The sequence below is a fragment of the Oncorhynchus tshawytscha genome, unplaced genomic scaffold, assembly GCF_018296145.1.
Source record: "Oncorhynchus tshawytscha isolate Ot180627B unplaced genomic scaffold, Otsh_v2.0 Un_contig_635_pilon_pilon, whole genome shotgun sequence".
In the NCBI taxonomy this organism is placed as follows: domain Eukaryota; kingdom Metazoa; phylum Chordata; class Actinopteri; order Salmoniformes; family Salmonidae; genus Oncorhynchus; species Oncorhynchus tshawytscha.
In genome coordinates this window covers 1-142,709 of record NW_024609618.1, presented here as the reverse complement: position 1 = coordinate 142,709, position 142,709 = coordinate 1, and the positions used below count along the sequence as shown (strand labels likewise).

The 142,709-nt window shown below is 42.2% G+C and overlaps 8 protein-coding genes and 1 pseudogene across 29 annotated transcripts in view; 3 read left to right on the top strand and 6 right to left on the bottom strand.

The window, feature by feature from the left end:
- LOC112235039 (caskin-2-like) overlaps nt 1-20,047 on the bottom strand; it is a 103,253-nt gene extending 83,206 nt beyond the window's left edge. For 8 of the 9 annotated variants that reach the window (XM_042316330.1, XM_042316332.1, XM_042316333.1 and 5 more), the window contains exons 1-2: nt 19,725-20,047; nt 12,653-13,190 (exon numbers count right to left, since the gene is read on the bottom strand). In XM_042316330.1, the coding sequence (XP_042172264.1) occupies nt 12,653-12,746 (94 nt within the window). In that variant the 5' untranslated portion in view covers nt 12,747-13,190; nt 19,725-20,047. The remainder of the gene's footprint in view (nt 1-12,652; nt 13,191-19,724) is intronic. The other variant, XM_042316329.1, reaches the window with a different exon arrangement.
- Nucleotides 20,048-20,855: 808 nt separating this feature from the next.
- On the bottom strand, nt 20,856-25,887 carry LOC112235036 (alpha-N-acetylgalactosaminide alpha-2,6-sialyltransferase 2-like). Of its 2 annotated transcripts, XM_042316325.1 has the most exons (9): nt 25,496-25,886; nt 23,872-23,950; nt 23,597-23,768; nt 23,325-23,487; nt 23,007-23,145; nt 22,584-22,687; nt 22,144-22,227; nt 21,955-22,048; nt 20,859-21,434 (listed from the first exon to the last, which is right to left on the bottom strand). In XM_042316325.1, exons 1-9 carry the CDS (start codon nt 25,618-25,620, stop codon nt 21,255-21,257), a joined length of 1,140 nt encoding a protein of 379 aa, XP_042172259.1. In that variant the 5' UTR covers nt 25,621-25,886; the 3' UTR covers nt 20,859-21,254. The 2 variants fall into 2 exon arrangements, with proteins under 2 accessions (XP_042172260.1, XP_042172259.1); XM_042316326.1 differs by lacking the exon at nt 22,144-22,227 and having other exon boundaries at nt 20,856-21,434; nt 25,496-25,887.
- A 9,487-nt stretch (nt 25,888-35,374) lies between these two features.
- LOC112235013 (protein TsetseEP-like) lies at nt 35,375-63,996 on the bottom strand. 9 transcript variants are annotated; one of them, XM_042316342.1, is made up of 5 exons: nt 63,906-63,996; nt 51,176-51,440; nt 48,304-48,388; nt 46,228-46,302; nt 35,375-36,089 (listed from the first exon to the last, which is right to left on the bottom strand). In XM_042316342.1, the coding sequence occupies exons 1-4, from the start codon at nt 63,921-63,923 to the stop codon at nt 46,269-46,271; spliced, it is 402 nt and encodes a 133-aa protein (XP_042172276.1). In that variant the 5' UTR covers nt 63,924-63,996; the 3' UTR covers nt 35,375-36,089; nt 46,228-46,268. The 9 variants fall into 9 exon arrangements, with proteins under 9 accessions (XP_042172276.1, XP_042172273.1, XP_042172274.1 ...); XM_042316339.1 differs by lacking the exon at nt 35,375-36,089 and adding an exon at nt 38,458-39,505; XM_042316340.1 differs by lacking the exon at nt 35,375-36,089 and adding an exon at nt 38,458-39,500.
- Nucleotides 63,997-70,819: 6,823 nt separating this feature from the next.
- On the bottom strand, nt 70,820-79,002 carry LOC112226185 (bifunctional arginine demethylase and lysyl-hydroxylase JMJD6). The gene is made up of 6 exons (XM_024390495.2): nt 78,565-79,002; nt 76,836-77,224; nt 76,430-76,716; nt 74,353-74,488; nt 73,088-73,226; nt 70,820-72,248 (listed from the first exon to the last, which is right to left on the bottom strand). Exons 1-6 carry the CDS (start codon nt 78,691-78,693, stop codon nt 72,117-72,119), a joined length of 1,212 nt encoding a protein of 403 aa, XP_024246263.1. The 5' UTR covers nt 78,694-79,002; the 3' UTR covers nt 70,820-72,116.
- A 1,501-nt stretch (nt 79,003-80,503) lies between these two features.
- LOC112226186 (serine/arginine-rich splicing factor 2) lies at nt 80,504-83,677 on the bottom strand. 3 transcript variants are annotated; one of them, XR_006082491.1, is made up of 4 exons: nt 83,024-83,677; nt 82,403-82,697; nt 81,774-81,922; nt 80,504-81,293 (listed from the first exon to the last, which is right to left on the bottom strand). XR_006082491.1 is itself a non-coding variant. In XM_024390496.2 (3 exons), the coding sequence occupies exons 1-2, from the start codon at nt 83,410-83,412 to the stop codon at nt 82,418-82,420; spliced, it is 669 nt and encodes a 222-aa protein (XP_024246264.1). In that variant the 5' UTR covers nt 83,413-83,676; the 3' UTR covers nt 80,504-81,293; nt 82,403-82,417. The 3 variants fall into 3 exon arrangements, 2 of the variants coding, with proteins under 2 accessions (XP_024246264.1, XP_024246266.1); XM_024390496.2 differs by lacking the exon at nt 81,774-81,922 and having other exon boundaries at nt 83,024-83,676; XM_024390498.2 differs by lacking the exon at nt 81,774-81,922 and having other exon boundaries at nt 83,054-83,675.
- Nucleotides 82,587-89,543, top strand: LOC112226184 (UNC93-like protein MFSD11). Of its 2 annotated transcripts, none has more exons than XM_024390494.2 (14): nt 82,587-82,716; nt 84,307-84,475; nt 84,589-84,644; nt 85,049-85,156; nt 85,315-85,394; nt 85,501-85,597; nt 85,716-85,774; nt 85,957-86,116; nt 86,438-86,478; nt 86,576-86,641; nt 86,828-86,953; nt 87,103-87,277; nt 87,611-87,746; nt 87,930-89,543. In XM_024390494.2, the coding sequence occupies exons 2-14, from the start codon at nt 84,380-84,382 to the stop codon at nt 88,089-88,091; spliced, it is 1,362 nt and encodes a 453-aa protein (XP_024246262.1). In that variant the 5' UTR covers nt 82,587-82,716; nt 84,307-84,379; the 3' UTR covers nt 88,092-89,543. The 2 variants fall into 2 exon arrangements, with proteins under 2 accessions (XP_024246262.1, XP_024246260.1); XM_024390492.2 differs by lacking the exon at nt 82,587-82,716 and adding an exon at nt 83,900-84,120.
- A 5,418-nt stretch (nt 89,544-94,961) lies between these two features.
- Nucleotides 94,962-102,722, top strand: LOC112259227 (glutamine-rich protein 2-like). The gene is made up of 14 exons (XM_042316327.1): nt 94,962-95,277; nt 95,381-95,466; nt 95,543-95,688; nt 96,060-96,123; nt 96,471-96,556; nt 96,637-96,730; nt 96,976-97,098; nt 97,207-97,281; nt 99,673-99,837; nt 100,093-100,235; nt 100,774-100,839; nt 100,971-101,072; nt 101,900-102,074; nt 102,690-102,722. The coding sequence occupies exons 1-14, from the start codon at nt 94,962-94,964 to the stop codon at nt 102,720-102,722; spliced, it is 1,674 nt and encodes a 557-aa protein (XP_042172261.1).
- Nucleotides 102,723-105,678: 2,956 nt separating this feature from the next.
- On the bottom strand, nt 105,679-131,226 carry LOC112258881 (UBA-like domain-containing protein 2). 2 transcript variants are annotated; one of them, XM_024433521.2, is made up of 3 exons: nt 130,943-131,216; nt 123,886-123,942; nt 105,679-108,954 (listed from the first exon to the last, which is right to left on the bottom strand). In XM_024433521.2, the coding sequence occupies exons 1-3, from the start codon at nt 131,060-131,062 to the stop codon at nt 108,586-108,588; spliced, it is 546 nt and encodes a 181-aa protein (XP_024289289.2). In that variant the 5' UTR covers nt 131,063-131,216; the 3' UTR covers nt 105,679-108,585. The 2 variants fall into 2 exon arrangements, with proteins under 2 accessions (XP_024289289.2, XP_042172262.1); XM_042316328.1 differs by lacking the exon at nt 123,886-123,942 and having other exon boundaries at nt 130,943-131,226.
- Nucleotides 131,227-139,097: 7,871 nt separating this feature from the next.
- On the top strand, nt 139,098-142,593 carry LOC121845291 (annotated as a pseudogene).
- Nucleotides 142,594-142,709: the final 116 nt, after the last annotated feature.

The window sequence follows — 142,709 nt, the reverse complement described above, 5'->3', positions numbered from 1 at the left end:
TTAATTATAGCCTCAATTTTGTTCCGCACATTGAATATAATTGCAGAGAGTCCCTGTAATCCTAAATCCAGAACATTCAGGTGAGAAAAAACATCACCTAGATAGGCCAGTTGTGTGAGAAACTCGTCAACATGCAAGCTGTCAGACAAGTGAAAATTATGGTCAGTAAATAAAACTTTAAGCTCGTCTCAATAAAGAAATGTGTCAATACTTTTCCCCTTGATAACCAGAGCACTTCTGTATGTTGTCAAATAATGACATGGTCGCTGCCCATATCATTGCATAATGCAGAAAATACACGAGAGTTCAGGGGCCTTGCTTTAACCATTTTCACTGTAGTGTCCAAAATGTCTTTCAAGCTGTCAGGCATTCCCTTGGCAGTAAGAGCCTCTCGGTGGATGCTGCAGTGTACCCAAGAGCTTCTCGGTGGATGCTGCAGTGTACCCAAGAGGCATCGGGAGCAACTGCTTGCACGTGCGTTACCACTTTACTACGTCTCCCTGTCATGGCGTTTGAGCCATCAGTACAGGTACCAACACATCTTGACCACCAAAGTCCATTTCATGTCACAAAGCTGTCCAGTACTTAAAAAATATATTCTCCTGTTGTCCTAGTTTAAAGTGGTTTGCAGAAGAGGATGTCTTCCTTAATTGACCCCCCATAAACGTAACGGACATACAGTGGGGCAAAAAAATATTTAGTCAGCCACCAATTGTGCAAGTTCTCCCACTTAAAAAGATGAGAGAGGCCTGTAATTTTCATCATAGGTAAACTTCAACTATGACAGACAAAATGAGAGAAAAAAAATCCAGAAAATCACACTGTAGGATTATTTATTTATTTATTTGCAAATTATGGTGGAAAATAAGTATTTACTACTCACAAGTCATCTTTATTCTCGCTCAAAAAACTCCTGTGGCTTATTTTTCAAATTGTCATGTTTCGTTTCTAAATGTCTGCGCAAGAGTGAAGGTTTCCCGCGAGCGAGTAACAGTTAATGTGATTGGATGTTAATTATTTGACTAGGCTACCTGTATTTTACATCGTGTTGTTATTTCGCTGAACACAAAATGGTTGAATTTGATTTTTGGCAGTGAAACAAGGCTACTCGGACAAGAAAAAAAACTCGCCCAAATGTATAGCCCCGTTGGAAAATACAAATGTACTGTTTGAAAATGTGAGAAAAATTCCCCAAAATTATACATTTTACCCCCGTTTGGGAATACTTGTACTATACAAATAAAGACAACAAAGACTGGACCCAACGTCCTGCGTAGAAAACCAACAATAGATTTCCTTGACCACATCCTATGTTGTCTTAAAAGGATCACCAGAGAGGGTTAACCCAAAATGCCATGAAAAGGGAAACATCTGTCTCAACTACATGTCTCTGCACCTCAGTCAATTCATTAGGCCAAAATAGTTAGTGCACCGGAGACTATTTTGAAGGAAGCAAACATTAGAAAACAGGCTAGACCTTTACATTGAAGGGATTTTCTTATCTTAATCATAAGGACATACCAGTCATAGCTGGGAGGGTCACAAGCTCTGTATTCTCCTGTGTAATGTAAACACTGCAAAGGTGATGGGGCTCCCCAGGGTTCACAGGTCAAGGGGCTCCCCAGGGTTCACAGGTGAAGGGGCTCCCCGGGTTCACAGGTGAAGGGGCTCCCCAGGGTTCACAGGTGATGGGGCTCCCCAGGGTTCACAGGTGATGGGGCTCCCCAGGATACACAGGTGATGGGGCTCCCCAGGATACACAGGTGATGGGGCTCCCCAGGATACACAGGTGATGGGGCTCCCCAGGATACACAGGTGATGGGGCTCCCCAGGATACACAGGTGATGGGGCTCCCCAGGATACACAGGTGATGGGGCTCCCCAGGATACACAGGTGATGGGGCTCCCCAGGGTTCACAGGTGATGGGGCTCCCCAGGGTTCACAGGTGATGGGGCTCCCCAGGGTACACAGGTGATGGGGCTCCCCAGGGTACACAGGTGATGGGGCTCCCCAGGATACACAGGTGATGGGGCTCCCCAGGATACACAGGTGATGGGGCTCCCCAGGATACACAGGTGATGGGGCTCCCCAGGGTTCACAGGTGATGGGGTTCCCCAGGGTTCACTGGCAAATGGTGTGCCTTTGATTCCCTATGAGCCCACCATCATACAGCATCAGTTGAATCACATTACAGTACATTGGTACACTGAGAAAAGAACAAGGGACAAAAATCCAAGACTACATCCAAGACGTTCCTTTCAAGTACTAGGCCTAAAATGTACTAGCAGCCGTTGTCTGTCTCTCTTCTCCATGCTGCAGTGACCACTACAGAACTTCAGTGTTTATTGCCCCGTCCATATTATTTTTATTAGTGTTGCACCATTGTTCTTACTTAATATAAACATATACAATTCTAGAAGCACGTCTTAGACTGATGGACTGTGCCATCCCTACGGCCTCTACAATAGATTAATCCACTCAGACATGCACGAATCAGACATGTCTTGTACACAATTAAATGATTCTTATTATTATTTGCTATAGCTCGATTAAAGAAATCTTGGTCGACCAACAGCCTATCGACCAAACAGTCAACTAAATGGTCAGCCCTAATGTTCACCAACAGGACTAGCAGTTACAACACATCTGGTGTAACAGGGTGAAACCGCTGCACCACCTTGAGAGATAATCCCATGGCTTCGCTCTGGACCTGCTGGACTGTGATGTGGAGTTATCTGCACGTGGCGCAGGGCGGAGATTGCATCTCCGGGTCCCAAATTGTAGGCCTAAACCCCAGTGTTGGAGCAGTGCTTGGAGAAGAGCCATGGACACAGATACTGACTCACCGCTGTGATTATATCATATACCCACTGCTGCCATGCTGAGAGCTCCACTAACCCACCAAGACTGTGATATGCCCTAAACCTCACAATGACCCTGAGACTAAACGCTGAACAGTTCATATTCAGCACTGTCCCAAAAGAGAGGTCCAAATGGGTGCAGCTATTGCTCTGACCCAAATTATTCATCCAATTCTCTTTTCCCGAGAATACTGTTTCCAAGTAATTAGCATATTTGCCAGAGGATCGCACGCAAACACTAAAAGACAGTAAAAAAAAATTGAGACGAGGTACTAATTGAGCTAACAATCATTCACTCTGTCATTTGTTCCCAGGCCAGACAGAGCCTTCCTGGAAACCTTGGTGGGGTCCTGGCTGTGGGAGCAGGATGCAAAGCAAGACTATGAGAAGAGATAAGGTCCCTGGTCGTTCTCCCTGTTGAGGCCCATTAGACAGCTGACACAATGGAGCACCAGGCATGCAAATGACCTGCGTGAGTTGCATTGTGTCTCTGCCCAGCTGGGCGTCCACAGAGAATAGGGCTCGGGGGTGTGACACATACGGAAGGTTTTATTAAAGAAAGAGACACACATTCAGATGAAAGAAGGACAGCGGGGTGACATAATCGTCCTGATGGGGGGTTCTGCCATACAGACCCATATGGGCTGGGGGGTGGGGTTAATGAAGAGGCAGGTGCATGACACCAGCATCACAACATCTGAGAGGAAATTAACAGTGATGTTTGCATATGATACATGCAGAAGATTACATTTGGATGCTGTTTGTCATGGGGCCAGAGTCAGCAGAGGCTAATGAAAAGAGAGCCAACGAGCCAGCCAAGACAGGACAGACACAGCTGGAAGCTGCTGACAGAGCCTAACTCACAGTGACCAGCAGGAATGCTCAACGGGACACTTCACCTCTGTGTGTCACTCAGGTGTTTGTGACAGAAATGGAGGGCCCAGAGACCAGGCCCTAATGATTATAGCTTATTTGTTGGCAGGCCCTAATGATTATAGCTGATTGGACGGCAGGCCCTAATGGGAGGCCTAATGGCCACTAGATGATGTAGTGGCAGACTCTAGGGTCCTCTTGGAAGAGCTTGTCAAGGAGGTATGCATTTAAACCTGCACCCCTGTGATAACTGCACACACAGAGAGCCAAGCCCTTAATGAGATACTTTTTCCCAGCATGGAGAATGTTCCTTGGGTAAAAAAAAGAAAACAAACATTGCATTGTTTTTGTCTTGAGGGGTGGAGGATAGCAAATATGAATGTGTGTGTGGGTGTGAGTTCATGCCTCTTCCTCTTTAAGCTTAACAGACACACCAGCACACTCCACACTTTTTGGTCACAGGATAAGAGGAAACTCCACACCCCATCCTTTGTTCATAATGGACTTTTTCTCTCCAGCGGCGCCAAACTTTCATCTACTTACTTCCCCAGTACTAACTCCCCTCTCCTCCTGACAGAGTAAGCATGTGACTAACCATGTCCGTTTGCGGTCAGTGTGGGTGCGGTGAGGTGCATCAGGCCTCCACTTACAGTAATGGAGATAAGGTGACAGATTAACAGCCCAGGGAGAGATACCAGCCACTTTCCCTTTCGACAGCTCTGCTTCTCTCCCCTTCGATATCAGTACCGCAGCCGAGACCACATTTCCTCATCTCCATGACAAAAGCTAGACTTTTCTCTCCTCTAAACCCAAAGTCCTGTTTGAAGTCGCCTCAGACTCCTGGAGGGCAGAATAGTAACAGTTCTGTTGGAAAGTTCCGAGGCCTCTTACCCTTCTCTTTGTCCTCTACACCAAAACTTTCTTCTCAGTCTTCGGGTTAAGCCAAACTGTGGAGGAGTCAGATTCCAGTTCCAGAAAACAGATCGGAGGTTTCCTTGTGGGGTACACATTCCTACAACATGACATCATCCCTCCTATTCTTTTTCTGCATTCAGACGCACTGTGCTGCTATGTCGTGTCTTGGACAATGGTTGGCACAGACGGAGCGGGAGGGATTTGGGGGAAAATAACTGAAACCTTGATAAGACCAAGGAGTACACAGCTGGGAGTCAGTCATAAGTCATACTGTTCTGTTGCCCATTTGGTGCCTTAGCTTTTTGTCAGCGTGAAACTGCATCTTAATGTACCGTTTTTTCCAGTTCAGAGTGCACCTGGGGCTATGCTCCAGTCACATCCTGCCTGAAGGCTGAGTCATTAAGGCCCTCAACAGGAAGGGTGCTTTGAAAGCTCTGCACTGGTGCCTTTTGGAAAACAACTGCACTCAGAATAGTAGCTTTCCACTATTACGCACGTGTCAAAATGTGAATGTGTAAAGCCAGCCTTGAGCCAAGAGGTAGAGAGATATGTGCATATGAGCCTACGTTTCTATGTTGTGGAAATACCATGACGTGACATCCAAAATGTCATTCTAATCTTGACTGTACAAAGATTAAGATTTAATACATTTTCAAAAGAGGTGAACAATCAGTTATATCTTAAAATCTTATGGTTGTTCAGTCAGGCAATGTCAATGATGAGACATTGTGAAAGCTGTACATCTGATGCTGTGGAAACAGACTGGCAGAGATATGTAACAAACAAAAAGAGCCCATTCTGCTGAACAAAGCTTACATAATACACAAAAACATACACCCCCAAACCCCCCCAGACTACACACATCCTTACAAGCACATGCATGAACTAACATACACCCCCAAACCCCCCAAATCCTTATAAGCACATGCAGGAACTAACATACAAATTAGGGCAATGTCATTCAACATCTTTGTAAATATGGTAGTGCATTCCAAAGTTTGTTGTATCATCAACATTGGTATCTGCTGTAACGGGTGGTTTTGAAAGACCCCCACCCTTTTAATTCCAGTAAATCTGGCACTCATCAACAAAAAATAAAGGATGGTTGAAGAGAGACATGAAACAAAGTTCAACAGAAGTTCAGCAGTTTCCCAAATGTCCAAGGCAAGAGATATCCTTGAGGCTGTGCTAATAGATTCATCTTTGTCTTAGATGAGTAAAACTAAAAAATGCTTTGATAAATGTTGGCTAGCTTGTCTGTGATCCAACCCAGTAGAAAACAGAACACTTGACAAAGGGTCATAGGTAGACCACTCTGGTAACAATAACCTTTGCTTTTCTTCTCTTTCCACTTACGTCAGAGACCAGACAGCTAGAGGTCCTGAAGGGCCCCATTCCAACACAGACCAGTGCTTCTTCCTCTTCTGAGGCATGGGCTAACTGACCTCCTTTACAAGGTCTATGGGACCTGTCTGTTTAGCGAGCCAATTAAACATTTAGCACACCAACGGTAGAGTTGACAGGCAAACACCGGCGGCTTCAGTACAGAGACAGAATTTCACGGTCTGTCTAAAAGGTTTTAACACTTTCCCATCAATATGCCCAGTCTGAAAAGAAAGTGGAAATTTCCTTCTCATTAGCCTGAGCTGTACTTGAGGCATTGTGACATGGGAGAGGAAGGTGCAATGGTGAAGGAGAACGCATAATATTCTGTTGAACTTCAACCATAAAAACTAGCAGATGACGGAGCAAATGATATGCTGTGTTTGCGTGAAACAAGGTCAAGTCTATATGCAAAAAGTCTAGTACGTTGGGATGGAAACTAGAAAAACGGGTACAATATTCAGATCAAGTGAACTCTAGCTCATTCCTTTTTGCCAGTAGCAAGAAGTACTATACTGGCAATAACTAAACTGTAAACGGATGGAGCTTTTCCCAGAATTATTGTTAGTTCAATAGTTCAACACTGTGATGCCTCTGTCGTGGAGGGACGGAGGAGGTTGTGTGCCTGTCTGTGTCATGATGCCCCAGATGTGCTAGCTAGAGGCAGGAATAACAAGGCGGCAGGAATAGGCCTAAGTAAGTGGAATGAAGGGACTGGATTGGGTGTTTGGGTGGGCTGGCTCTGTTTGAACACAAAGTCATGAATAAACCATGGCTGCAGTGTGGGCGAGCGGCCTGGCGACCAATAGACAGTCACAGTGGGCTCCTTAGAAGCCTATCACTGGCCTGGGGAGGCTGACAGCTGCTCCCTCCCGGAGAATCACCACAGACTCCAACGCCATGCCGGACGTTTTGTTTGGGGCTCTCTTAACGGCCCTGCCTTTCATTGTGGCCCAACAGTTTTACGAGACGCCGATAATGGGACATTGATGGTCTTCAATACGGAACACCGCTCCCTCTGGTCAATAATAATGCAGTGTGTGGCACACTTACGTTTAAAAAAGACAGATGGTGATGTTATACGCCAAGGGGGTTTCACTCCCAATTCCTGGGGGTTTGCATGGATGCACATCTAACATCAAACCAATTCCCCAAGCTTTGTAGGTCTAATTGGGCCACAAGCTGTGAAATATTTCTTGGCATAAAAACACATATGAAACCTTATCAGCTTGAATACGTTGGACTTTCAAATAGAGGCCGGAGGTAAAGATGGCTTTTAAAAAACCATGATGGAAACCAACATCAGTTTTAAATATTGACTTTCTAATGCAGGACAAATGAGTAGCTCCACACCGCACACAAACATGTGATCCTCTGTCATTGTAACAGCTCCCATATTTCAATATACCAAATGTCAATTGTTTTAAAAATGTTTTAATTGCGGCAGCTCTGAACAAAGCCAAATCTACAGAATTGGGGGAAAAACCAATGCAACTAAAAAACAAAAGGGATTTGTGGTATCTGATGTCTAGGGGATGTAATAAAAATGAGTAGACAGGATTAACACATGGATTTTGTCTATATTATCACACATTTAACCTCTTCAATCAAATTCCTAAACAATCCAACCGGGGTCCCTCATTCTGTTGTGGTCAGAGTGAGAGAAAGAGGTCAGAGTCCAAACGTGTGTCTCTGAGCCAACTGACCTGGCTACATCCCACCGTTCCTGAGACTCTTTGACCATGAGCCGTGGGACACAGAACTCACACCGCGCTGTTGCTGGCTCACCGGGGGCCTGTTTAAGAGTTTAGTTTGGCTGACTCTGCCATGTCGGAGAAAGAAGAGGAAGCCCCGCTACGTTGGACCTTTCTTTCTCATCCCAGCCCGACCCATAATTCCCCTTAATCTGGTTGAGCACCATATGGGAGGGAGTGGATTGGGTGAAGCAGAGACCTGAGGTACCAGATGTCAGAGAAACGGTTGTGTGATGTGTTTGTTTGTGGAAACCTGATGGCGGGGGTAATGACTGTCCCCAATCCCTTCAATGGGCTGGGTTGTAGCTCATAACAATAGCTGAGCCACACGTAACGTATAAGGTGATAAATTGGGATGGTCTCTAGGAATCCCCTCAGGGACTTGGGGACAGACCCAAGCAGCACGGCAGGCCTGTCAGCTGGCTGAGGCAACTCCAGCCCAGCCTGGAGTGTAAGGGCCACAAGAGCATCCCGTGATAAAAGGGCCACCACTTTTCCACCACTTTTCAAAGTCATATTCATCATCTCAGGCACCAACCAGTCTACGTACAGTTGAAGTCGGAAGTTTACATACACTTAGGTTGGAGTCATTAAAACTCGTTTTTAAACAACTCCACAAATTTCTTGTTAACAAACTATAGTTTTGTCAAGTCGGTTAGGACATCTACTTTGTGCATTACACAAGTAATTTTTCCAACAATTGTTTACAGACAGATTATTTCACTTATAATTCACTGTATCACAATTCCAGTGGGTCAGAAGTTTACATACACTAAGTTGACTGTGCCTTTAAACAGCTTGGAAAATTCCAGAAAATGATGTCATGGCTTTAGAAGCTTCTGATAGGCTAATTGACATCATTTGAGTCAATTGGAAGTGTACCTGTGAATGTATTTCAAGGTCTACCTTCAAACTCAGTGCCTCTTTGCTTGACATCATGGGGAAAATCAAAAGAACTCAGCTAAGATCTCAGAAAGAAAATTATAGACCACCACAAGTCTGGTTCATCCTTGGGAGCAATTTCCAAACACCTGAAGGTACCACGCTCATCTGTGAAAACTACTTCTAAGACACATACATTGTTGTTCCGAACACACTTCACTCGTGTTAATAAAGGAGGCTCGCTCGGCTTGTGCTCGCACATGGGCAGATCAAATACACTGCTGGAACGCCCATTAAGGTGTTTACATGTCCTAATAATTTGAAAGATTGCTCAGAAAACAGGTGTTTTAATCGGTGTATGCTTACTTTGATTTTGACCTTACGTTGATTAAGATAAGCAGAGTAAGGTGTTTACATGACTATTGCATAATCTAAAATAATCCATTTAATATTGAATTATTAGTGTGCATGTAAACATACTCAATGTGCAGACGTACGAGGTAGTTGAGGTAATGTGTACATGTAGGTAGGGGTGAAAGTGACTAGGCAATCAGAGTAGATAATAAACAGAGTAGCAGAAGCTTATGTGAAGAGTACGAAAGTCTGTCTATGCGTGAGTGTGTGTTTGGCATCAATATGCATGTGTGTTGTGTGTGTGTGAGCGTATGTAGTCGAATGTAGTGTGTGTGTGTGTGTGTGTGTGTGTGTGTGTGTGTGTGTGTGTGTGTGTGATGGAGTGTCAGTGTAGTATGTGTGAGTAGAGTCCAGTGAGTGAGCAGTGTGTAGTGAGCCCAGTGCCCGAGAGTCAGTGTAGTATGTGTGAGTAGAGTCCAGTGAGTGAGCCGGTGCCCGAGAGTCAGTGTAGTATGTGTGAGTAGAGTCCCGTGAGTGAGCCGGTGCCAGAGAGTCAGTGTAGTATGTGTGAGTAGAGTCCAGTGAGTGAGCTGGTGTCAGTGTAGTATGTGTGAGTAGAGTCCAGTGAGTGGGCCGGTGCCAGAGTGTCAGTGTAGTATGTGTGAGTAGAGTCCAGTGAGTGAGCCGGTGGCAGAGTGTCAGTGTAGTATGTGTGAGTAGAGTCCAGTGAGTGAGCCGGTGGCAGAGTGTCAGTGTAGTATGTGTGAGTAGAGTCCAGTGAGTGAGCCGGTGCAAGAGAGTCAGTGTAGTATGTGTGAGTAGAGTCCAGTGAGTGAGCCGGTGCAAGAGAGTCAGTGTAGTATGTGTGAGTAGAGTCCAGTGAGTGAGCCGGTGCCAGAGAGTCAGTGTAGTATGTGTGAGTAGAGTCCAGTGAGTGAGCCGGTGCCAGAGTGTCAGTGTAGTATGTGTGAGTAGAGTCCAGTGAGTGAGCCGGTGCCAGAGAGTCAGTGTAGTATGTGTGAGTAGAGTCCAGTGAGTGAGCCGGTGCAAGAGAGTCAGTGTAGTATGTGTGAGTAGAGTCCAGTGAGTGAGCCGGTGCAAGAGAGTCAGTGTAGTATGTCTGAGTAGAGTCCAGTGAGTGAGCCGGTGCCAGAGTGTCAGTGTAGTATGTGTGAGTAGAGTCCAGTGAGTGAGCCGGTGCCAGAGAGTTAGTGTAGTATGTGTGAGTAGAGTCCAGTGAGTGAGCCGATGCCAGAGAGTCAGTGTAGTATGTGTGAGTAGAGTCCAGTGAGTGAGCCGGTGCCAGAGAGTCAGTGCAAATAAAAAAGGGGTCAATGCAAATAGTCAGGGAAGCCATTTGATTATCAGTCTTATGGCTCGGGATTAGAAAGCTGTTCAGGAGCCTTTGGGTCCCAGACTTGGCACTCCGGTGCCACTTGCCGTGCAGTAGCAGAGAGAACAGTCTATGAATTAGATGGCTGGAGTCTGACAATTTTTAGGGCCTTTCTCTGACACAGCCTGGTATAGAGGTCCTGGATGGCAGGGAGCTCAGCCCCAGTGATGTACTGGGCCATACGCACTACTCTCTGTAGTGCCTTGTGGTCAGATGCCAAGCAGTTGCCATACCAAGTGTGATGCAGCCAGTCAAAATGCTCTCAATGGTGCAGCTGTATGTTGACACTGGTAGGATATAATGAAAATGAGGTTGAAAAGCCGGAGTTGCCCTTTAATATGAACGCTTTACAGGGTTTACAACCCCATGGCAGACAAAGAGACCTTTATAGTGTAATTACACCTTATGTCCACAATTCTTACAATATAATAGTCTGCTGAATTTGATAAACACAGGAAAAACACAGGGTACACTGAGACCACTTAACTCTCCCCATCCCTCATAAGCCATCATCTCTCCCCTCTGGGTCAGAGCAATTCATGTTTTTTTTAGAGCCAAAAGAGGGTCCAGAATAGCACAGAGGGTGATAGGTTATCACAATGATAAAGCAGCCCAACCTCCTGGCCTGGGGCTCTCAGTTCTCTCAGTCACTGTGCTGTGTGGTGTCATGTTGAACTCAATGTCGGACACTAGCTCTACAGTGAATGAGCAGAGAGAAGCAACTAAATACAGGAGTCCTCCAGAATGTCTTGCACCTTGTGGCATTGTGGTTGTGGAAAAACAGCATCTAAACAGCTGCCCAGCACTGTCATTTTAGTAATTACATAGGCCTCTGAGAACACGACAACACTCATAGTCAGAGAAAACGTCCTCCTGGGTGTGTGAGTAATGGTCTTTGTGTTTGTAAACTATGCCAGTAGGTGAATTTAGTGATTGGAAGAGCAGAAGGATAAAGGTTCAGTAAACTGCAGTTGATATACCATTGTAGTTGGAGATAACAGCTTTTGAGAGCAGAAAGATCGGAGGACTTGATAGCTCAAGAAGAGGCAACTGAGCCCCCCTCAGACCTTTGAGGCATTTGTGATGGGGGTCTGCAAGTGGGAACCCACCCACCCCATCCACAAACCCTCATACAGCGGATAGCAACTCTGGGGATAGAAAGTGTCCCTCTCAAGGGAGACGATATAGACGGCCGTAAGCTTATGGTCCAGTGAATTAAAACCCGGGGAGAATGTGGATAGGCTTTCAGTTTCCCGAGAGAGAGAGTTCATTAGTGCGCCATCATCATAAGGGCTGGATTGGAGCTGGCCTGGCTAATCCAAAAGGATAGATTTCCCCAAAGCTTTAGCTGAGGCTCAGCGTCTTCTGTAGTTAAGTTCCTGAAGCTTGACCTCCAGAGTAGAGAGTTGAGAGCACTCACCTCCTCTCAGCACAGCTCCCCTGAACAAACACACTCAATCACTGAACATAAGGATCACTCTACATTCAATAGGATTAGTTCCAACACTCCACTTTGTAAAAGGTAGACTATCGTTCACATAATCCAATAACAGAGTTGATCACTTTTTCATGAGAAAGACAATACACATAACTGTGTGGGGCGGCAGGTAGCCTAGCAGTTAAGAGCGTTGGGCCAGCAACCGAAAGGCCGCTGGTTGGAATCCCCAAGACAACGAGGTGAAAGATCTGACGAGCAAAGCACTTACCCCGATTTGCTCCTGTATGTTGGTCTGCATAATAGCATCTGCTAAATGACTGAAATGTCATTTGTTGAAATATTGAGTCAACCAGCAGACCTAGAAAACTGGTTGATGAGTCAGTTAGATAGCAAACACTGGCTTTTGCATCATGTCTGAACAACTGAGAACTGTCGATTTCCGCTGGCTCGACTAGCCTACTCCTGTCAGAGAATCACTGGCGTAGACGTTTAGCAGGATCTATTGATTTGGGAGACGTTTAGTAGTTATGACAGGTGTGGCATCAGCAGCAGCAGACAGAACTAAGCAAACTGCTTGTTTAAGCATGTTACCGATTGCCTTACTGCCTCCAGAGGAAGAGATTTCTGACTGTGCGTACATCTAATTGTTTTACTTACTTCGCCATCTGCCAATAATCCCAAAGCTTGGGCAAATAAACATAACGGAGATGTATTGCACTGCACACTCCCTCAGCCTTTCAGCGAGCTAAAATAAATCTGGCTATGAGATTTAAGATTTAAGGGTAACTTGAGGACTCACTGTTTCGGCTGGCTTTGAGCTTGGCCAGTAGCTTCTGAGTGGAGGGCAGGTCTCCGGTCTTGACGGCCTGCAGTAGGTCCTGCTCCTTCCCCATGATGGTCCAAGGTGTGTAAGCGCTTCACTGGCGTCCGTCCAGAGTCCAGGCAGCGGCTTCCTCACAGCGCCATGCTAAGGCACAGCCGCTTCAACCTACCTCGGAGTTACTGTCTTCACAGAAACACACACAGCTGACAGGTGAGGGAATGTGAAGCAGTAGAGGGGAGGACACTCACAGCCTCAAATCAGCTGTCTCAACTCCCAGTCCGGTTACGGATGCCAAGTCAAGGGAGGCCTGAGAGACGGAAAATCTCTTTTGCTGCTTAAATTTCCTGTTCAACTTTCTTTTGGTCTTTATTTGCTAAATATTTTATTGTACAGAGTGTGTCAGGGGTTGGAGTTGTGTGGAGCTACCATTTATGTGCTTGAGGGCCCCGGCGGGTGCTGTGGTCAGAGCACAGAGAAGGCTGGAATGGAACCGCATGAACCAACAGGCCAGAACCTGAGAACAGAGAAAACGAGAATAACAGTTGGGTTAATAGGCTATATCATAGTCCAGACTCAATACTGGACAAACCACACAGACATGAAAGTCTTTAAATGCCCATATGGCTATAGAAGACATGGAGGAGAAACCAAAGCAAGGCCGTCAAAAAGCATAACCCCAAGGAAGCTCCAATCCAAAGATCAGCAACAGGGTTTCTGCCATGTTTCAACAAAATTCCACCCAACTGCCACAGGCTAAATCATTTGGAAAGTCCAGCGTACCTAAGATCTCTTTTTCAATTTTAACTCTGCATGCCATTACAGGAAAAATCAGTGGAGTGCTCTTTATCTCTCGGGAAACTGAAACAGTGAGGGAGGGAGTAATATCCTGAAACACTAAGAATCTCCCCACAAAATGAACATCTCACTCACATACATAAATAGGCATCGTTGTCACTTCAATTCATGGTGAGCAGTAAATATCTGAGATTAAATGGTAGCCTACGCTATCCATCCCCCTCAACAACAACAAGGCTGGTAAACAGTGCAATTTATGAGAAAAAAATGTGGTTTAATGACTGCAGTACATACCAGGACTTAATGGACAAATGGTTCATGAGAGAGCAACTTGCCCATAGATGACTGACATTTTTTTAGAGCCTTCCCAGCAAGTGAGCTGGTGTTATTTACAGTTTTCCCTGAGGCTCTGAGATAAGGTTTTCAATGCTTGACCATGTTTCAAATGCAATTTGAATTGGAGGCTACTTAAACTCTTCCAGCCCAATGGCCTAGAACAGTTGAGAGAAATGAGAGCAAGAAGTAGCCTAGTTTAGGAGTGTTTGTTGCTTTTAAACAATTGACCTATATTTGTTTCACTTAAGATGGTAGCAGAATTAGATAGAACTTGCGCATGAAAGTACAATAACGCAAACTGTGATGTGTTCACGATCACACTGAACCAGTAAATGGGCAGAGGAGGAGACAATGAATATGATGAGTCTCCTCTCCAGCTCAGTTAGCTACAGTACCATTCATTTCCCCATTAGACAGCTCAGCAAGCGTTATAATGTCAAAACCCGTTTGTTATTCACCAAATACGGAGTTTCACTGAGAAACTATTGTAATTTACTCCCGCCACGCCCTGTATGTACCTCCAAAAAAGTGAAACTGAAAAAAATATATTGTCTGGAAAGAATGTATTGTTTTTGACCAAGCGCGCACGCACCAAATCCACCTCTTCAGCACCGCCAATAAAATCACTCATTACCAATAGTGTGCAGCTGCAGCCTGCAATTTGAGGCATTTCTGTATGTGGGTATTCCTGCAAGCACACTTTGCTAGTACACACCTACCAGGGTGTTTACAAACACTACAGGAACAAGATCATCCACATGCATTGATCACATTTGTACTAATACTGTTGTATTTTGTTCTAAAGCTGTATTTGTACCCATTGGCTGCATATTCAGGAAAGCCAAAGTTCCAAAAGATGGGCCTAAAATAGTGTATAAGATATCATACAAAAGATTTTGCTGTGAATTATGTGGATGATGTTAAATATATATATATTTGTTTGTCTGATGTTATTAATAACGAGCATCCAGATGCTGCACTTGATTAATTTATGATAAACATGTTTGATAAACATACACATGTTAAGAAACCATGACTTGATGAGGAATTGGAAAAACTGTATGGTTGAAAGAGATGGGGGGGAAAGGAATGGCTATAAATCTGGCTGTATATCTGACTGACTGGCTGACTTACGGCAAATCGAGAAATTGTGACTAAACTTAAAAATAAAAAAACCTATTCAGAAGCCAAGATCAATGACATAAAGAATGATGGAAGAAAACCTGAGTACTTGAAATTAATGTTACCATTTATTTTAATGATCACTTCATTGGAAAAGATGACAAACTTAGGCAGTAAATGCCAACAATGAACAGTGAGCAATCGTATTCATGCATAAAAAAACAAATAATGAAATAAAAGCATTGTAAGTTTGAATTTTGTAAAGTTAGTGTGGGAGAGGTGGGAAAATAAGTGTTATCAATCAATAATAACAAACCTCCTGGCTAGAGGTCGACCGATTAATCTGCATGACCAATTAATTAGGGTCGATTTCAAGTTTTCATAACAATCTGTATTCTGCCTTTTTGGATGCATATTATGGTCAATTATATTGCAATCCATGAGGAAACTGCGTAGCAGGCTGACCACCCATCATTATGTTTATAGGAAAAAGGGGGAGGCTTGTAAGCCGAAGAACACCATCCCAACCGTGAAGCACGGGGGTGGCAGCATCATGTTGTGGGGGTGCTTTGCTGCAGGAGGGGCTGGTGCACTTCACAAAATAGATGGCTTCATGAGGGAGGGAAATTAGGTGGATATATTGAAGCAACATCTCAAGACATCAGGAAGTTAAAGCTTGGTCTTCCAAATCGACAATCAAACATCCAAAGTTGTGGCAAAATGGCTTAAGGACAACAAAGTCAAGGTTTTAGAGTGGCCATCACAAAGCCCTGACCTCAATCCTATAGAAAATGTGTGGGCAGAACTGAAAAAGCGTGTGCGAGCAAGGAGGCCTACAAACCTGACTCAGTTACACCAGCTCTGTCAGGAGGAATGGGCCAAAATACACCCAACTTATTGTGGAAGGCTACCCGAAATGTTGGACCTAAGTTAAATACTTTAAAGGCAATGCTACCAAATACTAATTGAGTGTATGTAAACTTCTGACCCACTGGGAATGTGATGAAAGAAGTAAAAGCTGAAATAAATCATTTTCTCGACTATTATTCTGACATTTCACATTCTTAAAATAAAGTGGTGATCCTAACTGACTTAAAACAGGGAATATTTACTAGGATTAAATGTCAATAAATATTAAAATCGGCCGATTAATCATTATCGGGTTTTTTTTGGTCCTCCAATAATCGGTATCGGCATTGAAAAATCACAATCGGCTGACCTTTATTTCATATACCTTTGACTATTGGGTGTTCTTATAGGCACTTTTGTATTGCCAGCCTAATCTCGGGCGTTGATAGGCATGAAGTCATAAACAGCGCTGTGCTTCAAGCATTGCTAAGAGCTGCTGGCAAAACGCACGAAAGTGCTGTTTGAACTAATGCTTACTAGCCTGCTGCTGCCTACCACCGTTCAGTCAGACTGCTCTATCAAATCATAGACTTAATTATAATATAATAAACACAGAAATACGAGCCTTGGGTCATTAATTTGGTCAAATCCGGAAACTATTGTTTAGAAAACAAAACGTTTATTCTTTCAGTGAAATACGCAACCGTTACGTATTTTATCGACCGGGTGGCAACCCTAAGTCTAAATATTGCTGTTACATTGCACAACCTTCAATGTTATGTCATAATTATGTAAAATTCTGGCAAATTAGTTCACAGTTCGCAACGAGCCAGGTGGCCCAAACTGTTGCATATACCCTGACTCTGCTTGCACTGAACGCAAGAGAAGTGACCCAATTTCCCTAGTTAATATTGCCTGCTAACATTATTTTCTTTTAACTAAATATGCAGGTTTAAAAATATATTCTTCTGTGTATTGATTTTAAGAAAGGTATTCATGTTTATGGTTAGGTACATTTGTGCAACGATTGTACTTTTTTTGTCAATGCGCTTTTGTTAAATCATCACCCGTTTGTTGAAGTAGGCTGTGATTTCGATGACAAATTAACAGGCACCGTATTGATTATATGCAACGCAGGACAAGCTAGTTAACCTAGTAATATCATCAACCATGTGTAGTTAACTAGTGATTATGTGAAGATTGATTGTTTTTATAAGATACGTTTAATGTTTGCTAGCAACTTACCTTGGCTCCTTGCAGCCACAAGGTCCTTTTGACGCTGCACTCGCGTAACAGATGGTCAGCCTGCCACGCGGTTTCCTTATGGATTGCAATGTAATCAGCCATAATTGCTGTCCAAAATGGCTGACTACCGATTGTTATGAAAACTTGAAATCGGCCCTAATATATCGGTCGACCTCTAATATGAAATACAAATGGTATAGAGAGAAATAGTCGACGCGTCATAATTCCTATAATAACTACAACCTAAAACTTCTTAACTGGGAATATTGAAGACTCATGCTAAAAGGAACCACCAGCTTTCATATGTTCTCATGTTCAGAGCAAGGAACTTAAAAGTTAGCTTTTTTACATGGCACATATTGCACTTTTACTTTCTTCTGCATTATTTAAACCAAACTGAACATGTTTCATTATTTATTTGATACTAAATTTATTTTATTTATGTATTATATTAACTTAAAATAAAAAAGTGTTTATTCAGTATTGTTGTAATTGTCATTATTACATATATATAAATATATATATATATATCTTTTAAATTATTATTATTTATTTATTTAAATTATTCGGCCGATTAATCGGTATCGGCTTTTTTTGGTTCTCCAATAATCTACATTGGCGTTGAAAAATCATAATCGGTCGACCTCTAGTGTGGTGTAGCGCAGGGCAGTTCTCTAGGCCCTGTACTCTTTTTTTATTTTTTTACCTATGACCTGCCACTGGCATTAAGGGGATCCTAATAAAATACCAACAGAGCTGTGAGAAAACAGTGCTCGACAGACGGGGGAGGAGGACACTGTCTAGTACCGGTCGCCACCGCCTCCCGCTAGCACAGCAGGCGGGAGGCTGGAGTGACACTGTGATAGTTAACTAACGAGATAATCAGCGACACCGTGTGCTATCTTGCTAGTTAGCACACAGTGTCGCCCCCAACTCCTGTGCACTGGGGAAAACCTTGCTTGCCAAGCGGGGACAAAGGACACTGTCTACCAATCGTCCCCAACTCCCGCTAGCACAGCAGGCAGGAGGCGACACCATGGACTAGCTAGCTTGATAGTTAGCTCGCTAACTAGCAAGCACACGGTGTCGCTAACTATCACGCTAGCTAGTCCATGGTATCGCCTCCCGCTTGCTGTGCTAGCAGGAGGTGCGGACGATTGGTAGACAGTGCCCTTTTTTTTAGCTAACTAGCAAGCACGTGGTGTCGCTAGCACACAGTGTCGCTCCCTCCTGCTGTCTACCGATTCTTAGGACTAGCTGGTTAAGCTAGTACACATTGTCCTTCACTCCAGCCTGCCAATCACCTGCCCTCGCTGTCGGCAGGGTCGAAGGACACCATCTTCCGGTGTATGGCAAGCTAGCTACTGTTGCCACACCTTCTCCTGTGAGTTTATTGGCGGCTGGCATCCAACATTACTGTGCATTAACCCCACTTACTGTACTGGAGCGCCCCCGCCTCCTGCCTGTCCTAACTTAAAAATGTACCAATAGAAGTATTAAGAGGGGTTCCTGCAAATGCAGGAATACCCACATGCAGGAACGCCCTGAATTGCAGGCCAATTGTTCCCTTCTCCTCACTACTGCCATGCACAGGTCAGCTGATACAGCAGGAGTACAGTATCCCAAAATATCATTGATAAAACATTTATTCCAACCTTTTTTGGAAGTACATACCGGGTGTGAAGGCAGTAAATGACGATAGTTGCTCAGGGAAACTCCATATTTGGTGAGTATAACAAACATATTGACGTTTGCAGAGCTGTCTAATAGAAAAATGAATGGTGGCTAACTGGGCTAGAGAGGCTACTCATCATATTCATCGTCTCCTCTACAGTTCAGATCAACCTGGCCAGAAAATTCATGTACAGCAAAGTGTTGCTATGTAAACATACACCGTTTTGAGAAAGTTCACAGTGTGCACAGCAGGATCCCACTAATGAGATGGTGTCTGCACAGCACAGGTCTGCAGTCTGCACTGTTCTTTTGTGTGAACATAACTTGCTACATTACATGACCTGACAGTCTCAGTACACCACACACCCAAAGAGGTGCACAGGGTGTAAGCAAAGCTGTCATTCCCAATAACAGTGATCATGTCCTCCTCCTCTTCCCCCACCAAGGCCATTAGCCAATCTTTTCATGCTTGCTGCATTGCTGGCAAGGGGTCACATAATATGAATGTGTGTTTGAGAGGTTGGAGTGTGTAGCTGGTGATGGGGTGCAACTTTATTCACTGGTCCCAATGGAGAACTACACCATGATGTAGGATTTAGATTATGGATCATTTATTGCCAATAATGTGTTTTTAGAAATATACCTAGTTAGTTATTGTTCATCCAACTGTAAGATAGTTATTACTCATTTATAAAATTATCCATAAATAAGACACATTACAAAGCATGGCGCAAACGTGCAATGCAACTTGAACTGGACTGGGTTATTATGAAAGGAAAAATACCATTAACTAGTAGCTCTTACTCCATATGTAGCAAGCCTATCACTTTAGCTAGCATCTACTTTTCAATCTCGCGGGTGCTATGTTCACTAAAATAACATGGCTAGCTAGCTAGCAAAGCTAAGTAGTGCGCTAGCAACCTTCGGACTGAACTTCTTAACTAGCAACACTAGTTTCCCGAGCACATCGGTAGGGCCATTCCTGTCTTATCCATAATTATAACGTTGGAATTCACATTTGTCTTACCTTATACAGTGTTGTTGTTGCATGTTAGAAAACGGGAATACATGTCAAGGTGGCAGTTTTCAGAGAGCCTTCCAAGGTCCAAGCAAAAGTAATCGTAGCCTTCCAATAACTCAAGGAAAGTAATTTTGAGTTAGTCTCCCACAGAAAGCGAATCTTGGTACTCCTCTTATGCCAAGTAAACACATAACCTACTCATCACAAATATATGTAAAATATAAAAATACATTAAAGTGTGAATAATTTGATGCAATATTTTACAACTCCGACCCGAAAGCCAGACTCCGCTGAATTGTCACTTGCTCCGTCAGATCCAATCCAGAATGTGTTCGTCCCTCCCACAGTCCTCTGTCCCCGCTTTCTCCTCCGCTACCAAAAAGAGCGAGCTGTGCGACCCTACTCGCGCCCGTGCGACTTGAAATGATATGAAGTTAATAACAATAAATCATATAAATAAAAACTACATAACATGCACTACACTAAAGTTTAAAGCTAGAATCCCTAGTTGTACATACATGTTAAATAGATACGAATTGATTATTGAAGATGATGACAAATGCCTATGAGCTTAGTTGAATTGTTGTACCCCATCAGAACCAAAAATGTGTTTGTAAACAATGTAAATGTATTTTAACGAACTGTATAGCCTCAAAACATGGTTACAACTATAATTTTTATATCATGGCTGGTCAGTCCTTCCATCCATAGCTCTATGAATTTGCTTTTTACCAAAATAGAGGCCGGCTGACCGCTTTGCTATTGTTTCAATTAAGGACTCTAGCTTTAATAGAATAAGAAAACAATTGCACATAAGATGCCATCCCATAACATTTTGCACAGCTGTCAGTGGCAGAAAATGGCCATAACACAGATTTCCCCAGAAATGTGTACAATTTGTTACAAGTGGTCATTATCTTGCTTTTACAGTGAATTACATAATCTAGCAACATTCACTAGTCTATTATCAGGATTTCATTCATAACAGACACTGGAGATCCATGAATGTATGTAACAATAGCTCAGCAGATCAAAGCTTGACACAAGAATGTGTCACTTTGTCTTTATTGTGGCTTGGAGTAACCTATCCTTGGATAGGCACTGGACAAAGAGGCTGCAAGTCAAACTCATTTACAAAAAGGTTGGCATGAATGGACTGCTGGCTTCATAATGTGAATGCTTTCATTGTAAGTCCCAGTCAAACCCGACAGTTTCTAATGAGAATAGGCATTGCAGGAAAATGAGAAAGAGGAATGACCGAGAGACTATAGTCTCGGCTCCCTGCACCTGCCTTCACAGAGAAGATAAGGGTTGTTCAAATGATCAAAGAAGGCCCGATCCCACAAACAGACGCTTGGAACACCTGAGCTTGGCTTTACACCGTCAAAGGCCTTTAATGTTGCTGTGAGACTAATGACAAAGGACGCTACACAACTCCAGCAGCCACTCCTTCAGAGGGACTACCTCCATGGCAAACACAGGAGTTAACAGCATTTCAAGGAAGGCTTTTCACATGAAAATACAATTGAGTGTCCATCATTTTACTTTTGTCCTCTTGTACAGTGACATTACTTTTCGTGCATGCAGTACCTCCCACAGCCAGCTCTCCATCTGCATGTCGTGGTTGGCATAGAAGCGCAGGGGCAGCATCACAGCATCATAGTAGTGGTCAGAGAAGTCTGCAAAGTTTTTTGTGATGAAACCATAGGCAGACACCTGCAGGAAGGTATGCGATTTGTTCACTTATGCATGAAATGCATTCTCAGTCAGCTGTGTAAATATTTGCATGCATAGTTTCAGTATAGCACCATCTAGCTTTCAATACAGATGTAGGGTCTTAATTTGATCACCCTGTTGCAGTAGAACTTTCCTGCTAAGCAGGAAATTAAATACTTGTGTGCTTGAGATTTAAAAAGGCTTCTGAAGTTTGTAATTGCACTTTTACATTTCAAACTTGATTTTCCCTTACAAAAAAACGTATCTACACCTACATGTTAATTAATTATAATCCACATTTACTGTTTCTGCAGGATTATGTTAATGAATTACATCTGACACAATCAATATGAAATAACAGTATATGGGGTCTATACCAGGACTATAAACAGAGGATGTCATGGTTTCCCAATAAATCACTTCCATACTGGCCAAGTTGCCAAATGTCATTAGACACTTGGTTGGTTAAACAGTGACCAATAGATGACCAAGGGCAAAGCGTGTGGTGATGTGACCTGACCTGGTCACACATGTGCAGGGCGGTCAGAAGCATCAGAGCACCAGTGCTGGGCATGTAGAGCTGACTGTACTTCAGCAGGGGAGACTTCAGAAACCTGTTCAGCATTGACAGTCAACAGTCATTAGTGTCAAAAGCAGCCAATAATCATCTAAAAGTCTCAATTTAACCTGGCAATACGAGTCCCCTTACCTTTGCGTTACATATGTAACAAAATCTGGATGAAGCATTTTAAAGTGCTTAACTGGTGGCTTAAATCCAAAGTATTGAGAGGGCCTGTTTGAGGGGATAAATGTAGTAAGGGGTGAAAGAACGTTCCATTAAGAACGTCAAAAAGTAAATCAATAGCAAGGGAGCTTACACAAAGATGAGTATCATCAAGTGAATTGTATGCCTACATCCCTACCACTCATAAGATTCTATCCATTGCACACCGCAACACATTCATAGAAATACAACAGCACCGTCTTGTGGTAATAAAGTGAATTACAGCTGAGAAGCCTATTCACCAGCACAAGCACAAGATCATTGTGCTTTCCTTGACCACAGTATTTCAACACCATTGTAACATGCTGTTCAAATGTACTACTCTTCTTAATGTGGGCTTCACATATTTGACCCTCTCAACTCACCAGTCCCCCTTGTCATGACCGGAGGTGACAGTGAGACCCTGGATAGCAGCTGACATCATCACATAGTCACGTTCGTTGGACGGAATGAAGATATATCGGACTCTCTGCAGATAGGGAATAGTCAAAGCTTTAAGGAATAGTTGCATAAACAACCACTCAGAGTATGACAAATTCCTAACACTTTAAAATGGACCGGATTCAACACTGTAGCCCAGGGTTTCCCAAACTTGGTCCTCGTGACCCCAAAGGGTGCATGTTTTGGTTTATGCCCTAGCACTTCACAGCTGATTCAAATAATCAACTAATCATCCATCTTTGATCATTTGAATCAACTGTGTAGTGTTAGGGCAAAAACCAAAACGTGTACTGATTGAGGTCCAGAGTTTGGGAAACACTGCTGTAGCCTGTCCCACAAGTTCTTACCTGTCCCTGTGGGACCATGGTGAAGCCATCTTTTCTGTAAGAATTTAGGGAATTCTTCATAGTATTTGTGGTGAACCCATAGAAAGATGTCTTTGTGCCCACGTCCTCCTCAAAGTGCTTGGTGATTGCCCCATTGACCCTGGAATAAATCATTTACCATCAGTCTAATACTTAAGCGTTTCCTTAAAAACTATGTGGATTAATATAAGGAAATATTTACAATTGCAACAAACTTGATCTTAGTTATGTCAAAGAGCAATAAGAAGTCTAATAGTTTTTTGAAGATGGTCGAAGGGGAGCTGCAGCAGCACTACTGACCTGAAGACAAAGTGGTGACTGTCGATGGCCCTGCCTTGTTTGGAGCCTCGAAGGATGCCTCCATTTCCCACCACAGCACAGCGGACACACTGATCAGGCCACCTGCGCTCAAACAGGCGGCTGCTGGACGAGTCGTTGAGCAGGGCCAAAGTGGATCTCACAACTGATCAACAACAAATAAGTAAAAAGGTGAGAGGACAATGACTTTATATACAGTATACACGTAGTTTGGTTGAGATTATTAAATAGGGTCCTGAAGGGAATGTTCATACGGTCCTGGGGCAGGCCTTTCCAGCCGTAGGGGGGCATATACGTCTCCAATCGCCCCCACTCGGAATGGCTGAAGCTCCCAGCCCACTGCAGCACAGGCACTTTAAAGTTAAAGCGTAGTCTGAGGAAGTCGTCCTTCTTCACTGCTTTTCTCAGAGGACACAAACCCTCCAGCTGAGTAGAGACAGACCTCACTTGACATTGTACTGTACAAGACGGATATGTGTGCCTTTGTTCTATTAGATGAGAGGCAACTACATCATCTCTGTGCGATTACCTTCTCTTCCCCAGTTGCTGTGGTGTTGTCCCAAAGCTCTTCATCGCAAGTCCAAATGCTATCAAACTCTGTGTCTTGACTGGAAGGAGAAGACAACATGTATTGAAAATGCACAACAACAAGTTAAATCCACACAAAACCTTGTTAAGTGGACAGAAGCACATCAGACCAATCCAGTGGATTTGTCTAAGGTCAGGATGGGCAACTCTGATGGGGGTGGGGGCCACAAAATCTGACCTCATGGCTCGCGGGTCTGCGTACCCACATCCATACCCACACATGCAGTCAGAGCTGGCCCTAGCCTTTTGGGGACCCTAAGTGAAATTTGAAGTTACATTTCTGTACATTTCCTGCAATTCCACACATGTTGCAGTTTTAAAGCAAGTTTGCTGCAAATCTACACATTTTGCCATGGCGGGGAGGGGGAGGAGGGAGAAAGGTTTCCGGTTTTTAATAGGACATCTGATTGAGAGTAACTAACAAAATCACTGTGGGCCACCGGTAGGTAATTCAACCATGATTACTGCAAGTTTAAATAGCTGGCTGCAAAATGAACTTACAATAAATAAATAAAAAATAGCTGTCATGGGCTAATTGAGTGACGTGAGAAAAACTGCTGATGCACAACCAAATTTCAAAATTCCACTTGATGTATTCTACTATTTTAACTCTCAGTAAGTTGAGACCCCGACCCCCACCCCCCCAAAAAATATATTTTTCATTTAAGTCTTTGGAACTTGATCTACACCCTGTGGGCTGTCAGTTACCCATCCTTGGTTTAATGAATACATGAAGATTTTAACAGATATTTTATGGTACCAGAAATTCAACCCATCAAAACAATTCCTAACATGCATTTTACAAGGTCCTTTCCTTGGAACAGAGGAAAACAAGTGACAAGACTCCTGACCTCAATTCAGAGGAGAGGACAAATTACTGCCATAAACGTGTTCTGATAATTACTGCTGTCAGTTGTGTAATCAGCATATTACATTTACATGCACAATTTAAAAACCAGAGCACAATGCCTAAACTGTAATGTAGACAGTATTTGGTTAATTTAGGACATGTCTGAACAGGAATAAAAATGAGGTCAGTTGTGGGATATAGAGCACAAATGCCTTAGACACATTTGCCTAGTCAGTAGCTTTACCATTAACCACACATTCAGATCTTGACAAAACGGCAAGCATACATGTGAAGACACCAGCAACACTGGAACCTCAAACAATCTCTCATTTAGTAAAGCATTTGAGTTTCAACTTTCAGCAACTAACATGAAGGTAGAGTCTTATTAATGGGAAACGGATTATTACAAACTCCCCCCAAAAATGCATCAATTTGACAAATGTAATCTCATTGCTAAAATCAAACCAGACACAAGAAAACTACAGTCGCAGTAGGTTGAGTGTGTCAATGTCTCAGTTGAATGCAACAGGTCATAGAACTGTCAGGGTTGATGGATTACAGGGATGAAAATACAGGTAGTTGATTTGTATGGATTACATTTTTTTGGACAATGGTTTCCCAATTAACTAAGTAGCCTAGATTACATTATACCAACGTTTTAGAATATACAAATGTTTGAGAGGGAAAACAATTTTAAAAAACACAGAACATTCACCTGTTCGGAAGTCTGTCGTGGAAGAAGTCCAGGTCATAGTATTGTCCATACATAATCATGGTTATAGTAACACTTACACATAAAGCCCACACTAGGAAGACACACTTCCTCCAAGAAATCGTCATATTTCTCAACTAGAGAACATAATATCTCGTGCTGTTTGAGTATAAAACAAAAGTTTGAGTTTAACTTTCTGTTGCAAGTCATTTACTGCTCTCAATCTCAGGTGAGTCAGTTGGGTGAACAAGGTTCATATCCTTAATGCTCCACGTGTTGTAGACAACAGGAGCAAAACAATTTTCCTCTGCGTCTTTTTTCGGTCAGACTATGATCTGTCCCGCAGAGTATGATTATGTTGTCTCTGTTCTGTTTTTTATTTTAAGCTGTCAATATAACGACGCATGGTGAGACCCAGATGCAGACCCAGATGCAGACCCAGATGCAGACACAGGAGGCAGAAGTTTTGAGTCACTGATATTTATTAAATAACAAGAGGCTGGTCGAGGACAGGTAAAAGTGAATTAACCAGGTCAGGGAGGCAGGCAGGCAGGCTCAAGGTCAGGTCAGGCTGAATGTTCAGGCAGGCGGGCTCAGTGTCAGGGCAGGCTGAATGTTCAGGCAGGCGGGCTCAGAGTCAGGTCAGGCTGAATGTTCAGGCAGGCGGGCTCAGAGACGGGGCAGGCTGAATGTTCAGGCAGGCGGGCTCAGAGTCAGGGCAGGCAAAAAGTCAAAACCAGGAGCACAGAAAAAACCACACTGGCTGACTTGACAAGACAAACTGGCAAAAGACAGGAAAATCAAGAAGTTTAAATGAGATTTGGAAGATAAGAACAACGGACTAATATCTCTGGCGAGACTATAAACGCAGAAACCAAAAAACGGAAGAGACAACCCGATGACAGACGCAGAGTGACTCTGTCAGACCAACAATCCACAGACAGCGCTAACTCTGGCTCCTCTACCAGCGCTGAGTGTTTTATCTACAACAGAGGGCGGGGACACCGGGGACAACGTCGAGGCCAACACCCCAGCATGTAAGAGGGTTCGACACATACGTCAGGAGAAGAAGAAATCCACTACCACCCATGACACCTATCAATTGAGACGCAGGAAGAGCCCCCAGTCCAACAGGAGCTAAATAAGTCTTCAACTTATCAAGTAAGACCCTGACATCCGCTCACCTCGGTGTTCTCAATAAGGGGTTAACATTTGTACCCACTGCATACATGAATGACTTTGATGTTCAGATAGATCTATTCAAGTTTTTCGTAATCTAAGATTGTGTGAGTTCTTTGATAAGAGTGATACTTACATGAATCCACTTGAAATGTCATCCTCAGTGAGATGTATACATACAGTAGGTCTACCAGGCTAATCAATAGACTTACCTGTCCTACCGTGAGTCAAGGAGGAGATGGAGCCATTAACCCAGCTGAGGTACCTGAGAACTCTGAGAGAACTACATTTAGAGCAAAAAGTTCATTTGTACCTCCCCCAAAACACAATGCCTCCATAGAAACCATCTGTAGGATTGTGGAAAATGATGTAGGTGACTTACTGAAAGACAAACAGAAACACAAATCCTATGATAACCTGAGTAGAGATGAGAGAATGGCTCTTAAGGACTTAAAGTCAGATCCTTCGATTATTATAAAAAAAATGTGACAAAGGAGAAGGAATTTGTATACAAAATAAATGTGACTGTGAATGAATGTCGCCGACAACTATCTAAAGGTGACTTCTATCACAAACTGAATTGTAACCCAACCCTGGAATTCCAGCATAATCTCATCCACAGTGGAAAGCTGTTGGGAATCAGGACAAATCACTAAACAAGAAGTTGAATTTCTATGTGTGAAATTTCCCAACATACCAACTTTCTATACAGTCGGTAAATTACACAAACAAGTATCTCCTCCACCAGGTAGACAGACCCATTGTAGCAGCAATCTGTGACATCCAACATTTCTACATTTGTGGATTACCACATTAAACCGATGGTTGAGAATCTCCCATCTTATGTCAAAGATACTAGTCACATGATCTCATTGATAGAGAGCTTAGGAATGATACCAGAGGGCACCCTGCTAAATGAATTCCAAACTCTACTAAATGAGACCTCAAATTCACCATGCAGACTGATGAGAGAAAAATAAACTACATGGATTTATGGATTATCAAAGAGAATGATGCATTACACACAGACTTATACACAAAGCCCACAGATCGCAATACCTTGCTATGTGCGGATAATATGCATCCTCTTCCCCTCAAGAATGGTCTACCATACAGCCAGTTATGCAGGGTTAAACTAATCTATGGCCACCAGTCAGATTTTGACAGCAATGCTAAAAAAAAATGACAGATAAATTAAAAATGAGAGGCTACAAGAACAAAACTCTTAATTCTGCAATGATGAAAATATCTCAGAAACCAAGAGATGAATTACTAAAAAAACAACCAAAGAAGAAAAACAACTCAACCGTCTTTTGTACTAAGTACACCAAGGGTTCGGAGAAAATGAAAGCAATTCTGAAAAAGCACTGGCATATTCTGCAATCATACAAAAAAATTGCACACTTCTTCAAGGAACCCCCCCCATTGGTGGTCCCATAAGCGCGGTCGCAATATTGGAGATAGTTTGGTGAGATCGGACCTGCCCCCTGAGCTTACTCAGACACTCTTGGCACCTAATCCCAAATGGTAACCACAAATGTGGCTCATGTGCACCAACAAAACATGTTTCTTCAGACACCCACATACAGGTCGAAAGATCCCTGTGAGGGGTATCATCACCTGTTCATGTGATAAAGCCTATGTAGGACAAATGAAAAGACAATTAAAACAACGCATAGCTGAACACCGCAGCTCAATCAGGTGTAAGAACATTGACTATCCAGTAGCAGCTCACTTTGTTGAAGCTAACCATCTCATCTCTTCTGTCAAATACACAGGCATTGAGCATGTTGCTCTACCAAGGAGAGGAGGAAACATCGAGATCCTACTACTACAAAGAGAGGTTTACTGGATATCCTATCTAAAAACATTGACCCCAGTTGTCTGAATATTGACTTTGATCTCAGGCCCTTCTTATGAACACTTTTTCCTTTATGAACAAGTCTTACCAATTGAAAAACATTTTTTACAGCTTATTAAGCATATACCTTATATGTTCCCCCTGTTGGTGATGCTCATTATATATTAAGGTTGAACCAATATTACATGTAACGTGAAATATGTAATTATGTGAAATTGAATGAAACAATAATGTATGTTGATGCTAATATGATGTACTATATTCCATTATGTTTCTATATGATAACAATAGAATAATATATTTAATATGCCATATACTATTTTTTTAACAGTGTCACTAACTAATTTTAATTAAGTTAATCATTACGACACACCCCTCACCACTGTCATTGATTACATTGATTGCACTGTGTGTCTACATAACCTGGTTCAAGTATTTATGACATTACCCTGAGGAAGGCACAGTGATGCCGAAACGTTGGTAAGTACCCATTCAATTGTTGGGAGATTATACATGCAGTGTGCGACTTTATTTATTTTGATAGTTTAAAAGACAAACAGAGAACACAGGAATAAATACCCTGGGAATAATGGGGAAAACGGATGACACCTGGAGGTGGATTGAGACTAGAGGTCGACCGATTATGATTTTTCAATACCGATTATTGGCGGACCAAAAAAGTTTGATACCGATTTATTGGCCAATTTAAAACTGCTTTTATTTGTAATAATGACAATTACAACAATACTGAATGAACACTTTTTTTAACTTAACATAATACATTTATAAAAATCAATTTAGCCTCAAATAAATAATGAAACATGTTCAATTTGGTTTAAATAATGCAAAAACAAAGTGTTGGAGAAGAAAGTATAAGTGCAATATGTGCCATGTAAAATAAAAGGTCATTTATAAATAATCTCCACAATAACAGGTGTTTTACACTGTCCTTTGGATAAACTTAACCCTATCAGTCCAGAGAACAAAGATGTAGAAGAAGCAAAATGTAGCTTTTCATTTAATTGACATCCCTTTTATCTGCATATCTGCTCAGAACATGAGAACATATGAAAGCTGGTGGTTCCTTTTAACATGAGACTTCAATATTCCAAGGTAAGAGGTTTTAGGTTGTAGTTAATATAGTATTTATAGGACTATTTCTCTCTATACCATTTGTATTTCATATACCTTTAACTATTGGATGTTCTTATAGGCACTTTAATATTGTGTAACAGGATAGCTTCCGTACTTCTCCTTGCCCCTTCCTGGGCTCGAACCAGGAACACATCGACAACAGCCACCCTCAAAGCATCGTTACCCATGCAGAGCAAGGGGAACAACTACTCCAAGTCTCAGAGCGAGTGACGTTTGAAACGGTATTAGCACGCACCCCGCTAACTAGCTAGCCATTTCACATCGGTTACACCAGCCTAATCTCGGGAGTTGATAGGCTTGAAGTCATAAACAGCTCAATGCTTGAAGCATTACGAAGAGCTGCTGGCAAAACGCACGAAAGTGCTGTTTGAATGAATGCTTACGAGCCTGCTGCTGCCTACCATCATTCAGTCAGAGTGCTCTATCAAATATCAAATCATAGACTTAATTATAACATAATAACACACAGAAATACGAGCCTTTGGTCATTAATATGGTCGAAACCGGAAACTATCATTTCGAAAACAAAACGTTTATTCTTTCAGTGAAATACGGAACCGTTCCGTATTTTATCAAACGGGTGGCATCCATAAGTCTAAATATTCCTGTTACATTGTACAACCTTCAATGTTATGCCATAATTAAGTAAAATTCTGGCAAATTAATTCGCAACAAGCCAGGCGGCCCAAACTGTTGCATATACCCTGACACAATTTCACCTGGTTAATAGTGCCTGCTAACCTGGATTTCTTTTAGCTAAATTTGCAGGTTTAAAAAATATATACTTCTGTGAATTGATTTTAAGAAAGGCATTGATGTTTATGGTTAGGTACAGTCGTGCAACGATCGTGCTTTTTCGCAAATGCGCTTTGTTAAATCATCCCCCGTTTGGCGAAGTTGGCTGTCTTTCTTAGGAAGGAATGGTCTTCACACAGTTCGCAACGAGCCAGGCGGCCCAAACTGCTGCATATACCCTGACTCTGTTGCAAGAGAAGTGACACAATTTACCTAGTTAAAATAAATTCATGTTAGCAGGCAATATTAACTAAATAAGCAGGTTTAAAATATATACTTGTGTATTGATTTTAAGAAAGGCATTGATGTTTATGGTTAGGTACATGTTGAAGCAACGACAGTCCTTTTTCACTAATGCTCACCGCATCGATTATATGCAACGCAGGACATGCTAGATAAACTAGTAATATAATCAACCATGTGTAGTTTTAACTAGTGATTATGATTGATTGATTGTTTTTTATAAGATAAGTTTAATGCTAGCTAGCAACTTACCTTGGCTTCTTACTGCATTCGCATAACAGGCAGGCTCCTCATGGAGTGCAATGAGAGGCAGGTGGTTAGAGCGTTGGACTAGTTAACTGTAAGGTTGCAAGATTGAATCCCCAAGCTGACAAGGTAAAAATCTGTCGTTTTGCCCCTGAACAAGGCAGTTAACCCACTGTTCCTAGGCCATCATTGAAAATAAGAACGTGTTCTTAACTGACTTGCCTAGTTAAATAAAGGTGTAAAAAAATATATTATATATAAAAAAAATCGGCCAAATCGGTGTCCAAAAATAGACAAAAAATTCCAATTGTTATGAAAATTTGAAATCGGCCCTAATTAATCGGCCATTCCAATTAACCGGTAGACCTCTAGTGGAGACAATCACAAAGACAGGTGAAACAGATCAGGGCGTGACAGTCAATGCACCTTCCTAGTTTGGAGTTGGGGGTTTCGTTTTATGGAAATGCCCCAATTCACACCAACTGGCAGTTTAAAGAGGTGTGGCCATAATTATGGAAATTTAGGCTGGTTTGCCTTTCAATGATTCTTTATATCCTCTACCTTTCTAACTTGCTTAAACTTGATTATATGATAAGAGTACAATTTGAGGAGAGCATAGTGTACACGTACATTACAGGTGCCATTGTAGCTACATGGATTTACATGGCTTTCTCAGTCCATCTGCAAATCTTTTACCAGCATGACAGAATAGGATTGGGTTTTAATTGGTCTCCAGCTGATGACAGGACCCTTCAACCAGTAGAGCCCATTTTCCCTTCCTTGACTAGATAAATAACCAATGGCCAGGGGGAGCACTGAGAGACCAACAGCTGATGTCAAGGTGATTCCTGTCCAGACCACAAGAATGCAGCACAGATCAGAATGGGAATGGGAATTAGTGGTGTTCCGATAGAAATGTAATTTGATGAAGCATGCCAGCTATTTTTGAACATTTCCTATTATTAAACAATATTCCATGTATAAATCCAATAATGTACGCTTAAAATTGGAATCCGTAGTGGTGGAACCTCCACGTTCATTTGTGATATTACAACAAAAAAGATGTTACTTCAGACAATGAACCCTGTTTTTTTTCGGCAGACATCATTGCACATCGCTGCACGTGCAATAGCACAGCAGAGCGTGTTCTCTGATGTAGTTGTTAACCTTGATGTGGGAGCTCCTCCACCGTCTGAAGGTCCAATGCAGTCCTTTCATCTCAATATCAAATCATTTCTGGGTCACAATTAAGTCCATTAATGTGGTTGTTTTCAATTAAAATGGTCAAAAAGGGAAGAAATTGCTTCTTAGCAAAGAGCAATTTCGCAAATAAGATTTTTTTCTGGGACTGTCTGGGAGTGGGGAGAGGAAAACTGAAAATTTGCTGTTATGGGCAGAGAGATTTGGAACTCTTTTTCTTATTGGTCTATTAACTCATTTATTGCATGTTGACGTCACCATGGAAGGCCAAAACTCCATCCCACCAAAACAGGCTGAAATTTCAGGTAGTCTTTTCATACAGCTCTTACACTAAAGGGCATTATCATCATTTTCATAATTTCACAGTATTATTCCAACCTCATAGTGTAGAAATATACACTCACCGGTCAGTTTATTAGGTATACCACTCCATTCACAAAATGAATCACTCCTACAGACAGTGAGTCACGTGGCCATAGCTTGTCATATAAAGCAGGCAGACAGGCATTGAGACATTAAGTCACTGTTCGATTGAACGATAGAATGGGCAAAGTGAGTGACCTAATCGACTGAGCGTGGTATGCCAGGCGCGCCGGATCCAGTATCTCAGAAATGGCCACCCTACTGGGCTTTTCACGCATGACAGTGTCTAAGGTTTATCAAGAATGGCGCGACAAACAAAAAACATCCAGTCAGTGGCAATGCTGTGGGTGAAAACAGCTCGTTGATGAGAGAGGTTGAAGGAGAATGGCAATAATCGTGCAAGCTAACAAACGGGCCACAAACGGACAAATAACGCTGCAGTACAACAATGGTGTGCAGAACTTCATCTCGGAACGCACAACTCGTCGATCCTTGAACTCGTCGATCCTTGTCAAGAATGTGCTATTGCAGCAGACGACCACAGAGGGCTCCACTCCTAACAGCTAAAAAGAAGAAGTGGCTCCGGTGGGCACATGATCACCAACACTGGACAATTGAGAAGTGGAAAAACATTGCCTGTAACATGGCCGCGAAATCAGTTTACTTGAGTGGCCTGCTCAGTCCCCAGACCTCCACCCAATACAGCATCTTTTGGATGACATGGAACGGGCTGTTTACAGCATGAATTAACCGCCGTTGAATCTGCAGCAACTGTATGATGTCAGCGTGGACCAACATCCCTGTGGAGCGTTTCCCATACCTTGTAGAATGCCCTGAAGAATTCAGGCTGTACTGAAGGCAAAGGGGGGTCCGAACTGGTACTAGATGGGTGTACCTAATAAACTGGCCTGTATATTCTGTATATAAAACACAGAAAAATCACATTTTTGCCTGCACTGGGGCTTTAATAAACAAAACAAAAACAATAATACATGTGCCTGGGGCAGCCAGTAGCCAGTGGTGTATTTAAGTAAAAAATACTTAAATACTACTTACGACTATTTATATTTTTGCGAAATTGTACTTTTACCTCACTACATTTCTGAAGAAAATAATGGACTTTTTACTCCATACATTTTCCCTGACACCCAAAAGTATTCATTACATTTTGACAAGTAAATGGTCCAATTCACACACGTATCAAGAGAACATCCCTGGTCATCCCTACTGCTTCTGATCTGTAGGACTCACTAAACAGAGAACATCCCTGGTCATCCCTACTGCCTCTGATCTGTAGGACTCACTAAACAGAGAACATCACTGGTCATCCCTACTGCCTCTGATCTGTAGGACTCACTAAACAGAGAACATCCCTGGTCATCCCTACTGCTTCTGATCTGTAGGACTCACTAAACAGAGAACATCCCTGGTCATCCCTACTGCTTCTGATCTGTAGGACTCACTAAACAGAGAACATCACTGGTCATCCCTACTGCTTCTGATCTGTAGGACTCACTAAACAGAGAACATCCCTGGTCATCCCTACTGCCTCTGATCTGTAGGACTCACTAAACAGAGAACATCCCTGGTCATCCCTACTGCTTCTGATCTGTAGGACTCACTAAACAGAGAACATCACTGGTCATCCCTACTGCCTCTGATCTGTAGGACTCACTAAACACAAACGCTTCGTTTGTAAATTATGTCTGAGTGCTGGAGTGTGCCTCTGGCTATCCGTCAATAAAAAATGTAATATAAAATGTTGTGTCTGGTTTATACTTTTACTTTTGATACTTGAGTACATTTGAGCAATTCCATTTACTTTTGATACTTAAGTATATTTAAAACCAAATACTTTTAGACTTTTACTCAAGTAGTATTTTACTGGGTGACTTTCACTTTTACTTGAGTCATTTTCTATGATGGTATCTTTACTTTTACTCAAATATGACTGTGTACCTTTTCCACCACTGGCAGTGGCGCTGTTTCTCCAAGTGCGGAGCTCGGCTTTAAGAGTAAAAAAACATGTTTTGAGCAAAATAATTTTTTCATGTTGCCCTCTGATGTCATCGGCCTCCCACCTTGATTGGGGAAAAATAGAGGAGCAATAGAGAACATTTGTGCCATGTCAGAGTACACCTGGGCCACCTATCGAGATATGCCTTTTGTTAAGAAAATCAGATGATAAATGAGCTGAAAAGGTTCTGTGGGTATTCCACTAAAACCCTTACTTCTTCTCTGATCCAGACTTGGTGTCCTTAATCTTCTCACCTGTTGTGGTATGTAGAATGATGCCAACACAGCTTAGAAATGTTATGGCAAGAGGATGAAGCCAATTTATACTAGGAAGTGATTACTAAACTACTAAAATATCTCTATACAGTATGTACATCCAATAAAAACATTTGATTCAAAAATCTGGAGTGCTTAGAATATATGAAAAACATATACACTGAGTGTACAAACATTAGGAACACCTACCCAATAACCCCACCCCGTTTCCCTCAGAACATCCTAAATTCGTCAGGGCATGGACTCTACAGGTGTCGAAAACATTCCGCAGGGATTCTGACCCATGTTGACTCCAATGCTTCCGACAGGATGTCCTTTGGGTGGTGGACCTTGATACACACAGGAAACTGTTGAGCGTGAAAAACCCACCAGCTTTGCAGTTCTTGACACACTCAAACCGGTGCACCTGGTACCTGGCACCTACAACCCATAACCCCTTCAAAGCACTTTGTTTGCCCATTCACCCAATCCATGTCTCAATTGTCTGCCGGCTTAAAAATCCTTATTTACCTGTCTCCTCCCCTTCACCCACACTGACTGAAGTGGATTTAACAAGTAAAATCAATAAGGGATCATAGCTTTCACCTGGATTCACCTGGTTAGTCTATGTCATGTTTTGTACACTAAGTGTATATTTCAATATTACCTATATTAACACTAAAATAGTTCTTTACAACTGAAAATACATACAGTATATGTGACTTACCAACAATATTTCATCAAAAATGTAAGTAATATAAACAAAGTGTGTTATCGATATACTTTAAATAAGTTACTGCAATTGTTTGTTCATTAAATTGTTCATACTCTAAGAACATGTGATTTTTAAAGCCACTGTAACATTGCTATACTTTACGATAACCAATGTTACCATGAACAGTGTAAAGACTTGTGTCTTACATTCAAGTATTGTACAATTTGTTTTGGTCTTATGGGTAATGCCATTTAACCTATCCCTCTACAGTATGTCAGAATATTAAACCTATTGTCTTTGTCTGTTATGGATCATTCTGACCTGACATGATAAGTCAAACATAAATACAGTATTAAACATTGACAGTTGCTCTGCTTGACACCTGCACTTTAAAAAGGGGAACAGGCTATTTAGCCCTATACAAGGTTGACAATAACAGAACTGCCCCATTCTGCTACAGGGAGTAGAGTTTGAGCTGCTCCTCCATGTCTCCCTCAGTCACCTCCCCTAGTGTCTCCTGGTTCTGCATCAGCAGGAGAAAGATGGCCGCCAACTGATCGTTTTGCACCCTAGAACAGATACACACCGACATGATGGCATCACTTCCAATGCCTGGGTCTATATGACACACTTACAAACTCACACTCATCAATACACACAATAGATACACATAACAGAAACTCAGTGTACACAAACAACACGTCACATCCCAAAAAACACACACATGATTGTTATCTATGTGTGTGTGTAAGACATACACATACAGTGGCTTGCGAAAGTATTCACCCCCTTGGCATTTTTCCTATTTTTTTGCCTTACAACCTGGAATTAAAATGGATTATTGGGGTGTTTGGGTTATTTGATTTAGACAACATGCCTACCACGTTGAGGATGCAAAATATATTTATATTGTGAAATAAACAAGAAATAAGACCCCAAAAAACAGAACTTGAGGGTGCATAACTATTCACCCCCCCCCCCAAAAGTCAATACTTTGTAGAGCCACCTTTTGCAGCAATTACAGCTGCAAGTCTCTTGAGGTATGTCTCTATAAGCTTGGCACATCTAGCCACTGGGATTTCGCTCATTCTTCAAGGCAAAACTACTCCAGCTCCTTCAAATTGGATGGGTTCAGCTGGTGTACAGCAATCTTTAAGTCATACCACAGATTCTCAATTGGATTGAGGTCTGGGCTTTGACTAGACCATTCCAAGACATTTAAATGTTTCCCCTTTAACCACTCAAGTGTTGCTTTAGCAGTATGCTTAGGGTCATTGTCCTCCTGGAAGACTGAAACAGGTTTCCCTCACGAATTTCCCTATATTTAGTGCCATCCATCATTCCTTTAATTCTAACCAGTGTCTCAGTCCCTGCCGATGAAAAACATCTCCACAGCATGATGCTGCCACCACCATGCTTCAATGTGGGGATGGTGTTCTCTGGGTGATGAGGTGTTGGGTTTGCACCAGACATAGCATTTTCCTTAATGTCCAAAAACCTTCTTCCATATGTTTGGGGAGTCTCCCACATGCCTTTTGGCGAACACCAAACGTGTTTGCTTATTTTTTTCTTTAAGCAATGGCTTTTTTCTGGCCACTCTTCCGTAAAGCCCAGCTCTGTGGAGTGTACGGCTTAAAGTGGTCCTATGAACAGACACTCCAATCTCCGCTGTGGAGCTTTGCTCTCCTTCAGGGTTTTCTTTGGTATCTTTGTTGCCTCTCTGATTAATGCCCTCCTTGCCTGGTCCGTGAGTTTTGGTGGGCGGCCTTCTCTTGGCAGATTTGTTGTGGTGCCATATTCTTTCAATTTCTGAATAATGGATTTAATGGTGCTCCATGGGATGTTCAAAGTTTCTGATATTTTTTATAACCCAACCCTGATCTGTACTTCTCCACAACTTTGTCCCTGACCTGTTTGGAGAGCTCCTTGGTCTTCATGGTGCTGCTTGCTTGGTGGTGCCCCTTGCTTTGTGGTGTTGCAGACTCTGGGGCCTTTCAGAACAGGTGTATATATACTGAGATCATGTGACAGATCATGTGACACTTAAATAAACTCCACCTGTGTGCAATCTAAGTAATTATGTGACTTCTGAAAGTAATTGGTTGCACCAGATCTTATTTAGGGGCTTCATAGCAAAGGGGGTGAATACATATTCACACAACACTTTTCAGTTTTTTTTTTACATTTCAGTTATTTAAGTTATTTTTTTATTTCACGTCATTTAAGTTATTTTTTTTCCTTTCACTTCACCAATTTGAACTATTTTGTGTATGTCCAATACATGAAATACAAATACATTTCAATTAAGTTGTAATGCAACAAAATAGGAAAGACGCCAAGGGGGATGAATACTTTTGCAAGGCACTGTAGGTGTACATAGTTGGACACTGTGTGTCTTCTAATGTTCTAAGAAACACAGCTATGAAACATCTCCTGGGGTAGACAGGTGCTTCACAGTTTATTATTGTCATCATTCACATACTGGACCTTTACAGGCTGCCCAATAAAAACACCTCAAAAGACCTTCTAGAGGGCTTCAATCTCAAGTCCCACTGAAGTTAGCATCTACCTGACAAAGGCACGTAAACTAAGGCACGTCTTAAACATACAAAGCCCTACTAGTTACCAGAAATCATATGTCGAGTGGTGCAATGAGAACGGCTATTATTGCGTATGTACATAGAGATATTTGAAGTTATGATATCATCATCAATCCATGTATGACCTTATCTGGCTTACATAGAAAGATGCAAAACATGACATACTGATTAGCCTTGTGTTGTATGTAAATGTACTACAAAATGTGCTACAAAGTAGGTGAGCAAAACTCAATGATGAGATGAATTTACTGCTTTTAATTAGATGTGCTGATATGGAAAAATGGGTGGATTAGTGGGTGGATTCATGGGTGTAATGATTAAGAGGCTTAAACAAGCATTCGTTTTAGACAAACTGGCTTTTACTAGTCAAGAGTTTACAAAAGCCCAAAAACGTCATGTTTAAACAAAACATTTAAATCTTTCTACAAAAATCACTACGGGTTGTCATACACATATTCCACTTTAGCCATTCTAACTACCGAGCTCCAGTCCCATATGAAAAGAAGCCCATTCATTGTCAGTGTGCATTGGTTACATATAAAGTGACAAAAGCCCCAATGATCGTCAGAGTCAGGACAGGAGTGAGATATATGGTTTTCTCAGCATTCAGAATGCCATCATTAGGCTATTCGGATGTTATTGATTGGCATTTGTTACATTACTTAAAGTGTCTGGGACTGGCTCACAATGGACAGTGGCCACACAGACAAAGACTTGGGTAGAGGGGGCCTTTGCATGCAAATCACTTGTCTTGGCTTTAAATCACAGTTTCATATTTTAAAACAATGAAAAACAACACAACCCTTCCCTACCCCTTCACCCATAATAGCTATTTAAACACGTCCTTACTGTATTGGTATTGCAATGGTCTTCCATTTCTTCCCAACTTTACTTTTTTCGGGAACTTTTTCTGCACACCCCACACGTCATACTTTGTAATAAGCATGTATGTATTATCTTCAAACGTTCCTTTGCAACTATCAGAGTCTCAGAATCCAGAATGAATCATTCCTGCTCTAATCAAAAGGATAGACGCCACCAGTAAGAGAGCAGATAGAAAGCAAAGGGGGCGGGGACTAAAGATTCACATAGGCACTTGTGTGTTTGGTGTAATGCAGCATGCTATTCACAGGCAGAGTTGAGCAATAGCCTTTAATTCACATCCTTCAAAAGTAAGAAAGAAGGAAAGAAAAGGGGAGAGGACAAAAAGCAACATATTTTCCATATCAACAGCAAAGTTGCCGGACAATCAACAGAAGAGATCGCTCTTCTCAGCAGAGGTTTCAAAGGTTCTTCTTCAGTGATCACTTTTCACAAAACAAAGTAAAGAATAGAAAGGTGTGGGTGTAGAGTCATTCCGTTTCTTCATCGCCTACTCAGCTGCACTGGAAAAAAGAGAGTACTAATATGTCAGTACAATGTGGTACAGTTTTATCTATTGACAAATATAGCTATTTCATTGATTTTACTAGCCAGTTATTGTTACTAGCTTAAGAGTCAGAAATGTTAAGTAGTTAATGTATTGGAATTGGAGTATTGGAATCAAGCTCGTGATTTGGAAAAGAGTGAGATCACTCACCATTGTCAGGGTTGTTATTTCAGCATGCATCAGGGTTTAGTAGGTTTCAAGAAACCAAAAGCAGACAGTGCTCTATCCAAAAGTTGATCAAAACGCACCCGGAAAATAGCATACCACCATAGAATACCCACCACCACCACATATCCCCCTCCCCCACCACCTCCAAGTGGTGTACGGTGAAGTTGCCCCTAGATGCTGATTTTGAGTCAGTTTAGCATGTTCCTTACTAATTAGGGTTGTGAGAGGGGAAGCTGATCCTAGATCTGCACCTGGGAGAAACTTCACCCCGGAGCACCACAGAGTATCCAGGCAGGTTAGATTGCAATGTGTGAGATGCATGCCATTTCAAAGGTTAGCATGTCCTAATTAGTGCAATGTAACAAAGAGACCAGATTATCATATGCTTTCTAATAGCTGCAGCAGGCATGTGAATGTGACAGCTGAACAATTAACTATTGAAACAAGCATTCCTCCCCTAGCAGCCTGGTCTCAGACTAGACGTATCATAATAAATGTACATCTGGGACACTCCACTTGGTATGATATGTTACGTTTCGTACGGCCTTTGCAGACTGTACAATTTTGGCTGTTTTATGCCACGACTTTGCCGTCCCAGACAAAATTTCCGCGTTGTGGACAAATTCTTAGGTCATAAACGATTGTCGGAAGTCTTGGCTCGTTCAGTGTGACAGGGTCTAGGTCTGCCGATTAAGTGCCGATTAAGTACCGCTACATGCAATCGTAGGCTCCGAATAAGTTCTAGCGGTGTCCACATATTTTTGTCACGTACTTTATCGCGTAGTGTGGCTGGTGTTATGAGATGATCCCGTCGACTGACCAATAAGAAGACGGCCTCCATTGAGTACGCACACAACAATAAAATGATTGTGAATAGTCAGATGAATTTAATTGTTTGAATTAAATTTTTAGCCTTCAGATGTGTCATATAAACAAGATTATTTACAGAGAAATTTTTTTTACAGCACGTGCAAGAAGAACGATTTCCCTGTAAATAATCTTGTTTATATGACACATCTGAAATTAGGCTACCTGGTGAGATTTCAATAAATGCACAAAATCGGCAATCAAATTAAACGTTAGGACATATAAAGTTTGTATGTGAAAACTATTTCTAAGATGCCTACTTGAATTTATTCAGAACTCACTTCACTCACACATAAGCATTGAGTGAGGCTTGCGCTGCTGGTACTGGCACATGCTCAGATCAAATACACCGCTGCAGGCAAATTGCAGAATGTGACGACAGAACTGAAGCAAATCATACAATCTGGCCAGGTTGATATCAAGATTTTAATTTGGTAACGTCGCACAGTGTAACGTGATAATCATTAAAGACTGAATCTGACAGACAGTCTAGAAATGCTGTAGCCATTTCCTGCAGTCAAATGAAAAGTGGCCTCATGGGTGGAATGTTAGTAATATTTTTCATAATTTCATAATGAATAACCTGAAAATCTGGTGTTTCTTTGTCAAATGGTTTTGATATATTTCAGTCTTCTGTGATGTATTTAAAGCGCAATATTGGGATGCAAACTCAAAACTTTATACATTTCAACTCTATATGAGTATGAAATGGTACAGGTGTCTTCTTTTTAAAGCCCATAACAATGTGTGTGAGGTGTATATTTTGGGGCGGCAGGTAGCCTAGTGGTTAGAGTGTTGTGCCAGTAACTGATCAAATCCCCGAGCTGACAAGGTAAACATTTGTTGTTCTGCCCCTGAACAAGGCCGTTAACCCACTGTTCCCCAGTAGGCCATCATTGTAAATAAGAATTTGTTCTTAAACTGACTTGCCTTGTTAAATAAAGGTTAAAAAAAATAAAAAGTTGGTGTCGAAGTTTTGTTTAAGACTACCAATAAACAATCTGTGTGACCCTGATTTAGCCCACTGCAGTAAAAGGTTAGTTAAGGCAAAAACGAAAGTAGGTTTGTTGGCCGGGGTAGATGGGTGGGAGTATAACGCGAATGTCTAGCCACCCGAAGGTTGCGTTTTCAAATCTCAGCAACAACTCTTGCATTTTAGCTAATTAGCAACTTTGCAACTATTTACTACTTTGCAACTACTTAGCATGTTAGCTAACCCTTCTCCTAACCCTAACCTTAACCATTTAACCTAATTCCTAAACCTAACCTTAACCCTAACCTTTAGTCTAGCTAACGTTAGCCACAACAAATTGCAATTTGTAACATACCATAAGCTTAGCAATGTCGTAACATAACATATTAATTAAAATTCGTAACATATCATACAAAATGGATTGTGGACATTTACAAATTAAATACGGGACACTATCATACTAATTAGAGTGTCCCGGATTTCCATTTACTATGTTACGTCTACCCTGTTGGGGATGTATCAGAATAGTTGGGTAACATAGATAAGATGTTTTATTTTCATTATATGCTTGTGAGTTACTTCTCATATAGAACGTATCTTGTTGTACTATAGTGGTGGCCATTTGCAGTTATCCTTTATCTGTCCTGGGTTCAGTTACTTGAGCCGCAGAGAGGGGAGGGGTCCAGCTTGTCTTCATATGTAAACATATATTTTAAACCATGTGAAGGGATGATTGAGGGGGAACCAATTATCTCTTGGCTCCACAAGGTCTGTGTGCCAGTCACTGTGTCTCTGTGGTCTTCTCCAGGAGGGGTGTATTTGATATATGCCTGTTGATGAGGTTTTGTTTTATGGTCCTGAGTGGTACCAAGAGCGAGATAAGAACATAGTTTAGGAGACAAAGCTGAACGATAATTCATAGCCAATGTGTGTCTTTGCTATAAACTTGTAGTGGTGTGGGGGCTATGCTTTGGCAAAGTGGGTGGGGTTATATCCTTCCTGTTTGGCCCTGTCCGGGGGTGTCCTCGGATGGGGCCACAGTGTCTCCTGACCCCTCCTGTCTCAGCCTCCAGTATTTATGCTGCAGTAGTTTATGTGTCGGGGGGCTGGGGTCAGTTTGTTATATCTGGAGAACTTCTCCTGTCCTATTCGGTGTCCTGTGTGAATTTAAGTGTGCTCTCTCTAATTCTCTCTTTCTCTCTCTCTCGGAGGACCTGAGCCCTAGGACCATGCCTCAGGACTACCTGACATGATGACTCCTTGCTGTCCCCAGTCCACCTGGCCGTGCTGCTGCTCCAGTTTCAACTGTTCTGCCTTATTATTATTGGACCATGCTGGTCATTTATGAACATTTGAACATCTTGGCCATGTTCTGTTATAATCTCCACCCGGCACAGCCAGAAGAGGACTGGCCACCCCACATAGCCTGGTTCCTCTCTAGGTTTCTTCCTAGGTTTTGGCCTTTCTAGGGAGTTTTTCCTAGCCAACGTGCTTCTACACCTGCATTGCTTGCTGTTTGGGGTTTTAGGCTGGGTTTCTGTACAGCACTTTGAGATATCAGCTGATGTACGAAGGGCTATATAAATACATTTGATTTGATTTGATATAAAGGATCTCAGTTGCAATGTGTAAGGACTCAGAGAATTCATTTATAGACACTGAATTAATCTGAGAGTCACAGGGTTGTGATGGAGCTCATATAATTAAAGATGGACTTTATGATAACTCTGACTTGTGTGTGGTTTGCTCTCATGATTTGGTAAATACAGGAAATGTCGACTACAATCCCTGAGTCTATGTTGCCTCTAGATGTAACAATGTTGTAATTGGAGATAGGACAGGCATACAGTAACACACATTCTAGATAGACCTACAGACACTGGTAGGCTGAACATAAACAGTTTATGAGCAAAACATTTGTTGGGAAGATACCTATATTCCAGTGAGTCAGCCTTATTGCAATAATAATGTTGATCTTTATTTGTCAAGTAGAGACAATAAACGTGGCTTGCAAATAGTGGCCTGACTTGCCTTTTCAGGCTACACTGATCAAATGCTGTCACCATCTGGCTATTAGCTAGCTGGCAGTGCATTAGGTATACACTATACAATCTTGAATAACTGTCTTGACACTCTGACTTGGCAACATATCATGGTAAAATAAGTCCCAGCCCTGTTCCTCAAACCCTTTCTCAACAGCGTGGAATAAAAATGCAATTATAGTGAAAGCATTTCAGCTCACACAGACACAGTAAAAAAAATATTTAAAAAATCGCCAATTTAAGTGTCTCACTACCTAAATATAGCCTGCAGAGGGCCCAATGGTATAGCAGCAAAGGTCTAAGGTTCAGGGCTCAGCTATAATTCAACTTCAAAACTGCTCTCTGCAAGGACCCCTGAGTGTGTACAAGCGCAGCTGTTGGCACAAGATTAGTTCTAATTTTGCAGGTGGCTCCTAAAATCAGAGTGGTCCTGGTAAAAGTCCCACCCAACCACCAAATTATGAAACTCTTTGATACTATCATGGCAGCCATTTTGGGTGTGCAGTAAGTGAGTAACTGATTCTCTCTCAGGCATGTGTTTAGCAGGTGCCACGCACCACCAACCAATCCCAAATGGATTCCACTCTGGCACCAGCATTAAGAGGTAAAGAATGTGCTTTTGTGAATGATTCATCACAGATGTCATCTCAATAGAAGGTGGGGGGTCACTGATGATAACCCACATTGGTGTCCCAGTGCAGTATTTCCCATGATCGCAGGGCCCTTTGTTTTCGAAGGCCGTGAGACAGCAGCATATGATAACTATTAACTGTATCCTTATAGAACCTGAAGCTCCAGGATATTAGACTGGGGGGGACGTAGATGGTGGGATGGGGGAGGGAAGTGATGTACGGTGCATTCGGAAAGTATTCAGACCCCTTAACATTTTTCACATTTTGTTACGTTACAGCCTTATTCTAAAATGTATTCAATTGTAAATAAGGTATTTCTGTTTTTATCTTTTATAAATTAGCTAAAATGTCTAAAAACCTGTTTTCGATTTGTCATTATGGGGTACTGTGTGTAGACTGATGAGGAAAATAAATGATTTAATACATTTTAGAATGGCTGTAACGTAACAAAATGTGAAAAAGGGGAAGTGGTCTGAATACTTCCCGAATGCACTGTAGTTCTGGTGGTCGTTGGCGGGGATCAAACAGAAAGTGTCAAATAGAAAGGATAAAGCAAGCTCTGCCAGAATGTGCCCTATCAGACCCAGATGTGTGCTCTACCACATCAGTGGAAGCCTATCAGCGGCAAAAAGGTCCCTTCAAAAACAAACAAAAACAATAGCCTACAGCCCAATCGCCTGGTGTCAAGGTACACTATTGGTGATGTCATACTAGTGTAATCAGGTAAATGGGTGAATGCATCGATACACACTGCTTTCACCAGAGTCATATATACAGTGCCTTCGGAAAGTATTGAGACCCCTTGACTTTTTCCAAATGTTGTTACGTTACAGCTTTATTCTAAAATGTATTAAATGGTTTTTTCCCCTCATCAGTCTACACACAAAACCCCATAACGACAAAGCAAAAACTGGTTTTTTATATATATTTGCAAATGTATAAAAAACACAAAACAGAAATATGACATTTACATAAGTATTCAGACCCTTTACTCAGTACTTTGTTGAAGCACCTTTGGCAGCGATTACAGCATAGAGTGTTCTTGGGTATGACGCTACAAGCTTGGCACACCTGTATTTGGAGAGTTTCTCCCATTCTTCTCTGCAGATCCTCTCAAGCTCTGTCAGGTTGGATGGGCAGCATCGCTACACAGCTATTTTCAAGTCTCTCCAGAGATGTTCGATCATGTTCAATTCCGGGCTCTGACTGGGCCACTCAAGGACATTCAGAGATTTGTCCCGAAGCTACTCCTTCGTTGTCTTGGCTGTGTGCTTAGGGTCGTTGTCCTGTTGGAAGGTGAACCGTCGCCCCAGTCTGAGGTCCTGAGCGCTCTGGAGCAGATTTTCATCAAGGATTTCTACCCTTTCCCAGATCTGTGTCTTGACACAATCCTGTCTCGGAGCTCTACAGACAATTCCTTCGACCTCATGGCTTAGTTTTTGCTCTGACATGCGCTGTCAACTGTGGGACCTTATATAGACAGGTGTGTGCCTTTGCAAATCATGTCCAATCAATTGGATTTACCAGAGGTGGACTCCCATCAAATTGTAGAAACATCTCAAGGATGATCAATGGAAACAGGATGCACCTGAGCTCAATTTCGAGTCTCACAGCAAAGGGTCTGAATACTTATGTAAATAAGGTATTGCTGTTTGTTTTTTTATATATTGGCAACAAAATTTTAAAAACTGTTTTCGCTTTGTCATTATGGGGCATTGTGTGTAGATTGTATTTTTATTTATTTTATCCATTTTAGAATAAGGCTGTAATGTAATAAAATGTGGAAAAAGTCAAGGGGTCTGAATACTTTCCAAAGGCACTGTACATATGTACTGTATATGGCTCTGCCCTTCACCAGGGATGGAGTGCCAGTCACACAGTGTGTCACACCCTGGGTAGTGGGTGAGGGGAGCAAGGAGAGGGAGGTGAGGTGGTATTTTTGACTTGGGAGAGGATAAGAGGCTCTGGGGTGGGTTAAAGTTTAATGATACCTTACCCATAATCCTTCCTAACTCACAGTTTGCTTGTCGATGTTGCTTATAGAGAGGTAAAGTCAGGTGTGAGCTCTATCCTGAAAAGATAAAAGGCAGGGTGAAAGCTGTTATGTACATCAGCACAGAACTCTACACAATTCCACAGCTTGGAAACAGACAACTTAACCACAGCTTCATCCCCAAATTTGGCACTTATGGCAATGCAAATAGATTTCACATGCTTACATCTTTTCCACATAAAACGTAGTGCCAAAAGGAAAGCATTGCACTGAGCTTTATGAAATCAAGTTTAGGCCAAAGTTGTGGTTGAGTTTAATTCAGTCCCAATGGTTGGTGTGGTGAGCAAGTACATGCTGTGCTCTTGTGTGTAAACACATAAGTGAACAGCAGAGGGTACAAGGCACAGGGATTTAGTAACATATAGCTGGGTTTGGGGCTGGAATGGGACTATAGTTAATCGTATAAAGATGTATTAATATATCGTTGGTCATTTAAAACCATGAGTCACTGCTCAGGCTTCAAACAAGAGTGGAAGCATACTCCCCAAAAAAGACAAAGAAAAACATTCCTGAAACTCAGGGCCCACATGCCTTTCCTCCCTTCTTCTTCTTCTTCCGCAGCTCACAACTCCATGGGAACATAACAAACCAACAGAGCCAAGCTTGGCAGATATTTTAAGACCTTGATTAAATTCCTGTGTTAGAAGGCACAAGCCACCAATCACATGGCGCTTAAGACATACACTCCCCTCGCTATAGAAACTGGGAACCCCCCCCAAAAAAAAAAAAAAATGTAAGTGGTGCTATTAATCCATGTTATTGCCTTGTTGTCACACCCCTAAACAGAGTCCACATCCGCCCCCTGCACGCTCACTCACTAAGTCATTCCAACCCCCAGCTAGCATTGGGCCCCAGGCTCTCTGCACTGCTCCTCTAACAGAGAACAGGACTGGCTAAACCAAAAGATAGGAGGCATCTTGAGGTGTTACATCACTTAACGCCTCCCTCCCTCTGCTTATGCAAGTTCAAGCCCTAGGATGTGAGAGAGAGAGAAAGAGAGAGAGGCTGTTCGCTCCCTATGCCAGCCTCCTACCACAAGCTCACCACAGTCTGTAGGATGATGTTTAGCATTACAAACTAACAGTAACCTCTAGGCTTCAAAACAAGCAGACTTTGTTGTTGTTTTTGTCTCCTTCCTTAAGTGACCCTCAATTTTCTTCAGTGAAGTTTACTAATCTTATTTTACAATCTGGTGACCTATAAAGATACAGAACATCCCACCGCACACACTGGTTGAATCAACGTTGTTTCCACGTCATTTCAATGAAATTATGTTGAACCAATGTGAAATAGATGAGTTGACGTCTGTGTGTCACATCCTGACCTTAGTTCCTTTGTTATATCTCTATTTTAGTTTGGTCAGGGCGTGAGTTGGGGTGGGCATTCTATGTTTTTGTTCTATGTGTTATAGTTCTTTGTGTTTGGCCTGGTATGGTTCCCAATCAGAGGCAGCTGTCAATCGTTGTCTCTGATTGAGAACCATACTTAGGCAGCCTGTTTTCCCACTATGGTTTGTGGGTAGTTGTTTTCTGTGTCTGTGTTTTCACCATACAGAACTGTTTCGATTTTCGTTGTTTCACGTTTGTTATTTTGCGTTCAGTTGTAATAAATTTAACATGGACACGTACCACACTGCATATTGGTCTGATCCTTCCTATTCCTGTTCCTCAGATGAAGAAGATCGTTACACTGTGGCCATTGGGATGTCTCAAGTCTACATTTCTTTTGAGGGAGTTAGTAGCTACAGGTACAAAGTCTGGAAAGTTCCTCACTGCTTTGGTGGGTTATTGGTGTAACTGTCCACCCTGTGACCAACCCCCTCCGATCTGCAGGGTAAATGTTGTCATAGATGTTGTCATAGCACCTAAATGCCAGGTCAACACACAAGGACAGGATAGGGGAGGGAGGAAGAGCGAGAAGGTGGTTGCATTGGCGTGCAGTAGGAGGATAGGTTAAACTAGAGTCATGCTACAGTGCCAGGAGAAGGGGGGCAGTAGGGAGAGAGAGGGGGGCACTCACCTCTGCTCCTCCTCCATCTCCTCCTTGGTCATCATCTTCTCTAACTTGCTAATCTTCATTCCTGGGGTAAAGTGCACCTCCTCAGCTGATGCCACGTCAGAGAAAACAGGAGGGACCATGGTCAACACACACTTACACATCATTCATACATACAGTACACACATGTGCATGTTCACACGAACACACACATAGATAAACGTTTGAAGGATTTCTAAGTCCTCTGGGACCTCTGTGGCTGTTAGTTACAGTCCTGTTGCTACAGTATATCAGGATTACAGGAAGGACACACAGTAGTAGAGTACAGTCAAAACAGAGCCAAGAGTGACCGTGTGGCTGTAATTAAATTCAGAGTCAGGTGGCTGATTCACTTTTATGTGTGCCAACGTCACTGATTCAATTTACAGTACACAGAGTGACATTACAACCCTGTGCTATCGGTGGAACCAGACCCCAGCAGTCCCGTGTCTTAGTGAGCCAGTTTGTCTCTCCTTTAGAGGAATACACTTTACTGATACAGACAGAGGTACAAACCAGGCCATATCCCATAGACAGGTCTGATAGTGAAAGAGACACTGATCGCCATATCCTAAAGACAGGTCTGATAGTGAAAGAGACACTGATCGCCATATCCTAAAGACAGGTCTGATAGTGAAAGAGACACTGATCGCCATATCCTAAAGACAGGTCTGATAGTGAAAGAGACACTGATCGCCATATCCTAAAGACAGGTCTGATAGTGAAAGAGACACTGATCAGTTTTTCCCAGGAGTCCATTCTACCGAGAAGATACAAGCTCAATAATTAGATGTAATGTGGTGTTTCATGTAACACCTGAAAGGGTACATAGAGATCTTAAACATGATCATAGGATGAACTAGTGTTCATTTTCTGTCCTTAGGTAACTGTCAACTTCATGACGCAATAAATACACTGAGTATACAAAACATTATTAAGAAGGTCTGCTCTTTCCATGACATAGACTGACCAGGTGAATCCAAATGGGATCCCTTACTGACGTCACTTCTTAAATCCACTTCACTCAGTGTAGGTGAAGGGGAGGAGACAGGTTAAAGAAGGATTTTTAAGCCTTGAGACAATTGAGACATGGATTGTGTATGTGTGTCATTCAGAGGTCGAATGGGCAAGACAAAATATGTAAGTGCCTTTGAACTGGGTATGGTAGTAGTTGCCAAGCGCACCGGTTTGTCAAGAACTGCAACACTGCTGGGTTTTTCACACTCAACAGTTTCCTGTGTGTATCAAGAAGGGTCCACCACCCAAAGGACATCCAGCCAACTTATTTTTGTCTCATCAGACCTTCTCCCATTCCTCCTCTGGATCATCCAGATGGTCATTGGCAAACTTCAGACGGGCCTGGAGATGCGCTGGCTTGAGCAGGGGGACCTTGCGTGCGCTGCAGGATTTTAATCCATGACGGCGTAGGGTGTTACTAATGGTTTTCTTTGAGACTGTGGTCCCAGCTCTCTTCAGGTCATTGACCAGGTCCTGCCGTGTAGTTCTGGGCTGATCCCTCACCTTCCTCATGATCATTGATGCCCCACGAGGTGAGATTTTGTATGGAGCCCCAGACCGAGGGTGACCGACCGTCATCTTGAACTTCTTCCATTTTCTAATAATTGCGCCAACAGTTGTTGCCTTCTAACCAAGCTGCTTGCCTATTGTCCTGTAGCCCATCCCAGCCTTGTACAGGTCTACAATTTTATCCCTGATGTCCTTACACAGCTCTCTGGTCTTGGCCATTGTGGGGAGGTTGTAGTCTATTTGATTGAGTGTGTGGACAGGTGTCTTTTATAGAGGTAACGAGTTCAAACAGGTGCAGTTAATACAGGTAATGAGTGGAGAACAGGAGGGCTTCTTAAAGAAAAACTAACAGGTGTGTGAGAGCCGAAATTCGTACTGGTTGGTAGGTGATCAAATACTTATGTAATGCAATAAAATGCTAATTAATTACTTAAAAATCATACAGTGTGATTTTCTGGATTTTTATTTAGATTCTGTCTCTCACAGTTGAAGTGTACCTATGATAAAAAATGACAGACCTCTACATGCTTTGTATATTTAATTTTTTATTGTTGGACTTACAAAACTGTAAAAACAACAGCAAATCAGTTCCAAGTTATTTTAATTTTGAGAATCTGTGCCAAAGTATTGCCACACATAATAGAGAGATATACAGTTATGTGATCGTATACTATGTTATTATGTTTTAGTCAAATATAATACAGTATTTGTTTGGGCTTTTTGCGGTCAATTTGAGGTCTACAAATAATTTGTAACAAAAGGAGGCGTCCAACTGAAACCTAGTCAGATATATACGTGACAGTATAAAAGACCATGTAGGCACAAAGCTCTTGTGTTTGTGTGGCTCTGTGTGGTTGTATTGTACAGTATTCCAGGGAGGCCTGACCTCTCACCTGGAAACACTTACTGTAATCTGGCACAATGAGACGTGCCTCAATGGAGACCTGGGGCCTCGAGGGATCAGAAAATACCTGACTGAAAGACAAAATGGTGGCTGGTTTGAATGCACGACTCAGTTCCAGTGAAAGGAGGGCAAGTCTCAAGACTGTAAGGGGATGTGTCAGTGGAGGATGTACCCCCACGGTGTATATACAAGCCAGTGTATCTGCTAGCCACCCCAGATCCAGTTTAAATGAGGATTTGCTGGGTATGCAGTGATGTGCATCCAGTTAATGCTGGCTAATGCATTAGGGCCCTTTGAGGTTGGTTTTATGCAGTTAGTCATTGCTAAAGTCAATCCATTCAGGGAGTCAAACTTGATCTGCTTTCGGACGACTGACTGTACCCACAGCTGACAATTAGCTGACACCAAAAACCGATTAAAACATACTACCGTTGCTCTCAAGGTCCTCTGGCTCTGGCATGAAGATGGGCTCAGGGGTGGGTTCCCTCGCTGGCTTGGGGTTGGGTTCCCTTGCTGGCTCAGGGGTGGGCTCTCTGACGGGGACCTCCTTCACCACAGATACAGGTTCAAGTTCGGCGATGAGCTCAAGGATGGGCTCCTCAACAACGACTGGTATGGGCTCTGGCTCAGGGATGGGCTCAGGCACGGGTTCTGGCTCAACCACGGGCTCTGGCATGGGCTCTGGCACAGCCTGCAAGGACAAAGTGTATAACAGATATAATCAACTGTACACCTGAAATGCTGTTTAAAACAATGGAATTGTGATTAATATTGAGCAAAAAATCTGACCACGAACAGTACTTTGTTTTCCAATGGCCTTCAATGGCCTTCAATGGTCAGTGTAGCGGCTAAGGGAATTGTGTTGTATTCCCAACCCAGCAGTCCTAGGTTCTAAATATAGCAGAGCTTTAGGCTAAACTTGTTTCTATAGTACCTGAGACAATTACATTAGTGGAACCAACTGCTCACGGTAATAACAATAAGAACTGATGAGTGTTGTTTGTCATGCATAGCCTCCTGGGGAATATAAAACAGAGATGACTGAGCCCAGTGATTGTATATGAGAACTCATCAGCTCAATCAGTACTGACTTTGGGAAACTGCCAAGAATAGAACCACTGAACAGAACTCATGCAAAAATACAGAGGGAGTGTCTGTCAAATTGTCACTAAAGGCAGCAATAGGACACCCCCATAGTATCCAAATTGCCCCAGTCTATAAGGAGTAGGTCTATGGTGGGGAAATATAGCCATATACTTAAACGGTATCGCTTCCCACATTCTATAAAAAGTAGAAAAGGCTTTTTTCTGCTCTTAAATTGGTGCTGGAGGGACATAACCCAGAATATCATCCTTCGCATGCTGAAACGTAAACCCTGCATATTTTGTGCAAACCTCAACAAATTGCTGACTCAACTGCTGAGCCCTGTGGACGTGATAACCTCTTGACCCATTGTAATGGTTCTTCTATGAGTGGCAGCTGTCATTTGCAGCTCTCTCTCTCAGGTTCTTGTTTAGTGGCTTTGTCCTCTCTGTATGCCGCCTGCCAATGACACAGGCATAAATAAACCCCCCTTAAATCCATCTCCACCCCTCCCTCTCCAGAACTTTCCCTAGCCCTGACAGAACTGGATTCGCAGGAACTCACACACATACACATGCACACACGCACACAACTCACCACAAATATATTTTAATGCAATGGTGTCTGATACATGGGAGAACTAATCTCACAGTGAGGACACAGAGAGACAGAGAGGTCACATATGGGGACACAGTGGGCTCAGGGCTTGACGCGCTGCCAGAGGCCTCCTGTCATCTCTGATCAGAGTAACAATGGCTAAAGCCTAGAACTAAGAGTATAAGTAGGGTGCTCATTTACAGTAAAGTCCAGCTCTAAAGTAGTTTTAAATTCTCCAAATGTAGAAGACCAAAGTGACAAAGTGAAGGAAAGAGGCTGAAGGCGATTTAATCAAAATATTAAATGTTTTGTTGACATTTCTGCCTGTGGCTGTTAATATTTGTGTCTATATAAATTGGCCACATGACTTTAATGTATATATTAAATTTAGCAGAGGAAGCTCACGACCACCTGTGTCACAACCCTCCCCCTCCTCTTGGAGCAGACTTTATGACGATGGACATGTCGACTAACCCACCACAGTAACAGATGGTAGTAGACAGAGCAGGCCAGGGGCATGGATTCTACCAGGCCCAACTGTGTCTCATGGCTGCTCAGGGGTTAGGCTCTCTTTAGACTACTCACACCCAACCAAAGGAATGGAATCCATTTAGCAGACCTACCCACCAACAGACTCTTCCCCTCTGCCACTGAATTCCTCAGCTATTAAACACCAAAATACTCCATGCATAGGACCCAACTCACACATTCACAAAAGCAATCTTATTCAGGGTCATAATAGGGCTGAATGTAGGTCTATAGAATCCCTTTAGAACAATGGTATTCAAACCTTTTCAGGACCATTTTTGCCAGAAGTTCTTGCGACCCCACCCTACCCCAAATCTAATGAGACAATCTTAAAATCGTTAAATGTAGATTTTATATCAACAAATAAACTTCCATTCATTGCATTTTGATCTCTTATCAAAATGAAAATAAACCAATAAATACATTTCCTCAAAAACCCCATTGAGGTTCCCCTGACCTTGATGCATACCAAGATTCAAAATTCAAATGCTAATTAAATGAGATGATGCATTGCTAGTATCGCTGATATTTAATAAGTCTAAGAAGGCCTTCAAGAGCTTTTTTTTGTAAGTCTAAGATTCAAATGCACTACTCCCTTTTTACATCTGAGTAATCTAATTTGCATTATTCCATTCTGCATGGTCAACAATTCAAGAACTTTCATTTTTCTAGATGATCAGGAACCAAACGGAAACTTTAGGATGGCACTGCTTTTGGTAGGCTCTGTTAACAACTGCCTGTCAATTAACCCCTCACTCAGCTCATACAGTGACATTGACCTCTGTTCCAAAGGGTTCTTCGGCTGTCCCCATAGTCCCTTTTTTCTTCGGTTCCAGGTAGAACCCCATGTAGAGTGACCTTTTTGCTTTAGAATGAGATGGGCCATGACCTCACAAGTAGCACATCAAATCAAATTGTATTTGTCACATGCTTCGCAAACAACAGGTGTAGACTAACAGTGAAATGCTTACTTAGAAATAGTCACAAGGAATAAATAGTGACAAGGAATAAATACACAGTTGATAACAATTTTGAGTAACAATAACATGGCTATATTTGGCCAGTGAGTCCATGTGTAGAGTGTATGAGGTCATTATTCCATTCTGCATCGGTCCATCTCAGAGGCTCCTCAAGTAACATGGCTTCTACAGGTGTCTGTATCACCCAGACAGAAACGTAATAACCAAGAGCTTTAGGATGTGCAGAGGTATGAGGATTTAGGGCTCTGGAGTTAACAACTGCCATGTCCAGAGGTTAACCCCTAACCAACATGGCTATATACAGGAGTACCAGTGAGTCCATGTGCAGAGGTATGAGGTAATAACATGGCTATCAGGGAGCACCAGTACCAAGTCCATGTGCAGAGGTATGAGGTAATAACATGGATATATACAGGGAGTACCTACAGCATGAGTCCATGTGCAGAGGTATGAAATTGTATTTGTCACATGGCTCCAAACAACAGGTGTACTAACCGAGTCCATGTGCAGAGGTATGAGGTAATAACATAGCTATATACACGGAGTAAAGTACCAGTCCATGTGCAGAGGTATGAGGTAATAACATGGCTATATACAGGGAGTTCCAGTACCGAGTCCATGTGCAGAGGTATGAGGTAATAACCATACAGCATGAGGTACATCAAATCAAATTGTACAGTCAGAGGTATGAGGTAATAACATGGCTATATACAGGGAGTACCAGTACCGAGTCCATGTGCAGAGGTATGAGGTAATAACATGGCTATATACAGGGAGTAGAAAGTCCATGTGCAGAGGTATGAGGTAATAACATGGCTATATACAGGGAGTAGTGAGTCCATGTGCAGAGGTATGAGGTAATAACAGGCTATGATACAGGGAGTACCAGTACCGAGTCCATGTGCAGAGGTATGAGGTAATAACATGGCTATATACAGGGAGTACCAGTACCGAGTCCATGTGCAGAGGTATGAGGTAATAACATGGCTATATACAGGGAGTACCAGTACCAAGTCCATGTGCAGAGGTATGAGGTAATAACATGGCTATATACAGGGAGTACCAGTACCGAGTCCATGTGCAGAGGTATGAGGTAATAACATGGCTATATACAGGAGTACCAGTACCGAGTCCATGTGCAGAGGTATGAGGTAATAACATGGCTATATACAGGGAGTACCAGTACCGAGTCCATGTGCAGAGGTATGAGGTAATAACATGGCTATATACAGGAGCACCAGTACCAAGTCCATGTGCAGAGGTATGAGGTAATAACATGGCTATATACAGGGAGTACCAGTACCAGTCCATGTGCAGAGGTATGAGGTAATAACATGGCTATATACAGGAGTACCAGTACCGAGTCCATGTGCAGAGGTATGAGGTAATAACATGGCTATATACAGGAGTACCAGTACCGAGTCCATGTGCAGTGGTATGAGGTAATAACATGGCTATATACAGGGAGTACCAGTACCGAGTCCATGTGCAGAGGTATGAGGTAATAACATGGCTATATACAGGAGTACCAGTACCGAGTCCATGTGCAGAGGTATGAGGTAATAACATGGCTATATACAGGAGCACCAGTACCAAGTCCATGTGCAGAGGTATGAGGTAATAACATGGCTATATACAGGGAGTACCAGTACCGAGTCCATGTGCAGAGGTATGAGGTAATAACATGGCTATATACAGGGAGTACCAGTACCGAGTCCATGTGCAGAGGTATGAGGTAATAACATAGCTATATACACGGAGTACCAGTACCGAGTCCATGTGCAGAGGTATGAGGTAATAACATGGCTATATACAGGGAGCACCAGTACCAAGTCCATGTGCAGAGGTATGAGGTAATAACATGGCTATATACAGGGAGTACCAGTACCGAGTCCATGTGCAGAGGTATGAGGTAATAACATGGCTATATACAGGGAGTACCAGTACAGAGTCCATGTGCAGAGGTATGAGGTAATAACATGGCTATATACAGGGAGTACCAGTACCGAGTCCATGTGCAGTGGTATGAGGTAATTGAGGCAGCTATGTTCATATAGATAGAGGTAAAGTGACTAGGCAACAGAGTAGATAGACAGTAGCAGCAGTGTATTTGGTAAGTGTGAAAGTGTGTGTATGGGTGTGTGAGTGTGGCGTCAGTATGCATGTGTGCACGTGTTATGTTTGGGTGGGCGTATGTAGTGTGTATGTGTGTGTGGGGTGTCAGTGTAAGTATGTGTGTGTGGGTAGAGTCCAGTGTGTGCATAGAGCCAGTGCATTTGATTAGCAATTCAGCAGTCTTGTTTAGCAGTCTTATGGCTTAGAGGTATAAGCTCTTCAGGGTCCTCTTTCTTCCAGACTTGGTGAACTGGTACGGCTTGCTGTGTGGTAGCAGACAGAACAGTCTATGGCTTGGATGACTGGAGTCTTTGACAATTTTATGGGCCTTTCTCTGACACCACCTGATATAGAGGTCCTGGATGGCGGGGAGCTTGGCCCCAGTGATGTACTGGGCCATACTCACCACCTTGCAGTTATCGTACCATGCGGTGATGCAGCCAGTCAAGATGCTCTCAATAGTGCAGCTGTACAACTTTTTGAGGATCTGAGGGTCCATGACAAATCTTTTCAGCCTCCTGAGGCTCATGCTCTGAGTACTCGTTCTGGTATTCCGTCTGGCCCATCGGCCTTGTAAATGTTATCCTGTTTAATGGTCTTATATCGTCTACGGAGAGCTCATGCTCTCATGCATGGTTCAGTGTTGCTTTCCCCGAAGCGAGAATAGAGAATAGAAGGCATTTAAGCTTGTCTGGTAGGCTTGCGTTGCTGGGCAGCTCACAGCTGAGTTTCCCTTTGTAATCCGTAATAGTGGGCAAGCTCTGCCACATACATTGAGCGTCAGAGTCGGTGTAGTAGTATTCGATCTTAGTCCTATATTGATGCTTTGCCTGTTTGATGGCTCATCGGCGGTCGTAGCAGGATTTCCTATGTGTACAAATGAGTGTTCCGCTCCTTGAAAGCGGCAGCTCTACCCTTAGCTCAGTGCGGATGTTGCCTGTAATCCATGGCTTCTGGTTGGGGTATGTACATACTGTTACGGTTTTCTTCCGTCGAAGGAGAGTCGGACCAAAATGCAGCGTGGTTAATACGATACATCTTTAATGATGATGACACACGAAAATACAAAACAACAAACGGAATGTGAAAACCTATACAGCCTATCTGGTGAAATACAAAACACTGAGACAGGAACAATCACCCACGAAACACTCAAAGAATATGGCTGCCTAAATATGGTTCCCAATCAGAGACAACGAGAATCACCTGCCTCTGATTGAGAACCGCCTCAGGCAACCATAGACTTTGCTAGAACACCCCACTAAGCCACAATCCCAAAACCTACGAAAAAAAACCAATACACAAACACACCACAAAATAAACCCATGTCACACCCTGGCCTGACCAAATAAAGAAAGAAAACACAAAATAGCTATTTTAGTTTTTGTTTCAAAGCAGGAAGCAGGAGGATAGAGTCAGGATCTGATTTGCCAAAAGGAGCGTGAGGGAGGGCCTTGTATGTGTTTCTGATCAAGAGTTTTGCCACCTCTAGTTGCACAGGTGACATGCAATTATTATTTTTTAATGGATTTCAGTTTCCCTACATTAAATCATCGGCCACGAGAAAGGCCGACCTCTGGGTGTGCATTTTCTTGTTTGTTTATGGCCCTATACAGCTCATTGAGTGTGGTCTTACTGCCAGCATCGGTTTGTGGTGGTAAATAGACAGCTGCATAGCTGTGTACACCTGATATCTGCAACATAGACAGTGGTCCGTGCATAGAAGGAGGCAGAAGAGAATGATACCTCTCTGCAAGTGGATACTGAATAATGTGGCTACCTTTATAGCAACAATAAACAGAAGGGTGATAAACTGCATTGGTCTCACTGGAGAACCTCTTAAGAGCTGTCGGGGTAGGGCCCTTGGCCCGCCAAGTGAAATTCTAGCTGCCCCCAGGGAACTTATAGTGCTACCGCGCCCCTTGAGTGGGTGGTGGGCAAGGTTGGTGTTGATACCACATCTCTGATGTAGCGGGATGAACTTTTTGCATTTACTGTCCACATCAAAACTGCATCAGCTGAGAATTCAGCTGAAGCCCCTTGGGTGTATTGTACCCTCTCCTTTACATTGTCCATGCCAGTTCTCTTCTCTTCCTCCATTGAGATGACCAGGGGGTACCAGGCTGTTTGTGTCATGTTGTTGCAGTCCATCAGACTATCCCCTGAAAAGAGGCTCAGGGCAATGGGCCAAGGCATCTGGGGTGGAATAGTGTCCTGTTGTCTCAGCAACCTCCCACCCCTGCGCTGTGTCTGTGTACACACAGACACATTGTTCCCCCAAGCCACTGCCTTATCGGTGGCTGATATTACCAATGAATGAAACAACGACAGACATACCTCGACAGTGTGTGGAGCTATACAGCGAGGAACATCCGGTGGGGTAGCATGAAGCCAATTAGTGTTCAGAACTCTCAAGTGAAGAGCTAGCCATAGGGTGTTGCTAATAGAGGTGTTGTTAACAGGCACAGACACACACAGCTTTGTGTCCTGGCAGTCAATGGTCACAGTGTGCTGTGGCGGCCTGCAGGAATGAGATCCTACTCCATTGTGCGATCGATGACATCACCACTGGACTGGAGACTCTGAATGTTGATTCTTATGAATAATGATTGACTTGGAATATGTTGGATTATTACTAAAATTATACAATAGTTTAGCCCTTGTTCTGTTATCCAAAACAGCTAACTTTTATTAAGTAAGAACATCCTCAATGATTGAGGCAACATGACGGCAATCAAAAGAGTGAATCACATGATACAGTTTATCTGTTGTTTTGGCAGATCAATACACAGAGCCAGAGCAGCAACACTTCTATAGGAAACAGCTCAACCCACCATGACTTCCTCCATACAGACCAACACTGTATAGAAAGCATGTACTGTACTGTTTAGACATACAGTATACAGCACTGCAGTTGATGGTAGCTTTTAAGAGGAACTACCTGCCAAGAGGCCTGTGCAGGCCTGGCCAATGAATTTACAAAGAGCTGCTGTTTCTTAGCTTTTCACTGGGGGATTGGCTAACCTTTTAAGAATGGAAATGACTCCCTCATGCTTCCTCTCCCCCCTCTCACTCCGGCACTGGGCAGACCTCCTCCATTCCTCTGTGTTGACTTGTCTAGTGCACAGCGCAGGGCCCAACATGGCCAGAAAAGACACCAGGGTTTCAGCTCTATGGTGAGTCAAGCTGGGGAGAGAGGGAGTCAGTGGCCACTACAGTGTCAGTGCCAACTGCCAACTTCTTGTCATGGGCCAATGCCCGTGTTACAGAGGGGAATTAGCGGTTGAAATGTGATTTGAAGCCATGGCATTGTCTTCTCATGGGGGTGGGTGCCTGCCTGGATCTGGTTGTGAAGTCCAGCTGGGAAAGGGAAGGACAACAGGGCTCAGAGCAGACTGTAGCTCCAGCGTGCATGCAGAGGTAGGTAGGCAGAGAAACAAGGGGAAATACCAAGAGAGGTAGGTCAGTGGAGAGCTTGACCAATGAGTAAGCAGCCCTGCAGATTCCATCACAGGCTACTGTTAGGAGTCTGACAAACACACAAGAGAGCAGAGAGCTGAGGAATGTTCTGAGAAACACTCCCTAGTCTCCTCTTATAGTCTGTGTACTATACACATAACTCCCACTGTGTACTGTCTTAAGATAACTCAGATTTACTTATGAACTGCCCTCATGGGACAACTGACAAACATTGGATTTACCCAATGAGCACTCAAAGGGTACCATACATTGTCCCTTAAATACTAAAAATGTTTTGCCTGTATAAAAACACGTTAACAGCCTTCGACAGCAAACTACTTCCGGATAACAGTGTCCTCCATGTTGCATCTGACTAAAGAACAGCTGACTCCAGCTGTTGCCTGTGTGTCTCTGCCTTCTCAGCGTGAGCAGTGAGTTAGCTAGCAGGCCCAGACACATTCCCATTTATAGTGTGTTTCAGCACGATGGAAGAGGTTAGAATGGAAGGTGCAGAGAGGAACATCTGCAAAATTTTGGGTTTGTAAACAATTTCTTGAGTGTTTTACATATATAAATAAAGCAAAAAGTCACACTTGTGAAAAGACACAATCAACATTTGTGTTGTTCCTCCCTGATACAGTAATTCATGGAAGATGTATCGCTAAAAAGGTGAGCAAATACAACACTTTATTAACATGATTACATTCAAGCCTGAGGCAGAGAACGCTAGCTTAACTCTTTCTAACTGTACAACAAGAAAGGATGGGTATGGGGGCAGGGTGTAGAGTCTCGCAGCCATTGGAACATGTAAAACAAGAATGCTGTTTTACTGCTCATCAATCTCAGCCAGAAGGATACTACAGTATCTCTGCTACCTTAAGGCCAACCCTGGCACATATACACATCTATAGAGTCCATATATCACCAGATAGTTAAGTGGGGAGCATTGAAGAGAGAAGGGGGCAGTCTTAATCTCAGAACACAATGCAGACATTGACTTGACAAGGGCCTGGATACTGGGAGGTAATAAGTCATGGCCCCTGATTTGTCACTATAGGCTGACGTGTCTGTGTACATGTATGTATGTTATGCTGTGTGCTCCTCCATGACACGTGTGCGCACACACACACACACACACACACACACACACACACACAATGTTCCAACACTGCTACAGCTTGAGTATGGAATAATGGGCTTTAGTGGAGATTGTTTCCTTTCTAGTTTTGACGGGGCCACGATAACATATTCACAGACTACTATAGGTGTAGGGTACCGTTCAAAAGGTTTGCAGACCCGACCCATAACAAGCAAAAAAAAAGACTGCTGAATATTCAATACTCTCTTTCCTTATTTGTTACCCTCTGTCTTGGCAATGTGCCATTGAAGATTTGATGGAGAAAGTACTGTTCAATACTGTTGATGGAGTATAGTGAGGATATGGAAGAATGACTGTGGGTTGGCTTCTGATCTTAATTTTTCTCTTTACATTTGTCAGTGGCTGCTCTAAGTGGCTGCTCTATAGGGTCTATACTAGTCTATAGGGTTTGAGAAGGGGGAGGACAGTAACACACATTTATGAGCACCTTACACTGACCCCCACACCCAAAACAACACAGGAGAGTGATAGTGAGAGAAGATTAAGGAACAGAAATGTGAAGTTCAAACAGAAGGAACTATGGACATGACACAGAGCATGCCTCTGCTGCTAAGCACACACAGACATACAGGAGAACCATGAGCAGACAGAGGGAATGAAGGAGTGGAGGGGGGTTGGGGTAATGATAAGGGAACACCTTCAGCAAAGCAAGCAGCACGGAAGGCGCCCCAAATTCCACAGCTCCAAGATGTAGCCTCGGTCGCAGAGCAAAGGTTCAGTGATTTTAGACCTCTATACCTCCAGTTAAAATGTAAATATGCAGTTTACACCGCTGCTGACAACGGTTATGCATATTATACAATTACAGTACAGAATTGTATTGCATACCACCTATGGATCTATCAAGATGTTACTCCACTTCAATTGTATTACATTTGTGCAGAGTAGAGTAGTGCAGGTTACTTACCAACGTGGTAAATGAGAGGCCAGATCAATGAGGTGAAACCAGTCAAACATACACACACGTTTTACATACTGTAGATAATATTAGACTTCAAACTTGTGCAGAGCGGAGCAGCGCATGGTGGTTTTCTGATGTGCTAAATGAGAGCCCAGCCCCAGATCATTGATGTGAACGCTGATGCTGATAAAACAGACAACATGTTATTCTAATCTTGCCCCTCAGAAAGCCAGCCACACGAGGTGCCATGCCATTCGTACTGTATGTAGACTCGCCAGTGAGCTCCCCCAGCCCCAGGGCTGCCGCAGCACAACTTGGCTGGGTCCCATATAGCAGGCAACGGAGAGAAGTTATGTCTCTCATAACAGAGGAGGCTGTATGGGCTGGGTTTCTGTATAAGCACTTGTGACATCTGCTGATATAAAAAGGGCTTTATAAATGAATTGGATTGATTGATTGTTTCACCTTGAGGGAGGAGAGAGAGAGAGAGAGCACTTTAAATGCAACTGTAAAAAATAAAGATAATAGTAAAGCTCAGACAGTAATGCTGTGTTCATGTGCTAGCCCTAACTAGGAAACTCAGAAATGTCCGTTCATGTGCTTGCTAACTGGTTGTAGTTATCCAGAAAGTTAGTCCGACTTTGCTAACTGGTTGTAGTTATCCACGTGCCGGTTCAAGAAGTCCAGTTAACTGGAATCCACGTCCGGTTCAACCATTAGTCTGTCTGAGTTCCGACTAGCATGTGGAGCATGTGAGCGCGGCAAAATGCACGGCAGGTGGTAATGTACACACAAACCACCCCAATTTAGATGGCATGGTGCCACTAACATAGTGATAAAGTCAGTCTAACAAAGAGGAGCATAAAGATAAATACTACAGAAGAAGCTGTAAAATAGAAACTAAAGGTAAATAATGTATTGTGTCATTTTGGAGTCAAATTTATTGTAAATAAGAATATAATATGTTTCTGAACACTTCTACATTAATGTGGATGCTCCCATGATTGCGGATAATCATGAACTAATCATGAATAATAATGAGTGAGAAAGTTACAGAGGTATAAATATCATACCCCCCTCCAAAAAAAATGCTAACCTGCCTTGTTATTGGTAATGGTGAGAGGCTAGCATGTCTTGGGGCATTATTTTTGTGCCTCTGAGAAAGTAACAATCATTATTATTCATTCAGTATTAATTCACCATTAATTTCTATTGGGCACAAAATAATCTGAAACACAAACAAAACAAACTGAAAATGCATCCAACAAGTTTGTAGAGTCACGAGCTTGATGTAGTTATTGTTTTGCTAGAAATATGGAACCAAATACTAAACTTTTGATGACTTCAATGTCCAGATACTTTTGGTTCCCTAAAATGGGGAGACTATGTACAAAACGGGCTGTAATTTTTAAACGGTTTAACCCATATGGATTAAAATACCCTCAAATGAAAGATGACAGTCTGCACTTTAACCTCATTGACATTGTATCACTGTAAATCCAAAGTGCTGGAGTACAGAGCCTAAACAGCAAAACATGTGTCACTGTCCAAATACTCTTGACCTCACGGTCATTAAATATAGAAAATACTGTATGTTGGGGACCAAACATAGAGGGTGTCTCCAATGTATTCTCTGTGACGTGTGTGTCAGGTTAAAGCTCATATAGGCCTGTGATGGAAAAGGTCAATTGCACTATAGTATACATGGGGGGCAGGTATGGGGGTCAAAATGCTGAGTGCCCTTGGGAGACAGGGTACATTCAGTTCTGCTTATTATGCGCTTTAGAGCATTGGCTCTGGAACGCACATAACACAGTCATTAACTAAATGGGCATTATAAATCAAGTACTGTTTAACGGCCTTGGAGACACGGATGTTTTTTTTCATTGTCATTTTCCCTTCTGTGACAATACAAGCTGGGCTCATTTTAAATCCATCTGAAATGTAAGGATGTATTAACTGAATAAACACATTTCATGTTAGATTATCAAAAGAGACAACAACTTTTGTTGGAATTCGTATTTGATGTGAAATAGCCTGCAAGAGAAATACATTGATGTTGCAAATGACATGCTTAAGCAGTGCGTCAATGGCACAACTTTACACAAAATTGATTTAAAACGATATTAATTTAGAATACTTTAAATTTAAAAGTAGACAAATTGCAGTGTTTTCTGGCCAGGTACTATGCAACAAAGGCTGTGGTCAGTTCATGAAGTTCTGGAGAGTTGCCAAAGAGTCACTTCATCACCTTCAAACCAATTAGTCAAATAATGACATATGCCCAGATGTTCTATTCATAACAGGTCAATGAAGCTAAACAGAATATCTTACCTGAACATCAGGGATCATTTCAGGCTCTTTAACTGTCTCTTCTTCTACAACATTGATGTCTTCAACTACTGGGGCAACTGTTACTGGTTCGGTTATACTTCAGCTTCTACCACTTGTGGGGGTACCTCCACTTTTGGTACTATCACCATTTTTTTGTACATCCACTACTGCTACTGCTGGTGCCAATGCTCTGGCAGGAGGAATGTCGTCTCTGTTGCCTACTTTAACCCTCTTCTTCTTCTTTTCCTCTGGTTGTTTTTTGGGGATGAATTTGGCTGCCAAGACAACAGCAAGAATGGTAAAGAAGAGCGCAGGGAGAATGATAGACGCGTCAAGTTCCATGATGGTAGAACTATTTAATGTTCACTTGACAATTGTTGTTTTCTGCAGATGTAATAAATAGTATTTTTATGTGTACATGCAAAATTATCCTTCTTGTTGCAGATGCCAGCTGGTGTGTAGGTCAGAGTGTAGTCCCGCGCGCACTGTAAATCATCTCACCGCGCTTCCACTAAACACGAACGTATAAACCTGCTGGTGCAAACGCAGGCTATAAAGCTGAGCGTAATTTCTGTCGACTTCCCTCCTCAGACTTTGCATTCATCAACCAATGGTTGCGTGCAACGTCATAGACTGTGCGGTCGGACACCAGCTTGCTACAATGGTGGTTTCAAGACTATTTGGAACCTGGAAAACAATTTTTCTCAAACGGCTCTCGTTTTTTCCCTATTGTCTTGAACTCAATGAAGTCGAAGAGTTCCGAGTTTCCAGTTGTTTTGAACAGCAATTTTCATATGATTGTATTAGCTGGGTCATTCCTACATTGCAGTGCCTTCCTTTTCTGTCCCTAGGAAATATCACTTGTTATTTAGTTTAAAATGTGGATTCCATAAGGCTTTAAATATAAGGTCAGGTGTCCTTTACCTTAAAAACACAAAAATATGGATATTGAAAGGGAATTTTATGCATTTTGAACACTTTGTTTCAGTGGAGGTAAGCGTTTTTGCCATGACCCCAGGTGTTATTCATCAAGTTCCACGAAAAATACAAAATACAATATAAGCCATAACATATTTAAAATCTTTCTTCCATTATTTTATAGTCCTAGTTATATTCTCTCTTATCAATAGTTTTCTTCATGATTATTGTATTTATTATTATTTTATATTTTCTCTGTGTCCCTGATATTACCTTCCAACCTGTTAATTTGTTGTAATTCTCCATTTAAGAAAAAAAAACTTCCTACAATGACACCACATTCAGGAAGTGTCATCATGTCTTTGGTGGGAAAACAATGGTGCAAAGCTAAATAAATATATACACTCAGTTTTATATATTTTTCCACATTTCATGTTAGTCTGTATGTCCCACTCATACATTTTCACCCTGTTGGGCTAAATTACAGAGAAATTTAGCAACATTTCTAAATGTTAAAAAATGTGTGATAGAGAAGTTAAAATCCTGTTCAAGTGGTCACCATTATGCTAGCTCAATCTTTCTCACTCAAAGAGCTATGGCTAATTTCGGCTCCAAATTCCCACCCTGTTAGGATTATGCACCTTACATCAAATATTTCCCTTTTCTGATAGAATACTTGCATTTAATTTTTTATTTCAAAAGTTATGAGGTCCAAAAGTCACCACATTGTCGGAATGAACCAGCTGATAGGTGAGAAAAAAAGAAGAAACCTGCACACCGCTCTTGCTAGTATCACTGCTCTTTATTAATTAAGCTTTACGCATCGGCCTCAAGGCCTTCATCAGAGCTTTTGTGAGTGTTTACAATTTGTACCCTTATGTAGACATTGCTCCATCCACATCGGTCCAATGCATAAAATGGGGATGGAGTCTAGGGAAAATAAGCAAGTGTTACAAAATATAACAATGTGCATTTCATAACTATTCTAATAAAGTCTGAACATAAAACATTATACAAGCCTATAAAACCACCATGAGGACAAGTAGGTTTTCATAAATCATTTGGTACAGTGCAAGAAAAAATGTCAAGAGTAATCTGAAGTGATGGCAATAATTCATGTTCACATTTACAACATAACATGCATGGTCATTTCACCATTAAGACCTTTCAGGAATAATTTCTGGAGGGTGAAAATCCCAAAACATTCTCTTTTGCTCAGAGTATTATTCATATCCACCTCCCCCAGTGATGGGTTGTGCAGACCGTACCACCCTCTGGAGAGCCCTGTGGTTGTGGGCAGTGCAGTTGCTGAACCAGGTGGTGATACAGCCCAAAAGGATGCTCTCAATTGTGCATCTGTAAAAGTTTGTGAGGGTTTTAGGTGACAAGCCAAATTTCTTCAGCCTCCTGAGGTTGAAGAGGCGCTGTCGCGCCTTCTTCACCACACTGTCTGTATGGGTGGACCATTTCAGTTTGTCAGTGATATGTACGCCGAGGAACTTAAAACTTTCCACCTTGTCCACTGCTGTCCCATCGATGTGGATAGGGGGGTGCTCCCTCTACTGTTTCCTGAAGTCCATGATCATCTCCTTTGTTTTGTTGATGTTGAGTCTGAGGTTATTCTCCTGACATCATTCCGAGAGCCGTCACCTCCTCCCTGTAGGCTGTCTCGTCCATGTCATTTCTAATGATTGAACTTATGTTCACTGATTCTGTTTGAGAGAACGAGAGGTTTTACCTACATAACACAACCCACATGGACATTTAATCAAGTAGATAACATGAGGTGATGGAGTACGTAATAATGTTAATTTGGATCCGTTTTCCTGTATGTGGGTGGCAGAAATAATTCACATGAGTGGTCATGAGTAGATGTGCTTGTTTTGAGATTTAATCGAGAGCTACATGTAGCCACGTGTGCACATTTGTTCATACCCTTTGATAGTGAGTTATTAGCCCAGTTATAGATGATTTTCAATGGGGGAGTGATTGCTTCCTACAATAACACGTGTGCATTTCTAATCATCTTTGAAAAGTGAGTCAAGTAAATAGCTTTTTTCTTGTCTTAAAGGGGCAGTGTTGTATTTTCAGACAGGCTTGAATAAACTAAGTACCCAAAAGGCAGAGGGTAGCATAATTTGACTGGTTCTCTGTAATAACAGTATGGGAATAATAATGCATTTTATTTTGTAAAGTGGTTCCTTGCATCAAACACAACATTTTCAGTCACCTCCTTGTCTGAAGGACATTAAAGAGATTCATGTCAAGCCCTGCATGTTTTTTTCCAAGTCTCATGGAATATAGGCCTACAATGAACACCACACATTGGCTGCTACTGTAGCCTGAATGATAGCTATTTCCATGTTTAAATGTTACGGGATGCATTTTCTCCATTGTTTTTGATGATAGGCCACTCTGGTAGGCCAGCATTATGATCAAATAGCCACAGTAGCCTACTTGATTACTGTTAAAACTAACTTAAAGTGGGTACAGACTCAGTGTTCACAGTAAACGCGCACCGGAAGTTTACACAGAACTTTCACAATGTTCAGGTTTGTACTCAACAGACCTGAAATTTGCTCAGTGCCGAAAACAATTAGAGGGAACATTGTTTGTAGGCCAAACCATTCAGATGCTACAGACGTTTTCTGGTCTGATGAACTGAGCTGTAGCTCTAACACTTTCAACCGCAGATGTGGAAAGGCCACATAGGCGGATGCAGTGGACTGAGACACAGCCCATGCAAAAAACATATCTCTAGCTTAACCGAACAGATTTTGATAAGGATTTTTGTATTATGTTACTTAGATTGACACACCGGTGTCAATAGAATCTAGGGGGTTTTAAAGTCACCATTGGCCTCATGGCGAAATACCTGAGCAGTTTCCTTCTTCTCCGGCAACTCAATTAGGAAGGACGCCTGTACAGTATATTTGTATTGACTGGGTTTATTAATACATCATCCAAAGTGTAATTAATAACTTCACCATGCTCAAAGCGATTTTCAATGACATAAAAAAAAATGACCCAACCTACCAATAGGTGTCCTTTGCAATGCATTGGAAAACCTCCCGGGTCTTGAATCTGTGTGGGTTACAGAAATTAGGTAGTCACTGTTTTCATACAGAGTCCTGTGCCTTGATAAGCATTTTTCCTCCTGAACTTATTAAGGGTTGCCATAATAAAAGGGTCTGAATATTTAATGACAAGACATTTCAGTTTTCCATTTTTTAAATTAATTTGTAAAGATTTTGAAAACATAATTCCACTTTGACATTACAGGGTATTGTGTGTAGGCCAGTCACAAACACATGTAAATGTAATCCATTTTAAATTCAGGCTGTAACACAACAAAATGTGGAAAAAGTCAAGGGGTGTGAATACTTTCTGAAGGCACTGTATTACCCTTATGTTGTTCCCAATGTCCATGAAAACAAACTGTTTGTGTGTGTACTCAGATCACTGAATATCCCATTCCCAAATGCCCTGCCCAATTTGACACTATCACAGGCAGATTCCAGCCAGCCATACTAGTGACGTACTGCTTCCTCAGTTATGATTCACTAGGGTTTGCTTTGGCAACTACCATCACAGGTACCAGTTTAGTAATATTACAGATACTAAAACTATTAAACTAACAACTGCAACACTACTGATATGGGGTTAAGGTAAGGGCAGGCCAATGGTTTTGGATAGTTAGTTGAACAATTTATTGATTTAGTTGGAAATCTATAAATAATCTGTAAAGGGATTCTGATAAATTAGGATGAAACTATGGATATGTAGAATGAAACATACTAGCACGTTGCTGCATGAAAAAATAATTTATTAACCCATCAATAATTTATTAACTTTGATCTGGTTAGCGTCAAGGTATGTCTGGGTGTACATCTAAATATCTTAAAATGGCTTCTTCTCATCATTCTCCTTTATCTGCCCTGATCTGGACCGACTTGAAAGCCCTGATCTGGACCGATGATCTGGACAGACGGGATAGGTGAAAGCCCTGATCTGGACAGACGGGATAGGTGAAAGCCCTGATCTGGACAGACGGGATAGGTGAAAGCCCTGATCTGGACAGACGGGATAGGTGAAAGCCCTGATCTGGACCGACAGGATAGGTGAAAGCCCTGATCTGGACAGACGGGATAGGTGAAAGCCCTGATCTGGACAGACGGGATAGGTGAAAGCCCTGATCTGGACAGACGGGATAGGTGAAAGCCCTGATCTGGACAGACGGGATAGGTGAAAGCCCTGATCTGGACAGACGGGATAGGTGAAAGCCCTGATCTGGACAGACAGGATAGGTGAAAGCAATATGACGGAACCCTAGAGGGCTTCCTTTTTCCAGTCCTGTAGATTTGGATCAGTGCGGCTGAAGGGAAGAGGTTGACCAAAGGAAGCCACATTAGACCACTGAGATGTACCCACGTAGGCTCCTGGTTCACACCATTCCCCCATCGGATCCAAGGCACTATGTGACCGACCCCAGGGATCGTAATAGTGCTAAATGCTTGACATGAGGTGAGCACCTAATGGGTTAAAAACAGCGCAAACACCAGACGCATTGACCACAAGTAGCAATACAACCTCTCATCTGCAGGCCAATGACAGTATTAATTGGTGCTTATAGGCACTTTTGTCTAAAGACAGTGGAAAACACCTACTGCACAGACATACAGCAATTCACATATTTCAAAGTACTTTCAATCATTTTAGATGACAAAGCCACATTTTTAAAGCACAAAAAAACAGTATTCACTTGACTCCATGTTAACCCCACAGAACAAAGTTATACAAGCAGAATCTGCATTCAAGCCATTAACTTGTATTTGCTGAATAACAGTAATGTATTAGCTAGATGCTTTTGTTTGAATTTACACTAATGAAATACAAAGCAGTTGAATCATTGTAGAGCAGCATATGCCACATAACCTATAGAAGCCACGTGGAAAGAACCATGCATTTAGTCTGTCCAAAATATCTACCTATCCCCTCACATAAAATGTATTTGCAACATTTCACAAACCCCCTTAGCTGTACTACACAGAGAAATAAGATCAAGATGTGCAACTACAAGGCCTACAATATGTTTAAACTTTTCCCTGTGCCAGCCCTCATTTCTACTTTCAACACAACTGTATCTTCTGGACTGTAACCTACACAATAGTGCCAAGCTAGTGTGAGAACTCTGGCATTGGTGCCCCCTTCTGCATGTGATGGAGAATATAAAATGGGGTCTCAGAATGAGAACACAAGATCAAACACCTAGGGCTCCTTTCGTGGAAAGAGGTTCATTCTAATCTTGGACTAAAAGGCAACCGTGATAGAGACTTCTCTGAAAGTGCTTTTTGGACCAGGAATAGGCATGATCTGGGTCTGGGAAACCAGCATCTACAACAGGGGTGTTACACTCATTTTGCCCCAAAGGGCCACATTCTGTCTTCACTGAGGTCCACTTCTATTGGTTATATTCCTTGCTGTCAAAATTGGCAAAAAATAGTTCTCTATCCATCACATTTTCTATGCTCCCCGACTGTCTAGCTTTCATTTCGATGACTGTTAACAAGCTGGACAGAGTTTAGAGACTATAAAATTATGTCCACTATAATTTCTACACAGTTTCGATTTGGTTTTAGGCATGTCATTTGAGATCGTAATTTTTTCAAAAAAGGACACCCCTGATGTACAGTATAGCTGTGTAATGTCAAATAAATTGAATAGTTTGATTTCATTCATCTTAAAATGTTAATTAATATAGCAGCAAAGGGCACACTTTTACACGAGAAACAATAACAATTGTTATCATACCATTTTGAAAATTGTGTGAGTTACCCATACGTAATTAAATTAATCCCAAGTGGTGCAGCGGTCTAAGGCACTGCATCTCAGTGCAAGAGGCATCACTACAGTCCCTGGTTCGGATCCAAGCTGTATCACATCTGGCCATGATTGGGAGTCCCATAGGGCGGCGCACAATTGGCCCAGCGTCGTCCGTGTTTGGCCAGGGTAGGCTGTCATTGTAAATAATCATTTGTTTTTAACTGATTTAACTAGCTAAATAAAGGTTAAATTAAAAAAAAATATATAATAATAATTAAAGTCATAGAAACATGACATAACCAGGCAATATTGTTTGTTGTTGTTTCTTGGGTGGAATTTTGTTGTTGATAGCCCAACATTCATTTGTGGCACCTGACTGTGATTCATCTTACCCAACCTGGAGCTAAGGGAGTGTAGTATAAGCAATTTCTTCCTAAAAAGGTCAAGCTTTTGAATGTCAAGCTGAACCGGCTAAATCTAAGTCAGGGGGGGATCCCCTGGCCTTTACAGTTGTTACTGGATGACTTGGGCTAAGTCTTGAAAAAGCTGTTGTTTCACTAGACACGTGTGCATTACAGATGCCAACAGCAGATAAATATGATATGAAAGAGAAATGCCACTATGCAATCTTTTCATTGCTTTCTAGATCTGTTAAATGGTATTGACTGGATTGTGAACTGTTGATTTGCTAACCATTTAATTAACTGAAACTGAATTAACTGTATTGATTGCAGGACATACGCATACAGTTCAACTGTTACTAGCAAAAGAAGCCCAGAGGATGAAAGCAGAAATGTTAAATAAAAAATATAAAATCAGTGGCTTTTTTGCAGTCTAAGAAGGCAGCATCTCCCTCCACCCTTACCCTGTCATTCAGTATCAACTTACAAAACTCACAGTACCCTTTAATATCTAAAGATGGTTAACTCTGCCATGATAAAACTCAACTGGCATCCCACATACTGCAAAGTAAAGTCAATCCAAAGCACACCTATCTATCCATCCATCCATCCATCCATCATCTCACTGTGAATAGAAAACTTTTCCCCACTGAGCAACATAAGACCATGGCACTGTAGAGGAGACAGGCCAGCCTGATAGGCTCCCTGCCTCAGACCCAGTACCTGGTGTACAACAAGGCAACAGCCCACCTCTCTCCAAAGGTCAACACCCCTCCCTCGCACTGAAATACTGCTCTTCCCACACCCCACAAGCAACAGCAATATAGATTGACGTTTGACTAGAAGCTGAGCGGTGGCAGATAAATCTCCAAGAGGTCCGCGCCTCAGGGGGAATCTCCTTTATCACAGCCTAGGGGTAGGCTGACTCTCTTATCTATCCAACAGACTGACAGAGGGCCACCAGACTCTCCTTTGGAGACACACAAATGAAAACAAACAAATTGGCCGCTCTTCATGCCAGAGTCCCCCTGGGTGTGGCCTTTTGGCGAGGCTGGGCGGAGTGAGAGGGTCACCGGGAGGAGCTGCGCTCTTTGCTGACACAGTCGTCCTTGGTGCTGCTGTCTCCGTTGGATATCATACTGCACGTCTTCCTCTTCTTCCGCCTGTGAGACATGGCGTCCCCCTCCGAGCCCGACTCAGCCTGTAGTGGAGAGGGGCAAACCAGAGAGGCGGGGAAGGTCTTGGATACATCTCTCCATAGAACATACTACATGTCTATTACATTCCATTTACATAATAGGGGGGGGGGACTAGGTGTCACTGTCCCTCATACACACAGTCTACTCACAAACACCCATTACCAATTGAACATGCTATATACAGACAATCATCTGCCGACAGTAGTGTTCTTGTTCAACCAGTAGAACAGAATATTCTCTCCAGGGGGAAGGCAGGGCCTACCAACCATTACACAAGGGTAACCCCCAACCTCCACCCAACAGCTCAACCCGATATGGATGTATATGTAACTGGAGGGGCATGCTGTCCACCAAGCTATTCAATACCAGTTCCCCCAGTTCCAGAAACCAAAGACCTGTGGCCACGTTTCTGTGACCCAGCAGGACCACTTAGAGGGAACAATATAACCTTAACATGAAAGGCATTATATAGGAAGGAGCGTGTTAAGGCAGGGATATGTAATATATGCTCATTGTAAGTCATTGTAATTTCTTCTATCATCTCCGACTGCCTTCTAAATGTAACATCATGGCATGTTGTTGCCTGCATGCAGTAGTGAGAGAGACAGGACCTTTGCATTACAGCATTTCAGAGTGAGGGGACGTGTGTGGCTTACAGTATGTGTGGCCGTTTCACATGCACATGTGTGGCAGACCCCGTGACATCTGCCCGCGTGTGAAAAGGTGCCTGCTGCCCTCTATCGTACACCCAGCTCAGGGGTCCCTAGAGTAGGGGGCTACTGTATATCCATGTGTGAATGTCACACTGTATGTGTGTGTTTTTTGAGGGAACGGGATGTACCTCTGAGTCTGAGTCAGAGGAGCTGGAGGAAGAGGAGGAGGAAGAGTCACTGGAGCTGTCCGAGGCGATGCCAGTTGATTCCTGGAGGTCCACTTTGTCTGCCAGGGTAGCCATGTCTGGCCTTTCCTGCTTCAGGATACTAAGAGAGATTTTATGTATGAAAATAAATACCCTCCTTGTGAAAGTTAGTGGATCTGGGTGCAAATATATTAGAACATTATCATTAAATACTATATAAAGGAATATCAGAGGCCATTCTTCTACAATGTATTTTCCCATTGAGGTACCTACAAAGGCAGCTATGGGTGACATTTTTGCAAAAATCTGGCAGTATGATTTAATCTCTTCAGCAAGGTCCATTATAAGGAGGCGACTATTTATGTATTGCTTGGTTATCAAACTCTAGTTAAATAATCACACAATATAACGCACATTGTTGAAGTTACAAATTAAATTACGCTGCCAGATTATAAATGAGTTTGCAGTAGTTTTTGCACAAATCAGTGCCCCTTTCGACCACGAAAATGTTGCCCAATGTATGGACTGGGGCTTTTGGTCCTCGTTGCTCCCAGGTCTCGTGGGTGGGGAAGAAGCATCAGAACTTGTGCCTTTGCACCAACACATCCCAGGCACTCGGACCCAGAGGTTCAATGTGGATGTCAGTGCCAGAGCGGGCAGGACCCATTCTTTACAGAACCTGCCAACACACTTTTTATTGGTTCCCATAAGTTTGGAAGCCCAGAACCAAATCTTACATGAATGCTGCCCTCTGACCAGCTACTGGATGTGATGGGAGCGGGTGGTCGTGAAATGTTTGGCCTAGTGCGAGTGACAGAACCAGGGCAGATCCTATAGACCAGATGCATTCAACTCTTACCCTACGAGGTCCGGAGCCTGCTGGTTTTCTGTTCTACCTGATAATTAATTGCACCCACCTGGTGTCCCAGGTCTAAATCAGTCCCTGACTAGAGGGAAACAATGAAAAAATGAGTTTGGAGGCCCTAGAGGTTCACATCCCCTCCTCTATAATCATCTCGGCCATCTATGGACCAAACTAACCCCTTCCCATCCGAAAATTCTAAAGATGCCAGGTGAAAGTTCACCCTTGCTAAATTGTAATTGGTCCAAATAAACAGTGACGCAAAACCCAGTGTGTGCAGAATTGTTCCTCATATTACACAGCCTCCCGACAGTCAAAATATTTGAAAGTTTCTTCTTTCACGAGGTGTTCCTACAGCTGTGGGGGTTCTGTTAGGAGTGCTTACCGATACCACTTCCTCGATAGCTTGGGCCGGCCCCGCACAGTTTTATGCCACACGATGGGGAAGTTGGTGGTGCTGGCAAAGTTCTGAGTGATAGCGATGGTGGTGTCAATGTTGAGAACCACATGCCACCAGCCTCCTAGAGAACAAGCAACAGAGATGATCAGGATTAGTTTTCGGCTCACCAAACCATAGAATGGCCAAGTACAATAATACACCATCTGACCTTCTCACATGGCAGAAAACATACTCTGTCCGAGGACATTTTGATGAAAATCTTAGTCATTAGTTTAAGACCTTTATGGAGTGGAGGAAGAGGTGGGTGGATAGACAGAAATAGTAAAGTATGGATGGACATCTTCAGAGGAGACAGAACAGCCTGTCCAACAGGGTTCTGCTCTTGAAACAAACACACTCCCTTACATACACTCTCTCAGCCATCAGGACCTAATATTCTGGTCTCCAACTTGAGTAAACAGGAAAAGTTCAAGATCTGGACCAGATCCAAAGGAAACAGAGTTTAATCCTGTTTTATCAGTCAGTTAACGCAGGAGGGTGCAGGGTATTAGGGTAGGTCAGTAACACTGGATTAACCTCTGCAACCATGTCGATCACTGAGCCCCACAGTAAGTGTGGTTGTACACAAGGTGGCGGCTACACTTCTTGTTGATATTCATGGAGAGCTAGCAGAAACGGGATAGCTAGGATAGCCCAGCTACATAGTGAAAGTGAAAAGCTGTGAATACATACATTACATATCACCGGACAGTTTATTACATACAAAATGGATCGCTCCTACAGACAGTGAGTCATGTGGCCGTGGCTTACAATAAAAAGCAGGCAGAGAGGCATCAAGTTACTGCTCGATTAAACGTTAGAATGAGTAAAACGAGTGACCTAAGCGACTGAGTTTGGTATGATCGTTGGTACCAGGCACATCAGTTCCAGTATCTCAGAAACTGCCACCCTCCTGGGCTTTTCACGCACGACAATGTCTAGGATTTACAGAGAATGGTGCGACAAACACAAAATATCCAGTCAGCAGCAGTCCTGTGACCTCTCTCATGGATGAGAGGTCGAGGGAGAATGTGAAGAATCATGTAAGTTAACAGGCTTGCCACAAACAGACAAATAACGGCGCAGTACAACAGTGGTGTGAACGGCATCTCAGAACACACAACTCTTCGGCCCTTGTCACAGATGGGCTATTGCAGCAGACGACCATAGAGGGTTCCACTTATATCAGCTAAAAATAAGACGACGCTGCTGACATTTTGTAGAATCCATGCTCCAAAGAATTCAGGCTGTTCTGGAGGCAAAGGGGGGTCGGTACTTTATCTAATAAACTGGCTGGTGAGTGTATGGCATACATATACACACACACACATATATACAGTACCAGTCAAAAGTTTGGATATATCTACTCATTCAAGGGTTTTTCTTTATTTGTACTATTTTAGGCTATCTTCAGTATACCATCCCTACCTTGTCACAACACAAAGGATTGGCTCAAACACATTAAGGAAAGAAATTCCAGAAATTAATGATTAACAAGACACACCTGTTAATTGAAATACATTGCAAGTGACTACCTCATGAAGATGGTTGAGAGAATGCCAAGAGTGTGCAAAGCTGTCATCAAGGCAAATGGTGGCTAATATAAAATATATTTTGATTTGTTTAACACTTTTTTGGTTACTACATGATTCCATATGTGTTATGTCATAGTTTTGAAGTCTTCACTATTATTCTACAATGTAGAGAATAGTTAAAATAAAGAAAAACTTGAATGAGGTGTCCAAACTTTTTACTGTTACTGTATATATACACGTATATGTACATATACACACAGCACATAATATTGGTATATCACTTCTCATCAAAGACCTTTCATACTCACTGTATATTCTGCCCTACTTTTATATAATATATGTCCTAACTAACTGAACCCTGGCCTTTTCAGATCTTGACAAATGGTTCAACGCTGAAGATTAAAACTACTTCACTCTCTCCAGTCAAACAGTATTCAAAGTGAAAGACAGACCAAACATCTATGAAATGGCAGCAGTAGCCCACTGACCAGGGACAAACACGGTCTCCCCTGGTCCCTGCAGAATCTCCAGGGGTCTGAACTCAGCAGGCCAGGTTGGCTGCTGGGTGCGTGGGTACACCACGTTAAACCAGGTGATGGCCTCGTCCTGCTGGTTGCCCCCGTCATCCCGGGTCACCTTGATCAGCTCCCGGGGCGTGTGGGTGGGGAACAAGCACCAGCGCTTGTGCCCCTGCACCAGGGCATTCCAGGCACTCGTACCCAGCGGGTCAATGTGGATGCCAGTGCCAGAGCGGGCAGGACCCATTACAAACCATCTGAGAAAAAAGACAGAAAAATAAAGGGACAGGTGTTACCAGAGTTAGTTCAACTTCACAGAACATACAATAACATTGCAGCTATTTTAGTTAACAATGTTACTGAGAATAGCTTTCACCTGTAAGGAGGCCGGCGCTTCTCCCCGGCGAACTGGAAGAGGTCGTCCCTAAAGTAAACTGGCACCTGGTAGTCCTCCAGCAGCTTACGGCGCTTGGCATGCTCGCCGTAGCTGCTGTCGAAAATATAGAGTGGGCTGTCGTCCTGTGTGGACTCCAGGTACTCCACGTAGTACTTCATCTTCATCTTCACAGAGTAACCGTCGTTGTCCTCGCCACACTTGAACTTCTGGTTGCGGTACTTACGTTTGAGGCGCTCCATGGTCCACTTCTCACGTGCGGGCCAGGTGTCCTGACAGTTGAGCAGCACCACAGGTTTGTAGGGCCTCTCGAAGCGCTGGATGAACTCCTCTGCGCTGAGACGCAGGGTGTCCACACGCTCAACATTGTCCTATGAGACGCATATGTCATGTCAGTTGTGTGTGTGTGTGAAAGAGAGAGGGTTGGGGGCTACATTTCATGAATGTACGACTACTTTAATCAATAACCTTTCTACCAATATAAATTACATTGAACTGAATTCAAAGGGAACACTAGTCATTTCTGACTTAATGCTTCCCAGTCATTGGGCCTAGTATTGGTCTCACAGATTGAGGTTGAGAGTTTTACAAAACTGCATCACAATAAAAGATCAACTGTTTTTGAATGCAATGCAACCAACTGGAACATTAAGGAGTAGACTCGGAGGAAGACCATTTGATATAGTCTGATCGGGGGCAAAGGGAATACAAAAGGTCATGGGCATTTTTGTTCTGATTTTACATGGAATGACGGGGTCTGAAAGTCACCTTTTTTAAATGTATTTTACGAGGCAAGTCAGTTAAGAACCAATTCTCCTTTTCAATGACAGCCTAGGGGAACAGTGGGTTAACTGCCTGGTTCAGGGGCAGAACAACATTTTTACCTTGTCAGCTTAAGGTTAAGTTCAGAAGCTCAACCCCAAAAGAGAAGGAATTAAACAAAAATGCTGAGATGAGTTGTTAACCTATAGGACAACTCTTGAAACTACCTAAGCTTCGAGTGTCATGGGTATTCTTAGCAACCCAGAGCAGCCCTTCTTAACTCTTGTGATAACAAATATCCTGCTGAACCACTTGGCAATAACCCAGTGTCCCACATGGAGCAAAGAAAATGCCCTCCAGTGGGCTTATTTCAAACATACAGTTAACAATGAAGTTGGTTTTAAGATCAATGCATTATCAATCATACATTGTTGTAGTGATTGTGTCAATATAACAGTGTTTAATCAGGACACACTGTGGAAAAGGTATGGGCTTTCCTGTTTATCTCTGAGGACAAGGGCAATAATTCCTACAGACATAATACAATTACAGTCTTCTTATAAAATATAAACAGTGGATCGAGGTGGACAAAATACCATCATCAGCTGTCTATTGGGTCTGAGAACATGGGTCAGTAGGCCGGCTACCTGTTGGTGGTGACTGGCTAATAATCACATGTAAGCCTCAATGAAATGCAAATGTAACAATGTCACAAAAAAATAACTATACACCGTCAAACCAATGTGGTCAATAATTAACCGAATGGGCTGTGGCACAGCGTTTGAGTCCAGACTGACCGATGACAGTTGCGCCAATGAAGACCGCTGTGCGCTGAAAGTGCAGCAGCAGCCTACGTGACCATCCGCACTGGTTTTGTAAGGTGAAACGTGTTGAAAGAGCTAACATGGCTAACTAGCCTAGCATGGATAACTTGCTACCGACAGTTTACCTTCACTGAGCGGTGTGACACATCGAAAGTCTCGCAATAATCGTGTTTCGTCCAATCTGAAGAGTCCTTCAGCTCAGGTCTGGCGCTCCGCTTCGCCTCTTTGATCCTCTTCTTACTTTTATGGTTCATTCCTGCGAATTTAGGCACTTGAGTTAGCTAGCTAGCTAGCTAGACTGGGGTGCATAGACAAACACATTTGCTAGCTTAACTTGCTAGTAGTGAAGCGGCTAGTCTGGAGTTAAAGTTAAACGGTTAAGCAACTTCATACGAGAACTTTGTTGGTGTTACTGAAACACGACACGTTGGCCTTAAAATGATGTTCTAAGCGCACTTTTAATAGCGAGGAGGAAGCTGCCCGGATGAAATTAGCTAAGGGGCTAACTACAACAATGCTCTTGCAACCAAACCCGGGGTCCCTACAATTTAAAACCCGCCCACCCAGAGAGCCGTAGGAAGCTCCTTGGTCACATATTTTAGCGAGCCATACATCCGAGAAAACCGATTGGATAAAATATGGAATACGCCTATTTTCCCACGTCCTTCAGCAGACAGTCGAAAGCGTGTCTGTTTTTCCGAAGAGACGGGTTTTATGATAGTAAACGTATTGTTTTACCACAATTTATTTACTCTCACAATTGGGATGGTAAATGGAAAACAGAGCAACTGAGATGTCCAACAGTGCAGAAATCGTTCACATTCGAAGAATACGAGGATCCAAAGCTATCACTGAATGTTTCCATCCCTGAGGTTTTTGTGCTCTTTCCACACATTTTTGCCATTTGAAACCAGCAATGCTTCTGTAAATATTGTTCGCCTACAACTGCATTGTGGTAATTGGCCCCGAAGCCTGCAGAGTTCCTTGGAGAGGAGTACAGACTTTTCTGAATCAATGGAAGTTGACGTTCATGTGAACTGTAATCATGTTTCTCCCCTCTGTACTAGGTCCTTGATCCACAATATGAGATGCATGTATGGCCCTGTGCAGTGGTATTAGCACATGTGTGGACACATAGGGAGGAGCTGATGCACAAAACAGTGAAAGAGGTAGTTTACTTAAACTAATTCACAATCAGGCTACTCTCCAATTCACTTATTTACCATGTAAATGTGTAACTTATTTCTAAAACAAACTATTGAATCAGAATGCACTGCGGTTTGTTCACAGCTTGGGGCTGGCATGAGTTTACCTGGTGTGGTGGCAGCAAAGTGTGGGGCACAAGTGATCTTGTCAGACAGTGCAGAACTTCCAGTGTCTGGAGAACTGTAGGCACACCTGTGAAGAGAATGAACTGCCCAATGTGCTTGTGGTGGGTATTACCTGGGGAGAAGTCTAATGGGGGGAGGAGCAGAAGGTCTGGGGAGACATCTTGGGATCAGACATTTTCTATGAGCCTGAAGGTGAGTTCAGACTGACCGGTTAGTTTGGATAAATTTGAGCAGATCATTCAGATCTAACTCAACTGTGAATTTACAACTTTCAGATTGAAAAGGTCCTGGTGACCATCTCCTTCCTCTTGAGGAAAAACACCGAGGCCCAATTTTTGGACAACTTACCAAGAGAGAAGATATGCCTTTCAGGACCAGTCCACGACTGTCAGTCAAGGTCAAGTAAACATTAATAATTTCTATTTTCTTTGTCTCAGTGCTGACTGGTCCATAGAGGCATTGCTGCACAAATGGAACTTGAAGTGTCTCAACATTCCACTGGAGAAATTCTATGCCAACAAAGATCAACACTTCCAGGAAGCCATACTGTACAAATGATTATAACTGAGGACAAGGAAAGCTGAATGAAAGACAATTGTGTCAGCAAGGCACAGTAAGTCAAATAGTCAAGACCCAATACAAGATCAATGGTTCAAAACTCAATGCATTATAAAATAGTTTACGTTGTATAGTAGTGTTCTGTTACAGTTTTAGAATAAATTGATAACCCAAATGTTTTAGAAGACAAATTTTATTAGCTTTCACATTGGACACCTATACAGACTCTTGCAAGGGGGAAAAGGAATACACAAAGGGCAAGACAGAATGCATTAAACCAAATTAGCACAACATACTTAGTGCTCTGAATTAGAGAACATTTTAACTTGTTGAAAGACAGGCATTCTACCGATGGTGAATTTGTAGCAGCCATTTAAGTTGGCCACCATCACAGCATTGTAGCCACAGGGGCATTCCGGAGAACACTGGAAACAGCCAAGCACTGCAACACGCCACCTTAACAGCTAACCAGCAATACTCAACTGCTACACAACTGCGCCTAGTGCACAAAAAATACAGGAGAGAAGATTAGAGTCACAATGAAATTAAACAAAGCTACATAGCAAGTTGACCTGCAAGTAAATCCATGCCTGGTTCTTGTCATACCTATTCTAAAAGCCCTATCCATTTGAACGTCTGTAATGGCCTTCATGAAACCCAAAATAACAGTTGTAAAAGCTAGGCCAGCAAATCTTCACTGACAGTTTTAGATAACTAAAATAGCCATGCAGTCCAACAAATTGAAATCCAAGCAGTTTTAGCCCATCTACCTCAAAAGCACATTGAGTATAGTTTATTTTTTTGTTAAACATTGCACAATGAAAGACTAGCAGTCTGGGCAAACAGAAAAAAAAAAAGAATACACAAAGCCTTCTGATCAAGATACAACAATAACCTTTTACACAGAAATCATTGTATGGACAGGGTCCTCAGTCTGAAGTGTGACGTCCTCATTGGCATCTCACCTGAAAAATGTTTGAAAGACAAGGATGTAAGAAACTGGTGTTGGAAAACAAATAACTCAATTTTGTTTTCAACCTCTAGTAATGTGGCGCCGACTTGTTAACTTTACCACACCCCTCCCTTCAGATAGACATGGAGACACCTCCAGGCCATATGTATGGTGTAATCAGCTGGCAATGTAATGCCAACTTCATGTGCATAGCACATTTCCCCCATATTAGTAGGAAACTAGTCTACATTTGAAAGAAAGAGCCAAATCAAAAGCTATGCAAACCCGTTTCTGATGGTTGAAATTTTTTGGTTCAAGGAAGGAACCAAACGTCAAGAGACGCCCGGGCTTCACAAAAATGAGAAATCTTGTCATGAGAAACCAGTCAGACAACCCTTGGTTCCCTCCTGAGCACAAGTTTTTGCCCCCAAAAAGCAGAGAGCATGACCTGGAGGACAATGCAAGGCTTCTGTCCATTGTCCTGCAGACGTACCTCAACACCACCCCAACACTGACTGCAACCTGCAACCGGCCTGCTCCATAGCAACCCCCACAGCAGCAGGTGCCCGGACAGCTCACACACCCAGCTCACTAACTGCTCATACTGCCTCAAACTCCTCTTTTGCAAACAGGATTCCGCAGCTTGGAGGAGAGAATTCCAGATTTTTTTTATGAACATTTTATTTTTACGTTAAAAATGTATTCTCAAATGCCACATATGTACAATGCAAGAATGGACCTAAATTTCCTCTACACTGATAATGAACTGGAACATTGGGCAGGACAGAACAAAATTGTGACAAAGGAATAGTCCCCAAAAGCCATCAAATGTGGGTTTCAGGCAACCACCATACGGGACAGTTTTCCATTCCTCTTTGCCATGCCCAGTGTTACAGTGATATGCATAACCACTTTGAGGTGGAAAGACTTAAAGTAGTTCACATTGTCAAGACAGCCCACAACCAACCCCATTCTATTTAACCACAGATAACCATGGAAAAGGGAGACTTAAGTGCAAATCCATCCCACACATATCCCCGCATCACATCCTCCCCATGCTAGTCATACAATCTAGTTCTAGTGTAACGCTAGACTTCACCTCAAACAATTTACAACACTTACCATTTTGTCAGTCATCTATGGCGTTTCAGCTCCATTCTCCCCAGGTGACTTGGGCTGACTCTTGGATCTTGATCTTGAGGCTCTTTCTGCAGGGGTGTGGCTCCTGGAACGGGACTTTGACTTAGGAGACTTGGATCTGGAGCGGGACCTGGACGGGGACTTGGCCTTGTCTCTCTTAGGGGAGCGAGACTTGGAGCGAGAGTAGGAACGAGACCTTGATCGGCTGTTGCGGGAGCGGCTGCGGGAACGAGATCGGCTTCTGCTCCGGGATCTGCTGCGTCTCCGACGCCTTGGACTGGTGAGGAGAAACGAGAGTAAGTTCGTTATGTCGAGTTATCGCCCATCTAAAAACTGTAAACGTAAGGCCACAACACCCTCAAAACGCTGCCAAGTTACCAGGTCAATGAACCATGAACCACACTTGTAATGGTGGCTGATTGACGCTACATAATCGAAACAAGGGCCATAAGGTACCGTTGCAACATTCAAGTTCCTAAACAAACACTAGACATTATAGCTAACGTAAATTTGTTTTTAAAAATCACCACATAGCTAACAATGAAAAACGACCCAATCGAAGGAGAGCTAGAGCAACTACTTAACCATGTGCTCAGCTCTTACCTCCTACTTCGTCGGCCATCACCCCCGTACCTCCGGGGTGCACCTCCACGCCGACGGTCACCACGATCTCCACGGTCACCACCGCCTCCATGATGAGAATCTGGGGGACGTCCGTAACGGGCCATCTGGACTCTTAGCTCGCGTCCGTCCAGCACGGCACCATCCATTGCGTCCATCGCATCCTCTGCGTCCCGCTTGTCATGGAATCGCACAAAGGAGAACCCTCTGCTCTCTTTCGTATAACGATCTCGGGGGATGTAAACATCTCCTACCCTACCATACTTTTCAAAGACACGGCGAAGGGTCTCAGGTGAGGTTCGGTACGTCAGATTATCCACTTTAAGAGAAGTCATGCCCTCAACATCGGGCGGGGGCCTACCATAGCTCATGTTGCAGATAGGGCCTTAGTTAGCCTAGCTAACAAACACGCAACAGTACTACCAGAAAATGTGGGTGAAAGGTCAACACCCGCTTAAAGTTTTTGATTACAATTGTTGTACTTAATCAACCTGCTCGCAATATGTCGAGTTTTTCTTTAAAAAATGCAATATAGCTTTCCAAATTTATGACGATTTCCTTAGCACCGACCATTTGTTAGGACAAGATGTTGCCCCTTGCTCCTCCTCGTTGAATGAGGTTGACGAGTAACGCTGCTGCGTATTTATTTGGAGGGAAAAGCAACGCATCTTCAAATTACACATTTTTAAATCATAATTCAATGCACCAAAATATATTATATACAAATTACTCGGAGGGGACACAAATGGAAAATACTTTCAATTTAGTAATGTTTTTTAATATTTTGACCCGGAAACGAGATTGGCGTCAGACTATAGCAAATAAACTCAGTTTCCCAGTGGGCTTTGGGTTGTACGCCTTGAAATGTCAGCTGACTATCTCACATGACGAACAGTTTTGGTCACTCACTGAAAAATATTCAAAGACCATTTTTACACTACACAGGGGAAAAGTATCGTACATTATTGTTGGATTCTTTCAAGGATTTGGGTCCATGGTGGTATCTCCACAAGTCGTTATTGGTTTGCTAACTATGTAGCTTGCACAAACAAGGACTTTACAGTGCAGCACCCGACTCGGTAAATTGTTTTCTTCTCAAGTGGCTAAATAGACAAAAGCAAGGAAATACTTACTATAGTGATTATTTGGTAGCAGATCTACCTAGATATACCTACCTAAGTGTCTTGACAATAGCTAATATTCATAGCATAACATCGTTTCTACAGATTTGTCACCAAGGTTGTTTTGATTCTGTTCTTTTTCAGATGAGCCCCTTCAGAGGTTTTTTTAACTAACCCATTTCGTCAAGAAATATTACAGTGACACTCTGCAGCAAGCATGGGTCCAGAGGGAAAGACACTCTTGAACATCATAATCCTGGGTTTTGGATTCATGTTCATGTTCACTGCTTTCCAAACATGTGGCAATATAGAGGTATGGTTGAACTGACAAATGATATATACAAATTCAAGCCACACAACTGTAGGGAACCTACAGGGGAAGTTAATATTGATGGTGTCAATTATTTATGTCTCGTGCTTTTTCAGCAAACTGTGATCAAGAGTTTCAACAGTACTGAATTCCACGGGAGTGGATACACAAGGTAATTCATTGTGATGCTGAAATACTGTGACTTTGACCTATGTGGCTCCTATGGTATAGATTAGAACTGTTGGAAATGCGTAATCCTGTCTCTCTCTCTCAAAGAGGTCTCAAAAGGCAAGTAATTGAATCTGCCCAGTTTAGGCAACAAAGTTGACTTTCAGTTCTCTACAATATCCCAGTCTCCTGAGGTATTTCGTAAATAACATGCATATGACTGTGGTGTTGTAGGGCCTCGTCTGTGATTTTAATTGCTGCTGTTGGCCTTTATGGACATCTTAATGACACCACCCGTGGCAGGCAAACACCAGGCTTTAAAAAGATTCAAACACATCCTTATTGAATAAAATGCCTGCACTTGTAGCCATGTAGCTAACATTTTCTATGTCGTGTCTTTACATGTAGCATGGCCATCATCTATGGAGTTTTCTCTGCATCCAACCTGATTGCTCCCTCAGTAGTAGCTGTTATAGGACCCCAGTTGTCCATGTTCTTTAGTGGACTAGTATACAGGTGAGCACACTCCTTTGACCTTTCTTTAAATCAACCCACTGTAGCCTATACCTGTTTACAGAACCGTTCATTTATCTATTCTCTCTGAGTGTGCATAACATACTTGTTTTCATTAGCTTGTTTGATGTTAACACTGTCCAATGTTTTATTTCCATCAGTGGATACATTGCCATGTTCATCCACCCCTACACCTGGAGCTTCTATACAGCGTCTGTAGTTGTTGGAATAGCGGCTGCAAGTAAGAAGACTGTGGTATTCTTACTTCAGAATTAACGACTTGTATTTCCTATCACCACATAACCCTCTTTCTTTTCTCTTTCAATCTCTTTCCATCTGTGGCCTAGTATTGTGGACAGCTCAGGGGAACCTACTCACCATCAACTCTACAGATGCCACCATCGGCAGGAACAGTGGTATTTTCTGGGCCTTGCTACAGTTCAGGTACTTCTTCTTATCAGCATAACTGTATTGATTGCATCACTGTTTACCACAGCTTTTTTACTCTGGCACTGAATCCATGGTGTTGGACTGCCTAACATGTATCTATCCCATTTTGCAGCTTATTCTTTGGAAACATGTATATTTATTTTGCCTGGCATGGCCATGTTCACATATCAGGTATGTCATCAGTTTTGGTTAACTTTTTACTATAACAATGTAGATATTGTTTGAATGTATTCTACTTAGGTTCATGAGTCCTTTCCTTTTTATAGTATCTAGCATTCCCTAAGTTCCCTTGACACAACGAGGAAATCTCATTTTGGCCATAAGTTGCTGACGCGTGCTGTGTGTGTGTCTAGACAAGGATCGCCAGACGGTTTTCATCTCTCTCACGGTCATCAGCCTGGTGGGCAGCTTTCTGTTCTTCCTGATCCAGAAGCCAGAGCCTGAGGCCACACCCTCCGAGGCATCTGAGTCACTGCTGCAGACTGAGTCCACAGAGAGCGCCCCTATCATCATGTGAGTGCAGTCTGCAGACAGGCTGGGATGGAAAATGTGGTCTAGGTCTAACGTTAGAGTGAACTAGCACAAGAAAATTTTTCCTTATCTACCATTTATTGACCATAATCACGCATGTTGTCATGCATACATACAGATGTCAAATATTGATATACTAATAGATATGCCATACAAATGGTGTTTGTGCATTCTGTACCTGCTGTTGTATGTAAGGTACTTTGTATTCCTCCATAGGCCTGGGTTGAATCTGGATAATCCTGTATTCCTTTATGTCTGGAAAGGCTGTACTTAAGTTTATTTATGGATTTCTCTTCCTTGCAGAGCGACTCCAGGTCTCGGTTCCCAGGCTCTGGATGCTTTCAGTGAGTCAGAGTTCATTGGTTGCTTCTTACTTCAATCTGTCATGTCAGCAACAAAGGCCCAGAGCTCAACTGACTGATATGTGCCCTCTTCTTACAGAGAAAGCGTTGCAGTTGTCTGTCACTAAAGAGATGCTACTGCTGAGTATCTCCATAGCATACACCGGTGGGCAAATTCATTCCAAATAATTCAGAAAAAAATGGTTTGGGCTATTTCCAACATGAGGAAATTCTTTCAGTGGATGCTAGTAATAGATATATAAACGGATGCATATTCAATTGACATTGAGTATGTTTGAATGCGTAACCATAGGTTCTATGTGTGTAACTCTTGCTCCTTTCCCACCTTCAGGCCTAGAGTTGACATTTTACAGTGGGGTATACGGGACATGTATAGGAGCCATGACTCAATTTGGGAATGACGCTAAGAGTCTGATCGGGCTCTCTGGTATTTTCATTGGCCTGGGAGAGATCCTGGGTGAGTCAAAGTCATTTTTTATCTTCAGTGCTGTTTCAGATCACATGATACACGTGAGGTTTGGAAAGCAGATAAACTGGTTGACAGGAAGGGACTGATGATTCGAGGAAGTCAACGCTTCTGTTTCTGCTGTGCCACTGTTTGTCCAGGAGGGGGCGTGTTTGGGATGCTGAACAAGTGCAACCGGTTTGGGAGGAACCCGGTCGTGCTGCTGGGGCTGATCACTCACTTCGTGGCCTTTTACCTGATCTTCTTGAACATTGCCAGTGATGCCCCTATTGCCCCAGAAGAGGGCACACACCTGCAGGCATACATCACCCCAAGGTACACAGCAGGGCTTACTCAGTTGGCCCATAAAACAATGACCATAGATTACTATTACAACAATTCTACGTACTTTGCATAAGAGTACAGCAGGTCAGGACATGAGCATTATGTTAAGTGTAGCAGTAGTGCATAATTGCATTTGAACTCTATCAGGTTACTGCAGATTGTCTGTATTATTCATATGTATTGTCTGTATTATTCATATGTATTGTCTGTATTACTGTATTGTCTGTATTATTCATGTCTGTATTAACCTGGGATGTTGTCTGTTCAGTGTTGAGGTGGTGTTGCCTTAATTGCTTAACCTGTTGTATTGTGTTGTTTGTTCAGTGTTGAGGTGGCTCTGCTGTGCAGCTTCCTGCTGGGCCTGGGAGACAGCTGCTTCAACACCCAACTGCTGAGCATTGTGGGATTCATGTTCCGGGAGGACAGCGCTCCTGCCTTTGCCGTTTTCAAGTTTGTCCAGGTACATTGATATCTGTTAGGCCTACACATGGTTTGCTGTCTATGGTGATAATGTATTACTCTGAAAGATTTGAAGAAATATCACTGAGCTATTTGCTTGGTATATCCCTTGATGATTCCCCATACTTGCTAACCACAGTTGCTGTGTTACAGTGGTGTAACTTGGTGCTCTTGTCCTCCGCAGTCCATCACTGCAGCCCTGGCCTTCTTCTACAGTAACTATCTCCTGCTGCACTGGCAACTGCTCATCATGGTTGTGGTGGGCTTCCTGGGCACGCTATCCTTCTTCGTGGCTGAGTGGGTGGTGGTCTCCAGCCGACGGGACACTGACTATGACAACATATGACAACCAATGGGAGGAGGGGGTCACGGTGAGAGGAGCTATTCACAGCTGGATGGGTCATCCGGGGAAGAGTCGGTGTAACACCTTCCTATCAACCTAGCTATCCTTTGGAATCCTTCAACTGACCGTTTGACTGGCCCACCTCAGCCCCAATAAGCAGAGACTGTAGTAACGCTGTTTTAGCACAGTCATTCACAGCTCTATTGATTCCAATAAGCAGAGACTAGTAACACTGTTTTAGCAGTCATTCACAGCTCTTTTGATTTTTGCCTTTCAAGTGGAAGATACACTTAAATACTGTATATTTTACTTTACTTGGAGTGAGTCAGTTGTGCACAGAGGAGCCTTTACTTTCATGTCATTCACTGTGCTTCTGTCTTCATGTAGATGTTCAGCTGGTTGGTTTCAATGTGCAGTAGTCATTGATTAAGGTTTGACTAGACTGCTATTCCTACCAAGGTTTCCAGTTTCGACATTAATCTTATTATACTACTTTAAATTTGATAGAAGAAGAAAACGTAGTATAGTCGATTCTTGATAAGTGCACATTGGAAATATACAAACTGTGTTTTACATGCAGTTTATCAGTTCAAATAGACACTTCTGCATGCTCAGATTTAGTATACACATTTAGAACACTCCCAGACATTACAGTTATCAGGACTCCACTGCATCTAGATGTCTTGTATGGTGGCATTTGTCATAAAGGGAGAAATTACGCATATACACTCGTTTATTGCAATTTAAATTATTTTTGTTATAGTGATATCTGTATGAAATTGTCGAACAATGCTCTAAATGTTATTTCTTTGTCAATATTTGCATCACACTTTCAGAGTATCTGTAGTATTCAATAGGTTTTGTCAAAAGTGGGATCCAAAAGGCCATAGATAGTGTACTGAGGATGATGGCATGGCTGTTGGATGAATGGTGAATTACAAAATGTAGACCAGAATTTTTATGTCTAAACTGCTCTAGGTTATATTGCTCTGTTAAAATGTCACATTGAGGAACTCTTGAGCTTATGAGTTTAAAAGGCTATGGTTTTATTTAGAACTCACATTGAAACAATGACATTTGCACTCTGCAAACATCAAGCATTTTTTGTTCTACATTTTCATCATGCAATTTCGATTGAGGTCACAAACAGTTTACAGTGTTTGTGCTCCTCCTTGCCAAAAATGTATAGTCTAGTTCATGAATCATTTAATTCATTGTGTGGGATTGCTTAATGTAGAGTTCAGTTCTGTGGCACATGAAAAACTGAGTTTGAAGATTGTTCAGAGCCAGAGCTGTTGAATGTGAGGCAATCAATAGGATTTTGAGGGAATAACTATGTATTTTGGATTATGAACTAGATTTTATACTTGAATGTAGTTACTTAGAAAGGCACCAGGATATGCACGCTTGTTTTTTAAAATTTTTATTATTATAAAATTGTTATTTTGAGCCTTTTTTCGTGTCTGTGTGCTCCTTTTTGTATACCTGGGGTGAGAACCGGTGATGCTTTGCATACTTTCTCAACAACACAACCCTTGTCCTACCTGATGAGGATTTGCCTTGTTGCTCAGCAACCAGGGACGCTGTGAGTCACAATGTGGGATGCAATTATTGTGTAATGGAAGGAGGCTACATCCAATCACAAAAGGGAACTGTACTCACTGTCATTATTACGTCCAATGCCGTTCTATTGTAGGTGTGAGAGATTAGAACCAATTTCTAAAACAAGGTTCGAAATGGCATTGGAATAAGAAACAACCGATATTGAGTAGCAACGAAAAGGTGTTGAAAAGTAACTGTGTAGGGAATATTTCATTCTAATTTGCAGACACTTTTTATTTAGTACAGAAGAATCAGATTTTTTTTCTCTATAATTTGACATTTCTATTTTTTTTGTGTTCGATCCTGTCCTTTTTTAAAATCTTATGTTATTTAATTGAATCATTCTGGCGTTTATTTTTTACAAAATAAGATGCCAATATTGGAAGAAGATATATCTTATCCCTCGTAAATACCTTTTAATAACATTAACTCAAAAGCAGTGAGAGACAAAATGTCAGCTGACATTAGTTTGTTCTATTTGGTGAACCTGTCGATCGGGACACCTGAAATTGGAGCTGTCAACTTCAATGCGTTGCATACCCTCCTCCACGCTATCCTGGGACACCTGAAAATCCAAAATGTGACCACCGGCTGGAGAGAGCAGGATGCCCCGCCACAGGAGCCCCATGGCCCGTATCTGACCAAGTCCTCTAGCCCGTACCATCACATGGAAGACAAACTTCGGCAGATAGAGAGACAGATGGCCGCGCTGGAGAAGCTTCCTAGCGGTACAGATCTTCTGAGCCGCACTGCCTCAACCACAACACCGGTCAACGACTTGTGGCAGCTGATGCAGCTCCGCCGCAAGGCTCAGGCGAGTGGGGACGGCGTGTCCAAGGTGAGACAGGCTCTTCCTCAAAATGTAATTATTAATATCACACTGTCATCGCAGAGTTATAATTTTTATTATAAATTGAAATAATGTCATGCGAGGAACACTGAACACTGCTGCTGTGACAGTGCCCCCTCCCTCCCTCCATCAACAGTCAAAACTGTTTTGAAACTTTGATTTGTCTGTGATGCACAATTTTGCTTGTAATAAGATGGGTGCCAAATTATTTGGGGGAATCTGTCCCAAAATAATTTTGTGGTCAAAGAAAAATGGCCATAACAGTCAAGAAATAGGATTACATTACAGTTCCACTGGGTATTCTAGACTAGACATCCATCTTGTGACAGATGTTAGAGTCTGAGGTTTATTTCTTGACCCTTATTTTACCAGGTAAATTGACTGAGAACATATTCTCTTACAGCAAGGACATGGGGAAGAGCCACAACACTGGGGTTAACACCCCTGCTCATACGATAAGTGCCATGGGATCTTTAGTCAGGACACTGAAAGACAGCCCTGGGGCACTGAATCTCCTTAGACCAGAGGGAAGAGTACCACCTTTTGGCCTTCTGTCTCCCCATCCAGGTACCGACCAGGACCAACTACCTAGTTTCTGAGGCAAGCCAGCAGTGGAATGCAGGGGGATATGCTGCTGGCAAGTGATTCAGCCCCTCTTATCTGTATTAAGTCCTTGAGTGCTTGCTCATCAAAGCCCTGTCCCGCAGCTGGGGGCCTGTCTGTGGTGAAGGGTGAGCATTTCAGAACTCTCAACACTGGATAAGGATATTGATGACAGAGCACAGCACAATAGGTGATGGGCACCACACTGTCTTCTCAAATGACCTCGCTGTGTCTCTGTTCCAGTTTCCAAAGGAAAGGCCACTCCCCAAAGATAAGCACCGCTCCTGTGTTCCCTGTGTATGCTGTGGAACAAAATTGAATAGCTGAGTGGTACAGATCACTAGGGGAGGCCGCTGAGAGGGGACGGCTCATTGTAATGGCTGGAATGGAATTAATGGAACGGAGTCAAACATGTGGTTTCCATATGTTTGATGTGTTTGAAACCATTCCACCTATTCAGCTCCAGCCATTACCACAAGCCCGTCCTCCCCAAATAAGGTGCCACCAACCTCCTGGTGTGTCCACAATTTAGAATCAGTGTCGGTCCAGTACTTCATACCACACTCTGAACTGTATCTCTGCTGTTATCTGAAATGTCTGAGTTTGAAATATGGACACTGATAGAGACATGAGTCTGTGTAAATAAAGCAAGTAGGAAGATGAAAGATTTCACAGGTCTTAGCTATCTTCACTGATGTTGCCCAGGCGTGCCCAGTTAACACTCAGGTGATATGAGGGAGGGACATCCAGTGGGTACAGGCGAAGGTGCCTCTGAAAATCCTCTGAATCATTCATGTATCCTGTGGGCGTACAGCTGTGGGTCAATACCAGTATTCAATGGCCCTGTCTGGCTTTCTCTGGCCCTGTCTACCATATCCCTGAAGACCCCACTAAGACCCAATGTCCATCAGTTTCTGCCTCAGAACTCATAGCAGCATATTGTATTTCCCGCTTACAGGCCCTTAGCCAGGGTCTCTTTCTTCTTGACCCATGGCAGAGGTTATCAGGGGATTGTTGTGGTTGATAAAGGTGTGCTCCGCTGTGACCCCACAGGGTACATGTCCTGGATCTGAGAGGGTTGCGAAAAGTCTGCCTGAGTGGCGCTCTATGTTCACAGTGGTGTGGAAGGATTCCAGGCCACCGGCCATCTTAGTCAGAGCCAGTTAATGGCTGACTAAAGAGTAACCGGGAGGTAGAGAGGATGGCTTTCTTCCCAATCGCAAATAACTTCCTTATAGTTGGGACAGTAAAAGTTAGTGTACTTACATTATGTTAGTTACTCATTTCCTACCCCTTTTACTAGAGTTTTGCGTGTTGTCAGAAGGGGCTTGTATTTAGGTTGTCATGTCCGTTACCATTTGCAACAGACTTGTGGGTGATGCTGACCCAGATGTTGTGGCAGAAACAGGAAGGAGGTTGGGCACTCTGTCCAAACAACATCCTCACAGACAAACAGACAGAGTACTAGGGACATTGTCTCTGAGGAAGATACGGTTGGGGATGTCCCCTGGTTAGGGAGCCCAGCTCCTTTGAGGGAAGAGGACGATGCATACATTTTGCCTACTGTTTGCTGATGTAGGCAAATATCATAATTTCCTGTGAACTCAATATGTCCAATCAGCCTCACGATGAGCTTTAAAGTGTCATAGGAATCTCATAGGAAATTAACCATACCCTGGACCCACTCATCAAAATGTGACAAATACAGTTGATTGTCTCTCTCTTTGTCATTAGGGGTTGGGTTGGTTGCCAGGTTAGAATATTCCAGTGCATGTCCTGTTTACAAGATTTGATCATGTTTTGCCTAATCTCATGTCTCTGAGATGCTTGAGGCGATCAAGAAAAAGGTGGTCTCCTCCAGAAATTCCATACACGCAGGTCATATATCCCTTCCACGTTTACAGCTCACTGAACAACCTATTAGTTATTCAGCCAATTGTTTGACGGCCTGTGCAGCTCAGTGGAGTCGCTTTGCGTCGTTTCATGTCTGGGTGCATTAGACAAACCCACCGGAACTCTGGTAAATACGTTCAAAGCCACCTGTTTCAACTTTGCTTAGTAAACACAACCTATTTCTAATTTGCAACACCCAGAGCACATGTGTGGGTTTACTCTGTCAACAAGGCCTCAGCTGTGTTAGAGAGTGGAGTGGTTCCATATGGGCAGGGGTTATGTACTCTGAAAAACATGGATTATCTGGAGACAGACAGGTCCTACCGCTGCTTTGTAACAGCTTGTGTATCTCATCTACTGCATATGGATGGTGGTGTCCTTAGTAACCTCCCTTGGGGTGAAATGTCAACTGGATGGAGCCACGGAGAGGGGTTTTGGGATCCCTCCTAAATGAAGGGGTTTAGGATCTTCCTACTGATCTTCAAAGGAAGTAGCCAGGGGAATAGTCACAGATATGGCTTTGGTCAGGGGGATTTCTACCTTACTGAGTCCCCTGACCGCTTCAAAGTTTCACAGACTCTTACTTTGGGAGATTAGAGAACTGGGATGAGTCAGTTTCAAGTGTTTTGGGCATGAAGAGGCTGTGAAAAAGCTTTAGACCTAATGCTAAGAGATCACCATGTGTGCTGATTCACCCTGAATAAGACACTGTGATGCCGAAATGTTGGAGATTTACCCAATACATTACTGGGAGCTTATATATCGTGTGTGCGACCCTCTATATTTCTATAGCCTACGATTCAGTCATCATAACAGAAACTGACAAAAGGTAATGATTGTGTTAATTGATCTGACCAGTGATGTGGGGTTCTTTGAGCTTTGAGTCCTTCGAACACACTCTGTTGTGTTTCCAGTCTATATCGCTGATCCAGGATCTGCTGAAGGAGATCCAGGACCTGAAGGAGTCCAGAGACGACCTGAAGAAAGAGATCAAGAGCCTCCAGAACCAACACAACCAGGTCAGACACACATCCATACTGGCAAACCCTCATAGTGAGGAGGGATTGCAGATAGACAACATTTGGCAACATTGCTCATCTCCCTCATTAATCTACAGTAGGGGATCTACCCAGTGCTCATCACTAGGGAATCCTTCTCCATCTCACCACCCCACACAGTGGTGAAATATAGCGTCATGTAGAGCTCGATCCACCCTGGCCCTGGTCCCCTCCCTCCATCACTCTCTGTAGGGGCCATGGAGTCATACAGAGGGCAACAGCATCAAAGAGCCACAGCTTATCTCTGGCAACCTGGCCTGTCACTCACCCCAACAATAGAGTGAGGATAATAGGGATTATCCTACATGTCTGTTTCCATCTGGTAGCATGACGTTGCTCTGGGTATTTTTGGGTCCCAGCTGAATATAAGTGAGCTGGTTGACAGAATCAACGAAGTGGAACAGTACTGCCACCGACTGGACAACCTGGACTCTGCCACCGTGAGTTGGAACTCAGGAGACTACTTTCCAAGCTCAGAAATTATATACTACATTGTTAAGAGGAGACAAACAATAGTCTAGTACTGTAGTAGCTAACTCTAGTAAAAAGAGGTTAATCATGACTTCCTCTCTTTCTTGTCTTCTCTCTATCACAGAAAGAGCTGCAGGACAGAGTTTGGCGTTACCCAGACCCAGACGAGCTCATCCAGTGTGTGACCTGGGACATCATGCAGACCACCTTGGTTAGCGAGCAACAGAATCTGCAAAAGGCATGTCTTATGTCTTGCTTGAAAGAGCGAGATTCCTTTATCAATCAATCATATACAAGACATAGGAATAGACATTAGCTTTGTGTTGATGGTAGCTATTTCTCCAATAGGAAATCAGGCACTCAGTCCCTGTCCCCACATCAGTTGTCATGACCACCATGACTCCTTTCAGCGCCTCAGTCAATGCCAATACTGGAGCTGCTGCCTTCACTCCTGGCACTGTCACTGCCAGCCAGCATGGGGGGGCACTGCCCCAGCAGTCCGTCTCTGATGGAGCTCTGATGGTGGGCAGCAAACCCCTGTCTCGTGTGGCCAGCGGGGCAGAGCATTACCCAGAGACAGTGGAGGCCCTGAGGGATGTGGGCAGGCTCAGGGAGAGACACAACACCCTGGAGACCAGAGTAGAGCTGCTGGAAGCAGGCAAGGCCGACCAGGCCCAGCTCCAGCACCTCCGGGAGCTCCTCACTGACTTGGGTAAGAAAACAATGTGGAGATTGGATAGTGTATGGCTATTCTATGTTTTCTTTTACTGAATGATGTCTTGTGTGGGATGACCATTTTTGTCCTGAATGTGTAGGTGACAGGGATGTGCCTGACAAACTGTTGGATCAACTGAATCATCTGAGAGTTCTGGTCGACAGCCTGATGGGTGACAGAGCCAAGGTGAGCTAGGAAGATCTATGCAAGCAAATGCAAGATCTACAAACACATTGTTGATGACCCCATGTCCCTGTCATAGCTGGGAGAACTGGAGCAGCTGATTCTGAACATAGGAACAGTTCAGGGCTCAGAGAGAGGCTCAGAAACAGCCAAAGGGTCAGACAGTGAGGACTCCTCTGACTCTCCTAAGCAAGGACAGCTCAGACTGCAGATATTATACCTCAGGTAAACAACGACACATGAGCACACAGGAAGGCTAAATAGAAATGATAGATAGTTTATTATGGAAACTACATTTGATATCATTTGGTAGTCTAAGTCATTTGTAACACAGGAGGTTGGCGGTACCTTCATTGGGAAGAACGGGCTCCTGGTAACTACTAGAGCGGAATCAGTGGAATGGTATGAAATACATCAAACACATGGTTTCCATGTGTATGATGCCATACCATTTGCTCTGTTCCCGGAGATTATTACGAGCCGTTCTTCCCTCAGCAGTTTTATGGCCAGTTGAGATGTGGTAGTTTTCCATTGGAAGAGAGGTGGTGTCCTGCTCCTCATGGCCTGGTGCACCTCTTCCACCACTCTGTGTTCAGGAACGCAGTGCAGCAAGTGGAGGAAGAGGTGCTACTGCTGAAGACTGAGAACACCTCAGCCAAGGCTGAACAGAAGACCAAGAAAGACAGACAGCTACAGGATCAGGTTAGACAGACAGACGGACGGACGGACGGACGGACTAACTAACTTGACCTCCTTGACCTCAACTAACTTGACCTCCTGCAGGACAGGCCTGGTGAAGGGTTGAGGTCTGGTCTGGGTTGAGGTGGATGGGGCGGAGGTGTCTCTGTCTCTGTACTGTACGGACAGACAGACAGACAGACAGACAGACAGACAGACAGACAGACAGAAAACCTTCAACTGTAGAATATAGCTGAGACAGCATCATCCATAATGTAGCAGCTAGTGGGTGGCCCCAACATGGCCCTCACACTGCCCTCTCACCGCAGATGGACAACCTGCGAGGCATACTGGAGGACATGATGGCGTCCTCCTCCTCGCTGCTTTCCCAGAGCCTCCAGCAGGAGCCCCAGGGGTCAGAGCAGGGCTAGGGCAGCGGGCAGGCAGGCGGCAGCAAGGCTCCACGTGCCCCTCCTGCTCTGTAGACGTGAGCAGGAAGGTCAGCCAGCTGTTCCAGCGCTATGAGAATCTGCAGGGCCTGGTTAGCAGATTCATGAATCAGCAGGGAGGAGGCAGACCTGGAGCAGAGGTACTATAGGCAGGGCAAGGATAGAGGTTGAAACAGAGTAGCAAAGGGTTTTAATTAAATAATGGGTCTGTTATGTTGAACCCTGAGGGAGGGATACGTTTAGAGATGATATGTAAGGGAAGCTCTATCAGGGCAGCAGTGTGTTAAGGGAAAGGAGTGTGTCAGTGCCAGGCACTCCATGGCAGTGGGGCCATGGCTGTGTATTACAGACATAGAACCCTGTCTCTCTGTGTTGTTTCTGCCAGAGCTCTGAGCTGATGAATGACGTTCAGGGAGCCATCATGCAACTGCAGGCTGAGTGTGAGAAGCTCCACGGCACAGCCGACCACCTGATTGAGGAGCACAGCCAGAAACAGGTCCACATCGACGTGAGTCTTGGAGGGAGGGCCGCAGCAGGGGGAGGCCCATAGGGGAATAGGAGACGCTCCATGCTGTACTTCTGTTCCAAACCACAGAATAATGTATTTCTGTCACAGCATCTGTACAAGTCCATGGAAGAACTGGACGAGAAGAAAGCTGACAAAGAGCTTGTGGAGATGGAGATTGAAATCGTGAGTCTCTCACCACAACATGGCATAGTTGAGCTTTCCCTCAGTGTGTTATACTCAACTCAGGTGAACTCTCATAAGTTCTCACATGTTGATGTTAGTCTAGACGAGCTTCCACAAGTCCACTCAAGACCATAGGGGTACCTACAAATCCCAACATGCTCAAGTTCACCTGTACCAGCCCATGCTAAACCCTACCAAGGCCATACAATTCACCACAAGCCCATACGTGTCCATACACAAGTTCATACACATATGTATTTATCCCTACAAGCTCACACAGGTTTCAACTAATCCTTACAAGTTAATACAGGCTTCACCTAATCCTTACAAGTTAATACAGGTTTCACCTAATCCTTACAAGTTAATACAGGCTTCACCTAATCCTTACAAGTTAATACAGGTTTCACCTAATCCTTACAAATTAATACAGGTTTCACCTAATCCTTACAAGTTAATACAGGTTTCACCTAATCCTTACAAGTTAATACAGGTTTCACCTAATCCTTACAAGTCCATACAGGTTTCACCTAACCCTTATAAATACATACAGGTTTCACCTAATCCTTACAAGTTAATACAGGTTTCACCTAATCCTTATAAATACATACAGGTTTCACCTAATCCTTACAAATCCATACAGGTTTCACCTAATCCTTACAAATACATACAGGTTTCACCTAATCCTTATAAATCCATACAGGTTTCACCTAATCCTTATAAATCCATACAGGTCTCACCTAATCCTTACAAGTTAATACAGGTTTCACCTAATCCTTATAAATCCATACAGGTCTCACCTAATCCTTATAAATCCATACAGGTCTCACCTAATCCTTATAAATCCATACAGGTCTCACCTAATCCTTATAAATCCATACAGGTCTCACCTAATCCTTATAAATCCATACAGGTTTCACCTAATCCTTATAAATCCATACAGGTCTCACCTAATCCTTATAAATCCATACAGGTCTCACCTAATCCTTATAAATCCATACAGGTCTCACCTAATCCTTATAAATCCATACAGGTTTCACCTAATCCTTATAAATCCATACAGGTCTCACCTAATCCTTATAAATCCATACAGGTCTCACCTAATCCTTATAAATCCATACAGGTCTCACCTAATCCTTATAAATCCATACAGGTCTCACCTAATCCTTATAAATCCATACAGGTCTCACCTAATCCTTATAAATCCATACAGGTTTCACCTAATCCTTATAAATCCATACAGGTCTCACCTAATCCTTATAAATACATACAGGTTTCACCTAATCCTTACAAGTTAATACAGGTTTCACCTAATCCTTATAAATCCATACAGGTTTCACCTAATCCTTACAAGTTAATACAGGTCTCACCTAATCCTTATAAATCCATACAGGTTTCACCTAACCCTTACAAGTTAATACAGGTCTCACCTAATCCTTATAAATCCATACAGGTTTCACCTAATCCTTACAAATCCATACAGGTTTCACCTAATCCTTATAAATCCATACAGGTTTCACCTAATCCTTATAAATCCATACAGGTTTCACCTAATCCTTATAAATACATACAGGTTTCACCTAATCCTTATAAATCCATACAGGTTTCACCTAATCCTTATAAATCCATACAGGTTTCACCTAATCCTTATAAATACATACAGGTTTCACCTAATCCTTATAAATACATACAGGTTTCACCTAACCCTTACAAGTTAATACAGGTCTCACCTAATCCTTATAAATCCATACAGGTTTCACCTAATCCTTACAAATCCATACAGGTTTCACCTAATCCTTACAAGTTCATACAGGTTTCACCTAATCCTTACAAGTTCATACAGGTTTCACCTAATCCTTACAAGTTCATACAGGTTTCACCTAATCCTTACAAGTTAATACAGGTTTCACCTAATCCTTACAAGTTAATACAGGTTTCACCTAACCCATACAAGTTAATACAGGTTTCACCTAACCCTTACAAGTTAATACAGGTTTCACCTAATCCTTACAAGTTAATACAGGTTTCACCTAACCCATACAAGTTAATACAGGTTTCACCTAATCCTTACAAGTTAATACAGGTTTCACCTAATCCTTACAAGTTAATACAGGTTTCACCTAATCCTTACAAGTTAATACAGGTTTCACCTAATCCTTACAAGTTAATACAGGTTTCACCTAACCCCTACAAGTTAATACAGGTTTCACCTAATCCTTACAAGTTAATACAGGTTTCACCTAACCCATACAAGTTAATACAGGTTTCACCTAACCCTTACAAGTTAATACAGGTTTCACCTAACCCATACAAGTTAATACAGGTTTCACCTAATCCTTACAAGCCCACACTAGTACTGCCATTTCCCTGACTGCATCTCGTCTCTTCCTGTAGATAGCAGACAAGCGTGCCCTGGAGACCAAGGTGAGCCGCATGCAGTTTGACTCCATGACAGAGGAGCTCAACACCATGTTCCAGGAGCTGCTCAGCAAGATCACCGGCCAGGAGCAGGACTGGCACAAAATCATTGACAAAATCTCCACCGAGATGGAGTGCAAGGTGGGACTGAGCAGGAAGTTACCCTGCTAAATGGATGTTTATATAATAGGCCTACATGTCCATTGATACATGCCATACGCCTTATTACTATGCTATCACCAATACATATATCTCACAAGTCTGTATGTCACACGTTTTTAAGTGTCTATTTTATGAATGTGTTTATAGTGACAGATAGCATTGTTTGTAAAAATCTCATGTCTCATGTCTGTCTGGTGTGTCTGGTGGTAGTTTATATCTTTGGCATCCCTGTAGTACATTTGTTGTCTATCTGTGTATCTGGACCGGATTGAGCTGGATCCTGTGAAGAAGCAGCTGGAGGACCGCTGGAAGAGCATCCGTAAGCAGCTGCAGGCCCAGCCTGCCCCGAAGGAGGACGACGCTGCAGGCATCAGGAAGTAAGTCACATGTCACTGGTCACAGCCAGGCCCAGGAGGGATGATGGCTGGATAAGTCCAGGTTCCTCTATGGAGTTCTACATGATCATGCGTTCATTGTCTTCCTGTGTTTAGCGTTCATTTTATCTCTGTCTATATTCTGTCTATATGTCTATGTTCTGTTTGTATACTGTTGTTTACTCACGGTGTATGTACAGTATATACTGTATTCTGTTCCTAATATACCTACTACTGTACACACTATTTTCCTTCCAAATGATATACTGTCTATACACACCACGTATTTATATTCTGGATTCTGACACATGCTCACTGATATATCTACTCTGGATTGTTAATTGGACTTGTTCTGTCATTTCTTGTTTGTTTGTTTGTTTCTTGATTATTTGTGTATTTGTCTTGTATTTGCTAGACGTTCTACTGCGCTGTTGGAGCTAGAAACAAAGCATTTCGATGCACCTGTTATAACACCTGCAAATCTGTGTATGCAACCAATAAACTTTGGTTTTGATTTGTCTTCGTTACGTCCCTTTCATAGACAACTAGTGGCAAGGTTCCACTGCATCTCCTGCGACCGCCCAGTCGATATGCTTACCCCAGGACCGTAAGTAAATTATAATAATGTCCTATTTTTATACAGTACACACAGACATTGTGGAAATTGAAATAATTAGGATTGTGGTGCTGCTTATTCACCTACCTCTCTTTCTTCTTTCTCTCTCCACTGAACAACAGACACTTGGTCACCCTGCCCTCCACTCCTGGCCTACCCTCCCACAAGTCCAACCGACCGTACACAATCTATGAGCTTGAGCAGGTTCGCCAGCACTGCAGAAGGTGAGAGCAGACAGTCAAACATCACAACTGAAACTCTTACTTGGCCCCATTTTAACCAGCAGGGGGTGCCAGTGTCCCAATATACAGTGTAGTCAACTTTATCTTACTCCCAAAGACCTAACACCCACACTAGATCAGTCAGAAGTGTTGCATAGTTACAAGTGTCTGACATAGCCAGCTCTCCCTCCATCTCAGCCTGAGGCCAGGGACCAACCACGGCCACTTTGAGATGGCCAGCTCTCCCTCCATCTCAGCCTGAGGCCAGGGACCAACCACAGCCACTTTGAGATGGCCAGCTCTCTCTCCATCTCAGCCTGAGGCCAGGGACCAACCACGGCCACTTTGAGATGGCCAGCTCTCCCTCCATCTCAGCCTGAGGCCAGGGACCAACCACGGACACTTTGAGATGGCCAGCTCCGAAAGGGCCATGATGCAGGTGCAGCGATCCACACCATGATGTGTAGGCAGATAGGTGGCTCTGCACTCTCTCTATCTGGCCCAGAGCGCACCTACAGCCAGGGCGCTCTGAGGGAGATCGGGAGCTCCCGCTATCCACACATCCAAGGCCCGCTGCAGAGGACCAGCCAGAGTCTGCCCAAGCAATAAGTCAGTCAGTCAGGCCAGGGTCAGGCAGGGAAGCCGGGAGCACATGTATTGAAATGGGAAGGACCAAAAAGTTGTCCATATTGCTTTGTTATGGTTTAGAGAAGTGTCAGGGAGGCAGGGTGACCAAATTTAACTATAAATATTGTACTGTCAGGTCTGTTTAAAACCTCTAGAAGTGTTCATCTTCCGACCTTCAACCTCCGCTCCTGTGTCCATCCTAGCGAGCGCATCCCTGAGATGGCGGACTACAGTTACCTGGCCATGTCCCAGAGCTGTGGAGGCAGCCACACCGTGACCTACCCCAACTGCCGCTACACCCGCCTGCAGCACTTCAGCCACTTCATCCAGGCTGAGGAGGAGACACCGCCCATCTCCAGCTCCCCACTGCGCATTCAGGTGAGTGAGACCAACCTCACCTACTGTGGGTTACTGTACTGACAGACAACTAGACCACTGCCAGCCCATAGGAATACACCTGGTCAATCACATTTATTGAGCCATTTATACAAGTTATCATGTTGAGTACAGAGTATATATGAGGTGTATTTGACAGTTGTTGGGTATGCAAATATTTGACCTTGTCCTTTAGAGTAGAATTACATGTATTGAAAAGAAAATGGAATCTGGACAATTGTGAACAAAAGCTAGACTACTTAATTCATGTTACTCAATTCAAGCAACTGCAGTGCAGTAAAACTATTCCCACTGGTCCATTTTGTATTTTTATGCCATCGCTCCAAAAAAGTCACCTAATGTTAAGTGTGACATGTCTGCATGCTGTGGGCAGCTGTCATGGTCCGGGCCTGGGAGAGAGGTGATGTCCAGACTCCAGTTCTGACAGCCCATATGGACTCCTCATTGACAGTGAAGCACACTTCCGAGGATTCACTGTCACCCCTGGGTCCAGTTACACATCGTGTCTTAAGATGATGTTCACACCGTGCCGTCTGTCCAGGCCCCAACTGCCCTTAGCCTGTTTCCTCTCTCTCGCTCCCTGGACCATGTGTCCAGAGTTGGGCTCGCAGTGCAGGGATGCAGAGGTAAAGAGTAAAGTGGGGAGGAAGAGTGAGGGGGGACATCATGGGGAAGTGGGAGGTGAAGGGTCAGGAGAGAATGGGGAGGAGACTGAAAAGTTGGGGTGGGTTGAGAAAGAAAGTGGGCTGTTTGGTTGGGACGAGGGTCTGGAGAAGGAACGAGAGTCTGGAGAAGGACGAGGGTGAGGAGATTTAGGGAAGGAGAGAGGAGCTTAGTTTATGGGAGGGAGTATTTTAGGAGGGTTTAAGGAAGTGAGTTAGCAATAAGAATGGGCTGCACTGGGGTTGGGGGAGGGGCTCTGGTTGGTATAGTGTTCCACACTGGAAAGAACCCAATGTTACTATGTTATAGAAGATCAGGCCTGGTGTCTGTAACAGACTAAATATAACCTGGGGTAACACTGCTTGCATTCCATCATTTCTATCTTAATATCCTTTTCATCTGTTCATACAAATCAAGCCCTGAAGGAAGAAAGAGGGAGATTTGCTGTCCTGTTTTATGCCTGGGATTTGGTGTTGTGATTCCCAGTAATTTATGAGGCCATTGAATGAGTTAAAATAGTATTGAAATAGTATTTTTCTCAAGACTTGGAAGAAGGTGTATGTCTGGTATGGGTGTGTAGGTACAATATGGGAATGACAGGACCCCACCACACCCATAGCCATGTCAAGGTCGCGATGTGACATTGCTGTTTTAATGACAGCAGGCATGTGCAAGAGCAAAGACAAGATCATGTGCTCCCAGTTCCAGAAGCCTGGCTGCCCAGAGCCGGGCTGTGTGACCCCTGTGCGACCCCAGAGTGCCAAGACCCAGCGCAGCCGCTCAGGTAGGTAAACACCAGTGTCATTACCCATTTGCAGCATATAAACCAATTTCACTAACTGGAATAGTGATTACTATGGAATGGTACTGAAATAACACTCATATGGAAACAGCATTCTTCTTTGCGATTGCTGCTGTGCAGCTGTTAAGGTTGGTTGTAGCAGACACCTGAACCCTAAACCCTGACCTTTCCCCCTTCCTCCCTTTATCTCCCCCAGCCTCAGGCAGCTCTGTGCGGGACCGGCCCATGTCTTCTTTAGGCTGCCTGTCCCAGGCTACCCTTCCCCAGAGCTCGTCCCATGCTGACACCACCAGCGAGCTGCTGCAGCAAGATCTGGAGCTTCACGTGGACCTGAGCCAGTCGGAGGAAGAGCCCGTCATCATCCTGTAGGGGGCAATGGAGAGCCCCACACACCTTATTTTAATAAACCATTTACAGCAGCACCAGGAGGGTATCCTGGTCTCCATTTTGTAACGGATGCATACAGACGTTGTGAAAATCAATTCTGATATTAGTCAGTTAGGTTATTTATGGATTGTAATGGAAGAACACAATTCTGGGACCTATGAACACTGTTTCCATGCAACAAAATAGCTGAGTCACATTTTCAAAGTGTAGCTTTACAGGTCAGATACCTTACGGGTGGCTACATTACGATTTTGGTTTATGATGCCTGATTTTCAATGACCTTCATAGAGAAGCTTTCAGGCAGGTGACCTCAAATACCAGACTGTGCAGAACAATACCACCATGGAGCAATTCATTTGACATATAGGGTCTTATAGAGCGGTATCATTAAGGGCTTGAAATGTCTTCCCTCTCACAGACCCAATTCTCTAGACAGTTTCCTAGAAGGAGGGGCTTTGCTTACACACATTTTGTGTCAATGAGAAATATGATGTATATCTATCTCTATCCATGCCTTACACACTCAGTGGCCAGTTTATTAGGTACACCCATCTAGTACCGGGTCGGACCTCCCTTTGCCTCTAGAACAGCCTGAATTCTTCAGGGCATGGAAACATTGCTCAATTGGTATCAAGGGATCTAACTTTGCCAGGAACACATTCCCCACACCATTATACCACCGCCACCAGCCTGTACCGTTGACAGCAGACAGGATGGGGCCATAGACTCATGTGGTTACGCTAAATCTTGACTCTGTCATCAGCATGATGCAACAGGAACCGGGATTTGTCGAACCAGGCAACGTTTTTCAGCTCATCAATAGTCCAGTGTTGGTGATCGCGTGATAACTGGAGCTGCTTGTTTTAAGCTGATAGGAGTAGATCCTGGTGTGGTCGGCTGCTGCAATAGCCCATCCGTGACAAGGATCAATGAGTTGTGCATTCAGTCGCTTAGGTCACTCGTTTTTCCCTTCTAATGTTCATCCGAACATTAACTGAAGTCCTGGATTCCTGTCTGCCTGTTTTATATAGCAAGCCACAGCCTCCTGACTCGTGAACGAGGTGGTGTACCTAATAAACTGAGTATAAGTGATCCCTTTCATAGCATTTGGAGGTATTCAGGAGTAATGATGCTACTGAAAGGTATTTCAGGAGAGTATTTAAGACAGGCAGTTAATCTGAATGTAAGATTTCCATTGGTAGATGTATCTTTGTTTTCAAAGATAAATGGGCCTTCATGGAATATGTGATGTATGTGTCATGTTATGTGAACATATGTTGACTCATTGACTGTCTGCAATTAATTTTACTTGTGGTACGTAAATATATCTGTACTGTTCTACACAACCCCACCATCACATGCATATAATTTGACTGTGAAGGCACATTTTATGAGCCACGCTGTTATGACACACATCAGTTTCAGACATTTAACACGTTAACTGGGCTGGATACAGTTTTACCCACATCCTTCCTCAATTAACTGCCACGCTGTGTGTTTATTGTCTCTCGTATGCCTACTTGTTCCTTTGTACTACAGAGACACTACTTATAGGGATATATAGATTCCTATAGTATTATGCAGTGTCATATCATTACTGAAGGGTTCTCTTCCAGAAAATATCTCAAAAAGCAAAGTTACTGCTATGTGTTCAAATGTGCCTTAGCAACCATATTTCATAAAAGCACAACAATTATTCTCAGCTAAAACAAGACCCCAGAACAACTCCAACACTTAGCAGATCATACCTTATTTTATTAAACATATAAATACACATTTCAACAGGGGAAATAAACAGTACAGGAGAGAAATATCTATAGAAAAAGACAGATTAGAGAGATGTAAATGAGGGTCCATGAGAAGTTCTTGAATTACTCAAGTGCACTGCAAATTGCTTGGTGTTTGACTTGTTCTCGGATTTCCATCAGGCATTCTGCACATCTTGTATGGGTGAACATGACGTTCAAACATTTCATAACACCCCGTTTGTACAGATATCACGGGGGACCAAATGGTCTACTGTTGACCGAGATTCATGAGAGCCTTATAAAATATGTTGAATTCCAAAGCTGTGGCAGGAGACCGGGTCACATCACCACAGGAACCATAATCCCCCAACACTACTGTGTCTGGGTGTGTTAGTTACCACAACAATACTGAGGAGGAGGAGCCAGTAATCCACACAGCAGGAAACACTCATTATGGGACCACCCTCCACTCCCACCTTGTTAAAAACACAGAACTGGAAAATCACCAACCAAAACTCATGCAGTTGACAACAAACGTTCCCCTTAATAGAACACAAGTTAATGAATGAGGTGGTGCTATGAACACCCCAAGAGGAACCACCGTTGATGTTCTAATGTCCATCTGAAAAGATCCATGGATTTAGAACCAGAACAGACCACATGGCAGCACAGTGGAGCAGTGTCCCTTCTTTCTGGTGACATTGACAAGGGTCCACATTGGCCAGGTGGCATCTGTCCAACGCTACATGACTGTCCATATTGTACATTATAAAATCATCCTCACAAAGGTCACAGCTTGACAAATGTGATTTGACATGTATTCAACCAGAGGGATTGTGTGAATATGATTGTCTGAGTGAAGACGTGGCAGGCAGGCATAATATTAAAGCATCATTTAGTGAGGGTATGAATGAATGTGAATGTGACATTATTTCAGATAAAGTACCCTCTGTATACAACTGCAACCTGTTCAGACCTCCCTATTCCCTCTTTATTGTGATAATTATGAGAATGATGGTGAAAATGGCTACCTTTCCATCTGTCACCATTGATAGATTTGCAAATGTTCTGACATGGGCTGTTGTATGAAGAGCTCACCTATAAGTAAGACTCTGGGTTATGAAGCATTGTTCGTCGGTACACTGAATCTCATATGTAAACATTGCCTGAACAATCATTTAGTAAATATTTGCAACCCGTACTAAATTCATAATTCTATAGTTGACAAGACACTCAATTCATCATCAGTCAATCAGCCACTATTCTAACGGAGGGAATTACACACGTTTTGAGCACTAGGAGAGATTCTGCTAATCTGACCCATTGAAACCGACTGTTTCTGCGGGGAATACATTCGGCCTCTCCCATTTAACCAGAGGTAGGACCAGTTGATCTTCTGCTAGAGGTTGTGTAGTAAATCACTGTGGGGTGGGCCTCCACTCCCCATAGAAACCTGAAGAGGTAGCCTACTGATGGCTCACACCCATCTATGTTAGTCAAAACATTTGCAAACCAGATTAAGTTCAGTGTTGACAGATAACTGAGATCTCAATCTCGTCCCCAGCCAGGTTACGGAGTTCAATGTTTTTGCACTTTGTTTCTGCTGAGCCTTTATTTACAATGGAGTTCAGAAGATGTTTCCATAATTGTCACTGAAAACCAGTTTACATTATCAGTCAAAAGAAAGTTGACTAGGCAAGTCAGTTAAGAACAAATTCTTATTTACAGTGACGGCATACCCTGGCCAAACCCCAACGATGCTGGGCCAATTGTGCGCCACCCTATGGGACTCCCAATCACGGCCGGTTGTGATACAGCCTGGAATCAAACCAGGGTCTGTAGTGACGCCTCTAGCACTGAGATGCAGTGCCTTAGACATCCATAGGTAGAAAATGTTCCCAAATACAATGATAAAAATGCATCAGCCTTTAAACTGGCTTCAGGCTTCCATCAAATGATTGCATACTTTGCTGTGACTCAACACAAACTGAATTACAGTATTAACATTTCTTTACATGTCTCCTTAAAACACTTCTGATGTGAAGGTCAGCTTTCAGACACTTTAAAACCAAAGCTTCGAGTCCACACATACTGAAGAGCCCACTTCTCAAACACAACAGCATGCAGTGGAGCCACTGAGTCAGGTTTCACTAAGCTACATAGTACTTACAAAATAGACATTTTAAAAAGGGATACATGGCTACATGAAACTTGACAAAATGGCTACAGTGTTTCTCCATGATCTGTACTATACAGATATCCATACCACAAACAATATTGAAAACATTTTTTCTGGGCCATAAGATCAGCCGAGAACACAAAACCATCATCATTTGTGTTGCAGTCCCATTTTGATTTTGTCTGCTGGTTATTGTGAAATCTGGTCACATCACTGGAGCGTTATTGAACCCCAAGGGAGAGAAGAGTTTTGAAAAACAGCCAACGATCAAGCACTTTAGCAGATCACATGGCTCCTATCCTAAGTAAGTGCTCTGCTGGGTCCAGGGCTCGACTTGCATTGACAAAGAAAACTGCCTTTCCCAGAGTCCTTGGGAGGGGGGGTTAGAGACTCCACCCCCTTCGTTATATTCCACTTCCTCATATTGTTATTAGTGGTTCTGTCCCGGTTCTTCCCAGGCTTTGATGAGTTATGATGAAGAGAGAGAGCAGAGACAGACGTCCTCCAAAGAAGGAGGACGGCATCATTTTAGAAAAACAGAAAGAAAGGAAGGAAAACAACAGTAGCGTGTCTTTACCCCTTGGCCAACAAGACCCTTTAATCCTGACACCCAACCCCCCTAGTAGATTCATTAGGCTGCACATAGCCCCGCCCAGCACAGCCCCACACTATCCTCCCCGGCCCCCTCCCTCCCTCCCACACCTGGGTAGAGTCTCATCTCTGGCCATGCAGGACCGATATAACAGGGGTCTGCTGGGCGCTGCCGGGCTGGGACACAGGGGGCCACATGGGGGTCTGGTGCATGTGGTGGTGGTGGTGCTGGTGCTGGTACTGGTGGTGGTGCATGTGGTGGCCTGTGGGCGAGGAGGGGGGCAGCCAGACGGGCTGGTGGTTGGGGGGTGATGAGGCCCAGAAGGATCCGAAGCCAGCTGTGGAGGAGGGGGGGGAGCAGGCCATGGACACCTGGGTGGGACCTCCGCCTCCGGAGCTCCCCGAGCAGTCTGACGCCCTCAGCTTGGAGAACATGGTGATGGTGTCGGGGAAGTTAGGCGGCGTGGCTGGGGTGTTCCTTGGAGTGCACATCTGGAAAACAGAAGACACGTGGGGTTTAAAATGAGTGACTTACATTGAGTTGAATGCTAACACTTCATTTTAACATTCTGTCCCAATGATTTGGTCCCCATGGGGTGCTTCCATTGCTGCTGCCTGCTGTGAACTATATGTACCAATAGAAGGCATGATTGGTGAGTTCATAAAACAAATAGCCTAGACTTGTTAGTTACTGTTGTGGGAGGCAGTTCACTTGTAGACTTGGGCATTGTGTGCAGTACAACTGCTGAACATTGTGACGACAAGGTTTCTAAACCCTGCAGCCACCTACATCTATTCACTGTAGTAAACATGGCAGCTTAACATGCTGTGCAGTTGCACAAAATGTCAGATGTCCCCACTGAGGCCATGAATGACTTTATAATTTGTAAGACTGAGTGTGGTGCCTCAGGATAGAAACACCCCCACCACCAACAGGGATCAGGTAGCAGACATTACAGGACGGAGGACTTCTTAGCATTGCATCAGGAGGTCAGGGCTCCAACACACAGCCACGGCCCCTCTGACATGAGGGTCACGCAAGCACCCGAAATGTGGATCTAATAGTATGAAAGAGGTGTCTAAAGTTGAAAAGGTAAATTGATTAGGTCACCAAACCAGATTAGAGCCTGGGGCAGGCATGGTCATAGCTAGCTAAGACTAGACATTTTGAAAGTGGAGGGAGCAGAGTGTAGTGCAGCATACAGTATAGTATTGAGTATCGTGAGGAAGTGAGGCACAGTCTTAGTGTTGATGTGAGGTGACAGGTCTGTCAGAGTGAGCAGCAGCTGCTCCAGTTAGGAGATGGACAAGCATGGTTTCAGTATGTCTGGGTCTGATGGTTGACCACACTGAAACTGCCCCTCCTGCAGGACCCAAGATGGTGGTCCATACAGGGGGTTTCCTGTTTTTCATGGGAGAGATGTGACAGAGTTAATCTTTAAGCTGTGAATTATTTGACTTGTTTGTTATGGAAATTAATAGTAAAGGAGAGATATTCAAATATGGGTTATCTAGTCAAGTGATCAAATTTAGCTATAAAGCAATGAAGTCGACCCAGAAGCAATACAGCAGCTTAGACTGTCCAGATCCAGCTGTAAGGCTAACTCTAAGGCTTGGTCCTAGTGAAGCAGTGAGTAGGTAGACAGAACAATAACAATGACAACCATATGCTGGGCAGTGTTTAGCTACAGTGCTGTGCTGGGAGGGTGGGGCTGGGGCCTTGTCTAGCATGTTTGGCTGAGAGGAAAGGCAGGTCTGGACTGGACCCCATCTGCCGCACAAAACACAGACAACACATTCACAAGGAGGTTTGAACACCACATACTTTCAAATGTTGCGATATCATCCTTGATGTTTACAATAGTGGTACAGCTAGTAATAGTATTAGTGTTAGGGATAATAGTAGTAGTGATAATAGTAGTAGTGATAATAATAGTAGTAGTAGGGATAATAATAGTAGTAGTAGGGATAATAATAGTAGTGGTAGGGATAGTAGAAGTAGTAGTGGTAGGGATAGTAGTAGTAGGGATAGTAGTAGGTATAATAGTAGTAGTGATAATAATAGTGGTAGTGATAACAGTAGTAGTAGTAGGGTTAAATTAGTAGTGATAACAGTAGTAATGGTAGGGATAATAGTGGTAGTGATAATAGTAGTAGTAGTAGGGATAATAGTAGTAGTGGGGATAATAGTAGTAGTAGTAGTAGTGGGGATAGTAGTAGTGGGGATAATAGTAGTAGTAGTAGTGGGGATAATAGTAGTGGGGATAATAGTAGTAGTAGTAGTAGTGGGGATAATAGTAGTGGGGATAATAGTAGTAGTAGTAGGGATAATAGTAGTGGGGATAATAGTAGTAGTAGTAGGGATAATAGTAGTAGTAGTAGGGATAATAGTAGCAGTAGTAGTGGGGATAATAGTAGCAGTAGTAGTGGGGATAATAGTAGCAGTAGTAGTGGGGATAATAGTAGTAGTAGTAGTGGGGATAATAGTAGTAGTAGTGGGGATAATAGTAGTAGTAGTAGTGGGGATAATAGTAGTAGTAGGGATAATAGTAGTAGTAGTAGGGGGGATAATAGTAGTAGTAGTAGGGGGGATAATAGTAGTGGTAGGGATGATAATAGTAGTAGTGGTAGGGATGATAATAGTAGCAGTGTTGATAATAGTAGTGGTAGGGATGATAATAGTAGTAGTGGTAGGGATGATAATAGTAGTAGTGGTAGGGATGATAATAGTAGTAGTGGTAGGGATGATAATAGTAGTAGTGGTAGGGATGATAATAGTAGTAGTGGTAGGGATAATAATAGTAGTAGTGGTAGGGATAATAATAGTAGTAGTGGTAGGGATAATAATAGTAGTAGTGGTAGGGATGATAGTAGTAGTAGTGGTAGGGATAATAGTAGTAGTGGTAGGGATAATAGTAGTAGTGGTAGGGATAATAGTAGTAGTGGTAGGGATAATAGTAGTAGAGGGATAATAGTAGTGGTAGGGATGATAATAATAGTAGTGGTAGGGATGATAATATTAGTAGTGGTAGGGATAATAATAGTAGTAGTGGTAGGGATAATTGTAGTAGTAATAATAGTAGTGGTAGGGATAATAGTAGTAGTAATAATAGTAGTGGTAGGGATAATAGTAGTAGTAATAGTAATAGTGGTAGTGATAATAGTAGTAGGGGTAGTGATAATAGTAGTAGGGGTAGTGATAATAGTAGTAGGGGTAGTGATAATAGTAGTAGGGGTAGTGATAATAGTAGTAGTGGTAGTGATAATAGTAGTAGGGATAATAGTAGTAGTGGTAGTGATAGTGATAATAGTAGTAGGGGTAGTGATAATAGAAGTAGGGGTAGTGATAATAGTAGTAGTGGTAGTGATAATAGTACTAGTGATAGTGATAATAGTAGTAGGGGTAGTGATAATAGTAGTGATAATAGTAATAGTGATAGTGATAATAGTAGTAGGGGTAGTGATAATAGTAGTGATAATAGTAATAGTGGTTGTAGGGATAAAAGTAGTGATAGTGATAATAGTAGTGGTACTGATAATAGTAGTGGTGTGGTAATAGTAGTGATAATAGTGGTGATGGTAATAGTAGTAGTAGTAGGGATAATAGTAGTGGTAGTGATAATAGTAGTAGTAGTAGTAGGGATAATAGTAGTGATGGTAATAGTGGTAGTGATAATAGTAGTTGTAGTAGGGATAATAGTAGTGATGGTAATAGTAGTGGTAGTAGTGATAATAGTAGTTGTAGTAGGGATAATAGTAGTGTTAGTAGTGATAATAGTAGTTGTAGTAGGGATAATAGTGGTGATGGTAATAGTAGTGGTATTAGTAGTAGGGATAATAGTAGTGGTAGTGATAATAATAGTAGTAGTAGTAGTAGTAGGGATAATAGTAGTGATGGTAATAGTGGTAGTGATAATAGTAGTTGTAGTAGGGATAATAGTACTGGTAGTGATAATATTAGTTGTAGTAGGGAGAATAGTAGTGGTGGTAATAGTAGGGATAATAGTAGTGATGGTAATAGTAGTAGTGATAATAGTAGTTGTAGTAGGGATAATAGTGATGGTAATAGTAGTTGTAGTAGGGATAACAGTAGTGGTGGTAATAGTGGTAGTGATAATAGTAGTTGTAGTAGGGATAATAGGGATGGTAATAGTAGTGGTAGTAGTGATAGTTATAATAGTAGTTGTAGTAGGGATAATAGTAGTGGTGGTAATAGTAGGGATAATAGTGGTGATGGTAATAGTGATAATAGTAGTGGTAGTGATAATAGTAGTAGTAGTAGTAGTAGTGATAATAGTAGTGATGGTAATAGTGGTAGTGATAATAGTAGTGATGGTAATAGTGGTAGTGATAATAGTAGTTGTAGTAGGGATAATAGTAGTGGTGGTAATAGTCGGGATAATAGTGGTGATGGTAATAGTAGTGGTATTAGTAGTAGGGATAATAGTAGTGGTAGTGATAATAATAGTAGTAGTAGTAGTAGGGATAATAGTAGTGATGGTAATAGTGGTAGTGATAATAGTAGTTGTAGTAGGGATAATAGTAGTGATGGTAATAGTGGTAGTGATAATAGTAGTTGTAGTAGGGATAATAGTAGTGATGGTAATGGTAGTGGTAATAGTGATAATAGTAGTTGTAGTAGGGATAATAGTACTGGTAGTGATAATAGTAGTTGTAGTAGGGATAATAGTAGTGGTGGTAATAGTAGGGATAATAGTAGTGATGGTAATGGTGGTAGTGATAATAGTAGTTGTAGTAGGGATAATAGTAGTGGTGGTAATAGTAGGGATAATAGTGGTGATGGTAATAGTGGTAGTGATAATAGTAGTGGAAGTGATAATAGTAGTTGTAGTAGGGATAATAGTAGTGGTAGTAGTGATAGTGATAATAGTAGTTGTAGTATGGATAATAGTAGTGGTAGTGATAATAGTAGTTGTAGTAGGGATAATAGTAGTGGTGGTAATAGTAGGGATAATAGTAGTGATGGTAATAGTGGTAGTGATAATAGTAGTTGTAGTAGGGATAATAGTAGTGGTGGTAATAGTAGGGATAATAGTGGTGATGGTAATAGTGGTAGTGATAATAGTAGTGGAAGTGATAATAGTAGTTGTAGTAGGGATAATTGCAGTGATGGTAATAGTAGTGGTAATAGTGATAATAGTAGTGGTAGTGATAATAGTAGTTGTAGTAGAGATAATAGTAGTGATGGCAATAGTAGTGGTAGTGATAATAGTAGTGATGGTAATAGTAGTGGTAGTAGTGATAGTGATAATAGTAGTATGGATAATAGTAGTGGTAGTGATAATAGTAGTAGTAGTAGTGGTAGGGATAATAGTAGTGGTATTGATAATAGTAGTGGTAGTAAGGATAATAGTAGTGATTGTAGTAGTAGTAGTAGGGATAATAGTAGCAGGAGTGATAATAGTAGTAGTAGGGATAATAGTAGTAGTAGGGATAATAGTAGTGATTGTAGTAGTGTGATAATAGTAGTGGTAGTGATAATAGTAGTTGTAGTAGGATAATAGTAGTGGTGGTAATAGTAGGGATAATAGTAGTGATGGTAATAGTGGTAGTGATAATAGTAGTTGTAGTAGGGATAATAGTAGTGGTGGTAATAGTAGGGATAATAGTGGTGATGGTAATAGTGGTAGTGATAATAGTAGTGGAAGTGATAATAGTAGTTGTAGTAGGGATAATTTCAGTGATGGTAATAGTAGTGGTAATAGTGATAATAGTAGTGGTAGTGATAATAGTAGTTGTAGTAGAGATAATAGTAGTGATGGCAATAGTAGTGGTAGTGGTGATAGTGATAATAGTAGTATGGATAATAGTAGTGGTAGTGATAATAGTAGTAGTAGTAGTAGGGATAATAGTAGTGATGGTAATAGTAGTGGTAGTGATAATAGTAGTGATGGTAATAGTAGTGGTAGTGATAATAGTAGTAGTAGGGATAATAGTAGTGGTAGTGATAATAGTAGTAGTAGTAGGGATAATAGTAGTGGTATTGATAATAGTAGTGGTAGTAAGGATAATAGTAGTGATTGTAGTAGTAGTAGTAGGGATAATAGTAGCAGGAGTGATAATAGTAGTAGTAGGGATAATAGTAGTAGTAGGGATAATAGTAGTGATTGTAGTAGTCGTGATAATAGTAGTGGTAGTGATAATAGTAGTAGTAGGGATAATAGTAGCAGGAGTGATAATAGTAGTAGTAGGGATAATAGTAGTAGTAGGGATAATAGTAGTAGTAGGGATAATAGTAGTGATTGTAGTAGTCGTGATAATAGTAGTGGTAGTGATAATAGTAGTAGTAGTGATAATAGTAGTAGTAGGGATAATAGTAGTAGTAGGGATAATAGTAGTAGTAGTGATAATAGTAGTAGTAGGGATAATAGTAGTAGTAGTGATAATAGTAGTAGTAGGGATAATAGTAGTAGTAGGGATAATAGTAGCAGGAGTGATAATAGTAGTAGTAGGGATAATAGTAGCAGGAGTGATAATAGTAGTAGTAGGGATAATAGTAGTAGTAGGGATAATAGTAGTAGTAGGGATAATAGTAGTAGTAGGGATAATAGTAGTGATTGTAGTAGTCGTGATAATAGTAGTGGTAGTGATAATAGTAGTAGTAGTGATAATAGTAGTAGTAGGGATAATAGTAGTAGTAGGGATAATAGTAGTAGTAGGGATAATAGTAGCAGGAGTGATAATAGTAGTAGTAGGGATAATAGTAGTAGTAGGGATAATAGTAGTGATTGTAGTAGTCGTGATAATAGTAGTGGTAGTGATAATAGTAGTAGTAGTGATAATAGTAGTAGTAGGGATAATAGTAGTGGTAGTGATAATAGTAGTAGTAGTGATAATAGTAGTAGTAGTAGTGGTAGGGATAATAGTAGTGGTATTGATAATAGTAGTGGTAGTAAGGATAATAGTAGTGATTGTAGTAGTAGTAGTAGGGATAATAGTAGCAGGAGTGATAATAGTAGTAGTAGGGATAATAGTAGTAGTAGGGATAATAGTAGTGATTGTAGTAGTCGTGATAATAGTAGTGGTAGTGATAATAGTAGTAGTAGTGATAATAGTAGTAGTAGGGATAATAGTAGCAGGAGTGATAATAGTAGTAGGAGTGATAATAGTAGTAGTAGGGATAATAGTAGTAGTAGGGATAATAGTAGTGATTGTAGTAGTCGTGATAATAGTAGTGGTAGTGATAATAGTAGTAGTAGTGATAATAGTAGTAGTAGGGATAATAGTAGTAGTAGGGATAATAGTAGTAGTAGTAGTAGGGATAATAGTAGTGATGGTAATAGTAGTGGTAGTGATAATAGTAGTGATGGTAATAGTAGTGGTAGTGATAATAGTAGTAGTAGGGATAATAGTAGTGGTAGTGATAATAGTAGTAGTAGTGGTAGGGATAATAGTAGTGGTATTGATAATAGTAGTGGTAGTAAGGATAATAGTAGTGATTGTAGTAGTAGTAGTAGGGATAATAGTAGCAGGAGTGATAATAGTAGTAGTAGGGATAATAGTAGTAGTAGGGATAATAGTAGTGATGTAATAGTAGTGTGATAATAGTAGTGGTAGTGATAATAGTAGTTGTAGTAGGGATAATAGTAGTGGTGGTAATAGTAGGGATAATAGTAGTGATGGTAATAGTGGTAGTGATAATAGTAGTTGTAGTAGGGATAATAGTAGTGGTGGTAATAGTAGGGATAATAGTGGTGATGGTAATAGTGGTAGTGATAATAGTAGTGGAAGTGATAATAGTAGTTGTAGTAGGGATAATTGCAGTGATGGTAATAGTAGTGGTAATAGTGATAATAGTAGTGGTAGTGATAATAGTAGTTGTAGTAGAGATAATAGTAGTGATGGCAATAGTAGTGGTAGTGATAATAGTAGTGATGGTAAGTAGTAGTAGTAGTAGTGATAGTGATAATAGTAGTATGGATAATAGTAGTGGTAGTGATAATAGTAGTAGTAGTAGTAGGGATAATAGTAGTGATGGTAATAGTAGTGGTAGTGATAATAGTAGTGATGGTAATAGTAGTGGTGATAATAGTAGTAGTAGGGATAATAGTAGTGGTAGTGATAATAGTAGTAGTAGTGGTAGGGATAATAGTAGTGGTATTGATAATAGTAGTGGTAGTAAGATAATAGTAGTGATTGTAGTAGTAGTAGTAGGGATAATAGTAGCAGGAGTGATAATAGTAGTAGTAGGGATAATAGTAGTAGTAGGGATAATAGTAGTGATAATAGTAGTAATAGTAGTGGTAGTGATAATAGTAGTAGTAGTGATAATAGTAGTAGTAGTAGTGGTAGGGATAATAGTAGTGGTATTGATAATAGTAGTGGTAGTAAGGATAATAGTAGTGATTGTAGTAGTAGTAGTAGGGATAATAGTAGTGGTGATAATAGTAGTAGTAGGATAATAGTAGTAGTAGGGATAATAGTAGTGATTGTAGTAGTAATAATAGTAGTGGTAGTGATAATAGTAGTAGTAGTGATAATAGTAGTAGTAGGGATAATAGTAGCAGGAGTATAATAGTAGTAGGAGTGATAATAGTAGTAGTAGGGATAATAGTAGTAGTAGGGATAATAGTAGTGATTGTAGTAGTAATAATAGTAGTGGTAGTGATAATAGTAGTAGTAGTGATAATAGTAGTAGTAGGGATAATAGTAGTAGTAGGGATAATAGTAGTAGTAGTAGTAGGGATAATAGTAGTGATGGTAATAGTAGTAGTAGTGATAATAGTAGTGATGGTAATAGTAGTGGTAGTGATAATAGTAGTAGTAGGGATAATAGTAGTGGTAGTGATAATAGTAGTAGTAGTGGTAGGGATAATAGTAGTGGTATTGATAATAGTAGTGGTAGTAAGGATAATAGTAGTGATTGTAGTAGTAGTAGTAGGGATAATAGTAGTGGTAGTGATAATAGTAGTAGTAGGGATAATAGTAGTAGTAGGGATAATAGTAGTGATTGTAGTAGTCGTGATAATAGTAGTGGTAGTGATAATAGTAGTAGTAGTAGGGATAATAGTAGTGGTGGTAATAGTAGGGATAATAGTAGTGATGGTAATAGTGGTAGTGATAATAGTAGTTGTAGTAGGGATAATAGTAGTGGTAGGTAATAGTAGTAATAGTGGTGATGGTAATAGTGGTAGTGATAATAGTAGTGGTAGTAGTTGTAGTAGGGATAATTGCAGTGATGGTAATAGTAGTGGTAATAGTGATAATAGTAGTGGTAGTGATAATAGTAGTTGTAGTAGAGATAATAGTAGTGATGGCAATAGTAGTGGTAGTGATAATAGTAGTGATGGTAATAGTAGTGGTAGTAGTGATAGTGATAATAGTAGTATGGATAATAGTAGTGGTAGTGATAATAGTAGTAGTAGTAGTAGGGATAATAGTAGTGATGGTAATAGTAGTGGTAGTGATAATAGTAGTGATGGTAATAGTAGTGGTAGTGATAATAGTAGTAGTAGGGATAATAGTAGTGGTAGTGATAATAGTAGTAGTAGTGGTAGGGATAATAGTAGTGGTAGTGATAATAGTAGTGGTAGTAAGATAATAGTAGTGATTAGTAGTAGTAGTAGGGGATAATAGTAGTAGTGATAATAGTAGTAGTAGGGATAATAGTAGTAGTAGGGATAATAGTAGTGATTGTAGTAGTGATAATAGTAGTGGTAGTGATAATAGTAGTAGTAGTGATAATAGTAGTAGTAGTAGTGGTAGGGATAATAGTAGTGGTATTGATAATAGTAGTGGTAGTATAGGATAATAGTAGTGATTGTAGTAGTAGTAGTAGGGATAATAGTAGCAGGGTAGTGATAATAGTAGTAGTAGGGATAATAGTAGTAGTAGGGATAATAGTAGTGATTGTTAGTGATGATAATAGTAGTGGTAGTGATAATAGTAGTAGTAGTGATAATAGTAGTAGTAGGGATAATAGTAGCAGGAGTGATAATAGTAGTAGGAGTGATAATAGTAGTAGTAGGGATAATAGTATTAGTAGGGATAATAGTAGTAGTAGGGATAATAGTAGTGATTGTAGTAGTCGTGATAATAGTAGTGGTAGTGATAATAGTAGTAGTAGTGATAATAGTAGTAGTAGGGATAATAGTAGTAGTAGGGATAATAGTAGTGATTGTAGTAGTCGTGATAATAGTAGTGGTAGTGATAATAGTAGTAGTAGTGATAATAGTAGTAGTAGGGATAATAGTAGCAGGAGTGATAATAGTAGCAGGAGTGATAATAGTAGTAGTAGGGATAATAGTAGTACTAGGGATAATAGTAGTGATTGTAGTAGTCGTGATAATAGTAGTGGTAGTGATAATAGTAGTAGTAGTGATAATAGTAGTAGTAGGGATAATAGTAGTGTAGGGATAATAGTAGTAGTAGTGATAATAGTAGTAGTAGGGATAATAGTAGTAGGAGTGATAATAGTAGTAGTAGGGATAATAGTAGTGGTAGGAGTGATAATAGTAGTAGTAGGGATAATAGTAGTAGTAGGGATAATAGTAGTAGTAGGGATAATAGTAGTGATTGTAGTAGTCGTGATAATAGTAGTGGTAGTGATAATAGTAGTAGTAGTGATAATAGTAGTAGTAGGGATAATAGTAGTAGTAGGGATAATAGTAGTAGTAGGGATAATAGTAGCAGGAGGGATAATAGTAGTAGTAGGGATAATAGTAGTAGTAGGGATAATAGTAGTAGTAGGGATAATAGTAGTGATTGTAGTAGTCGTGATAATAGTAGTGGTAGTGATAATAGTAGTAGTAGTGATAATAGTAGTAGTAGGGATAATAGTAGTGGTAGTGATAATAGTAGTAGTAGTGGTAGGGATAATAGTAGTGGTATTGATAATAGTAGTGGTAGTAAGGATAATAGTAGTGATTGTAGTAGTAGTAGTAGGGATAATAGTAGCAGGAGTGATAATAGTAGTAGTAGGGATAATAGTAGTAGTAGGGATAATAGTAGTGATTGTAGTAGTCGTGATAATAGTAGTGGTAGTGATAATAGTAGTTGTAGTAGGGATAATAGTAGTGGTGGTAATAGTAGGGATAATAGTGGTGATGGTAATAGTGGTAGTGATAATAGTAGTGGAAGTGATAATAGTAGTTGTAGTAGGGATAATTGCAGTGATGGTAATAGTAGTGGTAATAGTGATAATAGTAGTGGTAGTGATAATAGTAGTTGTAGTAGAGATAATAGTAGTGATGGCAATAGTAGTGGTAGTGATAATAGTAGTGATGGTAATAGTAGTAAGTAGTGAGTGATAATAGTAGTATGGATAATAGTAGTGGTAGTGATAATAGTAGTAGTAGTAGTAGGGATAATAGTAGTGATGGTAATAGTAGTGGTAGTGATAATAGTAGTGATGGTAATAGTAGTGGTAGTGATAATAGTAGTAGTAGGGATAATAGTAGTGGTAGTCATAATAGTAGTAGTAGTGGTAGGATAATAGTAGTGGTATTGATAATAGTAGTGGTAGTAAGGATAATAGTAGTGATTGTAATAGTAGTGATAATAGTAGTGTAGTAGTGATAATAGTAGTAGTAGGGATAATAGTAGTGATTGTAGTAGTAGTGATAATAGTAGTGGTAGTGATAATAGTAGTAGTAGTGATAATAGTAGTAGTAGTAGTGGTAGGGATAATAGTAGTGGTATTGATAATAGTAGTGGTAGTGATAATAATAGTAGTGATTGTAGTAGTAGTAGTAGGGATAATAGTAGTTGGAGTGATAATAGTAGTAGTAGGGATAATAGTAGTAGTAGGGATAATAGTAGTGATTGTAGTAGTCGTGATAATAGTAGTGGTAGTGATAATAGTAGTAGTAGTGATAATAGTAGTAGTAGGGATAATAGTAGTGGAGTGATAATAGTAGTAGGAGTGATAATAGTAGTAGTAGGGATAATAGTAGTAGTAGGGATAATAGTAGTAGTTATAATAGTAGTGATTGTAGTAGATAGTCGTGGATAATAGTAGTGGTAGTGATAATAGTAGTAGTAGTAGGGATAATAGTAGTGGTAGGGATAATAGTAGTAGTAGGGATAATAGTAGTGATTGTAGTGATGATAATAGTAGTGGTAGTGATAATAGTAGTAGTAGTGATAATAGTAGTAGTAGGATAATAGTAGTAGTAGGGATAATAGTAGTAGTAGGGATAATAGTAGTAGTAGGGATAATAGTAGCAGTAGGGATAATAGTAGCAGGAGTGATAATAGTAGTAGTAGGGATAATAGTAGCAGGAGTGATAATAGTAGTAGTAGGGATAATAGTAGTAGTAGGGATAATAGTAGTAGTAGGGATAATAGTAGTGATTGTAGTAGTCGTGATAATAGTAGTGGTAGTGATAATAGTAGTAGTAGTGATAATAGTAGTAGTAGGGATAATAGTAGTAGTAGGGATAATAGTAGTAGTAGGGATAATAGTAGTAGTAGGGATAATAGTAGTGATTGTAGTAGTGATAATAGTAGTGGTAGTGATAATAGTAGTAGTAGTGATAATAGTAGTAGTAGTTGGATAATAGTAGTGTAGTGATAATAGTAGTAGTAGGGATAATAGTAGTAGTAGGGATAATAGTAGTAGTAGGATAATAGTAGTGTAGGGATAATAGTAGTGGTAGTGATAATAGTAGTAGTAGGATAATAGTAGTGGAGTGAATAATAGTAGTAGTAGGGATAATAGTAGTAGTAGGGATAATAGTAGTAGTAGGGATAATAGTAGTGATTGTAGTAGTCGTGATAATAGTAGTGGTAGTGATAATAGTAGTAGTAGTGATAATAGTAGTAGTAGGGATAATAGTAGTAGTAGGGATAATAGTAGTAGTAGGGATAATAGTAGTAGTAGGGATAATAGTAGTGATTGTAGTAGTCGTGATAATAGTAGTGGTAGTGATAATAGTAGTAGTAGTGATAATAGTAGTAGTAGGGATAATAGTAGTAGTAGGGATAATAGTAGTGGTGGTAATAGTAGTAGTAGTGATAATAGTAGTGGTGGTAATAGTAGTAGTAGTGATAATAGTAGTGGTGTGATAATAGTAGTAGTAGTGATAATAGTAGTAGTAGTGGTAATAGTAGTGTAGGTGATAATAGTAGTGGTGGTAATAGTAGTAGTAGTGATAATAGTAGTGGTGGTAATAGTAGTAGTAGTAAGGGTAATAGTAGTGGTGGTAATAGTAGTAGTAGGGATAATAGTAGTGGTGGTAATAGTAGTGGTAGTAATAATAGTAGTGGTAATAGTAGTAGTGGTGGTGATAATAGTAGTAATAATAGTAGTGGTAATAATAGTGGTGGTGATAATAGTCGTGGTAGTGATAATAGTAGTAGTGATAATAGTAGTGGTAGTGATAATAGTAGTAGTAGTGGTGATAATAGTAGTGGTAGGGGTAATAGTAGTAGTAGGATAATAGTAGTAGTAGTGATAATAGTAGTGGTAGTAATAGTAGTGATAATAGTAGTGGTGGTAATAGTAGTAGTAGTGATAATAGTAGTGGTGGTAATAGTATGGTAGTGATAATAGTAGTGGTCATAATAGTAGTAGTAGTGAGGGTAATAGTAGTGGTGGTCCCATAGTAGTAGTAGTGATAATAGTAGTGGTGGTAATAGCTGTGATAACAGTTTAGATTAGTTTACAGGAAGGTCCTAGTAAAAGGAGTAAATCATTATATTTGGCCAGGGTATGGGCTCAAACCAGAACCTCTCCTACAGTATTTATGGTCTTGTTTTGTCATCAGAAGGCGCAGGGTAGAGCTTGTGCTGCCCCACAGCAACAAAACAGTTACATCCCTCATGGGCTCACACACCAGAGGGGAAACAGGTGATATGACAAATGCCATGTGCTACCACCTACCACAACCACCACTACAACTACCACCACCACAACTAAGACCCACCACTATGACTACCACCACATCTACTACGACTACCACCACCACTACTACCACCACCATGACTACCACCACTAGTACTGACAACCACACTACCACCAGTCCAGTACTACCACCACCACTAGTGCATTAACCACTTTCCATGAATTACATTATGTACAGAGTAATGAAAAGAAACAATGTAATTAAATTGATATAGGAATGTAATTCTCTCTAGGACTTACTTATTATGACTTGTTTTCTCAGGTCAAGTACTAGGTCTAATTAAATAAATAAAAACCCAGCCCCATGTTTACAACAAGCAATGCAACCCTGGATGTCAAGTGGTTGTGGAAATGTGACCCTTCTCTTTTAGGTTTAAGGCTATAAGAGTCCCTTACATATACACTTCTTTGTTCTCCCTGTATAGTCAATAGTGTTTGATCGAGGGCAGTGTTGTGTACATTATTGTTGCTACACGGAGCTCTTTCTTCCCCACACCCACTGTTTCCCCTGTGGCTCGCCCAGGCCCTAAGGAGAGTGCAGGGCAGCCTAAAGAGAGAGGGCGAAGGACTAACACCCGCAATACATGGAGATGACTTGCAGCTGCTGATGACTGCCTCTCCACACTCTCTCTATCCTTTAACAGCCCTTCCTCCTCCTCTGTAGCAGATAGCTCTCTTACATCACTCCTCCTCCCCGCCTCACACACACACACACAGATGTAATAGCTGCACCGAAAATAATAACAAACCCTGGCCCCCGCCACTCACACACTTCCTCTCTCTCAAGCTCGAACATGCTCCTCCCACCCAAGAGGAAGGGAAAAAGAGAGAGAAAACCAAAACAGTGTTGTAGCAGCAGAGCAGCAACAAACAGATGATCAGAGGAGATGGCTGGGTTCAGTATGCACGTCAACACTGCATGCTCACAGCACAGCCTCCATGTGGTAAACATTACATTTCCAGCTCACCGCTCCAGGGCTTTTACTGGTCAGTTGAAGCAGAAATGGTTTCATGCACGGACCACATGATCACTATAGTCGTTAGGGAATAGCATTGCGTAAATTGGCTTGAGCCAGGGACAGGGGCCAGCCTTGTGCCATTGCTATAATCGTGGTTAAATTTTCGAGCTATTTCTCTGGGACATCAGTTGTCATGCAATACATGTTGAAACAAATATTGAAAAGAATTCATATGTTGCACTAAAAAGCATGGTGCCAGTCCATGTGGCAGTAGATCTTAAGTAAGTTTACCCTAAAAGGCAGTGTTGAAAACCAATAAGCACCGTGGAGTAGTACAGCAGGATGTAGACTTTACTACTCAGGAGCAATAACTCCAGTGATGTCACTCTGCCAGACACAGCTGTACTACTATGCCCATGGCTGTCCTGTCCTGTTGGTGAATCTGTCCCTCTGTCCGTCTGACTGAAGAGGAGGAGCAGACTGGCCTGGTCACTGACGCTGCAGCCATGCCGTAAATTAGCTCCCTGAACACACTGACAGAATGTAAAACATGCCTTAAGCCTTTTTTCTTTTTTAAGGGGAACAAAATACACTTACCATCTGGTGGTGGTGACTAGGGATGTTGGCCTCCTGGAAAAAGGAGCTTAAGGCTGTCTGTGGAGGGAGAGAGAGAGACAGAATGAGGGGAAGAGAGGAAATTATCTGTGAGAACATTGTGAGCACTTGAACTGCCATTTGGGGTAGGGTGGGCATTTGACCTTTGAGTGTTCAAGTACTCGCATTATTTTTCTGAATATTTGTGGAAAAAAATACTTTTAGAACACAAGTCCCACACTGGAAAAAACGTGTGCAGTTAGCTATGCCAACAGTGCGCAACAAAGCGTAATTTATCAGAAGATAAGATAACAAATCCTAATTGCTAAATTGCCTCATATATACACTGAGTGCACAAAAACATTAAGAATACTTTTCTAATATTGAGTTGCGAATGACCCCCAACCCCCACCCCTTTGCCCTCAGAACAGCCTCAATTCATCGGGGCATGGACTCTACAAGGTGCGGAAAGTGTTCCACAGGGAAGATGGCCCATGTCTCCAATGCTTCCCACAGTTGTGTCCAGTTGGCTGGATGTCCTTTGGGTGGTAGACTATTCTTGATACACAGAAAACTGTTGAACATGTAAAAACCCACCAGCGTTGCAGTTCTTGACACAAACCATCTCAATTTTCTCCGGGCTTAAAAAAAGCTTATTTAACATGCCTCCTCCCCTTCATCTACACTGATTGAAGTGGATTTAACAGGTGATATCAATTAGGGATCATAGCATTCATCTGGTCAGAGCAGGTGTTCATAATGTTTTGTACACTCAGTAAATATTCAATCAATTAAAAAACAAGTGCTATTTAAGATACATTTACTGAACCTGTAATATCAACTGGTTGTATTATTATATATTGGAACTCAATCTTCAAAAGATAGTAACCTCCAGTGTGGCACTTTCTTGTAGAAGCCTATAAACTGTGCAATGGCATAGCCTTGTTTTGTTAAATTAGCAGACAAGACTTTTATTTCCCGAGCCCTTATCAGTCAAGACACATCTATTTTATAGTAGCAGTTAAGAGTGTTGGGCCAGTAACCGAAAGGTTGCTGGTTTGAATCGAGCTGACTTGGTGAAAAAAAAATCTGTTGATGTACCCATGAGCAAGACACTTAACCTAATTGCTCTGGATAAGAGCATCTGCTAAATGACAAAAATAAAATGTAACATAACAGAATAAAATAGAACCGAATAGTGTGAAAGTGATGCACATCTGATCATTTAAACTGAGTTACAAACCAAAATATGTATTTTTCTTTTGGATATAGACTGTTGTCTAGTTTATTCTGCCTGTTCTCTGGAATTTGACCATGACATCTGTTTGGTGAGTAGGCCTAGGCTTAATGATGCTGGTGAAAATACGCTCGGTCTTTCTCAAACTAATGCTTTAGCATATTTCAGAGTAGAATCTGAAATATGTTTATGGGGGAGGGGAGGGGGGGTATATTTAGCCAAGGCTAACCAATCCTAAAATGGCACTAGCAGTTCACAAAGTGGGGTTGTCACTAGCCAAAGGTCAGGCTTTCGAGTGGCGCAGCGGTTTAATTAAGGCACTGCATCTCAATGCTAGAGGTGTCACTACAGACCTTGGTTTGATTCCAGGCTGTATCACAACCGGCTGTGATTTGGGAGTCCCATAGGGCGGTGCACAATTGGCACAACGTCGTCCGGGTAAGGCCATCATTGTAAATAAGAATTTGTTCTTAACTGACTTGCCTAGTTAAATAAAAAATAAACTAAACTCTCTTCTTGTTTTTAAACCTAACCTGCCTAACCTTAAGACCAAAAAGCTATTTTTTTGTTTTCATGAATTGTTCAGTACAGTCAATTTTGACTTTGTGGTAACTAGTGACAACCGCAATGTAGCATATTAAAGCGGAAAATGACGCGATTATTACAAAATTGCAGGACATTGTTGGAACACATATTTCCCTACTTCAGTCAACCAGTCCATTTTGAATTTGTGATAAAACTGATGTCATTTGGCAAGGAATGTAGCTTGTGTATCCCATCAGTTAGACATGTATTTCTGTAGGCCTAACGGGAGCTTGTGTGTGCACTCATCACGCGTGTCTAGAGGGAGCGGGTCAGAACACAACTGAGTGAGTGAGACAAGGAGGGTAAAGGGAATTTAGGGAGCAGAACTTTGTAATGCTTGGCTCGGTTTCTTTTTTGTTGTGTTACGCAAATGCACATGCACAAATCTAACATTATAAAGAAATCCCCCTTCAAAATATTGGACCAAATAGTTCTACAGTATAAAAAAATTATAATCTCTGGTTAAATATTGAGTTTTGACGTCCGTTCCAGTACTCATGCCCATCTTTAGTTTGCGGACCACAAAACAGTAGTGACACATTTCACCTTCCAATCCGCTCACTGTGGAGAGTCTGACCCCATCCCCCTCTGCTAACATCGGCCTATGGGTCAGTTGGTACAAGTAGATCACATGACTCTGGGGTTAAAACTATTATCCTCCACTGTCTAAAACAGGGTTTGTAAACCACGCGGAGAGAGGCAGTGGCAGACAGGCTAATGGCTCAGTGAGAATGTACACACTACACAGGCTTGTTTAAAATGATAATTAGCATGGAAAAGAAAATCGCTAGTAGTCTAGTACTGTTCCTTTACCTAAAACTAGTGTTTACAACTCAGTGACATGTAAACAGTTTAGGCTATATAAACTACCGTGAATAGGGTATGTGCTTTATTCTCAGGGACAATTCATAGGCCACAACAAAACCTAGTTTGTGACAGCCTTCCTCTGACGGGCTATGAGGAAACACAATGTAAACAAGTAGTCCTACTTTCAGTTGCTGCCCTTGAACACAAACAAGGAAGTCCATAGGCTACTTCTATTGTTTCACTCTGTTGTGAACACAAAAGCCAGGCTAGTAAGGACACCATGGTCCGGAAACAAAAATACACTGATACCAAAACATATCCTTAGTAGTTTATCAGATTTTATTGCAAGATACCGGTTTTATGGTTCACGTAGTCTGACTGGCCCATGATTCATGTTCTTTTTAAGAGGTGGAAAATTGACAAATGCTGTGTCATTCCTTCGTATACAAATCGCCTCATATGAATGTGTCTTAGTAACTGGATTAAAATAATTGCATGCAGCCTACTACTAAAATGACAGCATGTCTAGCTAAATCTTAGTCCTTAGTGCCTTGCCTGGCCTCCATTTCCTTTCACTAGAATCTCTCTTTATGAACACTTCAATGAATGTGTGGTTTCCCCTCACGGCTGAAGCCAGCCCCTCCCCCACAAACCATGCTCTGTGGTTGTTTGACAACAGCAGCAGCAGTGCAGGAATGTATGCTGCTCAACGTGACACACATATCAACATGAATGTGCTGCACTGCCATTGTCTACCAGGCTGCTGGGATCACACTGTTCTTTGTCTATTTATGTTTTTTAATGTGTGTTTCTGTGTACATCCAAGACCATCAACAACGGTTCCGTTTCACACACAAATAATGTAGGTTACAAACACACAGTGCAACACCATATCTAAAAGCATCGGCATAAAGGTTTCAGTACTACTCATGGGCTTTAAGTGAGAGCATCCATTACCTGACGGAGCAGAGAACCTAGCAATGGAGCAGAGAACCTAGCAATGGAGCAGAGAGGAGTCATGACAGTGTTGCTTATGTAACATGACTGACAGAACACTGCAATGAAGCCTAGCACTAGGCCTATATAAAAGCAGAAGAATTTAACAGGTGTCTAAATGAGGGCACAGCAAACAATAACAAAAAAACATATTTTAAAAAACAGCCTGAAATAGGATAAATATAGGTGAACACAAAAAATAATACTTAGGGTGATACGGAAGAGTGCAGAAGAAAAAAAGTACATGAATAATGGTGTAGTAGCAGGGATAATGAGGCTGAGTGGGGCTGTGCCCTGAGGGAGTGAGAGTACCGAACATGCCCATGGACACAGCCTGCCCTGGAGCCAGGAGCCATGAGTAGACATGACGACACAGCCTGCTCTGCAGCCAGGAGCCATGAGCAGACACGACGACACAGCCTGCTCTGTAGCCAGGAGCCATGAGCAGACACGACGACACAGCCTGCTCTGTAGCCAGGAGCCATGAGCAGACACGACGACACAGCCTGCTCTGTAGCCAGGAGCCATGAGCAGACACGAACACAGCCTGCTCTGTAGCCAGGAGCCATGAGCAGACACGACGACACAGCCTGCTCTGTAGCCAGGAGCCATGAGTAGACATGATGACACAGCCTGCTCTGCAGCCAGGAGCCATGAGCAGACACGACGACACAGCCTGCTCTGTAGCCAGGAGCCATGAGTAGACATGACGACACAGCCTGCTCTGCAGCCAGGAGCCATGAGCAGACACGACGACACAGCCTGCTCTACAGCCAGGAGCAGACACAGCCTGCTCTGCAGCCAGGAGCCATGAGTAGACACGACGACACAGCCTGCTCTGCAGCCAGGAGCCATGAGTAGACACGACGACACAGCCTGCTCTGCAGCCAGGAGCCATGAGTAGACACGACGACACAGCCTGCTCTGCAGCCAGGAGCCATGAGTAGACAGCCTGCTCTGCAGCCAGGAGCCATGAGTAGACACAGCCTGCTCTGCAGCCAGGAGCCATGAGTAGACATGATGACACAGCCTGCTCTGCAGCCAGGAGCCATGAGCAGACACGACGACACAGCCTGCTCTGTAGCCAGGAGCAGCCCAATGAGAGGGACATTATACTGACATCATAGAAAGATGACTAGCCACAAAGACAATCAATTAACCAATAAAGGCTAATATTTTGAGATTGTATTATACATAAATATGTTATATAGAGAGACTCTACATATACACTATATACAATATGTATACACAATATATACACAGAGAGCACTAAACATTAGGAACATCTTCCTAATACTGAGTTGCACCCCCTTTTCCCTCAGAATAGCCTCAATTCATTGGGGCGTGGACTCTACAAGGTGTCGAAAGCATTCCACAGGGATGCTGGTCCATGTTGACTCCAATGCCTCCTACAGTTGTGTCAAGTTGGCTGGATGTCCTTTGGGTGGTGGACCATTCCTGATACACACAGGAAACTATTGAGGATGAAAAACCCAGCCGCATTGCAGACACACTTAAACCGGTGTGCCTGGCACCTACTACCTTACCCCATTCAAAGGCACTTAAATATTTTGTCTTGCCCATTCACCCTCTGAATGGCACACATGCACAATCTCTCACTTGTCTCAAGGCTTAAAAATCCTTCTTTAACCTGTCTCCTCCACTTCATCTACACTGATTGAAGTAACAAGTAACATTAATAAGGGATCATAGCTTTCGCCTGGCCAATCTGTCATGGAAAGAGCAGGTGTTCCTAATATTTTGACCCTCCATTCCTTAGCCAACAGCACCTGGGGGAGCTCAGCCCAGCCATAAGTAACTAGCCCTTTGACCTTGAGCCGGACAGGTTGCCCAGAGGAGGCTAAGTTGTCTCTGCAATGCATCTGCTCCAATCAAGCTACAGGCTGACTCTGCTCTCAGAAGCTTGGGAGGAGCTGAGCAGCCTCCTCAGCCCCTTCAAACCACCTGGCCCAGCCACTTCTGCCTGCACGTAAGCACTAACAAAAGCTTGGCCATTAGACAGAGCGGAGGTGTGTTTGGGAAACCATCTGGAAGCAGAGGCCTGAAGCCTCAGATCTTCTCAACATCTCTCTGTTGTCCATACTTAGGGCCCTGTTGAATATTTCAAACCAGTGGCCTTGCATACTTTTCATTATACATTACTCTAGGGTGTGCTTCAACATGAACTGGATTTTTCTTTCATATCATGTAGTGAATGATTTATTCACTAAAAACGTATGTTACTATTACGCTCATTCAAATTACAATTCCACCTTGCTGCTCTGGCTGAAGCCATGATTGAAAAGGGTCACGCTGTGTGTCAGCTTAGAAGAAACGCCTGCTCATACGGTGCGCATCTCTGAGCCAGGACTAGGAGTACTGGATATGAACAACTGGAAGGATAAGGCACCGTAATCTGCCTAAAGATAGATATCCCCTATGAATACTCCTGGACAAGAGTACGGTCAATCCAGGAGGTCCGCTGTGTCACCTTTCCCTAACATTGTTCAACAAGCAATCATAAACACAATGTTCTTTAAATGTGTGTTGTGAGTGTGTTTATTGGTGCACTACTCTTACGCAGCCAAATATGGAAAGTAATAACTAGTAGAAGCTTGTTCCAAAATTGGAAGTGTGTTTTGAAATCATACCAGTTGGGACTGAGCTATGAATTGCTTTGTGTGCTAGCTATGTAACATACATGCTATTACACTAAATAGCCTAAACATTTTCAGAGCAGTGGCAATATTCAAAAAACAAAGGCAAAGTTTGAGACACCTTTTACTTACTACAACAATGGGGTCTGGACAGGAAGAGCCTCTGCGTGTTTGGTGGTGTCAAGTCAAAAATGTAAACAAAGTTTAACCTTATGGATTCAAAAACCTCAACCAGGTATTTTCTTTCTGGACACACCTATTCAGACGCTCTCTGGATGACTAGTTAGTTAGTTAACAAAAGCCGGTTGCACTATTACTGTATCTAGCTAAATTAGACGTTAGAGATTGATTATGTTCAAATGGCATTGAAAGAAATCTGATCACACTACTATCAACTGCAACCATGGCTAGTTAGATAATGCAAATGTAATATTGAATAGGGTCAAAATGAAAAACCTACCATAAAATAACCAACGTAACCAATACATATATCAAAACAATAACGTTAGCAGCATCAATTTCCCATCTAGTTAACGTTAATTAGCGTGAACAGTCAAAGTAGAAATTCGATTGGCAAACACCGCATTTCCTAATGTTAGACCAGGTCTTCCGGATTATCCGTCGTATGACTGGGTTTATTTACATGGTTGTAAAATAAAAAAAAATCGCCATTCTCTAATTTCGGAGAGCTTCTCATTATTTGCCTTTGTTAGCTAGCTACAGTGGCTAGTTAGCTGCATCGCTATGAAACCAACATATAAACACACACATCGCATACCTCGAATTGCCAGTGAGCCGCTTGAAGAAGCGGCTTCGCTTGATCAGCAGCACAACCAGCAGTCAAAACAAACTGGTTGATCATCACTTGATGCCTGAGTTCGTCCATATTCACCGACATAACCGCTCTTCACCCCACCTCAGTTATTTTATCGTTGAAACCTAGGAAAACAAAGCCTCCTTTTTTTCTTCGAAATGTCGAAATCAATCGCTCAAACCTGACCCTCCTTACCACGCTCTACCCTCGCCTTCCAGTAACAACAAATATGTCCATGTCATCACCAACAACAAAGCCAAGCACAACAGCTGATTGGATAAAACAAGTCAGCAAGATTGTACGGGCTGGTACACCATTGGCTATCACACGAGCCAGTAAGCCGTTGGAGTAAAGCAATTGCAGGGTACATATATTCATGGATTGGATACCAGAGGATGAGTAAATCACACCTATTGGCTTATTTCTATAAGAAGGTATATGAGGGTCGTTCAATAATTGGTCAATTTAGAGATAACGTATTGAAAAGGTCCAGGTTTGGTATTTCTATTGTAAATATTTACAGCAACGTTATGATGGCTGTCTTTGTGCCAGACCAAACAGTCAGAGACATATTGTACTGGTTACAATATAGGCACGTTTCAAATTCTGTACATTTTATCATAATAACAGTCAGTAGTCGATAATATAACAGCTTATGGACGGTGAGCAAAGCCTACTGTTCATACTTTTTTTCACAAACAGAAAATACATCGATAATAATAAATGTGCTGTGCTTTCAGCGAGTCTTTGAATAGCTGATACTATGTTATGAGACAGCATGTACAGAAGAAAAGTGTATTCATTTCTGTCTGCATTGGTGATCAAACACGTTCCGTGTGTTATTCTCTGTGATTATCTCTGAGTACTATCCACTAGGCAGTGGGACGTCAAACTCCCTCCCTGCAAGACTGAATAATTCAGCTGAGGTGTAGGTCTACAGTATATTAAAGGTGAAAGCGTGACAGAGAAGACTATCTATTATGTATTGGAGGTGGGTGGATATTAATAATTAGATTGGAGACTACCCACACAACTCTTCAAACAGTCAATTATTACAATTAGTTAATTTATGGGTTCAAAATCTATCATCTGAAATCGGTTGTAAATAGGGGCCCCCAAAGGTTCCCAGAGGATCTCAAATCCCACCTTTTCTCTATTCTTTCTGACTTTTTTTGGCATCGCAACATCGCACTCCATCATTTACTTTAATACGTTGTCTGTGTATTTTAAATAGGCTCCCAAATGACATGCATTTTGGCCCATTTATTTTGAGACTGATGAGTAAATTCACTTTACTAATTATTGGAGATGTTTTCATTCCAAATAATAGCATTTGGAATAAGGCTTTGGAAACATGTTCTTTCCGATGGAAAGATAGCTCTGGGAATAGTGACCTCATCTTCCAGAATGGTCTAATGAACTATTCAAGGAAATAATTTATGAGATTTTTGTTGGTCAGTTATGAGCATCTGTTGGGTGTTTATCGTGATGACTTTCAACAAATATTTCCCAAGCTTTAAACATCCCAAGGAGCACTGTGCAAGAAATAATATTGAAATGGAAGGAGTATCAGACCACTGCAAATCTACCAAGACCTGGCTGTCCCTCTAAACTTTCAGCTCATACAAGGAGAAGACTGATCAGAGATGCAGCCAAGAGGCCCATGATCACTCTGGATGAACTGCAGAGATCTACAGCTGAGGTGGGAGACTCTGTCCATAGGACAACAATCAGTCGTATATTGCACAAATCTGGTCTTTATGGAAGAGTGGCAAGAAGAAAGCCATTTCTTAAAGATATCCATAAAAAGTGTCATTTAAAGTTTGCCACAAGCCACCTGGGAGACACACCAAACATGTGGAAGAAGGTGCTCTGGTCAGATGAAACCAAAATTGAACTTTCTGGCAACAATGCAAAACGTTATGTTTGGCGTAAAAGCAACACAGCTCATCACCCTGAACACACCATCCCCACTGTCAAACATGGTGGTGGCAGCATCATGGTTTGGGCCTGCTTTTCTTGAGCAGGGACAGGGAAGATGGTTAAAATTGATGGGAAGATGGATGAATGTCAGTCTCTCGATGTGCAAAACTGATAGAGACATAGCCCAAGCGACTTACAGCTGTAATCGCAGCAAAAGGTGGCGCTACAAAGTATTAACTTAAGGGGGCTGAATAATTTTGCATGCCCAATTTTTCAGTTTTTGATTTGTTAAAAAAGTTTGAAATATCCAATAAATGTCGTTCCACTTCATGATTGTGTCCCACTTGTTGTTGATTCTTCACAAAAAATAATACAGTTTTATATCTTTATGTTTGAAGCCTGAAATGTGGCAAAAGGTCGCAAAGTTCAAAGGGGCCGAATACTTTCACAAGGCACTGTATATTCTGTATAACTGTATTACTCACACTGCAGGGAGACATAACCTAAATTGTTATTGTCTCATGCAGATCACCATCTGCTTTCAGATACCAGGACCGTAGGTTCTCCCAAAACACAGAGTAAAGGGGGTGGAGCCATACTTTCATTGGTCAATGATTAACATGATCTTGACAGAGTGGACTTTGTTTTCAGAGATACTCAGGGATACTTGCTTGTTTTCTTGCCCACGTGTTGACCTCCATCTTGGTTCCCCCCCACCAACCTGAGTCTGTGACTCACGAGTCAGTCACCATCTTCCTTTTGGGTCTCTGTCAGAGCTATGAATGCTGGTTCAGTGTGTAAGTAGCACACTGCCAGGGTTTCCTGGAAAAGCCCCTTCACTATAGCTTTAGGGCCCACTGGAAACACTGAATAAACTCTGTGTATAACAGGCAGGGGTTTTGATAAATATATATACAGTACCAGTCAAAAGTTTGGCCACACCTACTCATTCAAGGGTTTTTCTTTATTTCTACTATTTTCTACATTGTAGAATAATAGGGAAGACATCAAAAATATGAAATAACACATGTAGTAACCAAAACATATATTTTATATTCTTCATATTTTATATTCTTCAAAGCAGCCACTGATGACAGCTTTGCACACTCTTGACATTATGTGTAACCTTTATTTAACTAGTTAAGTCAGTTATGAACCATTTCTTATATACAATGACGGCCTACCCCGGACAAAACTGGGCCAATTGTGTGCCGCCCTACTCCCAATCATGGCCAGATGCAGCCTGGATTCAAACCAGGTACTGCCTCTTGCACTGAGATGCAGTATCTTAGACCACTGCGCCATTCAGGAGCCCAATTATCTCAACCAGCTTCACCTGGAATGCTTATCTAACAGTCTTGAAGGAGTTCCCACATATGCTGAGCACTTATTGGCTGCTTTTCCTTCACTCTGCGGTCCAACTCATCCTAAACAATCTCAATTGGGATGAGGTCGGGTGATTGTGGAGGCCAGGTCATCTGATGCAGCACTCCATCACTCTTCTTCTTGTTCAAATAGTCCTTACACATCCTGGAGGTGTGTTGGGTCATTGTCCTGTTGAAAACAAATGATAGTCCCACTAAGAGCAAACCAGATGGGATGGCGTATTGCTGCAGAATGCTGTGGTAGCCATGCTGGTTAAGTGTGCCTTGAATTCTAACATTCTAAATAAATCACAGTGTCACCACCAAAGCACCCCCACACCATCACAACTCCTTGGGAACAACACATGTGGAGATCGTCTGTTCACCTGGCCTGATTCATGCAGTCTCCACTGAACAGCTGATGTTGAGATGTGTCTGTTACTAGCATTTATTTGGGCTGCAATTTCTGAGGTTGGTAACTGTAATGAACTTATCCTCTGCAGCAGAGGTAACTCTGGATCTTCCTTTCATGTGGCGGTCCTCATGCTAGCCAGTTTCATCATAACGCTTGATGGTTTTTGCGACTGCACTTGAAGAAACTTTCAAAGTTCTAGACATTTTCTGGATTGAATGGCCTTCATGTCTTAAAGTAATGATGGACTGTCATTTCACTTTTCTTATTTGAGCTGTTCTTGCCATAACTGTCATTTCACTTTTCTTATTTGAGCTGTTCTTGCCATAATTTGGACTTGGTCTTTTACCAAATAGGGCTATCTTCTGTATACCACCCCTACCTTGTCATAACACAACTGATTGGCTCAAACGCATTAAGAAGGAAAGAAATTCCACAAATTAACTTTGGCACACCTGTTAATTTAAATGCATTCCAGGTGACTACCTCATGAAGCTTGTTGAAAATGCCAAGAGTGTGCAAAGCTGTCATCAAGGCAAAGGGTGGCTACTTTGAAGAATCTCAGATATAAAATATATTTTGATTTGTTTAACACTTTTTAGGTTAGCCGTTTGAGATTCTACATTATTCTATATGTGTAATTTCATAGTTTTGATGTCCACTATTATTCTACAATGTAGAAAATAGTAAAAAAATAAAGAAAACCCCTTGAATGAGTAGGTGTGTCCAAACTTTTGTCTGGTAGAGTATGTTAATCTACTATAGTAGATTGACTTCGGAAAGTATTCAGTCCCCTTGACTTTTTCCACATTGTTTTATGTTATGGCCTTATTCTAAAATTGCTTAAATTGTGTTTTTCCTCTCATCAATCTACACACAATACCCCAAAATGATAAAGAAAAAGCAGGTTTTCAGAAATGTTTGCCAATTTATTAAAATAAAAAAAACGGAAATATCACATTTACATAAGTATTCTACCCGTTACTCAGTACTTTGTTGAAGCACTTTTGGCAACGATTACAGCATCGAGTCTTCTTAGGTTAAATGCTACAAGCTTGGCACATCTGTATTTGGGGAGTTTCTCCCATTCTTCTCTGAAGATCCTGTCAAGCTCCGTCAGGTTGGATCGGGAGCAGTGCTGCACAGCTATTTTCAGGTCTCTCCAGAGATGTTCGATCGGGTTCAAGTCCGGGGCTTTGGCTGAGCCACTCAAGGACATTCAGAGATTTGTCCTGAAGCCACTCTTGCATTGTCTTGGCTGTGTGCATAGAGTTGTTGTCCTGTTGGAAGGTAAACCTTCGCCCAAGTCTGTGGTTCCTGAGCTCTCTGGAGTAGGTTTTCATCATGGATCTCTCTGTACTTTGCTCTGTTTATCTTTGCCTCGATCCTGATTAGACTCCCATCCCTGTCGCTGAAAAACAACTCCACAGCAGGATGCTGCCACCACCATGCTTCACCGTATAAATGGTGCCAGGTTTCCTCCAGACATGGCGCTTGGCATTCAGGACAAAGAGTTCAATCTTGGTTTCATCAGACCAGATAATCTTGTTTCTCATTGTCTGAGAGTCTTTAGGTGCCTTTTGGAAAACTCCAAGTGGGCTGACATGTGCCTTTTACTGAGGAGTGGATTCCGTCTGGCCACTCTACCATAAAGGCCTGATTAGTGGAGTGCTGCTTGTCCTTCTAAAAGGTTCTCCCATCTGCACAAAGGAACAATTAGAGCGCTGTCAGAGTGAGCTTTGGGTTCTTGTTCACCTCCCTGACCAAGGTCCCTTCTCCCCCGATTGTTCAGTTTGGCTGGGCAGCCAGCTCTTGGAAGAGTCTTGGTGGTTCCAAACTTCTTCCATTTAAGAATGATGGAGGCCACTGTGTTCTTGGGGACCTTCAATGCTGCAGACATTTTTGGTACCCTTCCCCAGATCTGTGCCTCAACACAATCCTGTCTCTGAGTTCTACGGACAATTCCTTCGACCTCATGTCCTCAGGTTTTTGCTCTGACATGCACTGTCAACTGTGGGACCTTGTATAGACAGGCGTGTGCCATTCCAAATCATGTCCAATCAATTGAATTTACCAAAGGTGGACTCTAATGAAGTTGTAGAAACATCTCAAGGATGATCAATGGAAGCAGGATGCACCTGAGCTCAATTTCGATTCTCATAGCAAAGGTTCTGAATGCTTATGTAAATAAGGTATTTCTGTTTTTTAGATTTAATACATTTGCAAAATGTATAAAAACTTTTTCATTTGTCATTATGGGGTATTGGGTGTAGATTGCTAATGTTTTTAAAAATATTTAATCCATTTTAGAAAACAGCTTTAACAAAACATTTTTGAGGAAAAGTCAAGGGTTCTGAATACTTTCCGAGGGCACTGTATTTGATGTATATTTTGTTTTTTGATTTTGTTGAGAACACTTTTTTTTCAGAACACAAATTATTACACTACACAAATACATATTTTGAGGATTTAAAGAAAGTACATCAAACTATTTAATAATTGTGAAATTTCATATTTGTTCAAAAATCTCCATTGGGCAGTTGTTCTCCTTGGAGAAAAGAGATACACTGTAATTTGCTATGATTTAGCGCCATCTCCTGTCAATGGAAACGCATTGTCACAAACCCTAACTTTTGCCTGAATAAAGTTCGAGGAGAGAAGTTTATTTTGTGATGTGCTGCAAGTCATTCTTATACAGGGGGATTAAACATTCAATATCTCAGATGTTGATCATGTTTGAGTAATGAAAATGTCTAAAACCTGTATGAATTCAAAAAATCTGTGACCTATGCATATTTATTTTGTGTGTCTTTGTCCATAGGTGGCTGTTTACTAAACTCATATGCATCAGGTTTAGTTTCCCAATAATTCACTTTTTGTTACAGTTTATCTTGTTTGAGTCTGATGATTGATGATAGCAATAAAGACTGTAGTTGTGCTGAGGTTTGTTGGGTATTCCCCAGCTTTGTCCAGCTGTGACTCTGCCAAATTCATTGGTGTCTAATCTCTGCCCCTTCCTATTTCCCAGACAGACCTCAACTCATCTCCCTGTCAGCATTACTGTGATTGGCTGCTCGCTATTCTGACCTCTGACTTCTCCTCAAGGTGGGCAGAGGAGGAGGGCCGGGGGCTGGTTCAGAATCTGACATGAACAATCAGGTCTGGTCAGAACACCAGCCCTACAGGGCCCAACAATGGACTGTGGATTTCACGGTTGAGTGGCAAAAAGGGCTGACTGGTACTAAGAGGAAAGTACTCGGGGAACTGGCCCTGATCCTATCCTCCATCACTCTCTCTCTCTCTTTGTCAGACTGGAGTGATCTCGCTGATTGGTCTGTTGTTTTTTTCCTTGTCTGCCCTCCCAAAACTTGGTAGAGAGTGCTAGGTACACGAGAGTTTTGCCCTTGGTGTAGGCTACATGTATGGTACAATTTTTTGTAGTAATTTTTGCCATATGACGGCAACAAGTTATGATGATGGAGGATTATAAAATCGTAACTGGTTATGATTGAATGAATTAGCGCCCCTGCGATAGGGTCTTGGAACTTGGATGTACCCTTTGGACATCCAGGAGGGTGTGCGTCTGTGAAGGAATGTACTTCTGTTAATAAGACAGAAAAGGGAAAAAAGAGAAACAAAAAGGTTTGGCCCCTTGGTCGCTCTATTAGTGTGGTTGAGTGGTTTCCTGAGACTCTTGACAAAAGCAACTGTAAAGCAATAAAAAGGCTTCCTCATCTCTTGAGTTCTGAGTTCTGTCTGCTTTTTTGTTTATAATTTTTTTTGACAACTGTCACTCAGAACTGGGGTTAACACTCCAAAATGTCTTATCTTCAATGCCAATACCACTCAGAGTTTACTCTCTGCTCCTCATTGCCGTTCTATGCAAAGTTTAGGATGAACAATTCATGTACAATTTTTGGGGACAAAAACCCCCAGATTTTTTTTATTTCCAGAATTCACTTCCAAAGGTTGTCGCAAAGCCGCATTGTCTGCAAGGTATTGGGTTAAATACCCTACTCAAATTAATATAAATATATATTGTATTATTATACAAATTCAATCTGCTTGAACATTTAGATAATGTCTATTTATGCTGTATGTCAAAACCGTTCCATTCAAACACATTTAGTAATTTCAATTTAAACTCATCTGATGGGATAAAGATCAATCTGATTTTTAAAAAATAAATAAAATACAAAAACCTATGTCCTTCCAACTCCCTTTTGGGACACAAGACTGGATTTACTTGCGTGACGAACAAACCTGAGTGAGACTGATTAAAAATGAAGCACTATAGCAACAACCAAGCCAATAGTCGTACGGGAAGCTGTTTACAATGGGTGTACCGTTTCTATGGTTGCCGGACAAACCTCCTGCACCAGGTATTAAACTGCCCCCGGAGAGATCCTTAGCCGCTGCCACTGTTATAAAGACCTGCTTTTGAGACGTTGAATTGAACAAGCGCGCATCAGAGCGCCAACGACATCTCAAGGTATTTTTTCATACATTTTCAACAGGTGCAAATCCTTAAGGCTAAAGTGAGATTAATAATTTATCAATTGGCCATTTGGATTGTAAGGTATTTTCTCAGCATTATATCAGATCAAGGTAAGTTTGTCATGTTTTTACATTATTTTAATTTTAAAAATTAAAACATATTATAATTAAGTAGGTTATCATTAAATTGTAGCAAATTATTATTGATATCTTGCCATAAATATACAAAGTTGTTAATTGTAACTGTTGTAAGGTTTTGTTGTAAAGTGAAATTACTAGCTAGCTATAAGCATCTTCATATTTTTTCAAATAATTGAAACACTTAAATTAAATAATCTCAAATGTTATCTGATTTGGCACAATTCATTAATTTGTCAAGAGTCTACTCTATTTGATCACGTTTTGAGTCGTTTATCATAAATTCACTCGACATATATAAGTTTATAACAGTGCCTTTGTCCCAGCCTTTTTGTGGAGAGTCTCGTTTTATGGCTATAAACTATTACGTGTAGTAGATAGGAGCGCAGGCTAGACTACCTATCACTTTTCACAAAGGTTCTATGACCTCCAGACAGTCAACATCGGAACCAGTAAGAATAAACATTGCAGGTCTTTTGCACATCAATTCCATTAATAACAGTCTTTATTCTGGGATTACAAACCCATGCACTCCTTTTGTTAAGCAGTTTCTAATCAAATATCAACATTTGAAAGATCTCAACTACATGCAGCTATTGTTCCTACAATTTGTTTCTCTACAAGTCACTGAATAGAACGTGCCATTACCACAGAGATAAACTATTTCAATTTACCCCCTGACATGCCTCAAAGGGCTCTGTTTTCAAATAGGGCTATCATTGTCCTTTTCAGCTTTGTTCATGTCGGGGGTATATTTTCTCCTTGTCAGGCTGTTGTCTGGTGGTATAGGGGGGAGCTTTAGCCATCGGAGCAGAGGGAGGACCATGCTGTCTCTAAGCTGTGCAGACCCCTGGCCCGAGGGCTCGGTGGGGCTGGAGGAGGAAGTGGTGACTGCCGCTGCTCATTCTGAGGAGCTGGACCTGGACGACAGCTCAGCCTCAGCAGGCTCCAGCAGCACTGGGGGCTCTGACAACCTGGATGACAGCCTGACCAGCCTGCAGTGGCTGCAGGAGTTCTCTATTCTCAATGCCAATGGGCCTCAACAGGCTCCTCTCTCCACTCACCACCAGCCTCACTTCTTCGGCCATCAGCAGCTGGGCTCTGAGGCTCCCTTCCCCTCTGGCTGGTGACCCTGCATCCATAGGGATGCCCCTCACCCCAGGCAAGCCCACAGCAGCAGCATATTGTAGGATGCAGTCCCTGTCAGCCCTCCCTAGCCTGGTGGCCCATGGTCACTGCCCCGATGAGGTGGACTACAAGACAAACCCTCATATCAAACCCCCTTACTCCTATGCCACACTCATCTGTATGGCCATGCAGGCCAGCAAGAAGACCAAGATCACCCTCTCCTGCATCTACAAGTGGATCACTGACAACTTCTGCTACTTCCGCCATGCTGACCCCACCTGGCAGGTAAATGTTGCTAAAGTCACACCCACACACACACTTGAAAATGGCTCTAATAGGATGCTTTAGACTAGGTCCTGTGAGAGGCTCTCAGTCACGTTCGTAACTTGACTATGTCTCGAGCAGCCAGATAGTGAGAGACAGAGAGAGAGTCCTCTTCAGCATCTGCGACAGAGGGCTCTGTGTGTTTTGGAGTGGGGCAAGATGCAGCTGGGTTTTTCTTTAACAGGAACAGTAAGAGCACAGTTCTTTCCAAATTCTGTATATTGAGAGCTCTGGGCTGTCTGCCACATTCTGAACAAGCATTAGCAGCTATGGTTTATGGGAATTAAGGGCTCTCATGGTACAAAGATGGCAGCAAATACTCCCGTAATTTACAAAGATTGTAGCAAATACTGCCTTGACTTCCCCTTACTTGGCAGTGGGCATCTTGCTTAAGAAGACTTCATCCCCACAACACATTTTTAGTGCGTGTGTGTTTTTAAACCCATTACATTATTTTTCAGAAATAGCTCCCAGGTTTTCTGCTTGAGCAACGAGCAATGGGGGAGTATGGGGAGGGGCAGTATGGCATCAAAAGTGCAGATTCCCCATCAAAGGGAATAAATTCTCTGGAAAAAGTTTAATTTGCTGGATAAATGATTAATTAAGTCGCTAGCCATAATTTCCCAGGTCCAGAAGTTATACTTAATTTCCTGAGCATTCTGTTATTGTAAGCCAGTGTATAAGTGATAATATTTAACAAAAGGTCAGCAGGTCACTAGTTGGGGGCAATGCCCTGAATGCAAGGGTACACAGCTAATATATTTGATGGGAGCAGGACTGAATGTGTACTGCCGTCAATCCTGTCCCCTCATGCCTATTTCAGAACTCCATCCGGCACAACCTGTCTCTGAACAAGTGTTTCATCAAGGTTCCATGGCAAAAGGACGAGCCAGGTGGGGCTCTGGAAGATTGATCCCCAGCACGCAGAGCTCCTCAACGGGGCCTACAAGAAGAGGCGGATGCCCCCCTGTCCAGATCAACCCTGCCCTGCAGAACAGGCTTAGGGCCAACCCCCCAACCCCTGCCCAGGGGCCTCTGTAACTCCACAGGCAGCCAGAGTGGGCTATGTGTCAATCCAGAGGCTCAGCAGCTCCTCAGAGAGTTTGAAGAGGCCACTGGAGCCGACCAGAACTGGGACCCCCTGTCTGGGCGAAGGCACCATGCTGGGGGGGCATGGCCCATAAGAAAGGGAGGGCCTGGACACAAGAGGAAACACCCACTGGGCTCCAGGACTGCCATGGTCAAAGTCCCCCCGGCACTCCAGCTCTCCTTTGCTGTCTTTGGAGGAGTATAGGGAACTGGGCTCCCTGAAGGGGAACTTTGACTGGGACGCCCTCCTGGATTCTGCACTGAGTGGGGAGCTGAGTCTGGACGGAGGAGGTCCACTGAGCCCCATCCCCCCAGGAGGAGGACCTGATGGTGCGGGGCACCCACATCTGCCCCCCTTGAGGCCCCCCCGCGGGGACAGCAGGCAGCAGCCACGTGCTGGCGGAGACCCAGAGGAGCAGCGGAGCAGACTTTGAGGAGACGTTCCTGGCCACAGCATTCCTGCAGAGCCCCCTGGCCAGAGGAAGAGGAGCAGGGATCTACCAACTTCCTGTGCAGCTCCACAGTCAACCTGGAGCAGCTCTTTGACCTGGGAGATTCCCTCGGTGGTGACCTCAGCAGTAAGATAGAGTATCTTCTCTAAAGACATGTTCACCAATTCTTTGGCCTCCAAGACTCTTTGACTATACTGTGATGATGACACTACTAGATTATTGTTTAAAAAGAGAGGCACCACATGAACTAAATGGACCTTTTACACATGCATGTGTTTAAGATTTCTAGATGATGTTTTTTTGAAATTGGTACAATAATGGATGACATCATTAATGCCTACAGAGCAAAAAATGCCACAATGAACTGCAGTATTCCAAACGATTACTGGACAAAAACTATATCA

What these genes read in the sequence shown, in the direction of transcription:
- LOC112226186 (XM_024390496.2), bottom strand. Translation starts at nt 83,412, where the DNA reads ATGAGCTATGGTAGGCCCCCGCCCGATGTTGAGGGCATGACTTCTCTT. An exon ending in GATGGCCGACGAAGTAGGAG is followed by an intron (nt 82,698 to 83,023) that starts GTAAGAGCTGAG and finishes TCTCCTCACCAG; the next exon opens with TCCAAGGCGTCGGAGACGCA.
- LOC112258881 (XM_024433521.2), bottom strand. Translation starts at nt 131,062, where the DNA reads ATGTCGGTGAATATGGACGAACTCAGGCATCAAGTGATGATCAACCAG. An exon ending in CGGCTCACTGGCAATTCGAG is followed by an intron (nt 123,943 to 130,942) that starts GTATGCGATGTG and finishes CTCCCTCCACAG; the next exon opens with ACAGCCTTAAGCTCCTTTTT. An exon ending in CTAGTCACCACCACCAGATG is followed by an intron (nt 108,955 to 123,885) that starts GTAAGTGTATTT and finishes TCTGTTTTCCAG; the next exon opens with ATGTGCACTCCAAGGAACAC.
- LOC112226184 (XM_024390494.2), top strand. Translation starts at nt 84,380, where the DNA reads ATGGGTCCAGAGGGAAAGACACTCTTGAACATCATAATCCTGGGTTTT. An exon ending in TGGCCATGTTCACATATCAG is followed by an intron (nt 85,775 to 85,956) that starts GTATGTCATCAG and finishes GTGTGTGTCTAG; the next exon opens with ACAAGGATCGCCAGACGGTT. An exon ending in CCGTTTTCAAGTTTGTCCAG is followed by an intron (nt 87,747 to 87,929) that starts GTACATTGATAT and finishes TGTCCTCCGCAG; the next exon opens with TCCATCACTGCAGCCCTGGC.
- LOC112235036 (XM_042316325.1), bottom strand. Translation starts at nt 25,620, where the DNA reads ATGACGATTTCTTGGAGGAAGTGTGTCTTCCTAGTGTGGGCTTTATGT. An exon ending in GAAAGGCCTGCCCCAGGACC is followed by an intron (nt 23,488 to 23,596) that starts GTATGAACATTC and finishes GTTGTTGATCAG; the next exon opens with TTGTGAGATCCACTTTGGCC. An exon ending in AGTCACCACTTTGTCTTCAG is followed by an intron (nt 23,146 to 23,324) that starts GTCAGTAGTGCT and finishes GATTTATTCCAG; the next exon opens with GGTCAATGGGGCAATCACCA.
- LOC112226185 (XM_024390495.2), bottom strand. Translation starts at nt 78,693, where the DNA reads ATGAACCATAAAAGTAAGAAGAGGATCAAAGAGGCGAAGCGGAGCGCC. An exon ending in GGAGACCGTGTTTGTCCCTG is followed by an intron (nt 74,489 to 76,429) that starts GTCAGTGGGCTA and finishes CTTGTTCTCTAG; the next exon opens with GAGGCTGGTGGCATGTGGTT. An exon ending in CCTCTGACTCAGACTCAGAG is followed by an intron (nt 72,249 to 73,087) that starts GTACATCCCGTT and finishes TCTCCACTACAG; the next exon opens with GCTGAGTCGGGCTCGGAGGG.
- LOC112259227 (XM_042316327.1), top strand. Translation starts at nt 94,962, where the DNA reads ATGACTCCTTTCAGCGCCTCAGTCAATGCCAATACTGGAGCTGCTGCC. An exon ending in CTGAGAACACCTCAGCCAAG is followed by an intron (nt 96,124 to 96,470) that starts GCTGAACAGAAG and finishes CTCTCACCGCAG; the next exon opens with ATGGACAACCTGCGAGGCAT. An exon ending in CTCCAGCAGGAGCCCCAGGG is followed by an intron (nt 96,557 to 96,636) that starts GTCAGAGCAGGG and finishes AGACGTGAGCAG; the next exon opens with GAAGGTCAGCCAGCTGTTCC.
- LOC112235013 (XM_042316342.1), bottom strand. An exon ending in GGACCTTGAGAGCAACGGTA is followed by an intron (nt 48,389 to 51,175) that starts GTATGTTTTAAT and finishes ACGTGGCATCAG; the next exon opens with CTGAGGAGGTGCACTTTACC. An exon ending in GAGATGGAGGAGGAGCAGAG is followed by an intron (nt 46,303 to 48,303) that starts GTGAGTGCCCCC and finishes TTATCTTTTCAG; the next exon opens with GATAGAGCTCACACCTGACT.